At 38.3% G+C, this 140,511-nt stretch overlaps 16 protein-coding genes and 3 pseudogenes across 20 annotated transcripts; 8 read left to right on the top strand and 11 right to left on the bottom strand.

The window, feature by feature from the left end:
* Positions 1–2,648: 2,648 nt before the first annotated feature.
* On the bottom strand, positions 2,649–5,476 carry LOC121801419 (protein phosphatase 2C 57-like). Its single transcript, XM_042200902.1, has 11 exons — positions 5,065–5,476; positions 4,446–4,577; positions 4,247–4,349; positions 4,026–4,136; positions 3,843–3,922; positions 3,698–3,751; positions 3,401–3,517; positions 3,264–3,318; positions 3,147–3,179; positions 3,023–3,069; positions 2,649–2,939 (listed from the first exon to the last, which is right to left on the bottom strand). The coding sequence occupies exons 1-11, from the start codon at positions 5,382–5,384 to the stop codon at positions 2,816–2,818; spliced, it is 1,176 nt and encodes a 391-aa protein (XP_042056836.1). The 5' UTR covers positions 5,385–5,476; the 3' UTR covers positions 2,649–2,815.
* A 199-nt stretch (positions 5,477–5,675) lies between these two features.
* LOC121798604 (50S ribosomal protein L9-like) lies at positions 5,676–8,531 on the top strand. The gene is made up of 5 exons (XM_042197680.1): positions 5,676–5,891; positions 5,973–6,107; positions 6,693–6,800; positions 7,343–7,420; positions 8,182–8,531. Exons 1-5 carry the CDS (start codon positions 5,778–5,780, stop codon positions 8,341–8,343), a joined length of 597 nt encoding a protein of 198 aa, XP_042053614.1. The 5' UTR covers positions 5,676–5,777; the 3' UTR covers positions 8,344–8,531.
* Positions 8,532–9,910: 1,379 nt separating this feature from the next.
* LOC121800597 (protein RKD2-like) lies at positions 9,911–10,850 on the top strand. The gene is made up of 3 exons (XM_042200136.1): positions 9,911–9,990; positions 10,078–10,576; positions 10,668–10,850. The coding sequence occupies exons 1-3, from the start codon at positions 9,911–9,913 to the stop codon at positions 10,848–10,850; spliced, it is 762 nt and encodes a 253-aa protein (XP_042056070.1).
* A 3,220-nt stretch (positions 10,851–14,070) lies between these two features.
* LOC121800182 (uncharacterized protein At4g00950-like) lies at positions 14,071–15,184 on the bottom strand. Of its 3 annotated transcripts, none has more exons than XM_042199771.1 (2): positions 14,438–15,184; positions 14,071–14,362 (listed from the first exon to the last, which is right to left on the bottom strand). In XM_042199771.1, the coding sequence occupies exons 1-2, from the start codon at positions 14,984–14,986 to the stop codon at positions 14,282–14,284; spliced, it is 630 nt and encodes a 209-aa protein (XP_042055705.1). In that variant the 5' UTR covers positions 14,987–15,184; the 3' UTR covers positions 14,071–14,281. The 3 variants fall into 3 exon arrangements, with proteins under 3 accessions (XP_042055705.1, XP_042055706.1, XP_042055707.1); XM_042199772.1 differs by having other exon boundaries at positions 14,071–14,338; XM_042199773.1 differs by having other exon boundaries at positions 14,071–14,311.
* A 318-nt stretch (positions 15,185–15,502) lies between these two features.
* LOC121797641 (myosin-10-like) lies at positions 15,503–18,077 on the bottom strand. Its single transcript, XM_042196277.1, has 4 exons — positions 17,767–18,077; positions 16,789–17,690; positions 16,083–16,708; positions 15,503–16,004 (listed from the first exon to the last, which is right to left on the bottom strand). Exons 2-4 carry the CDS (start codon positions 17,684–17,686, stop codon positions 15,684–15,686), a joined length of 1,845 nt encoding a protein of 614 aa, XP_042052211.1. The 5' UTR covers positions 17,687–17,690; positions 17,767–18,077; the 3' UTR covers positions 15,503–15,683.
* Positions 18,078–25,538: 7,461 nt separating this feature from the next.
* Positions 25,539–28,066, top strand: LOC121798333 (E3 ubiquitin-protein ligase SINAT5-like). Its single transcript, XM_042197272.1, has 3 exons — positions 25,539–26,380; positions 27,048–27,434; positions 27,543–28,066. Exons 1-3 carry the CDS (start codon positions 26,165–26,167, stop codon positions 27,903–27,905), a joined length of 966 nt encoding a protein of 321 aa, XP_042053206.1. The 5' UTR covers positions 25,539–26,164; the 3' UTR covers positions 27,906–28,066.
* Positions 28,067–28,646: 580 nt separating this feature from the next.
* Positions 28,647–31,797, bottom strand: LOC121798330 (probable pectinesterase/pectinesterase inhibitor 61). The gene is made up of 4 exons (XM_042197269.1): positions 31,314–31,797; positions 30,724–31,227; positions 30,131–30,267; positions 28,647–29,492 (listed from the first exon to the last, which is right to left on the bottom strand). The coding sequence occupies exons 1-4, from the start codon at positions 31,724–31,726 to the stop codon at positions 28,795–28,797; spliced, it is 1,752 nt and encodes a 583-aa protein (XP_042053203.1). The 5' UTR covers positions 31,727–31,797; the 3' UTR covers positions 28,647–28,794.
* Positions 31,798–40,091: 8,294 nt separating this feature from the next.
* On the bottom strand, positions 40,092–43,492 carry LOC121798331 (annotated as a pseudogene).
* Positions 43,493–50,433: 6,941 nt separating this feature from the next.
* Positions 50,434–53,262, bottom strand: LOC121798332 (protein phosphatase 2C 57-like). Its single transcript, XM_042197271.1, has 11 exons — positions 52,851–53,262; positions 52,232–52,363; positions 52,033–52,135; positions 51,811–51,921; positions 51,628–51,707; positions 51,483–51,536; positions 51,186–51,302; positions 51,049–51,103; positions 50,932–50,964; positions 50,808–50,854; positions 50,434–50,724 (listed from the first exon to the last, which is right to left on the bottom strand). Exons 1-11 carry the CDS (start codon positions 53,168–53,170, stop codon positions 50,601–50,603), a joined length of 1,176 nt encoding a protein of 391 aa, XP_042053205.1. The 5' UTR covers positions 53,171–53,262; the 3' UTR covers positions 50,434–50,600.
* Positions 53,263–53,474: 212 nt separating this feature from the next.
* On the top strand, positions 53,475–56,353 carry LOC121798336 (50S ribosomal protein L9-like). Its single transcript, XM_042197277.1, has 5 exons — positions 53,475–53,677; positions 53,759–53,893; positions 54,522–54,629; positions 55,171–55,248; positions 56,010–56,353. The coding sequence occupies exons 1-5, from the start codon at positions 53,564–53,566 to the stop codon at positions 56,169–56,171; spliced, it is 597 nt and encodes a 198-aa protein (XP_042053211.1). The 5' UTR covers positions 53,475–53,563; the 3' UTR covers positions 56,172–56,353.
* Positions 56,354–59,681: 3,328 nt separating this feature from the next.
* LOC121800596 (protein RKD4-like) lies at positions 59,682–60,619 on the top strand. The gene is made up of 3 exons (XM_042200135.1): positions 59,682–59,761; positions 59,849–60,347; positions 60,437–60,619. Exons 1-3 carry the CDS (start codon positions 59,682–59,684, stop codon positions 60,617–60,619), a joined length of 762 nt encoding a protein of 253 aa, XP_042056069.1.
* Positions 60,620–62,676: 2,057 nt separating this feature from the next.
* Positions 62,677–63,779, bottom strand: LOC121798335 (uncharacterized protein At4g00950-like). Of its 3 annotated transcripts, none has more exons than XM_042197274.1 (2): positions 63,050–63,779; positions 62,677–62,977 (listed from the first exon to the last, which is right to left on the bottom strand). In XM_042197274.1, the coding sequence occupies exons 1-2, from the start codon at positions 63,596–63,598 to the stop codon at positions 62,897–62,899; spliced, it is 630 nt and encodes a 209-aa protein (XP_042053208.1). In that variant the 5' UTR covers positions 63,599–63,779; the 3' UTR covers positions 62,677–62,896. The 3 variants fall into 3 exon arrangements, with proteins under 3 accessions (XP_042053208.1, XP_042053209.1, XP_042053210.1); XM_042197275.1 differs by having other exon boundaries at positions 62,677–62,953; XM_042197276.1 differs by having other exon boundaries at positions 62,677–62,926.
* Positions 63,780–64,114: 335 nt separating this feature from the next.
* On the bottom strand, positions 64,115–66,518 carry LOC121798329 (myosin-10-like). The gene is made up of 4 exons (XM_042197268.1): positions 66,379–66,518; positions 65,401–66,302; positions 64,695–65,320; positions 64,115–64,616 (listed from the first exon to the last, which is right to left on the bottom strand). Exons 2-4 carry the CDS (start codon positions 66,296–66,298, stop codon positions 64,296–64,298), a joined length of 1,845 nt encoding a protein of 614 aa, XP_042053202.1. The 5' UTR covers positions 66,299–66,302; positions 66,379–66,518; the 3' UTR covers positions 64,115–64,295.
* Positions 66,519–82,988: 16,470 nt separating this feature from the next.
* On the top strand, positions 82,989–85,547 carry LOC121798334 (E3 ubiquitin-protein ligase SINAT5-like). The gene is made up of 3 exons (XM_042197273.1): positions 82,989–83,834; positions 84,530–84,916; positions 85,025–85,547. The coding sequence occupies exons 1-3, from the start codon at positions 83,619–83,621 to the stop codon at positions 85,385–85,387; spliced, it is 966 nt and encodes a 321-aa protein (XP_042053207.1). The 5' UTR covers positions 82,989–83,618; the 3' UTR covers positions 85,388–85,547.
* Positions 85,548–86,121: 574 nt separating this feature from the next.
* On the bottom strand, positions 86,122–89,283 carry LOC121798328 (probable pectinesterase/pectinesterase inhibitor 61). The gene is made up of 4 exons (XM_042197267.1): positions 88,795–89,283; positions 88,205–88,708; positions 87,611–87,747; positions 86,122–86,967 (listed from the first exon to the last, which is right to left on the bottom strand). The coding sequence occupies exons 1-4, from the start codon at positions 89,205–89,207 to the stop codon at positions 86,270–86,272; spliced, it is 1,752 nt and encodes a 583-aa protein (XP_042053201.1). The 5' UTR covers positions 89,208–89,283; the 3' UTR covers positions 86,122–86,269.
* An 8,958-nt stretch (positions 89,284–98,241) lies between these two features.
* Positions 98,242–98,913, top strand: LOC121800594. Its single transcript, XM_042200134.1, has one exon. It carries the CDS (start codon positions 98,242–98,244, stop codon positions 98,911–98,913), a length of 672 nt encoding a protein of 223 aa, XP_042056068.1.
* Positions 98,914–109,442: 10,529 nt separating this feature from the next.
* On the bottom strand, positions 109,443–109,565 carry LOC121801737 (annotated as a pseudogene).
* Positions 109,566–128,628: 19,063 nt separating this feature from the next.
* Positions 128,629–131,837, top strand: LOC121800593. The gene is made up of 5 exons (XM_042200133.1): positions 128,629–129,011; positions 130,418–130,873; positions 131,039–131,049; positions 131,252–131,402; positions 131,550–131,837. Exons 1-5 carry the CDS (start codon positions 128,916–128,918, stop codon positions 131,640–131,642), a joined length of 807 nt encoding a protein of 268 aa, XP_042056067.1. The 5' UTR covers positions 128,629–128,915; the 3' UTR covers positions 131,643–131,837.
* Positions 131,838–132,818: 981 nt separating this feature from the next.
* LOC121800592 lies at positions 132,819–134,219 on the bottom strand (annotated as a pseudogene).
* Positions 134,220–140,511: the final 6,292 nt, after the last annotated feature.

Genomic DNA, 140,511 nt, shown 5'->3' with positions numbered 1-140,511 from the left:
TCTACTAACACTTGAGAAATCACCCATTTTAAATGGCCTTCTGTGATTTAGCATGCACGAAATCATCATTACATATTTTCTTACACAAGCAAAATAAACTAAAAAAACATACGGGTTTTGGATACAAAAGAAAGATCCAATAAGAATATCCGCTACAACTTATTTCATGCTAGTACATTATTAGTAATGAATATATAAATATATGAAATTAAAATCAACTTAGAATCTTTGAAAATAATAGTATTAGTAGTACAATTAAATAATACTAGTTATCATCAACAATCATTCGTCATTTTACTAGTAAATACTTAAATAATACTAGTTATCAGGCTCGTCCCTTGGCTTGTGCGGCCTGTGCGACCGCACAGGGCCCCCAATTTTCAGGGGCCTCTGAAATATTTCAGCCCATATACATGTATTCCTATTTTTTCAGCCCAACAAAGCTATTTCTCTTGTATAGCAATCGGGAGAAGATTGCATATGAGAACATCGTCGAAGATTTCATTTCAAAGAACACCAAAAGAATGATGTTGTTCAAGTAAAGACTATGCAATCGAGGTTCGAAATGATATATTTCTTTAATTATCATATAGCTTTAAAATGCATTGTCTTTTTTTCTATAGTGGTAGGCCTCATTTTAGATTTTTGCACAGGGCCTCTGATTTTGTCGGGACGGCGCTGCTAGTTATCATCAACAATCATTCGTCATTTTACATACTTTAAACGCTACCCACAAGAGCACTACACTATTTGTAGTTTGCAACTCTTTATCTATAACTCTCAATTAAATTGATTATGAATAAATTAAAAATACTAAAATTTTCATTATAAAAAGAAGATTACATAATTAAAGAGTCGCGATTTGTTTTTTCTTCACAAGTCTCTTAACAAGGCATTGTAGTACAATGACATTAATCCATTCTCAATGATTTATCACATTTGCGCCACCATTCTCTCATACGAGGAGATGTGGTTGTCATCTTCCCCTTTCTCTTGCGTTTCGTCGCTTTTTGGCTCATTGGACGACTTCAACTCGGTTGGCTGGATTCGTTTAAAGAGTTGGAGGAATTAGATTTTCATAATCAAACATGAGGGTTGTAGGATGGAATGGAGCCCAATAGATTCACTACTCACTGAATTTATTTTCAATTTATTCAAATCCGATTTTTCGAATTAAAAAAACAAAGTGAAAAAACCAAAAATGTCATGTATGCATGGCATGTTCAACGTCGAGCACGCCCTAAATATATTCGACTGCACTCAATTTGGTTCGAGCTTGAATGACACGACATCCATACTCAACTTTTAGGTCGAATGAAGACTTTTATACTACTACTATATATTAGCCCAAGTGGTCAGCTCCGAATAGGGAATTGGATTATCTCTACAATCCATAATCTAAAATATCATAGCCTTATCATAACCGTTGTTTAATTTAACATATCTAACATGTTATATCAACAGTTGAAGATATTTGACACGATCTATTTGCCACAAAAAGCATAGAAAAAAGATAAGCAGCAAAAAGTAGTAAATGGAAACTGAAAAGTGAAAAATGCAAGTGGTTGGTGTGAACAGAGTTTTGATAGAGAATGTGCATTAGTTATGTACTGTTTATTGTAAAACTGATGTAAACATGCATATTTATAGAGTTGACTTATATTTTGGGTGATGCATCCTGTTGTGGGCTGGGGTGCACTATCACCACCACTTTTTTGCTTATAAAACCAGCTCCCCAACCTTGAAATTCCTAAGTTTGAGACAACCATTAATCCTATGATGAAGAGCTCTGTTTTGTGTCTTGTTTTGGTGATTATGTTGTTAAATGCAGGTGACTAGTTAGTATGAAATCTAAATTTGTTGATACAGAAAAATACCTTTCTCATGTTTGGGTTTGTTTCTGTAGGCACTATTGAGTGCTCTGCAACTGCAATTGGCACCACCGACACCTTCCTCTCTCCTCACAATGTAATATATTTGCTTCTTTTAGATTAGAATAGCTTTGTGTAGTAAGAATATTGTTTATGGCTTATATTTATGATGAGATGATCTGCAAATTATGCAGGCAGGAGTCCATGCACATTCAAGAAAGCTCCTTGAATTCGACGTGGTGCTTGATTACGACAATGCAGGCCCTAATCCGAAGCACGAGCCAAAAGGGAAGAAAGGAGGCGGTGGCGCTAGAAATCCTTAATTTTGTAGTGCTAATTAGTATGAGTTTTCTACAATAAAGCTTTATCTACCTTTATCCATACCAATATAATATCAGAGTGGTATGAGTTTTTCGTTTTACTTTAATCTTGGATGTTGTTCTTGTTCTAGGCTATCTATAACAAGGATGTTCATGTAATTATGTGTTGCTTAATCTGCATCAAGAGGAAATAATTATGAGATAGGATCATATAATGCATGGATGGTGTGTAACAATCATATGCACAATTATGTGTAATGCTAACTCCACTAATCTCTTTGATTCAGTTTTATTCTTAGCTATTAATGATCATCAGTCACATCCCACTTGAATGCTTTTCTTACAGCAAGGATGAGTTTTGCCTTGATGGTGACTGGATTTACCAAGTTAATGAATCCTGTAAAACAAATCCACCTCCAAATTCTTGGTGACACAAGATTGGAAGAGATGCTGATGATTGTGGTGCTAAACAATGTTAGTACTATAATTTTCTTGACTGCTGCTCAGATAAATGAGGCCTGATTTCTACATAGCACCATGGTGAGGTAAACTAGCAGTTGTAATATTTCACTTGTCATAGCATCTATGTACACGTGGTCGTTGTATCTCGTGTTGATCACGAGATCAAAGTTGAGTTGAGATCCATATACCAAGTGAAACGAAACTGATAGTAGCTACAGCCTGAACCAATTCCAATGCAATGTTCGGTTTCTGCACCCCAAGATTTAGCTTCTGCCAGTCTGTTTGCCTGTTCGCACCAACACACGAGATGAGATATACAGCCTACTTGAACGATTCACCAAAAATATGAACAAGGTTGTGCATATGTACCTCAGATCAGCAATAATAATGCTGATGTTATCTTGTGAGCCTCCGTCCTGCAATACAAATTCGTTGTACACGGGTCAATAACGTGTTAGCTCACAAATGCAATTTAACACGGTTTATTAGTTACCAGAGCCACTTGTGCAAGAGCCTCAGAAGCCATCTACCAAAAAAAGGAGATAAAATCATTTCAACTAGTTCATGAACCTATAACTCATTAGTTACTCAGCTATGGTTCACAACTAACCTGAACATCTCCATGTTTGTAAAGCTGATTTCTAATGAAATTTATTACATCCGAGCTGCAAATAATGAGAAGAAAACTAAATAAACTCATAGTGATGAATAGAAATAGATAGAGGTGGCATGGCCTTTGTTTCTCACCTGCTCATGTAATCCCACAAGCCGTCAGACGCCAATACTACAAACTCAGCATCCGGTCCAAGAGATGTCTCGAAAACATCAGGAGAAGCGGTAACTAAGTCCCCAGTAAATTGTATGCTGACAAAAATAACAAAGACTTACATCAAAGAAAATGAAACAACAATTATTTGGAACTGCAGCAAATTCTAGAGTATACTGGTTTCAAGGGATTTGAACAGACAACGTACTAGCAAATTTGCAGTTAATTATTTCAAACTATCCATATTAATGCAAAGAACAATAGACCTCTCCGCTTACCGTGAAGCAAATTTTTCAGTCCATCGCCCTTCCTCGACTCCCTTCCTCAGCATCCTTCCATAAAAAAGAATAGATAAACGAAAAGGTTAGCTAATGAAAATATTGTGAGGGCTTCAGAAATTTTGGGAAAGGCAAAGGGACTAACTCGTATTTCTTGGTCTTGAACCGTATGTCACCAAAGGCACGGGATACAGAGATGTCTCCACAAATCCTTCCATTGACAATCTGCATAAACAAGGAAAGGTTGCATCTATTAGATTGTGGCTTATAGAGCTTTACCTTTTCAACATATGTTTGCTGCATAGAGAAAATGAGCAGAAACACACACCCAACCACCGGCCTCTCTGATTCGCCTGATTTCTTGCAGTGGGACTGGCTTGGTCCCGTAGGGCCTATGAGAATCGGTCAAGACTTCTGCTTTTCCCGATCGTGATAGAGCCTGCATTTGGTTAAATAAATCAGAAGAATTTAAAACACATTTTAAGTACCTCTACTGGAATAAAACAAGAAATGAACGAAAAAAGGGATCTGGTTTCTCCATGATCGTACCAAGCATGAGTCACCAACATGAGAAACAAACAGCACATCATCGCGAAGAAATACAACAGTCGCTGTAGCACCAGACTCGTCTTCGTCTCCCCTCTTTTCAAGCCTTTACAAAATAAAACCTTCAATACAATCACATACCATGCATAATCCATATTTTCGGCTGCAGATATAGATTTTCTATATCGTCTAGTTTCTTTACCATTTCAAGAGTTTGGCATCTGCACTTTCAAAAGCGTCTTCTAGTGCCTTCTTGATCGCTTTGAAATCCTTCCCACTTAACAGTTTCTTTTTTCCTTGTAATGCAGCATAACATTCTTTGTACAATTCTTCCCTGCACCACAGAGCACCATTTGATGGCTCCTACTCTATACTAATAGGGGAATTTACTATTCATGATTTATAACATACACGCGAGTATTTTTATATTCATCGCAAGAACTTCTGCGATCCTAATACTTCCAATCAAATATGAACCAAGTAAGTAACCTTGAATTACAGAGATAATTAAGGGCTTTAAGATATCCCTAGTTTCAAACTCATCCATCTATCTAGCCTAATCTGCAATAGTAAATAAATACCCTCTTAATCAATTCCAACGATACTAACACAGCAAGAAAACTACTGACTCTCAGATGTAAAAATGAAAGCAATTACTGCAGAACTCCAGTTAGGTGGAATATGATTAATACATATGTAAATCAATCATGAGATCACATTGATTCATTGCTCTCTATTACCTATAAACTAAGAGACAAAGCGAAAACAAACAACATAATAATACTCCTAATTAGCAAAAAATCAGCATAATTTGAACATACTTGAGGAATTGAACAGAAGAGAATCCAGCATGGCCATCAAAAACTGCAGCATAGGAGAATCCATCAAGCTCATCAGACTGAACAATGACGGCATCATCCTCCATCTCTTCGCGGGCTCCCTTGAGCTGAGCCGATCCCCATCTGATCCCCGGCACGCTTGCAATGGAAGAAGGCGCGTCTATTGCGATGGCGGAGCAGAGTCTTCTTCCCTCTCCGCCCTTTACTAAGATGTTGCTTTTCTTGGAAGTCTGGTCGAAGCCATAGTTGCCGCATATTTTGTTCAGTAGAAACTTCTGTAGCTGTGGACTGCATAAGGCCATATCTCATTAATGGTGAAAAAATCAAGAGGGTGCAACAATCATATCTCACTAATGGCGAAATTCTTGCTGTGAGAGTATATTTTGCCTGGTTGAGGTTTAAAGAGAGATGATAACTGAATTAACGGCTTGGATTTTCTTGTTTAAGTCCATCAACCATGGATGCCAGTGGGCCGGGTTGAGCTCTTTGGGCCTTGGACCATTTTATTCTAGTTATACATTTCAAAAAATAAATATAAAAATTGAGATTGTCTTCATCAGTAACAAAACCAGATATAGACATATTTACTAAATTACCCCTTATGAAAGCTTAAAGCCCCTACCCTCGCCGCCGGCATTTCGGAGCCTGATATCCCCGTTCATCTACAAAAACCCCTTCCTTATACGGCGTTGAGTATGGCTTATCTTCTATACGGAAGAAATGCGATGCGGAAGAGCACGATGCACCACCCGCTGCTGTTCGCCGCTCAAGGCGTACGTTATCGGAAGCTGGAAGTTATCCTGACAACTGTTAGCACCTCAATTTTGCCCTATTTTCTCATTTCCCCCCTCAATACAACGCCTTAAATGCTTTTAATTTTGGTGATCCAGACGATTGATAAGCTCGGAAAAGCTGGTGAAACTGTCAAGGTTGCGCCGGGGTTTTTCCGGAATCATTTGATGCCGAAATTGCTCGCTGTACCGAATATCGACAAGTTTGCGCATCTCATTCATGAGCAGCGCAAGGTATTTCCTTCCTTTGGTTTAACTTACGTCTCGGGCTGTTGTTTGTAATTACATTCATGATTATTTTCATTAGCAATCTGAACTCTATGTTTGATTGCTGATCTTTACAAAGACTTGTTACTTCGTTCGTTTATGCTGAACAAAAAGAAGTTTGAATTTATAAAATTGCTGAATTACTAGTCACTGGAAGGTAAGAGGTGCTCCTTTAGGTGGTTTAGGAAGCGGTGCTAATTGCCATTAATGTGGAATATAGTTATGAGATCAATATCATCTAAACAAGCTTGGGATGAGATTACATCCAAAGGTATATGGCCTTATTCTATAAGACTGCTTATAGTAGGAGTACCTTGCTATGCTGTGTAGATTTATTCTGCCGCCTCCTTTGATTTGTGTTCATGTGAGCTGGTCCATTGTTAAGAGAAGTTCTTCTACCAAAGGGAAGTGGACAATACTCTCCTCGGGTGATCATTGTTGTCACTTAGTTTTGCTTTTTCAATGTGTTTTGCGCTATTGGTAGTTTGGTACTACCTGATAAAATGTTAGGATGATGTTTGTAATCCTTTAGAGCTGTATTACTTCTATCAGATCTACCAGCCTAAGGAGGTTGAAGCGGTTAAAGTAGTTGTAAAGAGTGATGAAACAAAGACTAAAGAGTACGTGGCTGCAGCAAACCGCCTTGCTAAAACCAGAGTGGTTAGTAGTTCAAATTTTAAGCTTTACTCTTTCTACATGTAATTCTGGAGAAGTTTTCCAGAAAATAGTTATCTCACCTCTTTTTTTTTAATTTTATTATTGAAGTACTACGGTAAATTAGTTCAATATTATCATATCAGTTCTTTTCTGCCCTATTGGTTCTTTATTAATCATTCAGAAGCTTTTTACTACAACATTTATCTCTTGATGCTGCACTACTAAATAGTGAAATTCTGTTGAGCGATTGAATCATGGGTTCATGGTTGTCTCATTGTTGACTTTATTACAGAGTAATTAACTAACTCTTAACAACTATAAACCTATAATAATCCATTAGTTTTATGTCATGTAGTGTGATTTAATTCATCTTTCTTTCTTTCAAGAATTCTCTCCTTGTGTTTTCCGTACCCTATACCTAGTATAGGCTTAGAAGCAACTAGGAAGTGTATAGTTCAAAATGTTGTTATCTAAATTTATCATGAAATACTGCATCAATATTTTCTCTTAGATGTAAAGTCATTTATGCCTCCCTTTTCTGTCAGAACATACGGAAGTTCATCATAGAGGGAAAAGGAGATGAATTGCGTGAACCAGTAACCAAAGAAGAAGTCTTGGCTGAGGTATGAGTTTACTATTTTGCTATTGAGATTTTGAGATTAGCCTAAGCTATGGCATATGAATTCAAATTATTGTTTGTAGGGCATGTCTTGGTAATTATCTTATTGATTTATACTGTATATGATACTATGATGTAATGTAAAAGTGCATAAATTCAATTTAGTAAAAGGGTTTTAGTGCCATTATAAGGGGATATAACAAGTGTTCAGGAACTGGTCTGTTGTGCATTCAATCAAGAAATGACAATGTGAAATGCTGCCAAAAAAACGTCTTTCATATTTGAGCTGCCATTTGCTCTGTTCACTTAATATGACAACTGTATTTTGTTACCCAATAATGAATGTATACTTGAGTCCTTGACTTAGAAAATGTAAATAGAATCATCTTAAACATGTAAGCTAAAAAGTTGATTGAAATCTTCCTGGTGGTGGACAAAAAATGAAAATTTTCACCACGTAGCTATTAAAATGCGCATGTTCATTTGCCATCAGAATGCAGTTTCTTGTTGTTTCTGCTTTATGAGCTGTCTATTTATTTATCTGAGTGCTTGTTAAGAACTTGGCTTATTTCTCATTGACCCTATTTGTATGTTGGCGTGAAAATGCTGCTTATAATCCTTGAATTAAATCAATGAAATGACCCAACTTTGGTTGATTAAGGTGCTTTCTTGTTATAAATTAGATTGTTGGTTTTGATTATGCTTTGATCAATAATTGAATAACGACTGATCCAACTAATTTATTTATTTTCTGGAAACAATCAGATAGCGAGGCAGCTTCAGGTGCATATTGAACCTGAAAATCTGCACCTACCGACTCCATTGTCGACTGTAGGGGAGCATAAGGTGCCACTCCGGCTGCCGAAATCCATTCCTAAACCAGCAGGAGAAGATTGGATTCTCAATATCAAAATCAGGAAAAGATAAAAAGGAGGACCAGATGCTATCTGCAGTTGAATGCTTCAAGTTGTCAGATGTGTAAGCAGATTAGTCATTTATTGCCATTTTTTTTTTCTTGCATTTTTGGGCACAGACATGTTATGTCTCGTTGATGTGAACCGTAAACACTTTTGCAAGATCTTTTTCCATAAAAATACGATTTTCCCATTTACCTATGCACATAACTGATTTTTAATATTCATCTATGTCATATAAACTTTTTTTTAAATATTTTATACCCACAATGGAGGCCATCCTTAGACATGTTTTTTTTCTATTTTTTTTTTACTTTTGTAAATGTTTATTCTTACTAGTACATAAATTACATAATAAAAACTTAAACTTACACATCAAACTGTTGAATAAAATTAAATGATGAAAATTTACTAGTATCATCTCTTAAAAATAAAAATAAAACCTATAAGTTAAATATGGTGGTACAAATATTAGTTAAGATGAAAACTCCGATTAAAATATTTTTAAATAATATATAAAAATTATAAAAGGATAAAAAATCAAAGTTGTTACTATTCAACTTCCAATGCACCCTAAAAAATAAATCTACCCTATATGCACCCGTACATAAACTCGTATTCTTGATATAAGTATCTAGTACAAGTATGATTTTGAAACAGAGTTAGTCTCTCATATAATGCGCATACAAAGCCTTGATTGCTGCATGTTGGTCATGTGTATGCAAACTAAGTGAGGTATTTTTAAGTTCAAATACAAAATTAGAACCCACAATTGTTTGGATATTATATGGTTTTCTTGGTGGTAGCAATAGTTTGAAAAAATTAATTACAAAGTGTAAGTTAATTATACTCCAACACAATAAATCATCATACTATCCAGTCTATCCTAATTCAAATGTATATGAAACCTAGATTCTCCGTGTTGACCTTGTTTTCTGTTCCTTTTAACCATAACGTGAAATTAGCACTATATACTAAAGAAAATGATTTCTCTCGTTTAATTACCGATTACGATTGGTTTAAGAAAAATTAAAATAATTTTTTTTAAAACAGCATAAAGTATTTATAGACTATATTAATAATAATTATTATTATCATTACTATGATACTAATAGTATTAGAAATACAATATACAAAAAATCAAACTACGAATTAATTTAAATTCACACACACATATATATATATATAAGTCAGTCGGTGTAAAATGGCATGAATTTCAGTATGCGCACGCGCAGTATGATTTTTTGTGTGGAAGTAAATAACATGATTATCGTAATAAAAACATCATTAATTAGGGCTCATACACGATTCAGCCCCCATCATCTGTGATTGGTAATTTCTCTCTAATTAATGCACCACTTATATACTATTAAGTGTACTCCATAACAAATCATACTTATTACTTTTTCGTAACTCCCATAAACGTGTGCACGAACTTCACCCCATTTCTTTTCCTCATTAATTAATCCTTAATTTTCCCTTATATAACCACAATCTCATCCCACTTTCCTTAGATTATTTTATTGTGAAGAAAAGAAAAAAGAACAGTTCACCCCAATTTCAGCCTTGCATGTAATAAAATGGCTTCCACAGGAATTAAGTTTGAGAATCACAACGAACTTGGATTCTTTTTCCATGAAGAACCAATTACACCCCTAGTGTATGTTATCTCTCAACTTCTTGTTAGTTTCATGTTTTAATATATTTCTCTCTTTCTTGGTGGACTAATTTATCTACTTTTTTTTAGGTCATGGGAGCAACAATTTGCAAGTGTTGAGGGGTTCAACTTAGGGCTTCATAATTTTCTTGAATATGAACCATTTCCATTAGGTCATCAATCTTCAAATCTAGAGCTCACTGATTTCGATGATTTTTCCGGTGATTTGTGGGTTTTCGACGATCATCCATTACCGCTTCACAACAACATTATGGCCAACCCTAACCCTAACCCTAATCCAGCAAGTACCGGGCAAGGCTTTCACACTCTTGATTCGAGCATGCAAATAATGGTTGCTGAAAATCAATTACAACATTCCAACGAAGTCGTGAGGAGAAGCGTGAGGCACAAATCCTCGGCCCTGCAGTTGGAAGAGATTCAAAAATACTTTGATTATCCAATAACTAGGGCTGCGAAAGAGCTCAACGTGGGCCTCACCGTGCTCAAGAAACGCTGCAGGGAGCTTCATATCACGCGGTGGCCCCATAGGAAGATCAAGAGCTTGAAATCTCTCATTCATAATGTTAAGGTATGGATATACTACTATTTTATGTGAAATAATTAACTATTAAAAATATGCTTGTTTTAATTTTTAATAAACGTTGGTGTATATGTTTTAGGAACTAGGTTTGACGAATGAGATTGAGATGTTGGAGGAGCATAAGAAAATGGTGGAAATGATACCGGAAATGGAGCTCACTGAGAGGACTAAGAAGTTGAGACAAGCTTGCTTCAAAGCCAATTACAAGAAGAGAAAGTCCTTCAAAAATTTGTTAGAGGGAACAAAATTACATCATTTCTAGTCCTAGTATATCTTATTTTCTTGATTTTGAGTTTTAATGAAGACATGTGGAACAAAATCAAACATTTTATTTAGTTACATATGTCCAGTTAGTGTAGTGTGTAACTAAACAAACGGTTTCGATTTCCTTGTCTGAATATCTGTATTGGGCCAAGGTCCAGTCTATTGGATATCTGAGACAAAGATAATGGGCCTTTTTTTCAAGAGTTGAGTTGTTTTGCTGAAGTAGTACTACGCTATTTATTTAATTTAGAGTCAATAAATGATTCATATGTGTTACCCATTAAGCAACATACACAAATTAATCAATATGCTAGAAATATTTAAATTTAATAATCGCAGAAACAAATATTTTAGGCTGTAAACCAGTTAAAAATGAATGAGAAATGGAGTACAATCACATCAGTCATAACTACATGAGTATACATTTTTTTTGCCCCCTTCGTAAATTTTGTCATATTGCGCCTTACTTTCTACGTCGAAGTAAAAGTAGGTAGCAATATTAAGAGTATCCCCATCAGTGTTCTTGCCAACGAGCATGGATATAGGCCCTGATCCATTTTTACTCCATGCTCTTAGGCAAGAGCACAACACCCACATCCGTGCTCTTTTGCAAGGACAAACTCAATGGTCTCACCATTCTATTATTCAATTTAAATAAAAACATTTCCACAAAATTAATATGCATTAAAAATATTCGGAATACTATTACAAATTACAAAAAAATTAAAAATTACATAATTAAAATCCTAAAAAATAAAAAGTAGATAATTAAAATCCTAAAAATTAAAAATTACATAATTAAATTCATAAAATTAAAAAAAACCCACTACTCGTGGCCGAATTTCGCCCAAATGTGTTTGATTATGTTTTCTTGTAGCTCAATGTGGGTTCGGGTATCGCGCATTGTGTTCCTTGTTTCGATCCTCTCACCCACCGTCGTATGCACACCTCGGCGTGGGGGAGACCTCGCGGTTGAGCTTCCGGCTTCATCCTCGTCGTAAAAGCTAGCCGCCATCGGTCCTTCGTCAGCTATAATCATGTTGTGCAAGATAATGCACGTGTACATGATGTCGGCGATATTTTTCACGTACCACAGCCGAGACGGGACCTTCACAATGTTGAATCGGGCTTGAAGGACCCCAAAAGCTCTTTCGACGTCTTTCCGAGCGGACTCTTGACGCTGCGCAAAAAGAACCAGTCTCGGGTCTTGCGGGTTGCTGAGCGTCTTCACGAAAGTCGACCACCTTGGGTAGATACCATCAACGAGATAGTAACCCATGTGGTATGCATTTCCATTGACGGTGAAGTCGATCGCCGATGTTACACCATTCATGTGCTCATATTTACTACTCTTTGATGACTAATTAAGCTATAACTCTACATGAGATCAACTGCTGCTTGCACACTCTTCGTAGTCACTTTGTAAGTATGACTTGGGTCTCATTCCTAACATATTATTGAACACTTGTAATTAACCTCACGGAGTACAAAAAATCACTACAAGAAAAATAATTGTCTAAGGACATTTTTTTTAGCATGACATTAATTTGTGTTTTTAAATACATCACATACTTTAAAATGCGATTTCATTTTTAGCCTCTAAACTAAACTTAAGGATATTTTTTTTGGGCCCTTAGTTTTTGTTATTTTTCAAATTTTTCCAAGCTTGGGTCTAGTTTTGTGTCCCTTTTTTTTAGAGAAATTTTGTGTCCTTATTTGTTGCACTGTATATTTGAGTTTTAATCAAACCAGATTTGTATGTCCTCTTACGATCGAACTCTAAAAAATATCCTACGCTTTTGACTATTTTCTGAGGGAATTGTGATACGAGTCTTTTTTCTAATAAGTATTAACTAGTTTAGATATATTAGGGATTTGTATATCCTTTCTTATATTTGTTTCTTGTTCCCTAAGCTAGTATTCTAGTATTATAAATAGGAGAGCTTGTTATCATATTTAGGCATCCAACAATGAATCAATGAATATATTATTTTGGCCAAATGCCTCGAGTTATGCTTTGAATCCGTAATTCCCTACGCTACCTGCTGCCCGACGGAAGGCCTCCGCGCACAGCCGGAACGTATATCTGATCTATAGCCGTTGCCCGACGGGTTGGAACCCGCGCACAGCCGCCCAGATCTTTATCTCCGCCGACCCTCACGGGCGCCGGATTATCTTTATCTCGTTATTGTCCGTTTTATCGGATCGTTAGGGATTTAGGTCCTTAACAACTGGTGCTTTCATCGTGATCTCACCCTCCCACCATCTCGAACCGAAGCTACACAGCTGCCCGACGGAAACATTCCGCGCACAGCAACTGCTTTGGTTGTCGAGTCCCGCCTGTCCGCCGAGCTCTAGCCGCCGGACAACTCTACTTCTGCAACGCCCGACGGGAAGGATTCCCGCGTGTCGCGTCGAAGTCAGCCGATCATCATCCACCACAGCCACGCCTCAATCCGTCAACATGTCATACGACTATCACCGTCGTCAATACGACCCTCCTCAGGTCGTTCAGCAGTTACATCCTTACCAGCCGATCCGACCACGACGTGCAACCTGCCCGTCTGGAAAAGTGTCGGGGCGGTGACCCCCCCACATTGATTTCCCGTTGCTATGGAAGCGGGACATGAGTAAACCAATGAAAGCACCAGTTGTTAAGGGTCTTTCCCCTTAACCGCGATCGATGGCTTCTCTCCAACGATCAAGGAACTCTCCGGCGCCCTGACTTCGGGTCGGCGGACAAAGCTTCTGCTGTGCGCGGGGATCTCCCGTCGGGCAGCACGAATGCTAGGGTTTGTAAGTTTAGAACGAGTTGTTGGGCAAAATCAATATTCTTATTAATTGGATGAATGACTAAAAATATAACAATCTATCCTATTTATAATACTAGAACTACTACCCTAACTTAATGACCAAGAAATAAATATAAGAAAAGATATGATAATCCCTAATATATCTAAACTAAATAATAATAATAATAGACTCGTATCAAATTGTTAATTACACTTGGATTTCTTTCAAAAGAAAACATAGTGTTTTTTCGGAAAGGCGATGAAAAGGTTTTGAATAATAATACTACAAGATATATAAAGGGGTCTCTTATAAATTACTACTACATTCCAACTATATATCAAGAAAAGAAAAAGAGCAGATGCAATTTTGTTGATCCCTTTACTCTATTTAATTTCGTCAATTTAAAGGTAAAAACTGATATGATCTACTAATAAAAAGATACAGCAGCTTCTCATTACTAAAATACGATTTCATGTTTCCCTCTTAAAACATACTAGTATTAAAAAAACAGTAGCAGCAGATGATAAAAAAAAGACATTAATTACATGGAATTAAAAAAGTTGTATGTATAAAACCGTGGGAGAAAGGAAAATTCAACATTTTCTTGCTTGAATTTTCTTCCTCATCATCTCCTTCTCATTGGCTACTACGCCTCCACGGCACCACCTGCTTAAAACTTGCATAAATATCACCCTGCAAATTTAGATTCACAAAACACTAGTAGCTCATCATCAACAACTTTAATTTTCTGATTAAAAATGATTTAATTTAGAAATTAAAAAAAAAACCTACCCACAAATACTTGGAATTGGAGTTAAATGTAGACAATCTAAAGAAACTCTTCCTCCTCCTAACTCTTGTGATCTTCACACAACCATCACCACCATCCTCACTCCTAAATATATCCCCAAGCGACTGCGAAAAGTCCATACTACCCTCCCCACACCGTCTCACCTCCCTAAAGCTTCCCCACCTCCCCGACCCCATATTCCTCTTCCCATCCTCCCGGCCAAAAACCGGCCCTTTCCTGAACGAAAACGTGCAGGCCAGCGACAGCGACCGGCCCACATAGGGCCCATCCAGCACCGTTGTGGGCGAGGGCGTCATGGTCATTTTACCCTCCTCCTGCAGCAGCCTCGGCGGCAGCTCCAGACACCTCGCCGCTTTGCTCTTCGTTGCATCTCCGCCCCTAGGCCTTCCCGGCGCCTCCTCCCAGTGGAACGGGATCGAAACGAGGGGGCGGAGCGGCGGCGTCTGCATGTGCTGCGGCGAGGGCTTGCAGTGTGGGAGTTTAGATAGAGTTAGTTTAGGCTGGTCGAGATCTTCTGCTTTGACGCCCATGGTAGCAGCCTAGTCCGTCTCTTTCCGCAGGGGAGAGTGACATATATGTATAAATATAAATTGGTTGGGGATATAAATGTGTTTGAATGAGAGGCTCCTCGCTTCAACTGCTCACGAGAGTGAACAAGTGGTTTGTAACGGTAAGTTGGAATTTTAAATGTAAGAGGTTGGTCAATATTGAATAAATGAGTTTCAAGGTGCTTAATAATGGTTTTCGAATCAAGAGAAGACTAAAAGATGCACTTCTTCTATTGTGATTTATGTGAAACGTCTCATTAATAAATGGCTTGTTGGTGAACTTGCTTTCTTTTAGGTAAAAATACAGTTACCTAAATAGGATATACATTTATAAGAAAATATTGTTACATATACATACATATATCATGTACTATGCAACATGAGTCGGACTTTTATTTAAGAGATTGCTTGTTTCAATTGCATAAGTAGTTCATAAGTAATAATGGTTGAAAATGTCATTTTTAGTTTTTTACTACTATAGTGATTGTAAAACTGCAATGAGAACTAGCATATGCTATTCTTGAATTCCCAAATTTCTCAACTAGTTAATGATACTGATACATATACAATGCAGTAGTAAGTTAGCAACTTCCATCAATCTGTGCACATTTTTGTGAACAGAAAGCCCTACATTAGTTGAGAAAACTAAGAAAGCCTCAGATCAATTCTAGCCATATTTTTACAGTTTCTGCCATGTGGTGAAACCGTCTCGTGCCAGAGTTCCTTCCAGATCACCTATGATTCGAGATATCCGAACCTCAATCCCTCTCTGAGTTTCGCGGAAGAGCGTCTTCAAACTGTCGCCAAATCTCTCGATGTCGAAGCTCCCATGCTTCTCAATGTCCTCTGCCTCAGCAACAAGATTGGATGCAATCATGGATTGTAGCTCCATTAGTTTCTGCCCTGTTGCAACTATGTACCTCTGCAGTTGGAATGTTTCTTCTATAAAGTGCTCCATCTTTTTGGTTTCATCCTCTCCATTATTCACCTTCTTCTCTTGCTGCATTTTGTCATCCAACCAAATTATACAAATATATTCATACACATTAGTGCTAATTAAGCTTAAGTTGAAGCGTACCATCCTCTTGCAGAGTTGATCAATTTTCCCTTGCAGCGAGTGGTATCGTTCGACTTGCTTGTTGAGGAGCGACATGAGTGCGCAGAATCCCTTCACTCGCGCGTTGATTTCACCATTTTCCGAAGCCTTTTCCTTCCCAGCCAGCCTCTCCAGCACCAAGAGCTGCTGCCTAAGTCTCTTCACTTTGTATGAGACTCCAAGAGCATGAACATCCATCTTCCATGTACAATTAGTTTTGGTTGAAGTTTGGCCTTGTTCGAGTGTCAAAACGATATCCTGCAGCTCGTTCTCTGAGGCTGCTGCTTCATCTGCCTTGACCATCGCGTGTCCTGGTTTTCGCTTAACCACCTTTACTTTCGACCAAACTGTATCATCCCCCGGAGTATTGCAGCTCAGCCTACGGGGATCTGGAGGCGCAGAACGCGTAATCAGCTGCTCTTCCAACTTGGCGATATCCTGCCTGAGGTGTGCAATGTCGCTATCAAGCACTTGAATGTGCGACTTCAGCCGCCTTGATTCAAGCTCCGAGCTCATCAACCGCCAGTTGTATGCCTCCAGCTTCTCATCCTTCTGTCTCAGTTGCTCCAAAACAGCATACATCTCAACACTATGCTTCTGCTCAGCTCCTAATGTTGAAACAAACATCTAAATGTTAAACACAACAAAATTGAGAAACACAAATCAAAAGAAAAGTGAGTCATCTCACTTGATTCTTGAATTGCTCGAGTCAAATAGGGATTGAAATGCTTCAAAAACATATTCCTCAATGAAATTCTATCATGTTTAGACTCTGCAACAGCTTTCCATCTTGCTGCTTCAGCCTCAGCTTGCTTTCTCCTAACCTTAGACGACCTCACTTCCTTCAACAGCATCTGCTTCTCCGCTGCATCCGAATTAGACCTCCTCTCCAAATCCTTGTGCAATCTCACAATCTCCACCGACAGCCTCTGATTCACCAAAACCAGCTGCTCCTTCTCCTCCACCAACTCCTCGGTCTGCCTAATACTCTGCCCCATCTCGACGATCGCAGCCTTATGCTTCGAAATCTCAGAAATACGGCTCTTCAAACTCTCTCTCAACTCCTCAGCAAGATCCTGAGCAGCCTTGAGCTTCTCCTCGCTCTCCAACCTCCTCCTCTCCGCGTCTTCGATCATCTTATCCTTCAACTGCAGAATTACTTCAATTTCATTCATTTTGTCGCCCAATTCGGTGACAGACATCTCTCTCTTGGCCTCCACAACTTTCAAGTCATTCATGAGGTTGAAAATCTGGTGGCTGAGCTTCCTCCTCTCATCAAACCAGCTCTGCTCTCTGGCGGCGAAGATGCTCACCACTTTCTCATTGGCCTTCGCGTCTTCGCTTCTCCTCTTCTTCAACTCGGCTATCTCCATCTGCGCACTCTCCAGTTTCGAAAGAAGCTTCGCGTTTTCGACTGTGACGACGTTTCTTTGAACTGTCCAAACAAGCAATCCGACGAGGGCGCTGCCTTTGAGCATCCGGTTCCTTATTTCCGACCATCTCTCGTCGCAGAGTTCGGGATCCGAAAGTAGGCGTAGAGCGAAAAGCGCGCACGAAACGCCGATGAACATTCCCTTTTCTTCCATCACTCTGATCAAAATCATTCTATGGAATCAATTTTTTATTTTTTAAATTGTTAATTCAATATGTTAATACTAGAACTTACGAGAATGAGTGCAGACAGTCATGGAGCGGTGAAACGAACTAAAAGGATTTTTCAACAACCTTAAATTTGGTGTTTGATTAAGAGATACTAAAACAAGCACAACAGAAAGCTGGTGGCATCTGCTGGTTGTTGCAAAGTTGCAGTTCTGTTTTTTATTAAAATTGTCAGACAACAACTAAAGCGTGTGAGCTTTTTTACACGTGTGAAACGCCAGATCACAGGAGTATATAATTTGTTCCCTCAATTTCAGTGATGAAAATAACCTTTCTGTTTGTCTATTTTCTTCCCTTCCAATTTTTGGGTTGTGGAAATGGGCTTGATTCCTGGGAATTTGTATGCTACTTTGAAATATGAGGTATGATTACCCCAAAAAAATTATGTGACATCTCATTCTCAACCATAGTATCAATTTTTTCATAGTAATAAAATACCAAAAAATACTTCCACTTTCCAGATCTGTCCATCTCTTTTCTGCAACATGGACCCAACTTGCATGCAAAATCAAAGTTTGTACAAATTCAGTTAGAAGGTAAGTATGAAACTTTGTTTTCAGTTCAAATATGTACTTTGATTGGATAAGGATGATTTTGCCTCTTAAATGGCATTTCTATGAAAGTAGGTGCCTGTGTTTATTTTTAATTATTGAAAAATATCTGTTTAGAAGTCAACACCCAAATAATGTTTGATAAAAAATTGTGGGATGTGTGTGTGAATATGGAGTACTATTAGTTAGTAGTTGCAGGGTCTATTGTGGTTCTCCCTCTAGAAATTGGATCCACATGAAAAGATTTGGTTTGATAGTGCGAGTGTGAGTGTTACCTACTCTACATCAATAATGCACCAACGAATATATTCATTTATGAAATGTGACCAAAGAAAACAAAGAATTTTTCTTGACATGGACCAAAATACTACTCCAAAAGATCGCGTATACACACAATCCAAAAGATCAGCAACAAAGAACGATCATATTTTTATTTATTTTGTGTTGGGAGATGTGGGAAGACGAAGGCTACACTGTATCCGAAGTAGAATGATCATAATTTTTAATTATTGATCCTATTTCACTTCCCTATTTATCATATGACATAGTAGCATATGCAAGTAGGGAAAAATGTCAAAGTAAAAATAGCAGTAGTAGTGTTTGAATTAATTAGACAAGAGCTGTATCTGATTTAAACATGCGTAGAAAATAGAAACCTTGAAGCACCACAGAAATAAAATTTGGGGCCAATCCAATTTAAAGAGGGTCTGGTCTGGTCTGCATCTATCAGAATCTCACTTCTCGTATTGATATTCATTTTCTACACACCAGCTTTGCATGGGCCCCACTCGATTAGATATTACTACTCCTTAATTATTGCTTAACTTTTAACTACATTACACAACTGATAGATATCACAGACCTGTAAACAGGTATTTTTGTCCAACTAAAGCTCGACAAATCTAGAAAAACTACTGGCCCACACAAAATATTTTAAGATTTTACTAACTAGTCAGTTTTATGTTTTTACAATTAGTTTCTAAGACCTAAATGTTGTCGTGGAAATGAGATATACAAATCTTGTCGGGCGAATTTACAATGGAAAATAAAGGAAATTATATGAAAAATAACTGAACAAAATTACACGGAAAACTTGTGGAAAGCGGTAAGCCGAGTCGAGGAGTCCTCTTTCCGCAAGACGAGATACGCCCAGGTAGTGCTCTCGGTTTGACGTGTCGTTCCCAAAGATTAAACGACTTCGTCTCTGAAGTAGCAGCACCGCTAGCAACAGAGCTCCGGCGAACGGGAGTAAGGCGAGGGCAGAGCTTCGACGGGGAAGATTATGCAGAGAGGGAGAGAGCGTGTATGCAAGATGCTTGTGTATGTTCTGTTTAGAATGCAATGGATGCATGCCTATTTAGAGCATCTCCAATGCCGGCGTCAAAATCGCGACGCCAATTTTTCGCCGATGCCGGTTCTGACGCCGAACCATTGGAACCGGCGTCGGCGAAATCGGCGTCAAAATCGGCGTGGCCATGCCGATTCGCGCGATGATGCCGGGGTGGGCACCCGGCATGCAGCCCCCTATGCAGATGATGCCGGGGTGGGCACCCGGGATGCAGCCACCGGCACAGCAGATGATTCCACCGGCACAGGGGACGCACGGGGGGGACAACGCCTATCGGCCGACTTTTGATTTTTCCACCGGTTCTTCGCACACATCGACCCCAACGGATGCACAGTATACGGAGACCTTCTCCTTAGCAGACTTGGGTTTTGATATGAACGAGGTTCCGGAAACTCTCATTCAAAGCCAGGGAGTAGGGCGGGGTAAGAAGAAGGGCAAGGCCAAGAAGGTCGGCGAGTCGTCGCAGCCGGAGGCCGAAATCTGGGGCCGGAGGAAGTGGACGGACGCGGAGAACGTTGCGGTTGCCAAGGCGTGGGTGAGTGTCTGCGACGATCCTCTCGTTTCGAACAACCAGAGGATCGTCAACTTGTGGGCCAAGATAGCCGCAGCCTACAGGGCATTTTGCCCTGAAGGGAGACCGTGCACCGGGGAGGAGGTCCGGAAGTGCTGGGACCGAATCAGGTCTGGCGTCTCTCGATTTTCGGGTTTGTACGCCAACGCCCTCCGCATGCAGACCAGTGGCCAAACAGAGGAAGACTGCAGGAGGATTGCGGAGAGAGCCTACCCCGATCCGCAGAAGAAGTACTATGAGTTCACCTACTGGAACTGCTACGTTGTGCTCAACGAGTCAGAGAAATTCCGGGCAGGCGTCGACGCTGGCTGGCTGAAGAGGCAGAAACTGAACTATACCAGAGATTATAGCGGCAGCAGCGGTGGTTCGACAGACCTCCCCGAGACGGCCCAGGAGGTCCCGACTCCTCGTTCGTTCGGTCGCTGACCTCGCCCGGTTGGCCAAAGGCGGACGCAACAGGTTGCGAGGGGGGGCACCCCGAGTTCCCAGGGGGTCCATTCGACATCCCCCCTCGGCAGGTCTACCGAGGAGCTCAAATTCTTCGCGCGCCAACAAACGCGCGCTCAAATGGTGAAGACCTTAGCCGACTTCCAAGCGGCGGTGGACCCCGAGGTGAAGGATTTTCTTCGTGTATTGCTCCAGAGCCAGCATGAATAATTGGAGGCGATGAGGAGGGACACCGGCGGAAATAGCCGCGGCGTAGGTGGCGACGGAGGCGGCGGCGACGACGAAGACGAGGACGGCGGCGAGGAGTGATTTTGTTTTAACTTTTTTAAATTAATGTACTTTTTAATTTTTGTACTTTTTTTTAAATTATTGTACTTTTTTTTTAAAAATTAATGTACTTTTTAAGTTTTAATATTATTATTCGAATTTTCCGTATTTGTCTCGTAAATTAAATTCCTTATGTTGATACGAGTGTAAATTAAATTATATAATTGTTATTAGTGATATGAATAGGTAGTGTGAAGGCTATGTGAGGGCTATTTGATGTCCAGTTGATGTGGCAAGCTGATGTGGCAGGAGAATTGTAGTGCTGATGATGTGACAGTGTGAAGGCTATGTGAGGGCTATTTGACGTCCAGTCTTACTGGAGATGCTCTTATAGGCCAAGTCCACCTGCAGGGCATTGATGGAGTCAACAGCCATTATGTGTGTCATGATGGCTTGACTGTAACCTCTGGGGCTTATTGACTGGTGCACTAGCCAGTGGGAGCTGAAGAGACACGATGCACCTGGACATGCTACACGACGGGATACACCATGAACCGTCGGGGTCCATCGGAGACCTTTTGTCTCCCTTTATGCGTCGGGGTCTAGCGGGGCTGGGACCATGACGTGGGGGATAACGTGGAGTTTGAGGTGGTCTAAAAAGAACAAGCGAGGCTCGATCCACGTCAACCAGCTCCAAAGAACAGTCCAAAGACCAATTGCCAAGGCACAAGGCACAAGGCACCAGGGGCAAGGGTCACGGTGCGCGGGTCGCGGGCGGGCAGCGGCGGCGCACGCTGTGGACTCTGTCACCCGTTTTATTCCACGATAATTATTACACATGATAATTCATCTGATTAAATACTTCATCAAAGAACTTTATCATCCCCGATATGGTATAATTAACACCTAGTTAATTAATCTCTTAGTCTTTTCACATAGCTCATTTCTAGCTTTATTGTGACAAACTTTAATATATTATTTCTCAATCACTGGGAATCGGATTTGAGAAAATGAATATACTAATGTCATCTACTCGGAACGTAGATCGACGTTATTGCATTTTATTTCACAAAATTAAATGTCTTATAACATTTATTATTAGTCAAAAATCATTTGACCAAACACGATTTCAACAAATGTTAAGATCCCTCCCACCACTCTAGAAGAAAAATAAATGTTGCTGTTTGAATTTCAAGAACTGGTCCCCAAATGCTTCCTTCAAATAATAAAAAAAAAAATTAGAAAAAAGTTGGTCCATCTCTTTCATAGTGGCTCCATGTAGTGATGATTTACAGTTTTAACTATCATTGTGTAAGCTTCTATATATTCCTGTAACAAGGGCCTCTTACCTCATCTACAAATTGCAATAACTTTTCATGTGTAGTTTCACTAAATTATTGGGGTATGGACCCTTATCTCCACCCCCTGTATTAAAAGAAAATAATGAAATAAAGATTTTTAGTGTCTGCAGGAAACGGCACATTTCTAACATTTCCATATGACCCTTATACGATATTATTGGTGTTCGGTATATTTTGGAAATAAAAGCTAACACAACTTCAATCAGCCAGGCCGACGACTCATAGAGAGCAAAGGCCCAACTCAAATCAAAATCGCAAAAACAAGGCCCAGCTAAGAGTTTGAGAATAACTTCATCACTACTACGGAGTATAATTTATACGATATTTATCGACCAATTATGAATAAACGAGCCTAAATTAAAATGATTTAAATTATATTGGCACTCAGACTATAATAGAGTGCAGAAATTATCTCACTACTAATTCCTGACCACTAGACCATGGAACCGATTTGATAAGAATTCTCATAGATATATTCAATTATATCATCCCACGAATTTTTATGTTGTGCATCTTAAGTTCAAATACTAGTACTATTTAAGTATTCTATTTTCATAATTTTAAATCTAAAATTTTATTTTATGCAATGAAAGAATAATTTAAAGGATTATCGGACGTGTATTACTATCACTTTTAATTCGCAAAGATCTTCCTCAACGTATAAGTATCAAAAGGTTAGATTAAATTTGGACAGCTTCCAAGTTGAAGTACTCCATTACTTAGTCAAAATTAACAATTTATAATAAATTGAAAAATTAATAATATGTATTTAATTACGTATTTGGCTTTTCTAAACTATATTTAACGGTCATATCAAACAACAATATATTCTGTCTTGTAAAAGAGAGAACTAAAAATCAATCTCCAATTTCATTAAAAAGGGAATAAATCATTTTAGCACGTTTTCGTATCATCTTGAAACAGAAAAATAAGTAGATCGAGTTTCCGCCAAAGAAGGTTTGAAGCAGTCATGATGAAAAAGAAGTTTCTCCAATCTCCAATAATATATCATACCATCAGATTCTTCTCTTAATTACATAAGAAACTACATTAGTTAATCCAAAACTTTACCTTCATTTCAACGCCACCTCTCCACATAAAATTCAGCTTTTCAAAAAGTTTGTGTTAATGTGATATGGAGACAACAAATAATATTATTGTTAAAAGTGTGTTCAGTAGTTCAACCACAATCAGCTGTTTGTGGGTATGCTTTTCTGCATATAGCAATAAAACTAGTAATTTTTTAGAATATAAATTTGTTTTTTTTATTATCATAAGTGTAACTATTTTTTGCATTTTATTTTACTGGATGATTATGATTTTAACAATTGAAAAGGGAACTCTACCATTACTATTTAGCAAACGCCTTTTGGAAATGTGGTCTTTCTTTGAATTGAATAAACTAAGTACTTGTATTTTGATGGTTTATTTTAACAAATCCTTATACTCCCTCCGTCCCGAGCTACTCGCTCATTTCCTTTTCGGCACGGAGATTAAGGAATGAGTGTATAGGAAAGTAAAAAATGACGGCTATAGGTGAAAATTTTTACTAAAAATGGAAAGAGTGCAAGTAACTTGGGACGCCCAAAAAGGAAATACGTGCGAGTAGTGTGGGACGGAGGGAGTACAATTTTTTTCATTTTAGTAAGTCCTTATGCTTTTATATTCGATATATTTCGATCCTTATTTGACGGAACTGTTAACTCGCCGATCGGCTGGCCACCATTGCAGGCTCCCGATCGGCTAGTCGATTTTTTATTTATTTTTATTTAATTTTCGAAACACTATATATACGCGATTTGCACGTCATTTTCATTCGCACCACTTGTTTTAACGAGTTTCTCTCTATCTTAATTTCTGTACAAGAGCAACAACGCGAAATGGAGCACAACAACGAGTCTATTTCAGTGACGAGCGGGTCTCAAACTCCCACGGTACCCGTGGGAAGTGGATGAGGTCTGATGGCCGGGTACTACAACATGTACCCTTGGCAGCAGATGATGCCCGGAATGGCATCCGGGGGTAGTATGCCGGGATGGCAGTGGATGCAGGGCGGGGAGGAGTGTCGGAAGGGGTGGGACCGAATCAGGGCTGCGGTCTCCCGATTTTCGGGCTTGTACTCCAACGCCCTCCGCATGCAGACCTGTGGCCAAACTGACGAGGACTGCAGGAGGATAGCGGAGAAAGCCTTCCCCGTGCCCAGACTTTATAAGGAGTTCACCTACTGGAACTGCTATGAGGTGCTGATGGACTCCGAGAAGTTTCGGGCAGGTGTCGATGCTGGCTGGCCGAAGAAGCAGCGACTGAACTATACCGGTGATTACAGCGACGGCAGCAGCGGCGGTTCCCACGACCTCCCCGAGGATGTTCAGGAGTTCCCACCCCCTCCCGCGTTTACTCGCCGCACTCGCCCGGTTGGTCAAAGGCGGGCGCAACGGGCTCGCCAGGGTCCCAGGATGTCCAGTCGACATCCCCCATGTTGGCAGGTCGACATTCGAGCTCGCCTTCTCCCGCGTCAACAAACGCGGGCTCAGATGTACAAGATCTTAGCTGACTGGAAGACGGCAACTGACCCCGAGGAGAAGAGTTTTCTTCACTCAATGCTCGTGAGTATGCGGGCCGATTTGAATGCCGCCGCGGCACAGTTGGGGGGCTCAGACGCGGGCTCAGATGCCGCAGATTTGAGGGTCCCGGATAGCGGCGACAACGGCGGCGGCGACGACGATGACGGCGAGGAGTGAGGCGGAGGCGGGGGGCTCGTGTGTGGAGGAGAAGTTTTTTTTAAAATTAATGTATTTTTTTAATTAATGTACTTTTTAAAAATCTAATATTATTATTGAATTTTCTCGTATCTGTGTCGTAAATTTAATTCCGTAATTTGTGTGATTGTTAATTATTTGTTTTTTATAATTTTGTTTATTGTGGTTAGGCTATGGCTGACCTATTGCTTGTTCAGTTGCTTGTCCTGATGATATGTCATGATTAGTTTTTAGTGCTGATGATGTGGCAAGTGGAGTTTATGGCTAGGCTATGACTGGACTATATCGAAGATGCTCTAAGAAACCAATAACCCTATATTTTTTGCTTTCATTAATTAAATAATCTGGCGGCTTGCAATTTGCAAATACCAATTCAGAAGAAATACAAATAAAAAACAAAAATCATCTTTACAGATCATAAGCCGTTGATTAACTTCAAAATATCAATGATTTCAAATTCAACGGCGATCCTCATTTCTCTCTCCTCACATAAGCCGCGGTTACACAGAGAGCCACCTTTCCAGATTATGATCCTTCCCTTCTCCCCCATTTGAATCCACCTTTTTCCTCATACTCTCCTCCATTTTCTTTCAAATTCTTTTGATTTCTTCTTTCTCCGCAAAGAAGAAACAAGAGAAAGTGAAAGGAAATAACCCGATAGGAAACAGAAAAGTAATGAACCCCTAAAAAGGGTTGGAGTATCGGCAGCGGCCATCTCAGATTTTCGGCAAAGGTCGCAATTTTTTCTCTGTCAGAACCAGGTATCTACGCAAATTATTCTATCATAGGAATTAGGTTTGTCTAGATTATTGAAAAAGATCAGAATTTGGCAAGAGGGCTTCACATTAAGAATTTGCATTTCCGGTTTGTGTCAAAAATCGGGTGGGGTTCCCGTGAACGATTGAATTTTTGAAGTGGCAAATTGGGGGTTTTGATCGATTGAATTACGAAATTAGGGCACCCCAATTTTCCAAACTTGTAGAAGTGGCCTTCTTCTGATTCGGGGGAATCAAAAGATAGAGGAAAAGACTTGGATTCTTGCGATCAGGTGAGGGATAGTGGAAGAAACCGGATTCTGGAAAAGTGCGAATTACTCGATAAATGGCTGCATTGGAAATCGATAGCGTGGGGTGTGTTTCTTCAATAGATGGAAATGAAGACGAAGAGATAGTTTCTCACACCAAGCAACATGCTCTTCCACATCAGTATTCTTCCAAGCCTCATGGCACGGTCGCTGTTGGACTGGTGCCTACTAGCGTCCATGAGTTACTCGAGTGCCCTGTTTGTACTAATTCCATGTACCCACCCATCCATCAGGTCTGCTCAACATATCTACTTTGCATTTTTGATACATTGTTTATATAAACTTATCTGGCTTGGTGAATGCTTTATGAGTCTCTTGCTTGTTTGAGGGGTGGGACCGTGGGGGAAGGTGGATTGAAGCTTTAGTTGAAATTTGATTTGTAAATCATGTAACTTGCTAGTTTTTAACTGCGTTGTGTTTATTGAATAAGTGTCCCTTACAAGGGGAAACCTCATTTTTTTTGCACTTCAGGGATATAGTGTCTGGGCAGTGTGTATATTTGGTTTGGTACCTTTTCTTATGGGTGTAAAAATGCAAGACAGGGGCCATTATTGTTAGGCGATATAATTGAGCAGTCAATATGGTAGTAATCTATGACCATAATGTCAGCTGATAGCTCACAGAATTAGTACTTTTCACCTTTGGAGCTACTTATTAAACTTGCCCTAAGTAACTTGAGATAAATATTTGCTTTTTTTGGGGTATTTCCTGCATCATGTTCTCTGCCTTTTTCTCTGCCCAGTCACTTCGTGTGGCTTGTAAATAAAAGGCCTTAATCTGATGTGTACATGGGAAAAAGTACATTAGTGTCTAGCTGTTGGAAGAATAGCTTTCTACTTCTTTGAAGATGTGGTGGTTAAACGTTTAGAATGGCTATATTAATTCTATTCTTCCTTGCAGTGTCCCAATGGGCACACACTCTGTTCAACTTGCAAGTCAAGGGTGCATAATCGCTGCCCTACTTGCAGGCAAGAGCTCGGTGATATCAGGTGTTTAGCACTAGAGAAAGTCGCGGAGTCACTAGAGCTTCCCTGCAAGTTCTTCTCACTGGGATGTGCTGAAATATTCCCGTATTACAGCAAACTCAAGCACGAAGCAGTTTGCAACTTCAGACCACATAATTGTCCATATGCTGGATCAGAGTGCTCGGTCACAGGAGACATTCCTTGCCTGGTTGCACATTTGAGAGACGACCACAAAGTGGACATGCACACAGGGTCTACCTTCAATCACCGCTATGTTAAGTCAAACCCACGTGAAGTAGAAAACGCAACATGGATGTTAACGGTGAGTTCCACATTCACTATTCCTGGTTGATGATTCGTGTATAAATAACATGCATTGAGAGAGGATATTGAGTGATAAATCTCGGTTCGGTTGTGTGTGTTGAATTAGGTATTCAATTGTTTTGGGCAATATTTCTGCCTCCACTTTGAAGCGTTCCAACTGGGAATGGCGCCCGTGTATATGGCATTTCTACGTTTCATGGGTGATGAAACTGAAGCGCGCAACTACAGCTATAGTTTAGAGGTCGGAGCAAACGGGAGGAAGCTGATATGGGAGGGGACGCCACGCAGCATTCGCTGTAGCCACCGCAAGGTGAGGGATAGTCACGACGGTCTGATCATCCAACGGAACATGGCCCTGTTTTTCTCAGGAGGAGACAAGAAGGAGCTTAAGCTTAGAGTAACCGGAAGAATCTGGAAGGAACAGCAGAACCCGGACGCTGGAGTCTGCATACCAAATCTTTCTATCTAACCAATTTCTTTCTCTCTTTTTTTTTGCCTCTTTCGATTTTGATACGTTGCGTGGTTGCTTGTATGTATGATATTAACGTCTCTGCTTGCTTCCAAATCTGTAACTTTGCCAAAAAGTTTATTTGTGAAATGACTCTCTCAACATCATCTTCCTATTTCAAACCCTTATCTTTCTTCCCATAACAATGCCAATTTTCACACCATCAGCCTCAATGATGTGAATTTCTATTCGCACACCTGATGGGCTTTGCTTGCTGGGCCTTCAAAGCAGAGAGGCCCGATCATAATTGGGACACTCATCATGAATCATACTATATGGAGATAATGGAGTATTTATTTATAATATAAATATATGTTCTTAAATGGAGACGCATGTTGTTTGCATATCCATTTTTTTACTTATAAAAATATTATCCAGGGACAAAAAAGTGGTTATGATAAATTAGCTGGAATTTTGAAATAGTTATTTTAATTAAATGTTTAGGGTGATATATATGAGGAAGTGGAAAAAGTTAAATAAAGAGCTATCAGTGATGTGCGTCTCTTATTATGTTCCCTCCATCTCCACTCAATTTTCTTCCTTCACATGCTGCCTAATTACGATGAGATTGTGGGCCCTCTTATCTTATTTAATATTTTCTCAAATTAAACATACTCCCACCGACGATCAATCCTACCATCGTCAACATAAATTAATAACATACTCCTCATAATAAGTACTACTAGTATATATACTATTACGTCTGTCAAATTCCAAGAATTACTATTTCATGCGTCAATGTGTAATTGCATTATTACATTTCGTAACCCCCAATTATTGGTGTTATAGATAAAACACTTTCCTTTTAAATATAAGTATATACTAGTATTATATACCACCATATAGTAAATCAAGAGGAGAGGCCGGCAACGAAAGCGACACCAGTGGCCGGGAGCCACGACGAGCCATAGATGAACTTGGCTACAGTGAACTTCCCGGCCTCCTCTTCTGATGTAATGACACGATATCCCGGCCACTTCACGCGCTGCCCTAACCCAGCCCCCGGCCCAGAGTTGATGTACTCCCCATAATACAATGTGTCGAGTGCAAAATCCCCATTCCACTCGAGCCAGCCCTTGGGATGAACGTGATCGCCCAAGTAAGAGAGCATGTAAACAGTCCTCGAGTAGAGCTTCCACGGCCGGCCCAAGTAGGTCGGGTACTGACCCTTGGATGACTCGAGGGCGGGCTCGGCCGTGATGCGGCAGTCGTGGATGGAGATGCCCGTGTTCTGGTTTGGGTCCTTGCGGTTTTGCGCGGTGATCGTGACCTTCTGCTGCGGCATCGGCTTCCGCGCCTGGATATTGCACTTCTGGAACACCACGGCCGCGTTGCCGAAGATGAAGTCCACGGTCCCATAGATGTCGCACTCGCGGTAGAACTGGCGCTGGGAGTGTGTATAGAGGGTGTCTTGGTACCCGATGATGCTGCAGTGGTACACCACCGCGTGGTCTGCCCCCATGCGCAGGGCCACTGCTTGGTGCTTGCTTGCCCCCGCGTAGTTCTCGAATGTTATGTCTCTTGCTATGAACCCGGACCCGGTTGCAGCTGTGTAAAACGAGATAACTATTAGTGCTGCATCTGTGCCATAATAAGAGTCTATTTTATTATTTTAGTCTGTCCCCGATTGCAATAAAATTGTCGTTTCACCATTTATTATACTAGTATGTGGTAAGTAGATTCCGTAACTCATTCAACGAATTTTGCTTGGGCATCCTATGTTGGACGTTATTAACTTTATGCTAAAGAGTTAGTATAAATCAAAGTTTGGCATAAAGTGTTACTGTCTAGAATCACTTTTGCAAGACTAAATTGGTCGACTAGATAGAATTATAGTGAATGTTTTACTTTAATTAATTAGGATCATTATAAAAATAAATACTGTACTACATAAAAGGGGATAAAATGGAAGCGGGTAGAGAGACAACTGACGTTATGGAAGTGAAAAGCGTCAATTTGGTTAAATGAATGGAAAGGAATTTTGAGTTTTGTTGACCTTAACATCAAACAACAATACATGTTATTACCACAGCCACGTGAGGTGTGCATGTTCACTTGTTCAACTACATGCACCGCCAAACCGAAGGCCCATTATTTTATAAGAATGATCAAAATATTAAAAAGAGAATTATCGGAATAATGGATGATGAAAAAGAGCATAAAATTGTTAGTAAAAGGAATTTTACCAAAGGATGCGGTGTGGAATGTCGTCAACTTGTCTTGTACGCTTTTCCCGCCTGTAATGACCGTCTTGCCCTTCCCATCACCGATAAACATTATATTCGTCTTTTTTCTTCCCACCTTTAAGTTATTCTCCTCATACCTATAGGCATCAATTCATTCTAGTTTTTGTCATTTGTAAGTGAATCCACTTTGGACAAATAATACAATCTAAATTCACATTTAGTTTTTTACTATTCTTAAATATTAAAATTAATACTGCAAGTATATACGTATTTAATTCAGATCATACTCTATAACTATTTTATAGGTGTGTGTATGTTTCTTAAAAGGTTATCAGAATAACTTTCTAGTCATGATCATAAAAAGTTTGAAAAAATCTAAATATAAGTATAATTATGGTTGCAGTCAAATTATGATTGATCTGAAATCAGCATGGAGCTTAATCAGTGGGTAAATAGTAGTAGTACTAATAATAACACCAGTTTGACAGGTAATTACGAAAACATTATGATAGGGACTATGAAGTCATTTAGGTCTACCCACCAAAAAGAATTTACGCTTTTCCGAATCTTTTTTAAACCACGAGTCAAATTACCTTCCTGCCCTCACGTAGATGATAAACCGCCGGCTGCTGTGCTCCGGCGCCTTCTTGATCGCCTCCGCGATCGTCTTCACCGTTCCGTTGCCGCTCTTTGACACGGTTATATCCGCATTAATCGCCGACGCCGGCATATCCAGCAGCAAGCGCTCCCTCCGCGACATCCACACCGGGAAGCGCTCGTCGTCGCGCAGCAATCGCCGCCGCCGATTCTGAATCGGAATATCGGAGAAACCGTCGTCGCCTCCCGCGGCGGAGTATATCGCGAGAGAATTGCTCACGAGCTCCGATAAATCCTTTATCCTCTCCGACATTTGATTCTTGACGTCGCCGTCGAGCTCATCGAATCCTTCCTTGCAGGTGTCCTGATTGGTTAAAGCGGCGCTGAGCCAGGTCAACACGTCCTGAGTGGACCCGGCCGGCTCGGCGGCGGAGGTGATTGAGCGGGAGAGGAGATCGATTGAGTGGTCAAGGAGCTCTAAGCAGTCGTCGTATGCAGACCTGATTTAAATGATTTTGATATAAATGCATTTTATTTTTATCGTATAAATAAAGTGAAATAGAATCTAATTTCAAATGGACTGAACCTAATGTGAGGATCCATGGCGAGGTTGGTGATCTCGGAGGAGACGTAGAGCGATCGGCCGACTTTTTGGAGAGTGAGGTTGAGGGAAATGTGGACGAGGTCTTTGTCGTCGGCGTCGAGGGCGCCGGGGAAGTCGATGAGCGAATTGAGGCAGAGAGAAGGGTAGAGCGTGCGGCTGCATGCTCTCGACATGGCCTGAGACGGGCGCCGATTCTGCAGTTTGGAGTTGGTTTTGTGTTGTATGACGAGCGCCACGGCGGCGGAGGCGGCGGCGACCACCATTAGTGTGGCGGCGACGATGAGGAGAAGGCGGAGTTTGGAAAGTTTTGGTTTAGAGGGGAGGTGGGAGGGTTGGAATTGGATGCGGGTGGAGGCGCCACCTGGCTCGGCTTTCCCGAGCCTGCCATAATCCATCGTTTTCTTTTCTTTTCTTTTCTTTTAATTGGATAAAAAGGAAAGGAGGAGAAAGCAGGAAAGAATGTGGCGTTTGCTACGGAGAGTGGGCTACTATATATATGGGCGGCGTAGGCGTAGCTGTATTTTGGACTCATTTATTCCATATACAACGTATTGTGTTTGTGATGATGGTTCGTAAATACACATTCCAACTCACACACACTGTAATAAGTGGAGTATTACTTTAATTCTTCCTTTTGGTGAATTTATTTATGGATGATAAATTGAGAAAAGTTAATCAAGATTACATAGACACACACGTAATTGACTAAGAGCGGTGACCGTTTATGTCCTTTCTTTCTCAAACCGAATATAAATTAACGTAATGACTTCAGAAAAAATTTCTAAAAGATTTTGTTTTCTTCCATTCAGAACGAAATAAAGGTTCTCTCGTGTCCTTTTTTTGAAATTGGAGTCGAGTTAAATGGAATAGGTATGACAACCAATAAATAAGATTCTTATTCCTATTTTAAGATTCCACTGGAAGTAGATTCTTCCAAAAATTCGAGGCTATAGTCTAGACATAAGTATTACTACTTATAAAACCAACAAAAACGATGTTTATAGAGCCAAAATAATGAGTCCTAAAAGTAGCTTAGAAAAGTGAATTATTGCTGCAGGCAATGAAATCGTGTCCAATATAGAATTCAGATCGTATAACAGGAAACGGTATTTGTCTTAATGTTAATTTCATTCATGCCCAATTTTGGTATTATAGATACTTTTGTTAATTTACAGTTATATTTTTGGTTGGCATAATTGTCAATTTGAGACCATACCTACTATTTCTCGATGCATGACAGATATGCAAGAAATCTTGGTAACGGAGTATCACAAAATAACTGGAGTACTATATTATATATTGTGGCCCAAAATTCTTAGGACCAATTTGATGGGTAATTTACCATAGACTAAATATAAGGAGTACTACAATATACTACTAATAATCAAAGAAGAAGAAGAAGAAGCGCATTAGTGAAGTCTATAACAACCTCTTCAACTCAGAATATTTAAAATATGGTCAATTAGGGTAAGGCAATTGGAACTCGAATTCGAAAACATACTGTGGTAAGGCCATTGGAACTCGAACTACAAATGAAATTGGTAAACAAGAGTATGCCTACTTTTTTTTTAGTCTCGTGGCTTTTTTTTTTACCTAAAAAGCACAGGCAATACTCACGCCATCCACCATGCGGTTGTTATACCGTTCCTTAATCGTTCCTTAAACTACTATTTACGGACCTCACTGTATTTTTTTACTACATTCCTTAACTAAGGAACGGAACCTGCAACCCTCCGTTCCTTATCCGTTCCTTAACCGTTCCTTATATTACTATTCATTCAATTTCATTTTTTATTTTTATTTCCAACCCAATTCAATTAAAACAAACACACTTCATTAAAAAATACTAACCATAAAAAAGTACAACTTAAAATTTAAAAAAATAAAAAACACACAATTAAAATCCTAAAAAATTAAATGTTGCAATCAAGTAGTGCAGACGGTTTGGCCCCAAGGCTGTACACGTATTGACTCAAGTTCGATTCCTCCTGCCAGCAAGTTATTTGTTTTCACTGTTTTTATGTCCAATTGTTATGTCTACTCCTTCGATTTTTTTCTATTCATTGTTTTATGCCCATCATTAATTTGTCCTTTGCAGTTTAATACCTAATCTTTAGGATCATTACAACTTTAGCAATCTTTGCAATTAATTAGATCCTTCCGATTGATTTCTATATGAAATTACATTTGAGTCTTCGTTTTATTCTTACACTCTTATGTTTAAGAGGTTTAATCGGACTGCTATTTATTTACATAATATCTGAATTTTAGTCTTATTTTCTTATTTACTTGCACCTTATTTTCTAAGCATGACTAACATATCTATATATAGTTTCTTAGTACGCATTCATTATTTATTTCCTCTCATTATTCATTTATATCTCTTACAGTTCTACATTGCCGATGCTGCAACAAGTTTCGATTGTACCGATACCTAAAACTTGGGCCCCCAATATAAAATTCCTAGCTTCGTCCCTGCCCACATCGAAAGTGGAACATAAAGCATTCAAGGATGTCTCTATAAAAGAGAAACAACCAAGAATGAGTTTGTCCCACATCAAAAGTGGAACATAAAACATTCAAGGATGTCTGAATAAAAGAGAAACAACCAAGAATGAGTTTCATAAATTCGCAAGCCCATCAAATATATATGGGCTATTACGAATTTCTTGTATTCATTTATTTGTAAAAATTATTTTTAAATATAAAAATCAATTTTTATAAATAAAAAATATATTTTTTTAAAATTCATTTCTTTTTAAAAAAATGAATTATTGCGTCACGGTGACGACGCCCACTTGCGGGCCGGCGAGTGGGTGTCACGCATGGCGCAGGGGCGCGCCACGTCGCCATAGCGCGTGGCGAGACAGCCTGTCTCGTGTCTCGCAGGGACGGGTTGTGGGACGGGCCGGTGTGCCGCAACGCGTCGCGCCCGCGTTCCGTCTCTCCGCGACGGAACGCGGGACAGTGGCACGCTGCGTAGTGGATGCCCTCATAAGCTAACGAGGATTTGGCGAGCACATGTACTCAGCACAACTAATGTATATTAAGCAGTGGTGCACCTATATATGTACAACTAGGCATGCACACGGTTCAAAAACCGCCGGTTCCACGGTTCAACATTTTCATGAACCGCAACCGGAACCGCCCTGCCAAGGGTTTCGGTTCCGGTTCAAAGAAACCCCCAGTTTTTTGCTGAAACCGCCTGTTCCAGGCCTGTTCGACGGTTCGTAAAAATTTTTTTGCATTGTCTTATTTATTTATCTATGAAATGTGCGTAAATAAAATTCAAAAAATCACGATGAAAATTGCAATTTTATTGAGATTACAAGTTACAACAATTACAAATCACAAAAACTTGAAGTCTTAAACAAAAAATTTAAATACAACGACACTACTAGTCTACAACGCAGCTAATTACAAATTACAAAAAAGACTTGAAGTTCTGAACAATAAATTTATAAGTATATATACTCTTAGTCGGCGAAGGAGATGTTTCTACATAACTAAATTGAGGACACCTTTAACAATTCAACCAATATTGAGTTTAGTCTAACAATCAACAATTATAGTAGAATTGTCAAAAGTTTCCCGGATTTAGCCTTATAGACAAATCTACTTAACCGACTAGAGTATGTATAAATACAATTATTTAATTGTATTTGCGTATTTTTAAAGTATAAACAAATGAAAAAAAATAAAGGAAAAAGGACTTGAGCTCAACTTAAATTTAAAATTTAAGTTGAGGTGCCTATGTATCCCCATTGCTCATTTGCATTAGGGAATCAAAGCCCACATAGTTCTCTTACATTACTTACCTATTTGGCTTGCTTGGCCGGCGGTTGACGGTTGGCCTACGATTCATCCCCAGTGAATTCTTATTGTGATTCCTCCTGACGATCATCCCAATCATTTTCTTGTTCTCTTACGCCAGCTTTGGCCCAATCATCAAGTAACATCACGGCTTCCATATTTTTTGCGGAGAGCTTACTTATTGATTCATCCAACACACGTGATCCAACACTGAAAGAGGACTCGACGGCAACAGTGGAAGTCGTAACCAAAAAAATCTCCTTGGCCATTGACGCAAGTATGGGAAAATCTTTCTCGTTTGTTCCCCACCAATCGAGGACGTCGATTTGGGCGGGAGGAGTAGGACCTTCATCACCAAAGTAAAAGAGTGAATCGAAATAAAAATCTAATTCATTTACCATACCTGAGGTCGACCTTCCGCCGATGTTGTAGCTGTATAGGTCAGCTAATTGGGATTGCGCGTTGATAAACTCGGATTTTAACTGTTTTATTGGACATTAAACATGATCTTTTGTGTGCTTTCATTGCATTATCTTAGAGTTTATGTCCATATTCACTATAAAGGTGTTTTGATGAGTTTATATAGTGTTTGAAGTTAAAATAGGTAAAAAATGGTCAAAATGAGCCAAGACGATGCTGAGGTCTGCTTCAAACGTTAATCTGCCTATCGATATGGGGTCCAAATCCTATTTTTAGACTGCCATTGTCTTCATCATCAAAAGAGCTTCGCGTGGGTACCTCACACGCCCCAATCGGAGTTCGGATGAGAGAGATATGGCCGATCTACGAAAGCCGCGAGCGACTGTCTGGAGTGCTACCCGACCGGGTGGATTTTATGTTGAATAATTCCACCCGGCGGGGTCGCCAGTTTTGTTCATGAAGACTTCAGAGAGTTCTACCCGGCCGGGTGAATTTCCTATGCAATAATTCCACCTGGCCGGGTCCGTCAATCTGACAATTTTTTAATGCCAGACGCGATTTTTTGGAGAGAAAATAAGAGGCAAGAGCTAGGGCAACAAAAGACATTCTCTACGAGCCGCAAAAACACACACACACTCTCTCTCAAGAACTCTTGGAAGAAGATTGAAGATTCAAGCTTCGATTCCTCCGCCAATTGTAATTCGTATCATGGTTTCCTCTGTTTTTCTTAGTTTCTTTTGTTTTCTACTTTGAATATGAATAACTAAACCTTTCATGTGAGATTCTTGGTGAAGATGCATGGATTCATAGTTTAATCCAATTGATTTCATTTTTATCTTGCTCTTGCAATTGTTTGAATTATTCTTGTGCTTTTTCTATCAATTGCTTGATCACCATTGAGAGTGTAGGGTTTCTTAGAGTATCGGGAGATGAAATAATTAATCTTGAAAGAGGAATAATTCACACCTTAATTCAATAAAACTCGGGAGAGTTGAGATTATGAGTGGGATCTTTAATCTAATCAAAGTTTTGGGAGTTAGGTCTAAGATTTAGAAAGGGGACTTCACTTATTACACCTAATCTACAGATTTCTCACCTCGGGAGGGGGTTTAATCTACAATTGTGATTGATTCAACAATTCTAGAGACTTTAAATGGTAAATTGGTTTTAATTGGGTTAAGCTATGAGGTGTGCATCGGATCCTTGAATTCTGCATATTTCTTCATCATCTTACACAACTTGTTTTATCGCTCTCTTGTTTAATTGTTCTAATTTAATCTCTGCATTTACATGTTTTCAGTAGTTGTTAGTTTCAAAACCAAATTTCCTGATTGTCTGGATAGTAGTTGAAATTTGTTCGTGGTACTTAGGTTTACACTTAATTGTCTCTGTGGGATACGATATACTCTTGCTTGCTATTTGCTACGATAACCCCGTACACTTGCGGGTATTATTTGGGTAAAATAAAGTTGAGTCAAGTTTTTGGCGCCGTTGCCGGGGATAATTTTGTGTTATATAGCTTGATCTCGTGATAATAATCAAGATTACTACTTCAGATTTTACTGCTTTATTTTTCGTTTAATTTTTTTTTTGAGTTCTCACATTTGTGTTTCTTGTTCAGGTGTATGCACACACGTTCTAAAGGCTTGCCTCTAGAACCTTTCGACTCTGAGGTCGAAGCATCGAACCGGAAGAGGAACGCGTATAGGAGGCTCACGCAGAAAATTCACACTTCTTCGGCTACCCGCGGAGGAGCATCTTCAGATCAGAGGGATCTTTCACCCATCCGATCACCAGTTCAGGATCATATTCAGTTTGATCCTGTTTCTCCTACTCTGATGGAGAACGAAGAGGGTAACAATGGCCCACCACCACCTCCGCCCACTAATGCCGAGCTTCTACGGCAACTGGAGGAACTGCGTCAACAAGTCAATCGTAGACCAACTGTGGTGCCGGTTCAGAATCAGTATGCCTATCATGGAATGGCACAACCACCTGTCAACAACAACATCAATGCCAACAATTTTGAGCTGAGGAGAGGACTGATTCAGATGGCAGAAAATATTGCTTTTAGAGGCAAATCTACAGATGATCCGAACAAACATATCACCAAGTTCATTCAGATCTGCAACACAACAAAGCTGAATGGAGTGACAGATGAGCAGGTTCGACTAAGGCTGTTCCCTTTCTCTTTAGAGGATTCAGCAAAGGACTGGTTGGAGAGTTTGGAGCCAGGATCAATCAGAACATGGGATGCTATGGTGGAAAAGTTCTTGGAAAAATTCTATCCCCCGAGTGAGGCTATTAAAAGGCAACATGAGATCCTTGCCTTTCAGATGACCCTGCAGAGAATATTAGAGAAGCATGGGGGAGGTTCAAAGCCTTGATGAAGCGGTGTCCCAACCATGGGTTAACCCCGACAGTGCAAGTCATTCAATTCTTCAAAGGGTGCGTGCTTGATTGACTTTCTTTCTTTCTTGCCGTGTGTTTTTTCCTTCCTTGCCTTTTGTTTTGGCCCTCCCCTCCCCCCTGCCCCTGCCTGCCTCGTCACTTTCGCTCTGTTCGCGCCCGCGCAGGCGCTGGCTGTTTTCCTGTTCGGACAAAATCCCTTCTTTCAACGATGGAGTCCACGTAACCCGTGAGGCCTCAGAATAGTAATTTAAGAGACGTTAGGGACTATAAAGACACGTTGCAAGATGGCGCTAAGGCTAAAAGCTTTCCTGTTATGGGGATTGCATGTATGAGGATTGGAGGGGATTGCCATTGGAGTCAATAGATCCTGAATTGGAGTCCTATACACTTGTAATATAGTATTGAATTACTATACACTCGTAAATGTACCGAATATTACCATTACGCTATCATTGAACATTGCATACCACGTATACTACCTCCGTCCCACATTAAGTATCACATTTAATGTGGACATAGATTTTAAGAAATATAAAGAAAAGTTATTTGAATAAGTTAGTGGACTATGAGTCCCACTTATATATATTAGTTTTATAATAAAATGTGAGTATACATGATTGGTGGAATGTGGAGTCTACTTACCATTTATAGTAAAAGTGAAATGTGACTTTTATTGTGGGACGAACCAAAATGATAAAATGTGACACTTAATGTGGGACGGAGATAGTACTCCCTCTGTTCTATAGTAATTGAGACGTTTCTTTTCGGCACGGAGATTAAAAAATTGTGTTAGGTGAGTTAAGTAAATAGAAAATAAAGTGGAAAATGAAAAAGGTAGAGAGATGAAAAGAGAATAAAGTAAGAGAGAGTAAAGTATGTGTGAAGAAATGTGTTGACTTTAACTAAAAAGGGAAATAACTTTATTACTATGGACTATATTACTATAGAACTGAGTAAAATTTATTAGGTTGCAAATCCATACCACATTGAAGAATGGAATTTTATTCATCCGACGTGGGATGAGTTTGTATCCAACCTATTAATTAACTATTTTTTAATGGAAAAACTTTTACTACTAGAGTAACAGTATTTTGTTGAGATGGTGCCCGTATTATTGAATCAAACCCAAAATAACTATACTTGAGCCACATAACCTACAAGTACTGAAGTCGACATTTTACAACATTTAGATGTGAATAGGACTATAGAAATTACTACTATCATTAATTCATTTGTTTCCTTGTCGCATGTTAGAAAGTGCAACTAATACAATTTTCTGATCATTTCATGTCAGTTACCAAAATGTGAAAAGTACAGGTACCACCAAATGAGGAAAGGAATAATATGAACCTTCAAAAATGAAATGGTTAAAAAAGTACCCTGAGAAAAGGATAAAATGAAAAGGATACCCTTAATAAAATAACTAATTCTAGTACGATTTTGCTCCGGTGCATAATTATCCTCAACCACTATCACTCCTAAATGGATCTGTGTGTATTTAACATAGAAATACGCATACACAACGTAGTTAAAGAAGATAAGATTTATAGTTGAAATCAGATTGTAGACCTTAAATTTCATATTGATCAAAATCCAGACCTACGACAGATCACAGCAGCTTGCCAATATCCACAAAATAATACAAGAAGAAAGTTCCGAACCCATTCCCTTGTTGCTTGCATATCATTCTGGTCCTCATCAAAAACTTTTTTTAAACGCAAGTTACTTTCACCAACATCTCCCGTTCAGTGAAAATCGAGACCTAAAAACACCTACAAACCTTCCTCTTGCCTTTTACAGTTTCATCATGGGCATCATCCTCATTCATCCTCACATTTTCTCACTCGGGGCTCCACCAGGACCTCTTGATAGACAGCAGTGATGATAGGATTGCACCAATGCCTCACATCCTTCAGCTTCTCCGTCATACTCCTCCTTTCACCAGCGTTTCTGATTGTCACTCCATCCACTCACGGGCCCTCCTATGGTTGCTGGTCTCAATCGTGCTCCTTCTCATCCCGACTCCAATTTGTCTGCCTAGCTGTCCTTGTCGTGATCTGGTTCCTCATGTTGTAGACGTAAGTCCTCTAGGCTGTTTCGGGCGTCATTCTTTCCTTCACTTTCTTGTCTTCCTCGGCAAATTCCTCAGCTTCCTTCAACCATCCGTTCAATCTCTTCCTGGCTCAAACGACCTTTGTCATTGGTGATTGTGATCTTCTCTGATCGCCCAGAGGCCTTGTCTTCAGCCTTGACATTTAGGATTACCATTAGCATCAACTTCAAAGGTGACTTCAATTTGAGGGGTTCCCCTGTTCACAAAATAAGTCAGAAACAGTAATACAAAAGTCATACTACAAACTTTCTAGTAGATTAAAACAAGCAGATGCAAACCTTGGGGCTGGTGCAATTCCTGTCAGGTCAAATTTCCCAAGCAACCTACAGTCCTTTGTAAGGCTCCGTTCACCCTCAAAGACCTTTGAAACAGCATGTATCTCATGTTAGTTTCTCAAAAAAATAGAAGGTTCTTGAAATTTTTCATTGAACAATTTGCATACCTGGATTGTGACAGTAGTTTGTTGGTCCTGGTAAGTGGTAAAAACTTGTGATTTCTTGGTTGGAATGACTGTGTTCCTTGGAATCAATTTGGTCATCACTCCTCCAACAGTTTCAATACCAAGGGTCAATGGTGCCACATCCAAGAGAAGAATATCTGATGCAAGAATAACACAGTTAGTAAGAAAAGCTTCGACCACAAACATTCGTATGGGTCAGCAGTAGTAATTTTATCGAAGGTAGTATTGGTAGAGTGAAGCCACACTATCAATTATAAAGGCAAGTACCTTTGGTCTCATCACCTCCCTCGCCACTCAAAATTCCTCCTTGGACAGCAGCACCGAAAGCAACAGCCTCATCAGGGTTGACTCCCTTGTTGGGCTCCTTTCCATCAAAGTAGTCCTTGAGAAGCTGTTGAATCTTGGGAATCCTAGTACTTCCACCAACAAGAACAATTTCATCAATTTGACGTTTTCAAGACCAGCATCATCCATGGCCTTCTTAACAGGACCCATGGTCTTTCTGAACAAATCATTGTTCAGTTCTTCAAAACGAGCCCTTGTAAGAGGCTCAGAGAAATCTACGCCATCAAAGAGAGACTCAATCTCCACGCGGACCTGGTGCTGACTGCTCAAAGCTCTCTTTGCACGCTCACATTCTCTCCTCAACTTGCCAAGTGCTCTGTTGTCCTTGCTGATGTCCTTGCTGTGCTTCTTCTTGATCAACTTAATGAAGTATTCCATCACCCTCTGATCAAAGTCCTCACCTGATGATTGCAAAAGAATAATGTTGGTTGGGGAATATAGTGCATTGAATGACTCACCTAAGTCCTTGAAATAAAACTAGAATACCAATTTGAAATCCCAGTCATCGCCTCATAAAGTAAACTGGTTAGGTATAATATCCTACAGTGTACTTTGGTCATAATCATTTGGCAAAAAAATGGGAGAGAATTTGTAGAAGTCCTTTAACTTGTGGAGAAAAAACTCAATTTTTATAACTATTCCATGAACAAGTTCCTCATATGGACAGTTTCTTCAGAAAATAATTGTGATGTTTCATTATAAGTTGTGAGCAAAAGAACCATATTCCAACCGTTTATACCTAGACCATAATAAGGTGGTAAGACTACATGAGAAAATAATAAAGGGATCATGCAATCAGCTTACCTCCCAAATGGGTGTCTCCATTTGTTGCAAGAACCTCGAACACACCATTGTCAATGGTCAAGATACTGACATCAAAAGTTCCACCACCAAGATCAAAGACAAGAATGTTCTTTTCACCACCTTTCTTATCCAAACCATACGCAATTGCTGCTGCAGTTGGTTCATTAATAATTCTCACAACATTCAAACCAGCAATCATTCCAGCGTCTTTAGTAGCCTGCCTCTGAGCATCATTGAAGTAAGCTGCAAAAGAGAAGCAAAAAAGATTCAGTAACTGCTCAATGTTCTCTCACACACACAAAAGGATTTGGCACAAAGTCTTACCAGGAACAGTAACAACAGCATCCTTGATTTTCTTCCCGAGGTAAGCCTCAGCTGTTTCCTTCATTTTTGTCAAGATCATGGCACTGATCTCTTCAGGGCTGAACACCTTGGTCTCACCATCCTTGATTTTAACCTCAATGTAGGGTTTTCCATCCTTGTTCACAATCTTATATGGAACAAGCTTCATGTCCTTCTGAACTTCTTTATCCTCAAACCTGTTGGAGTAGCATTAGTCAAGTCCTAATTATGATAGTACTATATAACAACAGATTATGAGAATAAGAAAAAAAAACAGAGGAGAAATTACTTTCTGCCAATGAGTCTCTTGACGTCAAAGATAGTCCTCTCTGGATTAACAGCTGCCAAATTCTTGGCAGCTTCACCGATCAACCTCTCATTGTCGGTAAAAGCAACCCACGAGGGTGTGATGCGGTTACCTTGATCATTTGCGATAATTTCAACATGACCATTCTTGTAAACACCAACACATGAGTAGGTTGTACCAAGGTCAATGCCAATAACTGTTCCAATTTTAGGAGCCTCCTCAGTTGCTATGGAATATGTAAATAAACTTCCTGTTCAAAGATCAAGCATAAATCGAGTTATTTCAAGTGATCCTGATATCAAAGACCACATTATGTTTTTCCTGACTATTAACTCTAAGGAGGTAACAAAGTAAAATCCAAACTTCTAGAACTTCACGGTGAAATTATAGCAGTAATATTACGATGCAATTTCACTCGCTTCTAGTAGAGTAGCAACAACATATTGTGGCAACTTGAAACACGCAAAGACATTATTAAGACTCCCAATCCACGCATAGAAGCTTCTATTAACTACAGACGTTAGACGTACAAACGACTCGGACCAAATACAGTACTACCATTTATCTCCGTTTATAAAAGGGGAAAAATATTATTTGAGCAATGCCAAATTCGCATCTCTACGTGCTTAAGGATTCAGATAATATCATTATTACTGAACCTAAACAAAGAAGAGGAAACTGATTTCTCTGAGCTCATCTCTATAGTATACCAGATCTAACATGAAACCACCACGATGTGAGCTAAAACTACGGATTTCGATGCAGAGGATCTGACACTAACAACAAAAATTAATGCTAAGGACTTGCACCTCTAATTTCCTAAAATTCTCGAAAAATATTGATCGATGTTAACGAATAGTTAAACGAAGACAGATGGATAACATAAATCTAAGACCTAAGTAGACGGAAATGCTAGATCTCAGTTATTAAAAGAAATCTGAAGAGAAGTAATTCTGACCTAGCAAAACGATCCCGAACAGAGTCCAAGATGCGCGTTTCTTCAACGCATCAGCCATTGCTGCGAAGCACGACAGTCGGACTTGGCTTCGTCGCCTTTGAAAGTGTTGTGTTTCTTATTTTTCTTTTCTTTCGTTCTCAGTTCTGCTCCCTTCTCCGCTGAGTGTAATGGAGTTCTGAAACTGAATAACGGTGGAGAGGAGGAGCGCATTATATACCAACTTCGCAGTAGAGTAAACTCGTCATGGAAAATGACGTGGACCAATCAACTCTCGAGTATGATTCATTGCATTCCCTCCGTCTAAAATGGAGTAAAATTTGTGTCACCCGTGCTTACGTGGACCAATTGTATAGGATCTTCGTGTCAAATTAGCCGACGTGGACCAATAAAATCCAGAGAAGAACGTGCTGCCCAATGAGTTGATAGAAAATCGTTCCGGTTGGGTTTTTCCATTGAAATCGTTGTTTCTCGAATCCGGTTTACTTCAAAGTAGGAAAAGCGTTAACGAAACCGTAATTGAACACCTGTCCTATTCCAGAATTTTCTGGAGTACTAGTAGTATTTTATTTGTTTGTTGGACTCCAAAATACAAACCTCAAAAACAAAACCAACACCATATTTGGTTGCCAAGATTCTATTTGGGAAAGTAATATGATTCCTTAAATTTAAAATTCTATATTTATTCGATTTTTAATTAAATTGGGAAAGTAATCAGAATCCCCAAACAAGGAAAGTTAGTACAACTTTCCAGGATTCTGAATCCTAACTTTTCTTAAGTATTCTTTTTCCAAGTTTTAGGATTTCTATATATTTAATGCAATATATGTATAATTTTATTATTATTATTATTATTATTATTATTATTATTAATTACAATGTATTAAAATAATATAAAATTATAAACCATATTTAATTATGGTATAATAAATAACTATAATTAAAAATATCATAATTATAACTATATTATTATAATAATTATATATATTTGTTATTATCAATAATAATTAATAATTTATTAAATAATTAAAATATAATTATATAATATAAATTATTATTATTTTATAAATTAATAATTAATCAATAAAGTCATAGTGAAATTTCAAATTATAAAATTTATTCAATTATAATATTTGTAAATATTATAATTATAATTATAATAATCATATTTATTATTATAATCATTTATGATTATAATATTCATATAACTATAGTTATAGTTATATATAACTGTAGTTATAATTATATATTATGATGGATAATCCATATTTAAACTAATAATAAATATAATAATATAATTATTATCATTTATAATTAATAATTTATAAAAAAATTTATATTTTTTTATAAATAAAAATAATAATAAGTAGGATTATAATTTTAGTTTGGTGTTTAAATTAAATATGAAATTTAAAATCTTGATATTTTCCAAACACGGGAAATGAAAGTTATTAGGAATCATATTCCTTGGATTCATTTTCCCAGGAATCATTTTCCTTGTCAACTTTACTTTCCCCTCAACCAAACATGGGCCAAGTGTCACCCATCCTAATGGCCAAGATTTTCTCCATATCTAGAGAAGTTTAGGAATTAAATGAGCATTTCTTGCTCTCAACATGATCTTCCCCCATTGGAATATATATCTTGATATAAATTGGATATTATATCTAGAAAGCTTATTCGAAAAAAATGAAAAGAAAACACTAATATTTCATTCCACCCGACTAAGATGACATATTTTTTGGTTGGCATGAAACTATAAGAATTATTGGTTAAAGTCTAAGTATTAAAGTGAATAAAAAGAGAATTGAATAAAAATGTTAGATGTATTAATTGGAGAGATAAAATTTATATAATAAAAAAATACAATATTATTTTGTTTAAGATAAATTAAAAAGAAAAGTGTGTAACTATGATTTATAATTGGGAGGGGAAAGTAACGTAGTAACATAGAAGTTATTCAACAATTTTAAATACTAGAATATCATTTAATCCGGGGGCGGATCTAGCATATACTCAGTTGGGCATTTGCCCCTCCTCACCTTTCTTTTGCCATTATATTTCTATATATACAGTTCTAATTATATACTCCTTCCGTTCCAAGATAAGCGGGACGTTTCATTTTCACACTCGTTTGGAAAAATGAAATAAAATAGTTAGAATGGAGAGAGAGTGAAGTAAGAGAAAGAATAATGTAGAGAAGACTCTTCTCTACATTATTCTTTCTCTTACTTTAATTTTTCTCCACCTTAACTATTTTATATGATTTCCCAAAACGAGTGTGAAAAAGAAGCATCTCGTTTATCTCGTTTATCTTGGGACGAAGGGAGTATATCAAATACATAAAATGCCCATTCTCCAATGCATAAAATTTTTCTTTATACTATACTTTTATCCCAAGCAAAATCCTGACTAATCTCCTGATTTAAACTACATTCTATTATGTGTTGTAATCTCATTATATTTTGATATTTTAGATACTATCATTTCATATAGGCGCAAGATGGGGAGGAGACAGCAGCGGCAGTAAGGAGGGGAGGAGGAGATGACGGTGCATGGGGACGAGGAGACAAACGGTGGCAGCAACAATGAGGAAAGTGTGACATATAATATGGGACGAAGGAAGTACTTTCTGAGAAAGTTATATAAGATATGGTACATCTTTTTTTTATACTTGATCTAGATATACAACTTTTGAAAATCTAGAATGTTGGAGACATGAGCATGCCTAGGACTGAATCAATTGAGGAAGCATAATTATAGTAACATTTTTGAAATTGTATTTTTTAAAAATAAAAATCTATTTGTTGCATTCTTAAGTCTTAACTGGGCTTTTCAAATAGTAACTTTTACTTACTTTTTTTTGCCTCCAATATTTTTATGTAAAAAGCTTCGTTTTGAGGAATGTGACGAAATAACAAAATGAAAATTCGTTAAAATAGGCAAGGGTTAAAGAGATGTTATACCTACTACGCATTTGGTTCAATATTTGAAGGTCCATTAATAAGCCGTATTGTGAATGTTGCTCTTAACTTCATGCTCACTGTTTTGAATAGAGATGTGAAGGATACAACTGCTTGGACCCTGGCTCGAATATTTCATGGTTCAACTGTGGAGACACTCATTATTACGCCTGCAAAGAATTAATGATGCTCCAGTCCAAATGAGGCTGAGAAAGCTTGTGGTGCTCTCTTTTTTCTAACCCAACGATATGAGGATTTGTACACTACATCACCTTTAAGACTCGGTGCTCCACAGATGAAACAAGTGCAACTTTTTCAAGTCATCATGACTGGATTTAACAACACTCTTGAAGCACAAAAACTTTCATCTGACGCAAGAGAGAAGCAGAACGAGTTGCATGGCCTGCTGCTTACAAGTAAGTCATAATCCAGAAATTAGGGGCTAAGTGTGCATTCATCAGATTATGAATCTTTTCCTACGTTTTTTTGCATGTACAAGTGCCACTGTCCATGAGGAAGAAATGCTTGCCATAGTTGGTCTTGCTTATCTTTGCAAAGTACATGCCAGATGGGACTTGAGAATTTTGAGGAGTACCTGTCACTGTTGGCGTTGTGGGGGATATCTGCAGGGCGTTGGAGGATAAGACTCTGCCGCCTTTCTGTGATGGGCATCGGATAATGACTCTGCTTCTAAAAGATTTGTCAAGAAACCAGTTGAATAGGTCTGTGAAACCTCCAATATTTTCTTGCTTTGCTTTGGAGACATAGCACTAGCACTAGAGCTTTGGAGATAATTTTGACTAGTATTTGATGTATGCTATGCCAATGCTCCAGAGTGCTGCAGAATTGTCTGTTCACACCTCAATGAAACGATAGAGTATACAAATCTTCTAAGGAATGGGATTTCAGAGGCATATTCTGAGATATTTCAGTGTTTCTTATTCAGCAATCTCTGTCCAGCAAAGACTTTTTTAATGAATGCTTATCTTCTGGTGACCATTTGATATATATCTTGGACACAACTACAATAGTTTGCATTAAAGATCGACACAAATAATGGCGACAGGCCCATTTAGTAATAATCGCATTTGTACGAGTAATAGACAGCTTTTTTTCCTAATACCCGACAACTTTATTAAAACATTGTGGAAACGGAGGTTATAGTATCATAATTACTGCATCAAAATTCAAATATTAAACATTAATCCTTATCATTGAAGTGATTATATTAATCAAATAAAAATTATTAATAAAAAGAAATTAAAAGCATGTAAATATATTATATATGGCTTAACTTTAGAGGACTTGTCTGCCTTTTGGTAGTGGTACCACTTATTGCTCTCAAAGATTGAGCCTCTTAATCCTGAACATAACGAGGAAAGGAATTCCAATCACATTGATTTAATTGGTAGGTCATTGTCCATTTCCGTCTCCCTCATTTTTGTGAGGAAAGCCGAAATATGAGGATGAGAGGCACCATGGAATTATGGTGGAGTTGTGTCACTTAACAAGTCAATTTCTACTAACACTTGAGAAATCACCCATTTTAAATGGCCTTCTGTGATTTAGCATGCACGAAATCATCATTACATATTTTCTTACACAAGCAAAATAAACTAAAAAAACATACGGGTTTTGGATACAAAAGAAAGATCCAATAAGAATATCCGCTACAACTTATTTCATGCTAGTACATTATTAGTAATGAATATATAAATATATGAAATTAAAATCAACTTAGAATCTTTGAAAATAATAGTATTAGTAGTACAATTAAATAATACTAGTTATCATCAACAATCATTCGTCATTTTACTAGTAAATACTTAAATAATACTAGTTATCAGGCTCGTCCCTTGGCTTGTGCGGCCTGTGCGACCGCACAGGGCCCCCAATTTTCAGGGGCCTCTGAAATATTTCAGCCCATATACATGTATTCCTATTTTTTCAGCCCAACAAAGCTATTTCTCTTGTATAGCAATCGGGAGAAGATTGCATATGAGAACATCGTCGAAGATTTCATTTCAAAGAACACCAAAAGAATGATGTTGTTCAAGTAAAGACTATGCAATCGAGGTTCGAAATGATATATTTCTTTAATTATCATATAGCTTTAAAATGCATTGTCTTTTTTTCTATAGTGGTAGGCCTCATTTTAGATTTTTGCACAGGGCCTCTGATTTTGTCGGGACGGCGCTGCTAGTTATCATCAACAATCATTCGTCATTTTACATACTTTAAACGCTACCCACAAGAGCACTACACTATTTGTAGTTTGCAACTCTTTATCTATAACTCTCAATTAAATTGATTATGAATAAATTAAAAATACTAAAATTTTCATTATAAAAAGAAGATTACATAATTAAAAGAGTCGCGATTTGTTTTTTCTTCACAAGTCTCTTAACAAGGCATTGTAGTACAATGACATTAATCCATTCTCAATGATTTATCACATTTGCGCCACCATTCTCTCATACGAGGAGATGTGGTTGTCATCTTCCCCTTTCTCTTGCGTTTCGTCGCTTTTTGGCTCATTGGACGACTTCAACTCGGTTGGCTGGATTCGTTTAAAGAGTTGGAGGAATTAGATTTTCATAATCAAACATGAGGGTTGTAGGATGGAATGGAGCCCAATAGATTCACTACTCACTGAATTTATTTTCAATTTATTCAAATCCGATTTTTCGAATTAAAAAAACAAAGTGAAAAAACCAAAAATGTCATGTATGCATGGCATGTTCAACGTCGAGCACGCCCTAAATATATTCGACTGCACTCAATTTGGTTCGAGCTTGAATGACACGACATCCATACTCAACTTTTAGGTCGAATGAAGACTTTTATACTACTACTATATATTAGCCCAAGTGGTCAGCTCCGAATAGGGAATTGGATTATCTCTACAATCCATAATCTAAAATATCATAGCCTTATCATAACCGTTGTTTAATTTAACATATCTAACATGTTATATCAACAGTTGAAGATATTTGACACGATCTATTTGCCACAAAAAGCATAGAAAAAAGATAAGCAGCAAAAAGTAGTAAATGGAAACTGAAAAGTGAAAAATGCAAGTGGTTGGTGTGAACAGAGTTTTTGATAGAGAATGTGCATTAGTTATGTACTGTTTATTGTAAAACTGATGTAAACATGCATATTTATAGAGTTGACTTATATTTTGGGTGATGCATCCTGTTGTGGGCTGGGGTGCACTATCACCACCACTTTTTTGCTTATAAAACCAGCTCCCCAACCTTGAAATTCCTAAGTTTGAGACAACCATTAATCCTATGATGAAGAGCTCTGTTTTGTGTCTTGTTTTGGTGATTATGTTGTTAAATGCAGGTGACTAGTTAGTATGAAATCTAAATTTGTTGATACAGAAAAATACCTTTCTCATGTTTGGGTTTGTTTCTGTAGGCACTATTGAGTGCTCTGCAACTGCAATTGGCACCACCGACACCTTCCTCTCTCCTCACAATGTAATATATTTGCTTCTTTTAGATTAGAATAGCTTTGTGTAGTAAGAATATTGTTTATGGCTTATATTTATGATGAGATGATCTGCAAATTATGCAGGCAGGAGTCCATGCACATTCAAGAAAGCTCCTTGAATTCGACGTGGTGCTTGATTACGACAATGCAGGCCCTAATCCGAAGCACGAGCCAAAAGGGAAGAAAGGAGGCGGTGGCGCTAGAAATCCTTAATTTTGTAGTGCTAATTAGTATGAGTTTTCTACAATAAAGCTTTATCTACCTTTATCCATACCAATATAATATCAGAGTGGTATGAGTTTTTCGTTTTACTTTAATCTTGGATGTTGTTCTTGTTCTAGGCTATCTATAACAAGGATGTTCATGTAATTATGTGTTGCTTAATCTGCATCAAGAGGAAATAATTATGAGATAGGATCATATAATGCATGGATGGTGTGTAACAATCATATGCACAATTATGTGTAATGCTAACTCCACTAATCTCTTTGATTCAGTTTTATTCTTAGCTATTAATGATCATCAGTCACATCCCACTTGAATGCTTTTCTTACAGCAAGGATGAGTTTTGCCTTGATGGTGACTGGATTTACCAAGTTAATGAATCCTGTAAAACAAATCCACCTCCAAATTCTTGGTGACACAAGATTGGAAGAGATGCTGATGATTGTGGTGCTAAACAATGTTAGTACTATAATTTTCTTGACTGCTGCTCAGATAAATGAGGCCTGATTTCTACATAGCACCATGGTGAGGTAAACTAGCAGTTGTAATATTTCACTTGTCATAGCATCTATGTACACGTGGTCGTTGTATCTCGTGTTGATCACGAGATCAAAGTTGAGTTGAGATCCATATACCAAGTGAAACGAAACTGATAGTAGCTACAGCCTGAACCAATTCCAATGCAATGTTCGGTTTCTGCACCCCAAGATTTAGCTTCTGCCAGTCTGTTTGCCTGTTCGCACCAACACACGAGATGAGATATACAGCCTACTTGAACGATTCACCAAAAATATGAACAAGGTTGTGCATATGTACCTCAGATCAGCAATAATAATGCTGATGTTATCTTGTGAGCCTCCGTCCTGCAATACAAATTCGTTGTACACGGGTCAATAACGTGTTAGCTCACAAATGCAATTTAACACGGTTTATTAGTTACCAGAGCCACTTGTGCAAGAGCCTCAGAAGCCATCTACCAAAAAAAGGAGATAAAATCATTTCAACTAGTTCATGAACCTATAACTCATTAGTTACTCAGCTATGGTTCACAACTAACCTGAACATCTCCATGTTTGTAAAGCTGATTTCTAATGAAATTTATTACATCCGAGCTGCAAATAATGAGAAGAAAACTAAATAAACTCATAGTGATGAATAGAAATAGATAGAGGTGGCATGGCCTTTGTTTCTCACCTGCTCATGTAATCCCACAAGCCGTCAGACGCCAATACTACAAACTCAGCATCCGGTCCAAGAGATGTCTCGAAAACATCAGGAGAAGCGGTAACTAAGTCCCCAGTAAATTGTATGCTGACAAAAATAACAAAGACTTACATCAAAGAAAATGAAACAACAATTATTTGGAACTGCAGCAAATTCTAGAGTATACTGGTTTCAAGGGATTTGAACAGACAACGTACTAGCAAATTTGCAGTTAATTATTTCAAACTATCCATATTAATGCAAAGAACAATAGACCTCTCCGCTTACCGTGAAGCAAATTTTTCAGTCCATCGCCCTTCCTCGACTCCCTTCCTCAGCATCCTTCCATAAAAAAGAATAGATAAACGAAAAGGTTAGCTAATGAAAATATTGTGAGGGCTTCAGAAATTTTGGGAAAGGCAAAGGGACTAACTCGTATTTCTTGGTCTTGAACCGTATGTCACCAAAGGCACGGGATACAGAGATGTCTCCACAAATCCTTCCATTGACAATCTGCATAAACAAGGAAAGGTTGCATCTATTAGATTGTGGCTTATAGAGCTTTACCTTTTCAACATATGTTTGCTGCATAGAGAAAATGAGCAGAAACACACACCCAACCACCGGCCTCTCTGATTCGCCTGATTTCTTGCAGTGGGACTGGCTTGGTCCCGTAGGGCCTATGAGAATCGGTCAAGACTTCTGCTTTTCCCGATCGTGATAGAGCCTGCATTTGGTTAAATAAATCAGAAGAATTTAAAACACATTTTTAAGTACCTCTACTGGAATAAAACAAGAAATGAACGAAAAAAGGGATCTGGTTTCTCCATGATCGTACCAAGCATGAGTCACCAACATGAGAAACAAACAGCACATCATCGCGAAGAAATACAACAGTCGCTGTAGCACCAGACTCGTCTTCGTCTCCCCTCTTTTCAAGCCTTTACAAAATAAAACCTTCAATACAATCACATACCATGCATAATCCATATTTTCGGCTGCAGATATAGATTTTCTATATCGTCTAGTTTCTTTACCATTTCAAGAGTTTGGCATCTGCACTTTCAAAAGCGTCTTCTAGTGCCTTCTTGATCGCTTTGAAATCCTTCCCACTTAACAGTTTCTTTTTTCCTTGTAATGCAGCATAACATTCTTTGTACAATTCTTCCCTGCACCACAGAGCACCATTTGATGGCTCCTACTCTATACTAATAGGGGAATTTACTATTCATGATTTATAACATACACGCGAGTATTTTTATATTCATCGCAAGAACTTCTGCGATCCTAATACTTCCAATCAAATATGAACCAAGTAAGTAACCTTGAATTACAGAGATAATTAAGGGATTTAAGATATCCCTAGTTTCAAACTCATCCATCTATCTAGCCTAATCTGCAATAGTAAATAAATACCCTCTTAATCAATTCCAACGATACTAACACAGCAAGAAAACTACTGACTCTCAGATGTAAAAATGAAAGCAATTACTGCAGAACTCCAGTTAGGTGGAATATGATTAATACATATGTAAATCAATCATGAGATCACATTGATTCATTGCTCTCTATTACCTATAAACTAAGAGACAAAGCGAAAACAAACAACATAATAATACTCCTAATTAGCAAAAAATCAGCATAATTTGAACATACTTGAGGAATTGAACAGAAGAGAATCCAGCATGGCCATCAAAAACTGCAGCATAGGAGAATCCATCAAGCTCATCAGACTGAACAATGACGGCATCATCCTCCATCTCTTCGCGGGCTCCCTTGAGCTGAGCCGATCCCCATCTGATCCCCGGCACGCTTGCAATGGAAGAAGGCGCGTCTATTGCGATGGCGGAGCAGAGTCTTCTTCCCTCTCCGCCCTTTACTAAGATGTTGCTTTTCTTGGAAGTCTGGTCGAAGCCATAGTTGCCGCATATTTTGTTCAGTAGAAACTTCTGTAGCTGTGGACTGCATAAGGCCATATCTCATTAATGGTGAAAAAATCAAGAGGGTGCAACAATCATATCTCACTAATGGCGAAATTCTTGCTGTGAGAGTATATTTTGCCTGGTTGAGGTTTAAAGAGAGATGATAACTGAATTAACGGCTTGGATTTTCTTGCTTAAGTCCATCAACCATGGATGCCAGTGGGCCGAGTTGAGCTCTTTGGGCCTTGAACCATTTTATTCTAGTTATACATTTCAAAAAATAAATATAAAAATTGAGATTGTCTTCATCAGTAACAAAACCAGATATAGACATATTTACTAAATTACCCCTTATGAAAGCTTAAAGCCCTTACCCTCGCCGCCTGCATTTCGGAGCCTGATATCCCCGTTCATCTACAAAAACCCCTTCCTTATACGGCGTTGAGTATGGCTTATCTTCAATACGGAAGAAATGCGATGCGGCAGAGCACGATGCACCACCCGCTGCTGTTCGCCGCTCAAGGCGTACGTTATCGGAAGCTGGAAGTTATCCTGACAACTGTTAGCACCTCAAATTTTCCCTATTTTCTCATTTCCCCCCTCAATACAACGCCTTAAATGCTTTTAATTTTGGTGATCCAGACGATTGATAAGCTCGGAAAAGCTGGTGAAACTGTCAAGGTTGCGCCGGGGTTTTTCCGGAATCATTTGATGCCGAAATTGCTCGCTGTACCGAATATCGACAAGTTTGCGCATCTCATTCATGAGCAGCGCAAGGTATTTCCTTCCTTAGGTTTAACTTACGTCTCGGGCTGTTGTTTGTAATTACATTCATGATTATTTTCATTAGCAATCTGAACTCTATGTTTGATTGTTGATCTTTACAAAGACTTGTTACTTCGTTCGTTTATGCTGAACAAAAAGAAGTTTGAATTTATAAAATTGCTGAATTACTAGTCACTGGAAGGTAAGAGGTGCTCCTTTAGGTGGTTTAGGAAGCGGTGCTAATTGCCATTAATGTGGAATATAGTTATGAGATCAATATCATCTAAACAAGCTTGGGATGAGATTACATCCAAAGGTATATGGCCTTATTCTATAAGACTGCTTATAGTAGGAGTACCTTGCTATGTGCTGTGTAGATTTATTCTGCCGCCTCCTTTGATTTGTGTTCATGTGAGCTGGTCCATTGTTAAGAGAAGTTCTGCTACCAAATGGAAGTGGACAATACTCTCCTCGGGTGATCATTGTTGTCACTTTAAGTGTTTTGCTTTTTCAATGTGTTTTGCGCTATTGGTAGTTTGGTACTGCCTTGAAAATTTCTTGTTTATTTGATGCATGAGATTACCTGATTTAATGTTAGGATGATGTTTGTAATCCTTTAGAGCTGTATTACTTCTATCAGATCTACCAGCCTAAGGAGGTTGAAGCGGTTAAAGTAGTTGTAAAGAGTGATGAAACAAAGACTAAAGAGTACGTGGCTGCAGCAAACCGCCTTGCTAAAACCAGAGTGGTTAGTAGTTCAAATTTTAAGCTTTACTCTTTCTACATGTAATGCTGGAGAAGTTTTCCAGAAGATAGTTATCTCACCTCTTTTTTTAAATTTTATTATTGAAGTACTACGGTAAATTAGTTCAATATTATCATATCAGTTCTTTTCTGTCCTATTGGTTCTTTATTAATCATTCAGAAGCTTTTTACTACGACATTTATCTCTTGATGCTGCACTACTAAATAGTGAAATTCTGTTGAACGATTGAATCATGGGTTCATGGTTGTCTCATTGTTGACTTTATTACAGAGTAATTAACTAACTCTTAACAACTATAAACCTATAATAATCCATTAGTTTTATGTCATGTAGTGTGATTTAATTCAGCTTTCTTTCTTTCAAGAATTCTCTCCTTGTGTTTTCCGTACCCTATACCTAGTATAGGCTTAGAAGCAACTAGGAAGTGTATAGTTCAAAATGTTGTTATCTAAATTTATCATGAAATACCGCATCAATATTTTCTCTTAGATGTAAAGTCATTTATGCCTCCCTTTTCTGTCAGAACATACGGAAGTTCATCATAGAGGGAAAAGGAGATGAATTGCGTGAACCAGTAACCAAAGAAGAAGTCTTGGCTGAGGTATGAGTTTACTATTTTGCTATTGAGATTTTGAGATTAGCCTAAGCTATGGCATATGAATTCAAATTATTGTTTGTAGGGCATGTCTTGGTAATTATCTTATTGATTTATACTGTATATGATGCTATGATGTAATGTAAAAGTGCATAAATTCAATTTAGTAAAAGGGTTTTAGTGCCATTATAAGGGGATATAACAAGTGTTCAGGAACTGGTCTGTTGTGCATTCAATCAAGAAATGACAATGTGAAATGCTGCCAAAAAAACGTCTTTCATATTTGAGCTGCCATTTGCTCTGTTGACTTAATATGACAACTGTGTTTTGTTACCCAATAATGAATGTATACTTGAGTCATTGACTTAGAAAATGTAAATAGAATAATCTTAAACATGTAAGCTAAAAAGTTGATTGAAATCTTGCTGGTGGTGGACAAAAAATGAAAATTTCACCACGTAGCTATTAAAATGCGCATGTTCATTTGCCATCAGAATGCAGTTTCTTGTTGTTTCTGCTTTATGAGCTGTCTATTTATTTATCTGAGTGCTTGTTAAGAACCTGGCTTATTTCTCACTTGACCCTATTTGTATGTTGGCGTGAAAATGCTGCTTATAATCCTTGAATTAAATCAATGAAATGACCCAACTTTGGATGATTAAGGTGCTTTCTTGTTATAAATTAGATTGTTGGTTTTGATTATGCTTTGATCAATAATTGAATAACGACTGATCCAACTAATTTATTTATTTTCTGGAAACAATCAGATAGCGAGGCAGCTTCAGGTGCACATTGAACCTGAAAATCTGCACCTACCGACTCCATTGTCGACTGTAGGGGAGCATAAGGTGCCACTCCGGCTGCCGAAATCCATTCCTAAACCAGCAGGAGAAGATTGGATTCTCAATATCAAAATCAGGAAAAGATAAAAAGGAGGACCAGATGCTATCTGCAGTTGAATGCTTCAAGTTGTCAGATGTGTAAGCAGATTAGTCATATATTGCCATTTTTTTTCTTGCATTTTTGGGCACAGACATGTTATGTCTCGTTGATGTGAACCGTAAACACTTTTGCAAGATCTTTTTCCATAAAAATACGATTTTCCCATTTACCTATGCACATAACTGATTTTTAATATTCATCTATGTCATATAAACTTTTTTAAAAATATTTTATACCCACAATGGAGGCCATCCTTATGTGACATGTTTTTTTTCTAATATTTTTACTTTTTTAAATTACATAATAAAAACTTAAACTTACACATCAAACTGTTGAATAAAATTAAATGATGAAAATTTACTAGTATCATCTCTTAAAAATAAAAATAAAACCTATAAGTTAAATATGGTGGTACAAATATTAGTTAAGAGCATCCACAATGGCGGCGAGGGGACCGGCTCGCCGGTCCGCTCGCCGAACCATTGCAGCAGGCGAGCGCCAAATCGGCGAGTGCACGCCGATCCCCGAGCGCTGGCCGATGCGCTCGCTGATCGACTGGCCGCCATTGCATGCTCCTGATCGGCCAGCGGATTTGTTTTTTAATTTCCGAAACACTATATATACGCGATTTGCACGTCATTTTCATTTGCACCACTTGTTTTAACGAGTATTCTCTCTATCTTAATTTCTGTACAAGAGCAATAACGCGAAATGGAACACAACAACGAGCCTACTCTAGGGACGAGCGTGTCTCAAACTCCCACGGTACCCATGGGAGGTGGATGGGGTCCGATGGCCGGGTACTACAACATGTACCCTTGGCAGCAGATGATGCCCGGGATGGCATCCGGGGGTGGTATGCCGGGATGGCAGGGGATGCCGGGGGGCCGACGATGCCGGGCGGGCAGGGGGTACCGGGGATGCAACCCGGGATGCAGATGATGCCGGGGTGCCCGGGGATGCAGGGGACGCGCCGGGGGGGAGGGGGGGACAACGTCTATCGCCCCAGTTTTGATTTTGTGACTGCTTCTTCGCACACATCGGAGACGCAGTTCACTGGGTGTGATACTTTCTCCTTAGAGGAGTTGGGGATAGATCTCGGGGATGCAGACACCCCCGTTCAAACGGGGGGAGTAGGGCGGGGTCGGGGCGCGCCAAAGAAAAAGAAGGGGAAGGGCAAGAGGGTGGTCGGCGAGTCGTCGTAGCCGGCTGATGACGACAGCCCGACACAGAGTAAGTGGACGGACGCGGAGAACGTCGCGCTGTCCAAGGCGTGGGTGAGTGTTTGCGATGATCCCCTCGCCTCGAACAATCAGAGGATCGTCAACTTGTGGGCTAAAATAGCAGCAGCCTACAAGGCATTTTGCCCGGAGGAGAGGCCACGCAGCGGGGAGGAGTGCCGGAAGGGGTGAGACCGAATCAGGGCTGGGGTTTCCCGATTTTCGGGCTTGTACATAACGCCCTCCGCATGCAGACTAGTGGCCAAACTGAGGACGACTACAGGAGGATAGCGGAGAAAGCCTTCCCCGTGCTCGGGCTTTATAAGGAGTTCACCTACTGCAACTGCTATGAGGTGCTGGTGGACTCCGAGAAGTTTCGGGCAGGTGTCGATGCTGGCTGGCCGAAGAAGCAGCGCCTGAACTATACCGATAATTACAGCGGCGGCGGTTCCCACGACCTCCCCGAGGATGTACAGAAGTTCCCGTCCCCTCCCGCGTTTGCTCGCAGCACTCGCCCGGTTGGTCAAAGTCGGGCGCAACGGGCTCGCCAGGCCTCCCAGGAGGTCCAGTCGGCATCCCCACTGTTGGCGGGTCGACAGCCGAGCTCCTCTTCTTCGTGTGTCAACAAACGCGAGCTCAGATGTACAAGATCTTAGCTGAATGGAGGGCGGCAACTGACCCGAGGAGAAGAGTTTTCTTCACGCAATGCTCGTGAGTATGCGGGTCGATTTGAATCCCGCCGAGGCACAGGTGGGGGCACAGACGCGGGCTCAGATGCCGCAGATTTGGGGGTCCCGGATAGCGGCGACAACGGCGGCGGCGGCGACGACGGCGACGAGTGAGGCGGAGGCGGGGGGCTCGTGTGTGGCGGAGGATTTTTTTTAGATTAATGTAATTTTTTTTAATTAATGTACTTTTTTTTTGAATTAATGTACTTTTTAAAATTTCAATATTATTATTGAGTTTTCCCGTATCTGTGTCGTAAATTTAATTTCGTATTTTGTGTGATTGTTAATTATTTGTTTTTATAATTTTGTTTATTGTGGTTAGGCTATGGCTGACCTATTGCTTGTCCAGTCGCTTGTCTTGATGATATGGCATGAGGAGTTTTTAGTGCTGCTGAGGTGGCAGGAGGAGTTTGTGGCTAGGCTATGGCTTGGTTATTTCTATTGGAGATGCTCTAAGATGAAAACTTCGATTAAAATATTTTTAAATAATATATATAAATTATAAAAGGATAAAAATCAAAGTTGTTACTAATCAACTTCCAATGCACCCTAAAAAATAAATCCACCCTATATGCACCCGTACATAAACTCGTATTCTTGATATAAGTATCTAATACAAGTATGATTTTTAAACAGAGTTAGTCTCTCATATAATGCGCATACAAAGCCTTGATTGCTGCATGTTGGTCATGTGTATGCAAACTCAGTGAGGTATTTTTAAGTTCAAATACAAAATTAGAACCCACAATTGTTTGGATATTATATGGTTTTCTTGGTGGTAGCAATAGTTTGAAAAAATTAATTACAAAGTGTAAGTTAATTATACTCCAACACAATAAATCATCATACTATCCAGTCTATCCTAAATCAAATGTATATGAAACCTAGATTCTCCGTGTTGGCCTTGTTTTCTGTTCCTTTTGACCATAACGTGAAATTAGCACTATATACTAAAGAAAATGATTTCTCTCGTTTAATTACCGATTACGATTGGTTTAAGAAAAATTAAAATACATTTTTTTAAAACAACATAAAGTATTTATAGACTATATGAATAATTATTATTATTATCATTACTATGATACTAATAGTATTAAAAATACAATATACAAAAAATCAAACTACGAATTAATTTAAATTCACACAAATATATATATAAGTCAGTCGGTGTAAAATGGCATGAATTTCAGTATGCGCACGCGCAGTATGATTTTTTGTGTGGAAGTAAATAACATGATTATCGTAATAAAAACATCATTAATTAGGGCTCATACACGATTCAGCCCCCATCATCTGTGATTGGTAATTTCTCTCTAATTAATGCACCACTTATATACTATTAAGTGTACTCCATAACAAATCATACTTATTACTTTTTCGTAACTCCCATAAACGTGTGCACGAACTTCACCCCATTTCTTTTCCTCATTAATTAATCCTTAATTTTCCCTTATATAACCACAATCTCATCCCACTTTCCTTAGATTATTTTATTGTGAAGAAAGAAAAAAGAACAGTTCACCCCAATTTCAGCCTTGCATGTAATAAAATGGCTTCCACAGGAATTAAGTTTGAAAATCACAACGAACTTGGAATCTTTTTCCATGAAGAACCAATTACACCCCTAGTGTATGTTATCTCTCAACTTATTATTAGTTTCATGTTTTAATATATTTCTCTCTTTCTTGGTGGACTAATTTATCTACTTTTTTTTAGGTCATGGGAGCAACAATTTGCAAGTGTTGAGGGGTTCAACTTAGGGCTTCATAATTTTCTTGAATATGAACCATTTCCATTAGGTCATCAATCTTCAAATCTAGAGCTCACTGATTTCGATGATTTTTCCGGTGATTTGTGGATTTTCGACGATCATCCATTACCGCTTCACAACAACATTATGGCCAACCCTAACCCTAACCCTAATCCAGCAAGTACCGAGCAAGGCTTTCACACTCTTGATTCGAGCATGCAAATAATGGTTTCTGAAAATCAATTACAACATTCCAACGAAGTTGTGAGGAGTAGCGTGAGGCACAAATCCTCGGCCCTGCAGTTGGAAGAGATTCAAAAATACTTTGATTATCCGATAACTAGGGCTGCGAAAGAGCTCAACGTTGGCCTCACCGTGCTCAAGAAACGCTGCAGGGAGCTTCATATCACGCGGTGGCCCCATAGGAAGATCAAGAGCTTGAAATCTCTCATTCATAATGTTAAGGTATGGATATACTACTATTTTATGTGAAATAATTAACTATTAAAATATGCTTGTTTTAATTTTAATAAACGTTGGTGTATATGTTTTAGGAACTAGGTTTGACGAATGAGATTGAGATGTTGGAGGAGCATAAGAAAATGGTGGAAATGATACCGGAAATGGAGCTCACTGAGAGGACTAAGAAGTTGAGACAAGCTTGCTTCAAAGCCAATTACAAGAAGAGAAAGTCCTTCAAAAATTTGTTAGAGGGAACAAAATTACATCATTTCTAGTCCTAGTATATCTTATTTTCTTGATTTTGAGTTTTAATGAAGACATGTGGAACAAAATCAAACATTTTATTTAGTTACATATGTCCAGTTAGTGTAGTGTGTAACTAAACAAACGGTTTCGATTACCTTGTCTGAATATCTGTATTGGGCCAAGGTCCAGTCTATTGGATATCTGAGACAAAGATAATGGGCCTTTTTTTCAAGAGTTGAGTTGTTTTGCTGAAGTAGTACTACGCTATTTATTTAATTTAGAGTCAATAAATGATTCGTATGCGTTACCCATTAAGCAACATACACAAATTAATCAATATGCTAGAAATGTTTAAATTTAATAATCGCAGAAACAAATATTTTAGGCTGTAAACCAGTTAAAAATGAATGAGAAATGGAGTACAATCACATCAGTCATAACTACATGAGTATACATTTTTTTTGCCCCCTTCGTAAATTTTGTCATATTGCGCCTTACTCTCTACGTCGAAGTAAAAGTAGGTAGCAATATTAAGAGTATCCACATCCGTGCTCTTGCCAACGAGCACGGATATATGCCCTGATCCATTTTTACTCCCTGCTCTTAGGCCAGAGCACAACACCCACATCCATACTCTTTTGCAAGGACAAACTCAATGGTCTCACCATTCTATTATTCAATTTAAATAAAAACATTTCCACAAAATTAATATGCATTAAAAATATTCGGAATACTATTACAAATTACAAAAAAATTAAAAATTACATAATTAAAATCCTAAAATTAAAAAGTAGATAATTAAAATCCTAAAAATTAAAAAGTACATAATTAAAATCCTAAAAATTAAAATTTACATAATTAAATTCATAAAATTAAAAAAACCCACTACTCGTGGCCGAATTTCGCCCAAATGTGTTTGATTAGGTTTTCTTGTAGCTCAATGTGGGCTCGGGTATCGCGCATTGTGTTCCTTGTTTCGATCCTCTCGCCCACCGTCGCATGCACACCTCGGCGTGGGGGAGACCTCGCGGTTGAGCTTCCGGCTTCATCCTCGTCGTAAAAGCTAACCGCCATCGGTCCTTCGTCAGCTATAATCATGTTGTGCAAGATAATGCACGTGTACATGATGTCGGCGATATTTTTCACGTACCACAGCCGAGACGGGACCTTCACAATGTTGAATCGGGCTTGAAGAACCCCAAAAGCTCTTTCGACGTCTTTCCGAGCGGACTCTTGACGCTGCGCAAAAAGAACCAGTCTTGGGTCTTGCGGGTTGCTGAGCGTCTTCACGAAAGTCGACCACCTTGGGTAGATACCATCAGCGAGATAGTAACCCATGTGGTATGCATTTCCATTGACGGTGAAGTCGATCGCCGATGCTACACCATTCATGTGCTCATATTTACTACTCTTTGATGACTAAGCTATAACTCTACATGAGATCAACTGCTGCTTGCACACTCTTCGTAATCACTTTGTAAGTATGACTTGGGTCTCATTCCTAACATATTATTGAACACTTGTAATTAACCTCATGGAGTACAAAAAATCACTACAAGAAAAAGAATTGTCTAAGGACATTTTTTTTAGCATGACATTAATTTGTGTTTTTAAATACATCACATACTTTAAAATGCGATTTCATTTTTAGCCTCTAAACTAAACTTAAGGATATTTTTTTTGGCCCTTAGTTTTTGTTATTTTTCAAATTTTTCCAAGCTTGGGTCTAGTTTTGTGTCCCTTTTTTTTAGAGAAATTTTGTGTCCTTATTTGTTGCACTGTATATTTGAGTTTTAATCAAACCAGATTTGTATGTCCTCTTACGATCGAACTCTAAAAAATATCCTACGCTTTTGACTATTTTCTGAGGGAATTGTTAATTACACTTGGATTTCTTTCAAAAGAAAACAGTGTTTTTTCGGAAAGGCGATGAAAAGGTTTTGAATAATAATACTACAAGATATATAAAGGGGTCTCTTATAAATTACTACTACATTCCAACTATATTTCAAGAAAAGAAAAAGAGCAGATGCAATTTTGTTGATCCCTTTACTCTATTTAATTTCGTCAATTTAAAGGTAAAAACTGATATGATCTACTAATAAAAAGATACAGCAGCTTCTCATTACTAAAATACGATTTCATGTTTCCCTCTTAAAACATACTAGTATTAAAAAAACAGTAGCAGCAGATGATAAAAAAAGACATTAATTACATGGAATTAAAAAAGTTGTATGTATAAAACCGTGGGAGAAAGGAAAATTCAACATTTTCTTGCTTGAATCTTCTTCCTCATCATCTCCTTCTCATTGGCTACTACGCCTCCACGGCACCACCTGCTTAAAACTTGCATAAATATCACCCTGCAAATTTAGATTCACAAAACACTAGTAGCTCATCATCAACAACTTTAATTTTCTGATTAAAAATGATTTAATTTAGAAATAAAAAAAACCTACCCACAAATACTTGGAATTGGAGTTAAATGTAGACAATCTAAAGAAACTCTTCCTCCTCCTAACTCTTGTGATCTTCACACTACCATCACCACCATCCTCACTCCTAAAGATATCCCCAAGCGACTGCGAAAAGTCCATACTACCCTCCCCACACTGTCTCACCTCCCTAAAGCTTCCCCACCTCCCCGACCCCATATTCCTCTTCCCATCCTCCCGGCCCAAAACCGGCCCTTTCCTGAACGAAAACGTGCAGGCCAGCGACAGCGACCGGCCCACATAGGGTCCATCCAGCACCGTTGTGGGCGAGGGCGTCATGGTCATTTTACCCTCCTCCTGCAGCAGCCTCGGCGGCAGCTCCAGACACCTCGCCGCTTTGCTCTTCGTTGCATCTCCGCCCCTAGGCCTTCCCGGCGCCTCCTCCCAGTGGAACGGGATCGAAACGAGGGGGCGGAGCGGCGGCGTCTGCATGTGCTGCGGCGAGGGCTTGCAGTGTGGGAGTTTAGATAGAGTTAGTTTAGGCTGGTCGAGATCTTCAGCTTTGACGCCCATGGTAGCAGCCTAGTCCGTCTCTTTCCGCAGGGGAGAGTGACATATATGTATAAATATAAATTGGTTGGGATATAAATGTGTTTGAATGAGAGGCTCCTCGCTTCAACTGCTCACGAGAGTAAACAAGTGGTTTGTAACGGTAAGTTGGAATTTTAAATGTAAGAGGTTGGTCAATATTGAATAAATGAGTTTCAAGGTGCTTAGTAATGGTTTTTCGAATCAAGAGAAGACTAAAAGATGCACTTCTTCTATTGTGATTTATGTGAAACGTCTCATTAATAAATGGCTTGTTGGTGAACTTGCTTTCTTTTAGGTAAAAATACAGTTACCTAAATAGGATATACATTTATAAGAAAATATTGTTACATATACATACATATATCATGTACTATGCAACATGAGTCGGACTTTTATTTAAGAGATTGCTTGTTTCAATTGCATAAGTAGTTCATAAGTAATAATGGTTGAAAATGTCATTTTTAGTTTTTTACTACTATAGTGATTGTAAAACTGCAATGAGAACTAGCATATGCTATTCTTGAATTCCCAAATTTCTCAACTAGTTAATGATACTGATACATATACAATGCAGTAGTAAGTTAGCAACTTCCATCAATCTGTGCACATTTTTGTGAACAGAAAGCCCTACATTAGTTGAGAAAACTAAGAAAGCCTCAGATCAATTCTAGCCATATTTTTACAGTTTCTGCCATGTGGTGAAACCGTCTCGTGCCAGAGTTCCTTCCAGATCACCTATGATTCGAGATATCCGAACCTCAATCCCTCTCTGAGTTTCGCGGAAGAGCGTCTTCAAACTGTCGCCAAATCTCTCGATGTCGAAGCTCCCATGCTTCTCAATGTCCTCTGCCTCAGCAACAAGATTGGATGCAATCATGGATTGTAGCTCCATTAGTTTCTGCCCTGTTGCAACTATGTACCTCTGCAGTTGGAATGTTTCTTCTAGAAAGTGCTCCATCTTTTTGGTTTCATCCTCTCCATTATTCACCTTCTTCTCTTGCTGCATTTTGTCATCCAACCAAATTATACAAATATATTCATACACATTAGTGCTAATTAAGCTTAAGTTGAAGCGTACCATCCTCTTGCAGAGTTGATCAATTTTCCCTTGCAGCGAGTGGTATCGTTCGACTTGCTTGTTGAGGAGCGACATGAGTGCGCAGAATCCCTTCACTCGCGCGTTGATTTCACCATTTTCCGAAGCCTTTTCCTTCCCAGCCAGCCTCTCCAGCACCAAGAGCTGCTGCCTAAGTCTCTTCACTTTGTATGAGACTCCAAGAGCATGAACATCCATCTTCCATGTACAATTAGTTTTGGTTGAAGTTTGGCCTTGTTCGAGTGTCAAAACGATATCCTGCAGCTCGTTCTCTGAGGCTGCTGCTTCATCTGCCTTGACCATCGCGTGTCCTGGTTTTCGCTTAACCACCTTTACTTTCGACCAAACTGTATCATCCCCCGGAGTATTGCAGCTCAGCCTACGGGGATCTGGAGGCGCAGAACGCGTAATCAGCTGCTCTTCCAACTTGGCGATATCCTGCCTGAGGTGTGCAATGTCGCTATCAAGCACTTGAATGTGCGACTTCAGCCGCCTTGATTCAAGCTCCGAGCTCATCAACCGCCAGTTGTATGCCTCCAGCTTCTCATCCTTCTGTCTCAGTTGCTCCAAAACAGCATACATCTCAACACTATGCTTCTGCCCAGCTCCTAATGTTGAAACAAACATCTAAATGTTAAACACAACAAAATTGAGAAACACAAATCAAAAGAAAAGTGAGTCATCTCACTTGATTCTTGAATTGCTCGAGTCAAATAGGGATTGAAATGCTTCAAAAACATATTCCTCAATGAAATTCTATCATGTTTAGACTCTGCAACAGCTTTCCATCTTGCTGCTTCAGCCTCAGCTTGCTTTCTCCTAACCTTAGACGACCTCACTTCCTTCAACAGCATCTGCTTCTCCGCTGCATCCGAATTAGACCTCCTCTCCAAATCCTTGTGCAATCTCACAATCTCCACCGACAGCCTCTGATTCACCAAAACCAGCTGCTCCTTCTCCTCCACCAACTCCTCGGTCTGCCTAATACTCTGCCCCATCTCGACGATCGCAGCCTTATGCTTCGAAATCTCAGAAATACGGCTCTTCAAACTCTCTCTCAACTCCTCAGCAAGATCCTGAGCAGCCTTGAGCTTCTCCTCGCTCTCCAACCTCCTCCTCTCCGCGTCTTCGATCATCTTATCCTTCAACTGCAGAATTACTTCAATTTCATTCATTTTGTCGCCCAATTCGGTGACAGACATCTCTCTCTTGGCCTCCACAACTTTCAAGTCATTCATGAGGTTGAAAATCTGGTGGCTGAGCTTCCTCCTCTCATCAAACCAGCTCTGCTCTCTGGCGGCGAAGATGCTCACCACTTTCTCATTGGCCTTCGCGTCTTCGCTTCTCCTCTTCTTCAACTCGGCTATCTCCATCTGCGCACTCTCCAGTTTCGAAAGAAGCTTCGCGTTTTCGACTGTGACGACGTTTCTTTGAACTGTCCAAACAAGCAATCCGACGAGGGCGCTGCCTTTGAGCATCCGGTTCCTTATTTCCGACCATCTCTCGTCGCAGAGTTCGGGATCCGAAAGTAGGCGTAGAGCGAAAAGCGCGCACGAAACGCCGATGAACATTCCCTTTTCTTCCATCACTCTGATCAAAATCATTCTATGGAATCAATTTTTTATTTTTTAAATTGTTAATTCAATATGTTAATACTAGAACTTACGAGAATGAGTGCAGACAGTCATGGAGCGGTGAAACGAACTAAAAGGATTTTTCAACAACCTTAAATTTGGTGTTTGATTAAGAGATACTAAAACAAGCACAACAGAAAGCTGGTGGCATCTGCTGGTTGTTGCAAAGTTGCAGTTCTGTTTTTATTAAACTTGTCAGACAACAACTAAAGCGTGTGAGCTTTTTTACACGTGTGAAACGCCAGATCACAGGAGTATATAATTTGTTCCCTCAATTTCAGTGATGAAAATAACCTTTCTGTTTGTCTATTTTCTTCCCTTCCAATTTTTGGGTTGTGGAAATTGGCTTGATTCCTGGGAATTTGTATGCTACTTTGAAATATGAGGTATGATTACCCCAAAAAAATTATGTGACATCTCATTCTCAACCATAGTATCAATTTTTTCATAGTAATAAAATACCAAAAAATACTTCCACTTTCCAGATCTGTCCATCTCTTTTCTGCAACATGGACCCAACTTGCATGCAAAATCAAAGTTTGTACAAATTCAGTTAGAAGGTAAGTATGAAACTTTGTTTTCAGTTCAAATATGTACTTTGATTGGATAAGGATGATTTTGCCTCTTAAATGGCATTTCTATGAAAGTAGGTGCCTGTGTTTATTTTTAATTATTGAAAAATATCTGTTTAGAAGTCAACACCCAAATAATGTTTGATAAAAAATTGTGGGATGTGTGTGTGAATATGGAGTACTATTAGTTAGTAGTTGCAGGGTCTATTGTGGTTCTCCCTCTAGAAATTGGATCCACATGAAAAGATTTGGTTTGATAGTGCGAGTGTGAGTGTTACCTACTCTACATCAATAATGCACCAACGAATATATTCATTTATGAAATGTGACCAAAGAAAACAAAGAATTTTTCTTGACATGGACCAAAATACTACTCCAAAAGACGTGTATACACACAATCCAAAAGATCAGCAACAAAGAACCATCATATTTTTATTTATTTTGCGTTGGGAGATGTGGGAAGACGAAGGCTACACTGTATCCGAAGTAGAATGATCATAATTTTTAATTATTGATCCTATTTCACTTCCCTATTTATCATATGACATAGTAGCATATGCAAGTAGGGAAAATGTCAAAGTAAAAATAGCAGTAGTAGTGTTTGAATTAATTAGACAAGAGCTAGCTGTATCTGATTTAAACATGCGTAGAAAATAGAAACCTTGAAGCACCACAGAAATAAAATTTGGGGCCAATCCAATTTAAAGAGGGTCTGGTCTGGTCTGGTCTGGTCTGGTCTGCATCTATCAGAATCTCACTTCTCGTATTGATATTCATTTTCTACACACCAGCTTTGCATGGGCCCCACTCGATTAGATATTACTACTCCTTAATTATTGCTTAACTTTTAACTACATTACACAACTGATAGATATCACAGACCTGTAAACAGGTATTTTTGTCCAACTAAAGCTCGACAAATCTAGAAAAACTACTGGCCCACACAAAATATTTTAAGATTTTACTAACTAAGTCAGTTTTGTGTTTTTACAATTAGTTTCTAAGGCCATCTCCAACCATTTACACCAAACTCAAACCCATTTTTGCAGTTCTGTCACATCAAACAGTAATTCTACTCCAACCATTTACACCAAACACAAACCCAAAAGAATATTCCATATTCACCTACTTTTTTTACTTTTTCAATCTTACCTACATATTTATCTAAATTACATATTAACCCCACACCATTTTATCAATAATTTTTCAAACGTAATTATATAATTTTTCATTTGTTAGTTATTGTAATTTGTGGTTTGCCTTTTATTTTCTATTTATGTCGTTGTAATATCATTTCCACTTGTAGCACCACTATGTGTTATGTTATGTTCTTTTTATTATTAAATATCTATTATTTAAGTTTTTTGTAATATTAACATCATAAATATTGCAAATTATACTAAAGAAATAATTTTTTATAATATTAATATCATAACCTACATATTTATTTAAATTACACATTATCCTCACAATACTTTATCCATAATTTATACTACATATTTATACATTAACACCACAACACTTTATGAATAAATTTCCAAACATAATTAAATAATTTAATATAATTATTTATGTTATGTACTACTTTTTTATTAATAAATATCTATTATTTAATTTATTTTTTGTAGTATTAAATTTCATAAAAATTTACAATAGAATACATTAAAAATATTATTGAAGCACAGTATATGTAAAATGAAATAGAATTAAAATACAATTAGAATACAATTACAATTTACAATTAGAATACATTAAAAATTTACAATCAATAAAATGCACTGTGTATGTATGTAAAACGAAATACACTGCCACATCTCTATATAATGAAGCCCATTTGTTGAAATGTAGTTGAAATATTAATGAAGCCCATTTACAGTTAAAAAATAAAACCATTACTGTTCATCATCTTCCCAAACGGGTTCTTCTTCATCAAACCATGTTCTTCTTCTTCTTCTTCCCCAAACTTTTCTGCTCTCACTTCTACCTTGATATACTTGCTCTATTCGAAACATACTCAAACAAGGAGGGTGTGAATGCAAGTTCAGAAATTATAAAATGGGTTTTGCGTTTGCTACAGTGCAACGCCATATATGGGTCGTCACTGTTCAAAATCGCAAAAAAAAACTGATTTGGGATGCGTTTTTTAGTATGGTTGGAGCTCCAATCTACTGCATAGATGGGATTTGCAGTATGATTGGAGATGCTCTAAGACCTAAATGTTGTAGTGGAAATGAGATATACAAATCTTGTCGGGCGAATTTACAATGGAAAATAAAGGAAATTATACGAAAAATAACTGAACAAAATTACACGGAAAACTTGTGGAAAGCGGTAAGCCGAGTCGAGGAGTCCTCTTTCCGCAAGACGAGATACGCCCCGGTAGTGCTCTCGGTTTGGCGTGTCGTCCCCAAAGATAAAACGACTTCGTCTCTGAAGTAGCAGCACCGCTAGCAACAGAGCTCCGACGAACGGGAGTAAGGCGGGGGCAAAGCTTCGACGGGGAAGATTATGCAGAGAGGGAGAGAGCGTGTATGCAAGATGCTTGTGTATGTTCTGTTTAGAATGCAATGGATGCATGCCTATTTATAGGCCAAGTCCACCTGCAGGGCATTGATGGAGTCAACAGCCATTATGATAGAAGTGAAAGGCGAGAGAGAGAGATAGAGAACGAGAGGTACTCTTCTTTGAACAATATAATGTAAATGCAGTATTGAGAGGAATCAATCACTTGTATTGCTGGAATAATAATAGAGAACACTCCTCCGCAGAGGCCTACGACTAAATCGTCCAATTACAAATGATCTATCCAAGATGAATTGAACTCCCTAGTTACATTTATGTATACTAAAACAAATAACTGAAATGCATAACTTTAGGATTTGTTCCTGCCTTCCCTGCCGCCAGCTTCCCCTATTTTCTTGCTTCCCCCACCTGGTTCCTCCAATCTCTCGCTGCTTCCAACTTCTTTCCCCTTTTTGCGGCGGGTGTACACCTTCCACCCTCTGTGGCTGTTGACCGTATCAATTGCCCCGCCTGTCGGAACAGCCTTGTCCGCAAGGCTGAAGAAAGGAAACTGTCCGCGTACGTCTGCCTCGTCCATCCAAGTTGCCTCGTTAGTCCCCAGGCCGTCCCAGCTAATGAGGACCTGTTCGACGCTTTCATCATCTCGACGCTCAGTCCGGCGTGCCAGCAGTAGGGATAGAGGTTCAGCGTCGAGCGGGCCGTTGGGGAGCGTGGCATCCACCCGAGCGTCTCCCACGGCCTGTTTGAGGAGTGAGACGTCCAATTTTGTTGCGCCGGGGTGGCTAGGGGGTGGGCTAGCAGCTGGCGCAGACTCCTCTGATCTGTGTGCACGACGAACCGTCGTCCCAACACGTAGGGGCGCCAGTGATGGATCGCGAGGACGAGGGCCATGAGCTCCTTCTCGTATGCCGACTTGGCCAACCAACGAGAGGATAATGTCTTGCTGAAATATGCCACCGGCTGACGGTCCTGCATTAAGACAGCTCCGAGGCCCCGGCCCGAAGCGTCGCACTCTATCACGAACTCCTTTGTAAAATCCGGCAGTCTGAGTAATGGTGCTGTCGTTAGTGCCGATTTGAGGGAGTCGAACGCGGCGGCTGTCGTTGTTTCCTTCTCTAGGGCGCGAAGGACCCATCAACAGTCCCCCTCCTCGAGACAGCGGAGATCGTTGGTGGAGCATGCCCGGCGCATGAGGGACGGGTCTCCCTTGAGTGAGACCAGCCGGCCGTTTGCTCTAAAATCCATGGAGGATTGTTGCCAATTGGCCATGACGTAGCCGAGGGATGCGAGCCATGCGACTCCCAGAATGACGTCGATGTTCCGGAGGGGAAAAACGTAGCACGACACCACGAACTCCTCGTCCTCCAACACTAGCGGCACGGTCCTGCACATCCCTGCCGCACGACGTGTGGAGCCGTCACCTAGCACCACCGAGTAAGGCGAGGTTGGGGTAATTGGTAGCTCGAGGCGCTGTGCACACTCCTCGGATATAAAACAATAGTTTGCGCCGCTATCGATCATGACCTTGACCTGTTGTGAGGCGATTTTCCCAAAGAGTTTCATTGTATTGGCCGTGTCCAAGCCATTAAGTGACAACACAGAAAGTTGTGGTTCTGGCCCTGTCACCAAGATCTCAGAGTCTTCGGTTTCGGAGTTCGCGGATGCATCCTCATTCTCCTCGCAGATCATGACGTTGAGAGTCTTGGGGGGGGCACCTATGGGCTGGTCCAAACTTAAGCCCGCATTTGACGCATGTTCCTGCTGCTATATGTCGCTTATATTCTTCCGGAGACACGTTACGGAAACGTTCGGACACTGGTTTCGATGAGGCTGTTGAGTACGAGGGGGTCGGAGAGTACCCTTTTGTGACTGACTGATTCGAGTGAGCTGGGTAGGAGGGCGTCTGGACAATGGTCTGGGAAGGGGCAGACTGCTGAGGCTGGGCAGATGCCATGATGTCGAGATCCAGGGCCATTTCGACCGCGTCTTCATAGGTCGTGATTTTGGCGGCTTTCATTTGGAGACGCACCTCCGGCCGGAGCGCCGCCATGAAAAAACCCAAGTACTGTTGGCAAGAAATGTCCGGCACTTGCGCGAGGCACGCCTCAAATGCCGCCACAAATTTCGCTAGAGATCCAGTGTGTCTGACTGCTGCGAAAGCTTCGTATTCGTTCAATGCTCCGGTGCCCCCGAAGCGTTTCATCAACTCTCTCGCGAAACGAGCCCACGACAGATCCGGAACTCGATGTCGCAGCAACTGGTACCAAGGAAGGGCAGCGCCTGCCAAAGCCACCATTGCGATGCCCACCCGGTCCTCGGAAGCAGTCCCCGCGATCAAGAAGTACTGCTCAGCCCGCGCCAGCCAAGCGAGGGCCTCCGAGCCATCGAACGTGGGCATGGGCGACGCCGATGTAGCCCCGGCGGTCGTTGATTTTGAACCGTGATTCGCTGACGTGGACCCATCGTCGGGGTTGGTCGGGTCTTTGAGTTTCAGGGATGCGAAGCCCGCGCGCATCTCCGCAAGCATGGTTGCTACCTGTTCCTCAGTGTGGCGGAACTGAGTATTTAGTTCCTTTACAGCCGCGTCCAACGAGAGGTTGCTCCGGTGCGAATCACCCGTCGCCTTCTCTAACTCATCCAGTCGCGTGTCCGCCCTAGAGTTCTCCACGTTCACCGCACCAATTGATAGGAGTGAAAGGCGAGAGAGAGAGATAGAGCACGAGAGGTACTCTTCTTTGAACAATATAATGTAAATGCAGTATTGAGAGGAATCAATCACTTGTAATAATAATAGAGAACACTCCTCCGCAGAGGCCAACGACTAAGTCGTCCAATTACAAATGATCTATCCAAGATGAATTGAACTCCCTAGTTACATTTATTTATACTAAAACAAATAACTGAAATGCATAACTTTAGGATTTGTTCCTGCCTTCCCTGCCGCCAGCTTCCCCTATTTTCTTGCTTCCCCCACCTGCTTCCTCCAATCTCTCGCCACTTCCAACTTCCTTCCCCTTTTTGCGGCGGGTGTACACCTTCCACCCTCTGTGGCTGTTGACCGTATCACATTATGTGTGTCATGATGGCTTGACTGTAACCGCTGGGGGTTATTGACTGGTGCACTAGCCAGTGGGAGCTGAAGAGACACGATGCACCTGGACATGCTACACGACGGGATACACCATGAACCGTCGGGGTCCATCGGGGACCTTTTGTCTCCCGTTATGCTTCGGGGTCCAGCGGGGCTGGCACCATGACGTGGGGGATAACGTGGAGTTTGAGGTGGTCTAAAAAGAACAAGCGAGGCTCGATCCATGTCAACCAGCTCCAAAGAACAGCCAAAAGACCAATTGCCAAGGCACAAGGCACAAGGCACCAGGGGCAAGGGTCACGGTGCGCGGGTCACAGGCGGGCAGCGGCGGCGCACGTGTGTGGGCTCTGTCACCCGTTTTATTCCACGATAATTATTACACATGATAATTCATCTGATTAAATACTTCATCAAAGAAGTTTATCATCCCCGATATGGGATAATTAAGACCTAGTTAATTAATCTCTTAGTCTTTTCACATAGCTCATTTCTAGCTTTATTGTGACCAACTTTAATATATTATTTCTCAATCACCGGGAATCAGATTTGAGAAAATGAATATACTAAGGTCATCTACTCGGAAGTAGATCGACGTTATTGCATTTTATTTCACAAAATTAAATGTCTTGTAACATTTATTATTAATTAAAATCATTTGACCAAACACGATTTCAACAAAGGTTAAGATCCCTCCCACCACTCTAGAAGAAAAATAAATGTTGCTGTTTGAATTTCAAGAACTGGTCCCCAAATGCTTCCTTCAAATAATAAAAAAATTTAGAAAAAAGTTGGTCCATCTCTTTCATAGTGACTCCATGTAGTGATGATTTACAGTTTTAACTATCATTGTCTAAGCTTCTATATATTCCTGTAACAAGGGCTTATTACCTCATCTACAAATTGCAATAACTTTTCATGTGTAGTTTCACTAAATTATTGGGGTATGGACCCTTATCTCCACCCCCTGTATTAAAAGAAAATAATGAAATAAAGATTTTTAGTTTCTGCAGGAAACGGCACATTTCTAACGTACGATATTATTGGTGTTCGGTATATTTTGGAAATAAAAGCGAACACAACTTCAATCAGCCAGGCCGACGACTCATAGAGAGCAAAGGCCCAACTCAAATCAAAATCGCAAAAACAAGGCCCAGCTAAGAGTTTGAGAATAACTTCATCACTACTACGGAGTATAATTTATACGATATTTATCGACCAATTATGAATAAACGAGCCTAAATTAAAATGATTTAAATTATATTGGCACTCAGACTATAATAGAGTGCAGAAATTATCTCACTACTAATTCCTGACCACTAGTACTGGAGTATAACGGAAGGTGCAATTCCTGACCACTAGACCATGGAACCGATTTGATAAGAATTCTCATAGATATATTCAATTATATCATCCCACGAATTTTTATGTTGTGCATCTTAAGTTCAAATACTAGTACTATTTAAGTATTCTATTTTCATAATTTTAAATCTAAAATTTTATTTTATGCAATGAAAGAATAATTTAAAGGATTATCGAACGTGTATTACTATCACTTTTAATTCGCAAAGATCTTCCTCAACGTATAAGTATCAAAAGGATTTGTTAGATTAAATTTGGACAGCTTCCAAGTTGAAGTACTCCATTACTTAGTCAAAATTAACAATTTATAATAAATTAAAAAATTAATAATATGTATTTAATTACGTATTTGGCTTTTCTAAACTATATTTAACGGTCATATCAAACAACAATATATTCTGTCTTGTAAAAGAGAGAACTAAAAATCAATCTCCAATTTCATTAAAAGGGAATAAATCATTTTAGCACGTTTTCGTATCATCTTGAAACAGAAAAATAAGTAGATCGAGTTTCCGCCCAAGAAGGTTTGAAGCAGTCATGATGAAAAAGAAGTTTCTCCAATCTCCAATAATATATCATACCATCAGATTCTTCTCTTAATTACATAAGAAACTACATTAGTTAATCCAAAACGTTACCTTCATTTCAACGCCACCTCTCCATATAAAATTCAGCTTTTCAAAAAGTTTGTGTTAATGTGATATGGAGACAACAAATAATATTATTGTTAAAAGTGTGTTCAGTAGTTCAACCACAATCAGCTGTTTGTGGGTATGCTTTTCTGCATATAGCAATAAAACTAGTAATTTTTTAGAATATAAATATGTTTTTTTAATTATCATAAGTGTAACTATTTTTTGCATTTTATTTTACTGGATGATTATGATTTTAACAATTGAAAAGGGAACTCTACCATTACTATTTAGCAAACGCCTTTTGGAAATGTGGTCTTTCTTTGAATTGAATAAACTAAGTCCTTATATTTTGATTGTTTATTTTAACAAATTCTTATATAATTTTTTTCATTTTAGTAAGTCCTTATGCTTTTATATTCAATATATTTCGATCCTTATTTGACGGAACCGTTAACTTTTCCGTTATACATCATATGTTAATTATTTAAATATATTCCACCTAATATCTTAGTTGGAAAATATGAACATAACATAAAAAAAAAGATAAAAATGAAAATAAAAATAAAAAAACTAAAGAATTCTAAATCGTTAAAAGAAATTTGTTGTTTAAGTTCGAATATTAATATTTCGAACCAAATACTATAAATTAATATTTAAACTTCAAATAATCAAACAATTCTTTAGTTTTTTTTAATTTTAATTTTATTTTTATATTATGTTATGTTCATATTTTCCAACTAGGATATTAGGTGGAATATATTCAAATAATTAATATATGATGTGTTATTTTATAACGGAAACCGTTAGTTAACGGTTCCGTCAAACAAGGATTGGAAAAAATTGAATATAAAAGTATAGAGACTTATTAAAACGAAAAAATTGTATAAAGACCTATTGAAATAAATAATCAAAGTACAAGAACTTAAGGATGTGTTTTGTCAAAATTCTATGCTCATTCCATACCATAGTAGCATGATAACATACTATTGATTTTTTGTGTATAATTATTTATTATATTATGATTCAATATATATTGTATACAGTACATCACACCAATTCCATATGGTAATTTCCATATTTATACTATTATAATACTTTTCATAAAATCATTAAATGGATGTTTTCATTTTGTGTTGTTAATTTGCTAAATTTGTGTCTATTTGATGTGGTACTTGGGTCTTTTGTATTTTCATTTCTCAAGGAGATATTGGTGAAGGACACCAAGTCATTATGTTATCACGATATGGAATGACCGTGTAAAAAATCTCACTCTCACTCTTATTTTTAATAACTCCTTTAATTATGTTTAGTTAGCATTATACATGGATAATACACATTTAAATAGGGTTGTGATCAATTGGGATTTTTTTAGCCTAATTGAGAATTGAGATACATTATCAGTCACTCATTTTTATTAAATCAGTGGTCCAAAATTTGCCACATAAAAAATATTTTTAGATTTATTAATTATGAAAGGGCAGAATGGTAATTTCATGTTTTAATACAATCTCCATTTCCCCAAAGCAATCGGCGAGCTCTGCAATCCTCAATCCCCAAACTAACCTCCAACTCCTAATTCTCCTCCACCGATTCCGCTCGATTCCCCTCCTTCTCCTCCATCATCGAAACTAATTCACTTAACAGCTCCGTCGTGGCTGCCCTATCGCAGACGGAGGTGTGAATGCGGAGCGCCAGCACCCACAGGCTCCCCTCGAGCGCTTAGAGGCTGGCGAAGAAGAGATTGGCATCGGAGGAAGGGTCCGGATTCTGCCAGAAGTTGTTGTTGAGCTCGTGCTCGAGGATTAACTGCAATGGCGGGATTGAGGAGTGGGATTGGAGGATCTGAGCGGTGGATTGGGTGTCGAAGGGGCGGATTTGGAGGTAGGGGGATTGGGAGTGACGTAGGAGAATGAGCTGTAGGTGACGACAGTGTATCCTAGAGAGAGAAGGGGGAAGAATCAGAAACATACGATCCGACGTATTTGTTGCCGTCGTTGCCGGAGGTTGAATTCGCGGAGGGGTTCGATTCCGCTCTCAATTTGATCAGCGAGAGGTTCAATTCGAACATTCCTTTTCTCTGGAAGATCAATCGCGCCCTAGGTTTGGGTAAGGAGAAGAAGCTAATGGGGAAAATTGATGAGGTTCGTAAATTCACGAAGAAAATCATGAGAGAGAAGGAATCGGAGCTGCGACGACGATCGACGTTTGAATCGGAGGATTTACTCTCTAGCCTTCTCAGATCTGGTCAATCCGACGAGGAATTCATCTGTAACACCCCGACTTTTTCTACCTTTTTATTGTGTTCTTGAAAGGACCGTCGTTTGTGCACTTGAAAATTTTTTCGACCTTGTTTCTTTTATCGAGAGAAGTATTTCACTTTTGGGGCCAAACAATTATTCTTTCGTAGCCCAATTTGAAACCCAATTGTTACGAGCCCAAAATGATACCTACACGAAAGAATAGACCACGTATCAAATACACTTTCGACAACAAATCAAGACGAAAAGTTGGATAAGAACCGCGTCACATCAAGACGAAAAGTTAGATAAGAACCACGTCGCATCATGCACGTTTTCCAACGACGGCCGCATTAATTACTCGGCGTATCGAAACGAAAAGACGTGAATTTTTGTCTTTTATGAAAAAAAATTTCTATATATACAACCTCCCTCCTTTTCATTTCTTTACTTCACAATCGAGAGAAATCCGAGAGAGAGAAGAGAGGGGATGAAGGAACGAATTTCCGACCACCTACCTGTCGGGAACGGCGTCGACGGATGGGGGAGATCCTCGGCGACGGTGGCTGAGGCGGACCGCGACGGCGAGCCGCCGCGCATACAGCAACGGTGGCGGTAGCGTGGTGGCGGCGTGAGCATAGCCGAGAAAGAGAAGAGGAGAAAGAGAGGAGCACGACGTGAAGGCTTTAAACGAACGAGGTGAGCTTTCTTTTACTAAACCCTTTTACGCTTTCAAAAGTATGATTATGGTGTAATAAGGGTGGTTTAAAGTGTTATGTCATGCCATGGATTGTTTTGATTGAGATTGTGTGCCTGATGCCTAGTTCGTCTGAGTTTACTCCGTTAGGCTATATGGCTATGAATGAAACGAATTCGGGTCTGAGTAGGGCCGCAAACCCTATCAGGCTGTGTACACAAGTGGGATCGTGAGCCGTCCTTGCTAGTCGGCCGGTCTCGTGGGCGAATAGTGTGGCCACACTTTCGTCGCACTATGGAAATAGAATGTGATTGAATGATTTATGAGAAAATGGGGAGATTGATTGTCTGGCCAGACTTTGAAATGTTTTTGTGTTCTCGTGATATTTCTTAACTACACATAAAACTCGAGATCACTGGTATGGATGACATAACTGTTTTATTAAAATGTTTTCGGCATGAGCCCATTGAGTACAACAAGTACTCAGCCATGCATGTGTTTTTCCTATGTGCAGGTTGAGCGGGATGTTGCGGTGGATGTTGAGTCGGCATAGGGAATATGGATGCGTTGTGTCTTCATACATAGGCGTCATCCTTGACTCTCTTTGAAACCTTATTTCCGCTGCTATATTTTTGAACTAAAATACTATTCTTTTAAGCTACTTGAGTCTTTCTTATAAACTGTTATCCTTAAATGTTATTCTTGAATGTATGTCCCTGGGTCACGGTCGCCTCGTTTGTAACACCCACAGTATGGGCGGTCGTGACATCATCGTTGAAGTCGTGATCTGCTTCATCCTCATCCGCGAAAATCAACATCACAAGTTATTGACAACCTGTTGACATTTTGCTATAAGTTGTTGACATTTGATATGCATGCTATTGACATGGGTTGTATGATGATGATGCCAGAACTTGTGTAAAATAAAAAAATTAAGATAAAATAGTTGTTATTTTTTAATTATAAAATTTATTTTTTGTTTACACTTTATACAAGTTGTTGACAAGTTGTTGACATTTGATGTACATGCTATTGACAAGCTGTGAATTGTTTTTGCGTTGTTGGTATTTCAATAGGAACAATTCTATTTTTGTTCTAGCCCACTAATGGAATTCCATTTTAATGAAGGAGATTAGATTTATTTCGAATGGGGGGAGTGACGCACAAGGGTTATGCGTCGTTATTAATGACGCACAAGGGTTATGCGTCGTTCAAAGACGCATAATGCTTATGCGTCTTACCCTAATGAGGCATAACCCTTATGCGTCACGCTGGTAAGTATTCCTGCCTGTCACCCGGGTGACCCAGGTTCGATCCCCGGCAATGCCCATTTTTTTAAGTGGTTAGTATTTGATAAAAATGAGTTATTCTAAACATTTGTTTTATATGATGAGTCTAATGTTGCCTTAATAGGACCCAATATACTCATATTTAATGTAATTTATGGCAAACTTAGAAGCTGTCTCTCCTGTTATTTAATTCTGCTACTTCAAAATTACTGCATATATGTGTTATTTTTCTTCCACGGTTATCCTTTGGTTTCGAGGTAGCTTCCTCTAATTATATTTGAGAGATACATTTTTTGTTTTCATTCATTATACAGATATTTAAATGATGTAAGGGGTCAGGTTAAGGATCATACCTACTTTGAAGAGGAGTATGATCTTCTATATAGTACTGTATAAAACAGATCCTATAAATGGTATAAAGCCAAAATTATTATTATTGTAATATCTCAATCATGTTTTAAGAATAATTTCAGATATCTCAGTACGTACATTTGCTTATAATATGTACTCCTATAATCAACCAGTTCCACTAAAAATATCATATTGCATATACTACGCCACCTCACAATTCGGTTCCTTTAATTTGAGATTAGTTTTTAACAACTTTATGTTTTCGAGATCTTTTCGTAATTTTCTTTAATAAAATTAGGATGTGATTCATCAAAGATAATGTTTATGTATATAGAAAGAGTATATATTTAGTCGTTTTATAAAAAAGAAAAAAAATCATAAATTTAAATACCATAGTATAACAGTTTAATGAAAATTTAAAGTAATGTAAAAAATAACATGAGTAATTTAGGCAACATTAGAGTCAACATGAGTATCTATTTGCCAAAAATAAATGTTTAGAATAACTCATTTTTATCAAATACTAATCACTTAAAAAATGCGCCGTTGCCGGGGATCAAACCCAGGTCACTAGCTTGATAGGCGGGAATACTTACCAACGTGACGCATAAGGGTTATGCATCATTAGAGTAAGACGCATAATGCTTATGCGTCTTTAAACGACGCATAACCCTTGTGCGCCATTAACCAACGACGCATAAGGGTTGTGCGTTTCATTAATAACGACGCATAACCCTTTTGCGTCACTCCCCCATTCGGAATAAATCTAATCTCCTTCATTAAAATGGAATTCCATTAGTAGGCTAGAACAAAAATAGAATTGTTCCTATTTCAATACAAGTTGTTGACATTTCAATTTTTATTTTTCTGCCATTTTAGAAATGAAATGACGATAATACCCCCTAGTTGACATAATCTACTTGCTGTTGACATTTCAAAAATTTTGTGGATGAATGGCTGAAAATGCATCTCAATTCTCAATTAAGCTAAAAAATCTCAACCTAACAGGACTCATTTAAATAAGTATATATATAGAGTATTTGTGGCATCACCCTTTGTCTTTCGTATATATTTCTTTAAATATGTGTATTATGATCTGTGACTTGTGAATAGGGGTAGGTAAACGGTTCTCGGTTATTCGGTTAACCGAGAACAAAATTGGAAACGGTCGGTTATCCGTTGGTATCGGTTTGCATTTTTACTCTAAGTCGGTTATTAGTTATATAAGATGTAGTTTTACAATAATTAAACCCCAATCCAAATAAGTTCAAGTTTAAATTTTTTCTTGTTCTTAGACAAAATTGAGAGTTGAGTATTCAATGTCCAAATTTATTAGTCATCTTCATTAAATTTCTTCAGTTTCTTTTATTAGATTATAAAACGGTAAAAACCACATATAATTCGATTTCACTAAGAATCATTTAATGGTAAAAAATCTCAATCGCCATCAATATCAACGATTTTTAAAATCAAATTTAAATTTGTCAGAAAATCCAAATTTGATCAGAATAAGAGTATTCACAATTGCGGCGAGCGGACCGGCTAGCTGATTCTCGGCACTGGCCGATCCGCTCGCCGAACCATTGCAGTAGGCGAGCGCCAAATCGGTGAGAAAAACGGCGAGCGCACACCGATTCCCGGGCGCTCGCCGATCGGCTGGCCGCCATTGCAGGCTCCCGATCGACTAGCCGATTTTTTATTTATTTTTAATTAATTTTTGAAACACTATATATACGCGATTTGCACGTCATTTTCATTCGTACTACTTGTTTTAACGAGTTTTCTCTCTATCTTAATTTCTGTACAAGAGCAACAACGCGAAATGGAGCACAACGACGAGTCTATTCCAGTGACGAGCGGGTCTCAAACTCCCACGGTACCCGTGGGAAGTGGATGAGGTCTGATGGTCGGGTACTACAACATGTACCCTTGGCAGCAGATGATGCTCAGAATCAATGTTTTTAAGTCGGTGAATCGAACCGCGTCGCCATAGGACCGATATATCGACTCAGTCGATATATCGGTCGACTTAGTCGATATATCGATAGTAAGTCGGGCGACTCACCAGACAAGTCGTCCAGGTCCCTCAAGACCGATATATATCGATATATCGGGCGACTTGCCCTTTTACACATGTAAAATATGCAATATATACTTCAAATTACAATAGAGAACAGATGCAGCGCTTGAGGAACTCAAATAATAGACGAGAGAGGAGAGACATAAGAGAGGAAGAGGAACTGGAGCATTACCGGAACTAGAGTTCATCCTGAATGAGGAGAGGCGGCGGATGAGGCAGGCCGGAGGCGTGTCCAGGAGAGGCGGCGGCGTTCTTCAGTTTCTGGAGGTGGAGGGAGCGTCGGCGGCGGCTGCAGTTCTGGAGGAGGAGGACGTGGGGAGGGGGTGTGGGGGATGTATAAAGAAACCCTAATGGGCTGAATAGACACCTACCTGTCCGCCTGGCCCAATCTGGAGTGAAGCCCATTAAGTCGTCCTCGACTCGATCAGGCGACCAATCGGTCGAGTCGCGCGATATATCGGACGACTCGAATGTTAGTCGCCTAAGTCGCATCTGGGTGTGTATCGACCCTTGGCCTACCGATACAGGCGATATATCGCGATATATCGCGATATATCGGACAACTTACAAACATTGCCCGGAATGGCATCCGGGGGTAGTATGCCGGGATGGCAGTGGATGCAGGGCGGGGAGGAGTACCGGAAGGGAGGGGTGGGACCGAATCAGGGCTGCGGTCTCCCGATTTTCGGGCTTGTACACCAACGCCCTCCGCATGCAGACCTGTTGCTAAACTGACGAGGACTGCAGGAGGATAGCGGAGAAAGCCTTCCCCGTGCCCAGGCTTTATAAGGAGTTCACCTACTGGAACTACTATGAGGTGCTGATGGACTCCGAGAAGTTTCGGGCAAGTGTCGATGCTGACTGGCCGAAGAAGTTGCGACTGAACTATACCGGTGATTACAGCGACGGCAGCAACGGCGGTTCCCACGACCTCCCCGAGGATGTTCAGGAGTTCCCGCGCTCTCCCGCGTTTACTCTTCGCACTCGTCCGGTTGGTCAAAGGCGGGCGCAACGGGCTCGCCAGGGGTCCCAGGAGGTCCAGTCGGCATCCCCCCTGTTGGTAGGTCGACAGCCGAGCTCGCCTTCTTTGCGCGTCAACAAACGCGGGCTCAGATGTACAAGATCTTAGCTGACTGGAAGACGGCAACTGACCCCGAGGAGAAGAGTTTTCTTCACTCAATGCTCGTGAGTATGCGGGCCGATTTGAATGCCGCCGCGGCACAGTTGGGGGGCTCAGACGCGGGCTCAGATGCCGCAGATTTGAGGGTCCCGGATAGCGGCGACAACGGCGGCGGCGACGACGGCGACGGCGGCGAGGAGTGAGGCGGAGGCGGGGGGCTCGTGTGTGGAGGAGGAGTTTTTTTTTTAAATTAATGTAATTTTTTTAATTAATGTATTTTTTAATTAATGTACTTTTTAAAATTTAATATTATTATTGAATTTTCTCGTATTTGTGTCGTAAATTTAATTCCGTAATTTGTGTGATTGTTAATGATTTGTTTTTTATAATTTTGTTTATTGTGGTTAGGCTATGGCTGACGTATTGCTTGTTCAGTTGTTTGTCCTGATGATATGGCATGAGTAGTTTTTAGTACTGATGATGTGGCAGGTAGAGTTTATGGCTAGGCTATGCATTTTGAGAAACCAATAACCCTATATTTTTGCTTTCATTAATTAAATAATCTGGCGGCTTGCAATTTGCAAATACCAATTCAGAAGGAATACAAATAAAAAACAAAAACCATCTTTACAGATCATAAGCCGTTGATTAACTTCAAAATATCAATGATTTCAAATTCAACGGCGATCCTCATTTCTCTCTCCTCACATAAGCCGCGGTTACACAGAGAGCCACCTTTCCAGATTATGATCCTTCCCTTCTCCCCCATTTGAATCCACCTTTTTCCTCATTCTCTCCTCCATTTTCTTTCAAATTCTTTTGATTACTTCTTTCTCCGCAAAGAAGAAACAAGAGAAAGTGAAAGGAAATAACCCGATAGGAAACAGAAAAGTAATGAACCCCTAAAAAGGGTTGGAGTATCGGCAGCGGCCATCTCAGATTTTCGGCAAAGGTCGCAATTTTTTCTGTCAGAACCAGGTATCTACGCAAATTATTCTATCATAGGAATTAGGTTTGTCTAGATTATTGAAAAAGATCAGAATTTGGCAAGAGGGCTTCACATTAAGAATTTGCATTTCCGGTTTGTGTCGAAAATCGGGTGGGGTTCCCGTGAACGATTGAATTTTTGAAGTGGCAAATTGGGGGTTTTGATCGATTGAATTACGAAATTAGGGCACCCCAATTTTCCAAACTTGTAGAAGTGGCCTTCTTCTGATTCGGGGGAATCAAAAGATAGAGGAAAAGACTTGGATTCTTGCGATCAGGTGAGGGATAGTGGAAGAAACCGGATTCTGGAAAAGTGCGAATTACTCGATAAATGGCTGCATTGGAAATCGATAGCGTGGAGTGTGTTTCTTCAATAGATGGAAATGAAGACGAAGAGATAGTTTCTCACACCAAGCAACATGCTCTTCCACATCAGTATTCTTCCAAGCCTCATGGCACGGTCGCTGTTGGACTGGTGCCTACTAGCGTCCATGAGTTACTCGAGTGCCCTGTTTGTACTAATTCCATGTACCCACCTATCCATCAGGTCTGCTCAACATATCTACTTTGCATTTTTGATACATTGTTTATATAAACTTATCTCGCTTGGTGAATGCTTTATGAGTCTCTTGCTTGTTTGAGGGGTGGGACCGTGGGGGAAGGTGGATTGAAGCTTTAGTTGAAATTTGATTTGTAAATCATGTAACTAAATTTGATTTGTAAATCATGTAACTTGCTAGTTTTTAACTGCGTTGTGTTTATTGAATAAGTGTCCCTTACAAGGGGAAACCTCATTTTTTTTGCACTTCAGGGATATAGTGTCTGGGCAGTGTGTATATTTGGTTTGGTACCTTTTTCTTATGGGTGTAAAAATGCAAGACAGGGGCCATTATTGTTAGGCGATATAATTGAGCAGTCAATATGGTAGTAATCTATGACCATAATGTCAGCTGATAGCTCACAGAATTAGTACTTTTCACCTTTGGAGCTACTTATTAAACTTGCCCTACGTAACTTGAGATAAATATTTGCTTTTTTTGGGGGTATTTCCTGCATCATGTTCTCTGCCTTTTTCTCTGCCCAGTCACTTCGTGTGGCTTGTAAATAAAAGGCCTTAATCTGATGTGTACATGGGAAAAAGTACATTAGTGTCTAGCAGTTGGAAGAATAGCTTTCTACTTCTTTGAAGATGTGGTGGTTAAACGTTTAGAATGGCTATATTAATTCTATTCTTCCTTGCAGTGTCCCAATGGGCACACACTCTGTTCAACTTGCAAGTCAAGGGTGCATAATCGCTGCCCTACTTGCAGGCAAGAGCTCGGTGATATCAGGTGTTTAGCACTAGAGAAAGTCGCGGAGTCACTAGAGCTTCCCTGCAAGTTCTTCTCACTGGGATGTGCTGAAATATTCCCGTATTACAGCAAACTCAAGCACGAAGCAGTTTGCAACTTCAGACCACATAATTGTCCATATGCTGGATCAGAGTGCTCGGTCACAGGAGACATTCCTTGCCTGGTTGCACATTTGAGAGACGACCACAAAGTGGACATGCACACAGGGTCTACCTTCAATCACCGCTATGTTAAGTCAAACCCACGTGAAGTAGAAAACGCAACATGGATGTTAACGGTGAGTTCCACATTCACTATTCCTGGTTGATGATTCGTGTATAAATAACATGCATTGAGAGAGGATATTGAGTGATAAATCTCGGTTCGGTTGTGTGTGTTGAATTAGGTATTCAATTGTTTTGGGCAATATTTCTGCCTCCACTTTGAAGCGTTCCAACTGGGAATGGCGCCCGTGTATATGGCATTTCTACGTTTCATGGGTGATGAAACTGAAGCGCGAAACTACAGCTATAGTTTAGAGGTCGGAGCAAACGGGAGGAAGCTGATATGGGAGGGGACGCCACGCAGCATTCGCTGTAGCCACCGCAAGGTGAGGGATAGTCACGACGGTCTGATCATCCAACGGAACATGGCCCTGTTTTTCTCAGGAGGAGACAAGAAGGAGCTTAAGCTTAGAGTTACCGGAAGAATCTGGAAGGAACAGCAGAACCCGGACGCTGGAGTCTGCATACCAAATCTTTCTATCTAACCAATTTCTTTCTCTCTTTTTTTTGCCTCTTTCGATTTTGATACGTTGCGTGGTTGCTTGTATGTATGATATTAACGTCTCTGCTTGCTTCCAAATCTGTAACTTTGCCAAAAAGTTTATTTGTGAAATGACTCTCTCAACATCATCTTCCTATTTCAAACCCTTATCTTTCTTCCCATAACAATACCAATTTTCACACCATCAGCCTCAATGATGTGAATTTCTATTCGCACACCTGATGGGCTTTGCTTGCTGGGCCTTCAAAGCAGAGAGGCCCGATCATAATTGGGACACTCATCATGAATCATACTATATGGAGATAATGGAGTATTTATTTATAATATAAATATATGTTCTTAAATGGAGACGCATGTTGTTTGCATATCCATTTTTTTACTTATAAAAATATTATCCAGGGACAAAAAAGTGGTTATGATAAATTAGCTGGAATTTTGAAATAGTTATTTTAATGAAATGTTTAGGGTGATATATATGAGGAAGTGGAAAAAGTTAAATAAAGAGCTATCAGTGATGTGCGTCTCTTTATTATGTTCCCTCCATCTCCACTCAATTTTCTTCCTTCACATGCTGCCTAATTACGATGAGATTGTGGGCCCTCTTATTTAATATTTTCTCAAATTAAACATACTCCCACCGACGATCAATCCTACCATCGTCAACATAAATTAATAACATACTCCTCATAATAAGTACTACTAGTATATACTATTACGTCTGTCAAATTCCAAGAATTACTATTTCATGCGTCAATGTGTAATTGCATTATTACATTTCGTAACCCCCAATTATTGGTGTTATAGATAAAACACTTTCCTTTTAAATATAAGTATATACTAGTATTATATACCACCATATAGTAAATCAAGAGGAGAGGCCGGCAACGAAAGCGACACCAGTGGCCGGGAGCCACGACGAGCCATAGATGAACTTGGCTACAGTGAACTTCCCGGCCTCCTCTTCTGATGTAATGACATGATATCCCGGCCACTTCACGCGCTGCCCTAACCCAGCCCCCGGCCCAGAGTTGATGTACTCCCCATAATACAACGTATCAAGCGCAAAATCCCCATTCCACTCGAGCCAGCCCTTGGGATGAACGTGATCGCCCAAGTAAGAGAGCATGTAAACAGTCCTCGAGTAGAGCTTCCACGGCCGGCCCAAGTAGGTCGGGTACTGACCCTTGGATGACTCGAGGGCGGGCTCGGCCGTGATGCGGCAGTCGTGGATGGAGATGCCCGTGTTCTGGTTTGGGTCCTTGCGGTTTTGCGCGGTGATCGTGACCTTCTGCTGCGGCATCGGCTTCCGCGCCTGGATATTGCACTTCTGGAACACCACGGCCGCGTTGCCGAAGATGAAGTCCACGGTCCCATAGATGTCGCACTCGCGGTAGAACTGGCGCTGGGAGTGTGTGTAGAGGGTGTCTTGGTACCCGATGATGCTGCAGTGGTACACTACCGCGTGGTCTGCCCCCATGCGCAGGGCCACTGCTTGGTGCTTGCTTGCCCCCGCGTAGTTCTCGAATGTTATGTCTCTTGCTATGAACCCGGACCCGGTTGCAGCTGTGTAAAACGAGATAACTATTAGTACTGCATCTATGCCATAATAAGAGTCTATTTTATTATTTTAGTCTGTCCCCGATTGCAATAAAATTGCCGTTTCACCATTTATTATACTAGTATGTGGTAAGTAGATTCCGTAACCCATTCAACGAATTTTGCTTGGGCATCCTATGTTGGACGTTATTAACTTTATGCTAAAGAGTTAGTATAAATCAAAGTTTGGCATAAAGTTTTACTGTCTAGAATCACTTTTGCAAGACTAAATTGGTCGACTAGATAGAATTATAGTGAATGTTTTACTTTAATTAATAAGGATCATTATAAAAATAAATACTACATAAAAGGGGATAAAATGGAAGCGGGTAGAGAGACAACTGACGTTATGGAAGTGAAAAGCGTCAATTTGGTTAAATGAATGGAAAGGAATTTTGAGTTTTGTTGACCTTAACATCAAACAACAATACATGTTATTACCACAGCCACGTGAGGTGTGCATGTTCACTTGTTCAACTACATGCACCGCCAAACCGAAGGCCCATTATTTTATAAGAATGATCAAATATTAAAAAGAGAATTATCGGAATAATGGATGATGAAAAAGAGAGATAAAAGAGCATAAAATCGTTAGTAAAAGGAATTTTACCAAAGGATGCGGTGTGGAATGTCGTCAACTTGTCTTGTACGCTTTTCCCGCCTGTAATGACCGTCTTGCCCTTCCCATCACCGATAAACATTATATTCGTCTTTTTTCTTCCCACCTTTAAGTTATTCTCCTCATACCTATAGGCATCAATTCATTCTAGTTTTTGTCATTTGTAAGTGAATCCACTTTGGACAAATAATACAATCTAAATTCACATTTAGTTTTTTACTATTCTTAAATATTAAAATTAATACTGCAAGTATATACGTATTTAATTCAGATCATACTCTATAACTATTTTATAGGTGTGTGTATGTTTCTTAAAAGGTTATCAGAATAACTTTCTAGTCATGATCATAAAAAGTTTGAAAAAAATCTAAATATAAGTATAATTATGGTTGCAGTCAAATTATGATTGATCTGAAATCAGCATGGAGCTTAATCAGTGGGTAAATAGTAGTAGTACTAATAATAACACCAGTTTGACAGGTAATTACGAAAACATTATGATAGGGACTATGAAGTCATTTAGGTCTACCCACCAAAAAGAATTTACGCTTTTCCGAATCTTTTTTAAACCACGAGTCAAATTACCTTCCTGCCCTCACGTAGATGATAAACCGCCGGCTGCTGTGCTCCGGCGCCTTCTTGATCGCCTCCGCGATCGTCTTCACCGTTCCGTTGCCGCTCTTTGACACGGTTATATCCGCATTAATCGCCGACGCCGGCATATCCAGCAGCAAGCGCTCCCTCCGCGACATCCACACCGGGAAGCGCTCGTCGTCGCGCAGCAATCGCCGCCGCCGATTCTGAATCGGAATATCGGAGAAACCGTCGTCGCCTCCCGCGGCGGAGTATATCGCGAGAGAATTGCTCACGAGCTCCGATAAATCCTTTATCCTCTCCGACATTTGATTCTTGACGTCGCCGTCGAGCTCATCGAATCCTTCCTTGCAGGTGTCCTGATTGGTTAAAGCGGCGCTGAGCCAGGTCAACACGTCCTGAGTGGACCCGGCCGGCTCGGCGGCGGAGGTGATTGAGCGGGAGAGGAGATCGATTGAGTGGTCAAGGAGCTCTAAGCAGTCGTCGTATGCAGACCTGATTTAAATGATTTTGATATAAATGCATTTTATTTTTATCGTATAAATAAAGTGAAATAGAATCTAATTTCAAATGGACTGAACCTAATGTGAGGATCCATGGCGAGGTTGGTGATCTCGGAGGAGACGTAGAGCGAGCGGCCGACTTTTTGGAGAGTGAGGTTGAGGGAAATGTGGACGAGGTCTTTGTCGTCGGCGGCGAGGGCGCCGGGGAAGTCGATGAGCGAATTGAGGCAGAGAGAAGGGTAGAGCGTGCGGCTGCATGCTCTCGACATGGCCTGAGACGGGCGCCGATTCTGCAGTTTGGAGTTGGTTTTGTGTTGTATGACGAGCGCCACGGCGGCGGAGGCGGCGGCGACCACCATTAGTGTGGCGGCGACGATGAGGAGAAGGCGGAGTTTGGAAAGTTTTGGTTTAGAGGGGAGGTGGGAGGGTTGGAATTGGATGCGGGTGGAGGCGCCACCTGGCTCGGCTTTCCCGAGCCTGCCATAATCCATCGTTTTCTTTTCTTTTCTTTTAATTGGATAAAAAGGAAAGGAGGAGAAAGCAGGAAAGAATGTGGCGTTTGCTACGGAGAGTGGGCTACTATATATATGGGCGGCGTAGGCGTAGCTGTATTTTGGACTCATTTATTCCATATACAACGTATTGTGTTTGTGATGATGGTTCGTAAATACACATTCGAACTCACACACACTGTAATAAGTGGAGTATTACTTTAATTCTTCCTTTTGGTGAATTTATTTATGGATGATAAATTGAGAAAAGTTAATCAAGATTACATAGACACACACGTAATTGACTAAGAGCGGTGACCGTTTATGTCCTTTCTTTCTCAAACCGAATATAAATTAACGTAATGACTTCAGAAAAAAATTTTAAACGATTTTGTTTTCTTCCATTCAGAACGAAATAAAGGTTCTCTCGTGTCCTTTTTTTGAAATTGGAGTCGAGTTAAGACCATCCACAACGCGTCTCGCGCCGGGCTCGCGTCTCGTCTCGGAGAGACGAGACCCCCGCGAGACGCATTGCAGCGGCCATCTCGTCTCCAGCTCGCGACCGTCTCGTCGCGTAGCTCGTCTCGGAGAGACACGAGACGAGCTGTCTCGTCACGCGCCCGAGACACGTGGCACGTCCCCATGCGTGCGTGACGCCCACTCGCTGGCCCGCGAGTGGGCGTCGTCACTGATGACGCAATAATTCATTTTTTTTTTTAAAAATCGATTTTTAATAAAAAAAATTTTTTTTTTCGAACGGTAATATTACCGTTAAATATTTATTTTCATTTTTTAAATTTTTAATTTTTTTACTCTATAAATAATTCTATTCCATACTCATTTCAAACACAAACACACATCTATTCCTCTCAAATCCTCTCTATCACTCCAATTTCCATCTTAAATCAACTCAAACAAATGGATCCTTTTGAGCAAATGCGCCAATTAATGGAACAAGGACACGCGACTCTAGCGCCCACACCCAACTCCAAGAGGATCTAATTGAGCACATTTGGGAAAACTTTGGCGGAGAATATTAAATTATGTCATTTTTATTTTTTTAGAATTTTAATTATGTCTTCGCTTTTTTAATGTTAAGTTGTAATATTGTTTTAATTTTAATAAAGTGTGTTTGTTTAAATTGAATTGGGTTTTAAAAAAATTATAAATTAAATTGAATGAATAGTAATTAAGAGACGGTATAGAGACGGAGCGTTGCAGTCTCCGTCTCTTAGTTAAGAGATGGAGGAAAAAATGACAGTGGGGCCCTCAAATAGTGCTCAAATAGTAGTTAAGAGACGGTTTAAGAGACGGTATAGAGACAGCGTTGTGGATGGCCTAAATGGATTAGGTATGACAACCAATAAATAAGATTCTTATTCCTATTTTAAGATTCCACTGGAAGTAGATTCTTCCAAAATTCGAGGCTATAGTCTAGACATAAGTATTACTACTTATAAAACCAACAAAAACGATGTTTATAGAGCCAAAATAATGAGTCCTAAAAGTAGCTTAGAAAAGTGAATTATTGCTGCAGGCAATGAAATCGTGTCCAATATAGAATTCAGATCGTATAACAGGAAACGGTATTTGTCCTAATGTTAATTTCATTCATGCCCAATTTTGGTATTATAGATACTTTTGTTAATTTACAGTTATATTTTTGGTTGGCATAATTGTCAATTTGAGACCATACCTACTATTTCTCGATGCATGACAGATATGCAAGAAATCTTGGTAACGGAGTATCACAAAATAACTGGAGTACTATATTATATATTGTGGCCCAAAATTCTTAGGACCAATTTGATGGGTAATTTACCATAGACTAAATATAAGGAGTACTACAATATACTACTAATAATCAAAGAAGAAGAAGAAGAAGCGCATTAGGCCATCCACAACGCTGTCTCTATACCGTCTCTTAAACCGTCTCTTAACTACTATTTGAGCACTATTTGAGGGCCCCACTGTCCTTTTTTCCTCCATCTCTTAACTAAGAGACGGAGGCTGCAACGCTCCGTCTCTTAACCGTCTCTATACCGTCTCTTAATTACTATTCATTCAATTTAATTTATAATTTTTTTTAAAACTCAATTCAATTTAAACAAACACACTTTATTAAAATTAAAACAATATTACAACTTAGGACCCCGAAGTACGCGTGCCAGATCCAAAGTCGGTAGTCGGCAACGGCCTCGAGTACAACGGTTGGGTGGGTGCCTTTGTGGCCGCTCGTGTAGGACCCCCTCCAAGCCACCGGGCAATTCTTCCATTGCCAGTGCATGCAATCGACACTGCCAAGCATCCCGGGGAATCCGTGCACTTGTTCGTGCAGGTTGAGGAGGAACTGACAATCCTCCGTGGTTGGCCTCCGGAGAAATTCGTCACTGAAGGCTGCCCGGACGCCTCTGCAGAAGTTGAGCAAGCACAAGCGCCCAGTACTGTCTCCGATGTGCAGGTATTCGTCGAATATGTCGGCCGTTTGTCCAGTCGCAAGCTGCCGGATGGCTGCAGTACATTTCTGCAGCGTCGTGTGGCTGGGACGACCGACCGCGTCGAACCCTTCTCGGAAGAACTCCTCCCTGGCCGCCAAAGTATTCGCTATGTGGAGAAATAGCGGTTTCCGCATGCGGAAACGGCGACGGAAATAGGTATCTCCCCAAATCGGGTTATCGCAGAAGTAGTCGCGTACTAACCGTGCGGCGGCTTCCTCCCGGTTCCGATTGATGTACTTCCGGGAGCGTCGTGGGGGTGGTGCGGCTTCCTCCGCCTCTCGTCGTCGATCTTCTTCGAGTGATTGTTCCATTAATTGGCGCATTTGCTCAAAAGGATCCATTTGTTTGAGTTGATTGAAGATGGAAATTGGAGTGATAGAGAGGATTTGAGAGGAATAGATGTGTGTTTGTGTTTGAAATGAGTATGGAATAGAATTATTTATAGAGTAAAAAAATTAAAAAATTAAAAAATGAAAATAAATATTTAACGGTAATATTACCGTTTGAAAAAAAAAAAAATTTTTTTTTATTAAAAATCGATTTTTTTAAAAAAAAATGAATTATTGCGTCATCAGTGACGACGCCCACTCGCGGGCCAGCGAGTGGGCGTCACGCACGCATGGGGACGTGCCACGTGTCTCGGGCGCGTGGCGAGACAGCTCGTCTCGTGTCTCTCCGAGACGAGCTACGCGACGAGCCGGTCGCGAGCTGGAGACGAGATGGCCGCTGCAATGCGTCTCGCGGGGGTCTCGTCTCTCCGAGACGAGACGCGAGCCCGGCGCGAGACGCGTTGTGGATGGTCTTAGTGAAGTCTATAACAACCTCTTCAACTCAGAATATTTAAAATATGGTCAATTAGGGTAAGGCAATTGGAACTCGAATTCGAAAACATACTGTGGTAAGGCCATTGGAACTCGAACTACAAATGATATTGGTAAACAAGAGTATGCCTACTTTTTTTTTGTCTCGTGGCTTTTTTTTTACCTAAAAAGCACAGGCAATACTCACGCCATCCACCATGCGGTTGTTATACCGTTCCTTAATCGTTCCTTAAACTACTATTTACGGACCTCACTGTACTTTTTTACTACATTCCTTAACTAAGGAACGGAACCTGCAACCCTCCGTTCCTTATCCGTTCCTTAACCGTTCCTTATATTACTATTAATTCAATTTCAATTTTTATTTTTATTTCCAACTCAATTCAATTAAAACAAACACACTTCATTAAAAAACACTAACCATAAAAAAAGTACAACTTAAAATTTAAAAAAATAAAAAACACACAATTAAAATCCTAAAAAATTAAACGTTGCAATCAAGTAGTGCAGACGGTTTGGCCCCAAGGCTGTACACGTATTGACTCAAGTTCGATTCCTCCTGCCAGCAAGTTATTTGTTTTCACTGTTTTTATGTCCAATTGTTATGTCTACTTCTTCGATTTTTTTCTATTCATTGTTTTATGCCCATCATTAATTTGTCCTTTGCAGTTTAATACCTAATCTTTAGGATCATTACAACTTTAGCAATCTTTGCAATTAATTAGATCCTTCCGATTGATTTCTATATGAAATTACATTTGAGTCTTCGTTTTATTCTTACACTCTTATGTTTAAGAGGTTTAATCGGACTGCTATTTATTTACATAATATCTGAATTTTAGTCTTATTTTCTTATTTACTTGCACCTTATTTTCTAAGCATGACTAACATATCTATATATAGTTTCTTAGTACGCATTCATTATTTATTTCCTCTCATTATTCATTTATATCTCTTACAGTTCTACATTGCCGATGCTGCAACAAGTTTCGACTGTACCGATACCTAAAACTTGGGCCCCCCAATATAAAATTCCTAGCTTCGTCCCTGCCCACATCGAAAGTGGAACATAAAACATTCAAGGATGTCTCTATAAAAGAGAAACAACCAAGAATGAGTTTGTCCCACATCAAAAGTGGAACATAAAACATTCAAGGATGTCTCAATAAAAGAGAAACAACCAAGAATGAGTTTCATAAATTCGCAAGCCCATCAAATATATATGGGCTATTACGAATTTCTTGTATTCATTTATTTGTAAAAATTATTTTTAAATATAAAAATCAATTTTTATAAATAAAAAATATATTTTTTTAAAATTCATTTCTTTTTAAAAAATGAATTATTGCGTCACGGTGACGACGCCCACTTGCGGGCCGGCGAGTGGGCGTCACGCATGGCGCAGGGGCGCGCCACGTCGCCATAGCGCGTGGCGAGACAGCCTGTCTCGTGTCTCGCAGGGACGGGTTGTGGGACGGGCCGGTGTGCCGCAACGCGTCGCGCCCGCGTTCCGTCTCTCCGCGACGGAACGCGGGACAGTGGCACGCTGCGTAGTGGATGCCCTCATAAGCTAACGAGGATTTGGCGAGCACATGTACTCAGCACAACTAATGTATATTAAGCAGTGGTGCACCTATATATGTACAACTAGGCATGCACACGGTTCAAAAACCGCCGGTTCCACGGTTCAACATTTTCATGAACCGCAACCGGAACCGCCCTGCCAAGGGTTTCGGTTCCGGTTCAAAGAAACCCCCAGTTTTTTGCTGAAACCACCTGTTCCGGGCCTGTTCGACGGTTCGTAAAATTTTTTTTGCATTGTCTTATTTATTTATCTATGAAATGTGCGTAAATAAAATTCAAAAAATCACGATGAAAATTGCAATTTTATTGAGATTACAAGTTACAACAATTACAAATCACAAAAACTTGAAGTCTTAAACAAAAAATTTAAATACAACGACACTACTAGTCTACAACGAAGCTAATTACAAATTACAAAAAAGACTTGAAGTTCTGAACAATAAATTTATAAGTATATATACTCTTAGTCGGCGAAGGAGATGTTTCTACATAACTAAATTGAGGACACCTTTAACAATTCAACCAATATTGAGTTTAGTCTAACAATCAACAATTATAGTAGAATTGTCAAAAGTTTTCCGGATTTAGCCTTATAGACAAATCTACTTAACCGACTAGAGTATGTATAAATACAATTATTTAATTGTATTTGCGTATTTTTAAAGTATAAACAAATGAAAAAAAATAAAGGAAAAAGGACTTGAGCTCAACTTAAATTTAAAATTTAAGTTGAGGTGCCTATGTATCCCCAATGCTCATTTGCATTAGGGAATCAAAGCCCACATAGTTCTCTTACATTACTTACCTATTTGGCTTGCTTGGCCGGCGGTTGACGGTTGGCCTACGATTCATCCCCAGTGAATTCTTATTGTGATTCCTCCTGACGATCATCCCAATCATTTTCTTGTTCTCTTACGCCAGCTTTGGCCCAATCATCAAGTAACATCACGGCTTCCATATTTTTCGCGGAGAGCTTACTTATTGATTCATCCAACACACGTGATCCAACACTGAAAGAGGACTCGACGGCAACAGTGGAAGTCGTAACCAAAAAAATCTCCTTGGCCATTGACGCAAGTATGGGAAAATCTTTCTCGTTTGTTCCCCACCAATCGAGGACAACGATTTGGGCGGGAGGAGTATGACCTTCATCACCAAAGTAAAAGAGTGAATCGAAATAAAAATCTAATTCATTTACCATACCTGAGGTCGACCTTCCGCCGATGTTGTAGCTGTATAGGTCGGCTAATTGGGATTGCGCGTTGATAAACTCGGATTTTAACTGTTTTATTGGGCATTAAACATGATCTTTTGTGTGCTTTCATTGCATTATCTTAGAGTTTATGTCCATATTCACTATAAAGGTGCTTTGATGAGTTTATCTAGTGTTTGAAGTTAAAATAGGTAAAAAATGGTCAAAATGAGCCAAGACGATGCTGAGGTCTGCTTTAAACGTTAATATGCCTATCGATATGGGGTCCAAATCCTATTTTTAGACTGCCATTGTCTTCATCATCAAAAGAGCTTCGCGTGGGTACCTCACACGCCCCAATCGGAGTTCGGATGAGAGAGATATGGCCGATCTACGAAAGCCGCGCGCGACTGTCTGGAGTGCTACCCGACCGGGTGGATTTTATGTTGAATAATTCCACCCGGCGGGGTCGCCAGTTTTGTTCATGAAGACTCCAGAGAGTTCTACCCGGCCGGGTGAATTTCCTATGCAATAATTCCACCTGGCCGGGTCCGTCAATCTGACAATTTTTTAATGCCAGACACGATTTTTAGGAGAGAAAATAAGAGGCAAGAGCTAGGGCAACAAAAGACATTCTCTACGAGCCGCAAAAACACACACACACTCTCTCTCAAGAACTCTTGGAAGAAGATTGAAGATTCAAGCTTCGATTCCTCCGCCAATTGTAATTCGTATCATGGTTTCCTCTGTTTTTCTTAGTTTCTTTTTGTTTTCTACTTTGAATATGAATAACTAAACCTTTCATGTGAGATTCTTGGTGAAGATGCATGGATTCATAGTTTTAATCCAATTGATTTCATTTTTATCTTGCTCTTGCAATTGTTTGAATTATTCTTGTGCTTTTTCCTATCAATTGCTTGATCACCAATTGAGAGTGTAGGGTTTCTTAGAGTAATCGGGAGATGAAATAATTAATCTTGAAAGAGGAATAATTCACACCTTAATTCAATAAAACTCGGGAGAGTTGAGATTATGAGTGGGATCTTTAATCTAATCAAAGTTTTGGGAGTTAGGTCTAAGATTTAGAAGGGGACTTCACTTATTACACCTAATCTACAGATTTCTCACCTCGGGAGGGGGTTTAATCTACAATTGTGATTGATTCAACAATTCTAGAGACTTTAAATGGTAAATTGGTTTTAATTGGGTTAAGCTATGAGGTGTGCATCGGATCCTTGAATTCTGCATATTTCTTCATCATCTTACACAACTTGTTTTATCGCTCTCTTGTTTAATTGTTCTAATTTAATCTCTGCATTTACATGTTTTCAGTAGTTGTTAGTTTCAAAACCAAATTTCCTGATTGTCTGGATAGTAGTTGAAATTTGTTCGTGGTACTTAGGTTTACACTTAATTGTCTCTGTGGGATACGATATACTCTTGCTTGCTATTTGCTACGATAACCCCGTACACTTGCGGGTATTATTTGGGTAAAATAAAGTTGAGTCAAGTTTTTGGCGCCGTTGCCGGGGATAATTTTGTGTTATATAAACTTGATATCGTGATAATAATCAAGATTACTACTTCAGATTTTACTGCTTTATTTTTCGTTTAATTTTTTTGAGTTCTCACATTTGTGTTTCTTGTTCAGGTGTATGCACACACGTTCTAAAGGCTTGTCTCTAGAACCTTTCGACTCTGAGATCGAAGCATCGAACCGGAAGAGGAACGCGTATAGGAGGCTCACGCAGAAAATTCACACTTCTTCGGCTACCCGCGGAGGAGCATCTTCAGATCAGAAGGATCTTTCACCCATCCGATCACCAGTTCAGGATCATATTCAGTTTGATCCTGTTTCTCCTAGTCTGATGGAGAACGAAGCGGGTAACAATGGCCCACCACCACCTCCGCCCACTAATGCCGAGCTTCTACGGCAACGAGAGGAACTGCGTCAACAAGTCAATCGTAGACCAACTGTGGTGCCGGTTCAGAATCAGTATGCCTATCATGGAATGGCACAACCACCTGTCAACAACAACATCAATGCCAACAATTTTGAGCTGAGGAGAGGACTGATTCAGATGGCAGAAAATATTGCTTTTAGAGGCAAATCTACAGATGATCCGAACAAACATATCACCAAGTTCATTCAGATCTGCAACACAACAAAGCTGAATGGAGTGACAGATGAGCAGGTTCGACTAAGGCTGTTCCCTTTCTCTTTAGAGGATTCAGCAAAGGACTGGTTGGAGAGTTTGGAGCCAGGATCAATCAGAACATGGGATGCTATGGTGGAAAAGTTCTTGGAAAAATTCTATCCCCCGAGTGAGGCTATTAAAAGGCAACATGAGATCCTTGCCTTTCAGATGAACCCTGCAGAGAATATTAGAGAAGCATGGGGGAGGTTCAAAGCCTTGATGAAGCGGTGTCCCAACCATGGGTTAACCCCGACAGTGCAAGTCATTACATTCTTCAAAGGGTGCGTGCTTGAAGCACAACGGGAGTTGAATTTGAGCTTAGGTGGAAATCTTCTCAAGAAAGGAGTGAATGAAGCTATGGAAGTGATAGATGAGCTTGCATCTAATGACGAAGAATGGAGCAACGACAGGAGTAAGGTGCATAAAGTGGCCTCTACTACAGATCATGGTTCTATGAGCGCCCTATCCGAGAAGTTGGATGCGTTGACCATGAAATTCGACTGCATGGCAATGGGGCAACCGTCTCGAGAACACCAAGGAAAAATAGGGGACGTGAACTATGTGAATCAAGGGGACAACAACCGGTACTTCAATAATCACCGCCCCAACTTTCAGGGTGGATGATATAATCAGTTCGGGAACAAAGGGCATCCCAATCTCTCTTATGGAAACCCAAATAATGCTCTGCAACCACCCCCGGGGTTCACAGTTACTGATGGAGTGGTTAATGATCCGAAGAAGATGACCACAGAAGACATACTCAAGTCTTTCATGCTACAGTCCAACAAGCTCATGGAGCAGAACAATCAAAGGATGGAGAAGGTTGAGACAGATGTGCAAAGTATGGCCACTCATCTGAAGAACAGCAACACACAGATCAACCAGATTTCCCAGACTGTGAGTACAATTACGCAATCGGGAAAATTACCTTCGAACACCATCATAAATCCCAAAGAATGCAAAGTTGTGCATCTAAGGAGTGGCACTGTTTATGAAGTTCCCTCACTGCCTGCGACCATATCTGATATCGTTCTTGAGCCCAAGGCTGCCGTGGCAGAGAAGGAAAAAGAGGCTGAAAAGGAGAATACTGGCACCACTTCTGGAGTAAAAGTGCCATTCCCGCAGGTACTGAATCAGAAGAAGAAGAAGAAGAAGAAGAAGAAAGATGAGCAGTTCACTCGATTTCTGGACATCTTCAGAAAGGTGCATGTGAACATTCCTTTGATCGAGGCACTGCAGCAGATGCCTAAGTACGCTAAGTTTCTGAACGAGGTGATAGCCCAGAAGACCAGTTGGGGGCAGGTTGACACTATTAATCTAACTGAAAATTGCAGTGCTCTGCTGCAAAGGAAACTGCCTGCCAAGCTGAAGGACCCTGGAAGTTTCACTGTCGACTGCCTCATTGGGGGCTAAAGGTGGAGAATGCTCTCTGCGATCTAGGTACGAGCATTAATTTAATGCCACTATCAGTGTTCAAGCAAATGAACATCGGTACTTTGAAGCCCACCTCAGCCACACTACAGATGGCAGACAGATCTGTCGCATATCCAGAGGGCATCGTGGAAGACCTACTGATTGAGGTCGGGGAATTTATTTTTCCCGTCGACTTTATGGTCTTGGACATGGAAGAAGACAAGGGAGTCCCCCTACTGCTAGGACGTCCCTTCCTTGCCACTGCTGAGGCAAATATAAACGTGAAAAAGGAAGAGTTGACAATCTTCATAGGAGAAGAAAGTCAGACGTTTTCCCACAAACCGAGAAGCATGGATGGAAGAACTGAGGAGTGCAAAGTGGTGCGTCTGAAGCACCACGTGATTACAGAAGAAGGAGGATCGAGTGCAGTCAGAAAAGTGAAGCAGAAGGACTTTTATGAGCTTCACATGGAGATGATGGCTTCCACTAACTCGGAGCCAATAGCATGGATCGATGCAGACCATAGTTGCCATTCACTGGTGCACTCGGTGATCATTACTGAACCCCCTAGGATGGGGGGTAAAATACCAACTGCTGCCAAGGGAAGAAAGACAACTGCTCCAACACTGAAGGAGCCTATCTCGAGAGAGCCTGAAAAGTGGTGGCTCACCAAGACTTGGAATGATCTATTTCCTCATGGAGGCAACTCTGAGATGAAAGGGGATCTCGGTTGATATGTAGAGACGTCGGGCATACGACGGTAAAAAGTTGCGCTACCATGGGAGGCAACCCATGGAAGGTATCTTTTATTGTTTTATGTATTTATTTTGGTGTGGTTGCTAAGTAAACATCACATCTCCACCAACGTTTCAAACTTATGTCTTTGCATAGCTTTGAATAAGTTTGGGGGTAATATGGTGGATGGTGAAGTTTACTGTTTTTATTGTTTTTTTTAGTTTATTTTTGAGTAGATTTTTTATTTTGTTAGGATTTTTTAGTTGAGAATGAATAACCTCCCTTGGATGAACTTGAATGGGGGGTGGAGAACAATAGAGTTAAATTCTGGCATATGTGTTGGATGAGTTGCTTATGATGATTAAAATTCTTCGAAAATGTGTGTGTGTTTTGCGGCTCGTAGAGAATGTCTTTTATTGCCCTAGCTCTTGCCTCTTATTTTCTCTCCAAAAAATCGCGTCTGGCATTAAAAAATCAAGTGATATATACATGCAATGCTCTAAAACACGAACGGCAGTGCAATAATAAATACCCGATAATTCAACAGTCACATTTTTGAAATATTTGAACAAGTTAAATAAACTCACGCTATGATCCCAACAACTATGCGACAGATATAAATCAGAAACGGGATAGGTTCTAAAAAATCACACAAAGAATCTTTATGCGTCAAAGTAGAATTCAGACAATCACATGTCGAATTCCATCTATGAGACACATCCATGATAAAATTCGTATATCTTACCTTCTTTTGATGGCAATACTTCTTCCAAGCTTTGCCAATAGGCGGTATTTGATGGATTAATCTAACTGCAGTTCTAATAGGACTAACATGCTTTTGTCATAATTCAAGCGCATCTTGTACACATAAATTCAAAATATGACATATGCATCTTTGATGAAAATATTTACCACCAATAACCGGAGCACAAGCCGCAATCAAGTCATTAATACTTGCAGGGTTAGCAGTTGCATTATCAAAACCAACAGAAAATATCTTATTGCATAATTGAAATTCATTCAAAACTTGAATAATTAAAGAAGCAATTTCGGGTGCAGTGTGTGGTGTCTCAAATTCTCTAAAACCAATCAAACACTTGTTCAAAGTCCAACTATTGTCCACGAAGTGAACCGTAATGCCCTTGTATGAATGTCTATTAAAACAATCAGTCCATACATCTGAGCAAATGTTCACTTTGTGTCTCAAGTTGAGTAAATAACGTTTTCTCCAAACATTATCGAACGGTAGATCTTTGAACGGTCATTCGACCTACTCTTTTGACAGCTACGTTCAAACCACTTTGCATAGTAACATCAAATTTTTTGTCATCATAAACATTAAAAGGAAAATGCTTCATTGCATCTCATCTAGTCATAACGTCAGCAAAATTTTTAGGATCATATTTAAAAGAGGCGTACCTGACGAACCTAAGCTACCGGGTTGGAAGTTTAGTTGGGTTTGGGTAGAGGCAGTGTCACATTCTACCAGATGCTTTGTCACCAAATGACGACGGAGGTGCCATATCCCCCACCACTCGCAAATTTGTAAACTTTATCACAATAGTTACAATATGCATGAAACGCCGATGTCTCTTCTTGAGAGAGCGGATCATTAGGACTTGGAATTACCACCGGGACCTTTTTGTGGGTGAAGGAGGAGGAGGCATATCCTCATTTCCGCCGGTGCTAGACGGAATACGAGAATAAGATCTATCATCATTGTTGTCCGAGTCCGACGATATAGATATGTCGTACTCGTCATCTTGTTGTTGGGAACTACCACCGCCCCTCCCCTCACCTTGATGCATTTCAGCGAGTAGTATGGCGGTCATATGATCTTCTTCTATCTATAAATATTATATAAGTTGTAGTTTTAATTATGAACACAAAAAATAATTAAAAGACTCAGTCTTATGAAATTATGAATTGTAAAAATAATTTTATTTTTAGAACTTACTTGCATGCGTTCAGCCGCCACTCGGGAAACCTCTTCCATAACTTCTCGACGACTAGGTCGCTTTGATCTTTGGGGACGACTACTTTGTTCTTGGGCAATTCTTTTGCCCCGATCACCACGCCTCGGTCCACCACGAGAAGAAGACATAATGCAAAATGAAAGTAGTATGGAATATGGAGTATTGAATAAATGGTAAATTACGAACACAACAACAAATATAGTAGTAAACAACTTGAGCAATTAGAGAGAATGATGATAGAGAATAAAGAAATTGAGATCGAGAAGGAAATCCTTGTTAACAAAAGAATGAGGTGAGTAAAAATGATGGGGGAAGTGGGGTATTTATAAGAGTAAAATTGGAAGAAATAAAAAAAAATCAAATTTCAAATTTCGGTCGGTTTACCGCCTGAACTGGCGGTTCAGTCCACGGTTTCTGACCGGTTTTCAGGCCTATACACTGCCACCTGAGAAAGGTCCGGAAACCGGCGGTTTCGGCAGAAACTGCCGGTTTTTTCTGCACACCTAGCCTGAAAACCTACACCCAAGCCGGAATCCTACCGTTGGAACCGTTGAACCGCCGGTTCAAACCGGCGAACCGGTGGTTTTGAACCGCCGGTTACGGTTCACGCTTTTTTTGAACCTGAATCGGCCCGCTTGAACCGCCGGCGCCGGTTCTGGTTCCGATTTATGAACCGGCGGTCATGTTCGGTTTGTGCATGCCTATGTACAACTACTAGAGTTGTCAAATGGTTTGTGTTGACCCAAGCCCACCATGTGCCAATCAACTTGGAGCCCGACTCAACTCAGGCTTACTGGTTTCTTTCTATAAATTCAAACCATGCCTAGCCTAGGACCACCGACAAAGTGAGTTGGGTTGCGCATAAAATTAATTTTTTCGTACAATTTTTAAATTTTATATTATCCTCTTCTTCCATAAAAAATATTTCATCTTTCCATTTTCATTTATCCAAAAAAAATTAAATCACAAGTTGATTTCACAGTTGTTTGTTATCAATATATAATCTCAATATTTCTTCTTTAACATTTTCCAAATACTATAAAATAAACAATCTATAAATTCTAATTAAAAGTTATATTCGGTAACTTTTTCAAATAGTCAGCTCTTGCTTCAGTACATATAATTCTATCATAATCATAAGGTCAAGTATATTAATGGTGTAAATTTGTATAGCTAAAAATTGTTGTTGGGTAAGAGGTCGGTATCGAGTAGGATTAGCTGGCCTCTACTAAAAGCCAATTCAATCCCTATTTGTCTATGATGTTAACATACCAGATTGAGAAATGTCAACTTTTTTTTTAACCTTCCCTATTTATTTAATCCATAATTTCTCTCTCTCTTTTTGTACTCGCTTTAGCATTTTGTAATGTGACACGAGAAGCTTCAGGGGATATAAAGCATCACGGCATTAATTACATATTCGAATCTTCAATTTAATTACAAGGAGCTAATTCTGTAACTGCACAGTGAATATATTATATATAACAATGTTGATATCCAATAATTTTTTGTGATAAGATACTGAAAATTACATAAAAATCATGTCAAATCAATGAAGGAATTAAGAGATCTTTGAAAAATGAGGAGTGATAACTGACGAGTGAGACATATTATTGCTATATATACTGTTATTATAATTTGCATCTTATTTTAGACTACTACTTTACTGATATGTATGTCCAAAGTGAATATCTAAGCATTTACTACAATTATTAGTATGGCTGTTTAATTGTACTTATTAAATTAGTTTGTTTAGTATGGGAAACAAACCTAATCCCCCAACTAATTACTTGACCAAGGCAGGTTGTGTTTGGATTTTGGAAGAAAAGATTCTTGCAAAAGGTCACATGAGTTAGTTATAAGAATCATGATAGAGAGAGCACTAAGCGTAGTGACTTTTGCATAATCACCATCTAAAGTTCAAGCCTTATAGGCCGAGGATTCAAAATAAATATAATTCGATCTAGTTAATTAGTTATAGATTTAATAACCTTTTGTTATACTAATAAAAAAAGTTGGTGCACTAACAGTCTAAAACCACGAAAATGGATGATACAAAAGCCTATAAAATTTACAAATGGACTAGGGAAAAGAGTCCAAACATATGAAGTTTTATGATGGTTTAAATTATTTCATTATTTGACTCTTCTTTCAAATATGCTCAAACAAATAAAAGAAAATATAATAGGCTGTTATCAACATTTAGCTAGCAAATAAAGACCATATACATACATAATCACCATTGGTTGATTCTATTAATTAATTTGAAATTGTATCTTTTGTATGCTGACATAGCCTAAGAGTTCATCTTTCCTGTGTCTTTATGAACTGGTATCATTTTTTAGTACAACTTTGGGAGAAGAAACAAATAGATTAAAGAAATACTCCATGACTGTGCAGTGTATATATATGATGTTGATTTTGCTTGGTGATGTTGATAATTCATTATTTTTAAAATGGTAAGAACTTAACACGTCGCCATCAATTTCGACTCATGGACAACTCAAGTCATTAAATTGCTTAGTAGAATAGTATATACACATATATAAATTAAAGAAACAAAGAAAAAGAAGATCGATTTGATCTGAAGAAATCAAGCCAAATTAATGCACCTAAAATGAACGTGGCACTACTTGTAATTTTTCATTAAATAAGAATAAAAAAATTTGATTCGTAGAGGTTGGTGAAGTCACAGATTCAAGATTAATATGATACTACTATCTACCAAGATTAAGACATGTAATTATTAGAGATTGATTCATAATGAACGAAAGGTAAACAAGTGATGTGTTAATTGGTTAGTTAAATGTATCTTTTTATCTTCACTAGATTGAAAAGAATCTACTAGTTCAAAAGGAACCAGTGAAGTTTTCTTTATGGTGAAGGTATCTGATTCATATATATGGTGACTTGGGATCTGGACCTTCAAAAATACTGCTTTTTTCTGGTGAACCATATAAGCTTTTTTATTTTCATTTCATTTTAATTTTATGAAATGAGCCCATAAACTTTCATCTAAATTGGTACTTTTCAATCCAAAATATTGATAAATAATCTAAAATATCACAAATTTTACTTTGTGTGTAGTATGAGGTACTCCTATAATACTATTACATTAAAATTAGAATCGTTATTAATAATCATTCTTTCTATTTTTCTCTTTAATAAATTTTAATCATTAATGCAACCAGAATTTATAAATAAGGGTGTTGAATATATGTTGGTGGACATTTATTTGGATTGTGATTTAATTCTGGCCCAATGCAGAATTGTTTGGGCTTGACCCAAGTGACCGAGCCTTTTAGCCCGTGACTCTTCCTCTCCACCGTTGGATGGTTGTCACGTCTCTCCTTCACTGGGATCATGCTCCTCCATCGTTGGATTGTGAAGTGTGTTTGTTATGTGTGATGTGTATGGTTGTTTGCCTCTCACTTTTCACTTGGCTCTCTCTCTCTATTCACTCGATTCAGTGAATTCTCTCTCTTCTCTATTCTTTTCCGATGACTTCTCCGGCGGTTTCTCTTGAGTCCTTCACTGTTCCGTGGTGTGATTGAATGTGGTTTTGACCCGTGAAGGCAACTGATTCGGTTGCATGTTGCGTTTGTGAGACCTAGGGTTTTGTGTGGAGAGAATAGGTGTGAGGCTGTGTTCTGTGGTACTAGATTCGTTGTGAAGGGGCTGCGGTGAGTCGGTATTGACGGTGAGAGGTGAATCTCTAATCAGAGTCGACGGTACTCCTTTGGATTTAGGGTTCTGGTGAATAGATCTGGACTATAGGCGGGTGGCTGAGCCATTTGTTGTAATCTATTCGGTTTTCTCTGTGTTTCTTGTTCATTTCAGTTGTAATATCTTAGATCCGAGAGGATATTGTTTGTTATTACTAACTGGTTTCTTTAAGTGTGCAGGCGGTGATTTCTTCAAGGAACTAGCTAGGGTTTCTGTCAAGACTCGCAATAGCTAGGTTATATTACTTGTAATGAAACCTGTAATATTGGTTAAATCAGCCGTGTGGTTGAGAGTTTGGCTAAGCTCTCTTGTACAAGAACAAAGAGTTCTCGGTAATTAATGAATTCGGACTGGTATGATCCCTACAAAGGGTATATCGGAGGACTGACTTGTAATTATTACTTTTGTTATGCTAAATTGACTAAGTATAATTTTACACCATTATACATACTTGTATTTTTATTTTGGGAAAGGGATTCGAACTATTAATTGATATGTTTATCTTTCATGAATCCTGAATGTGATACAGTTATTACTTGACACATTTATGTTTTCTTTCCGTCGACGATGGTCTTCCTTCTTGCCCAAAAATATATAGATTTCTCTTATTTTAAAATATAAGTAATACTCAGGTTAAAATGTTTAACTAATTAATTGATTGATATTTCAATGACCCTTTCAATCTGAATAATGGTAACAATAAATTAGGTTCGTTCTCCATAGAAAAAAAACTCACATTGGCTAAGACTCGAATGAAAAGCCTTTCACTATATATGAATAGGCTCAGCTGAGCTCCAATAATGTAATTAAAATTCATGTTAGTGGGCACTTATAGTGCATTCTATTTAGCACTTGACACCCAACTCTACTTTTGTATGTATGGGGTCCTAAAAGCATCATTATTAACCAATTATTTGGTGTCAATTCATCCTTTTCCAACCATGGCTTAACAAGTACTCCTACTGTTCTGTTCTGTTCTGTTCTATTGATGTGTTATGATATGGAGTACTATACGATAAATGTAGTTCTTATAGTAGACTAGTAGTGATAAATTAATTGTACATGTGTACATACATAAATTACGTTTGGAATATATAAAATTAAATCCAAAAAATACGTGCACATTCTATATTTCTTTCTTCTGATGCAAGTTCGGAGTAATAATAATAATAATAATAATAATAATAATAATAATAATAATAATAATATTAATAATAATAATAATAATAACTTTTTGCCATGAATTCGAAGTTGCAGAGCAAACTAAATTTGGGAAGTATGGGTTATGATTCCAGACGTACGTACACACGAAAAGGAAGTTAATTAGGATGTTGATAATCTATTTTAATTTGATTGATGATGTATACACCTCAATTGTAAAACGATTGATTCATATTAGTTTTTCATGTGCCAATCCTTGTTCTTTTGTCAAAAAAAAAAAAGGAAGGGCATATATAGACAGCTAAATCGATTATTTATTTCCCTATAATAGAGTGCCTCAGACATTAATTTAGACAATCTTGATATCGCAAGCCTAACAAACAAAGCTATTCGGTCAAAATTCATAATAAAAGCACGAATTCTACATATTTTTTTCAGTCTAATTTTTTGCTAAACCAAGTAATTTAAGTCATCTGTTAAGAGTAATTTGAGGTAGCTCAGTCATCTGGGAGAAATTAGTTTCTTAATACTAATATTCAAGGAGACCACATAAGAGATTTATGTGAAGTGTACAAAAAAATCGTACGATAAATTCAATTTATGAGGCATTAGTTATTCATGACATTTTTACTAAATTAAATAGTCGTAGTAGTAGGCAATCACACACACCCACACCCGAGAAGGTAAAAACGTAGGACCTTAGAGTTAAGAGCCGTCCTTATCAACACGAAAACGACCTTATAACGCGTTAATGAACTAGTATTATGAAATCTGTCATTTGTAGCTATGAGTAATATCAAGAATCTTTCTATAGTTGCATAACTCCAGCAATATGAAAACAATTTTATTATGTTCATCAAAATCGAATATAATTTCCTAGTATTAATGTTTTGCAAAACTTTGACCAACCACAATTCAAGAATTTTTAAGTGAATTAAAAAAGGATAAATGCTGACCATAAGATATAGTATACCTTTAAAAAAGGGAGTATTTCGAAACAATGAGTATGAGATTACTCCAAAAGACAAAGGGGAAAACGATCGAATGAGTCTTTCATATTATTGTCTTTTTACTAAGAAAAATGTTAACTCCATTACTTTTGCAAACTAACAATAATCTTTCAAATATTTTAATTGCACATATGGTCTATTGTTGTTTACTTTTTTTTCCAAAGTAAAGCATAGTAAAAAAACGCTATATAGAACTTTCAATTTTTTTAAAAAAAATAGAACATTATATTTAGGAGCTCAAAACAAGTTAACATATTAGTACTATATGATTATAAAAGTTCATTATTTCAACAACCAACGAAAGCCATCATTCAATCACTCAATTCATTATCTAAATCTCCATACTTATAGCTCCACTTCAAACACACCAATAGATCCAACTCCTCACCCCCTGCCCCAAACTAATAAGGAAAAAAGAAGCATTTATAAACTTTAAGTCACGTGTTTTAGTGAGTAATTATAACCTCAGTGGATGAAATTAGGTGCTTTAATCTGCCTAAAATATTTGGTAACATTAAGCTACAAATGAAATTTATAACTAACTATCCGCTAATTAAGTTGCTTGATTAAAATTGGAAGTTCCATTTTGATTAGGTCTATTTTATACACATAAACAGGGTGATTTTTGGTGAACTTCAATGCTTTCTTCAAAATTATAAACCTAAATGAAAATACATGTGATCGCCTTCCAATTTTATTACTTTTATCATTGTCTATGGCCCATTTTAAACTTTTTCATTCTAGTCATTTTTACCATTTAGTCGGATATTCAATTCACATATAGATTATTAGTGTGTATCTATGCACCTCAAAAACATATTTCACGGACAAACCTTGTTAGATAGTAATTAGTAATACCTCCGGGCTCCGTCCAATTAAGTTAAGACCAAACTTTTAAGCACGGAAATTAAGAAATTGTGTTAAAAAGTAGGAGATAAAGAGAGAGTAAAGTAAATAATGAAATAAAGTAAAAGTTATTAAATATTTTGTTTTTATCAAAAAAAAAAAGAAATGACCCAGCTTAGTTGGGATATTCCAAAAAAGAATACGAGTATACGACTTAACTTAGTTGGAACAGAGGATACTAGATATTACTATATGAGCAAAACTAGATTAAATAAAAAAATTAAATTAAAATAAAGATAATAAGTATCAAAATTGTAGTTATATATTACAACTCTTTAAATCATTAAAGCGTTAATAATCATTTAAATCATGAATCTTGATTAAATTATAGTATGCCCCATTAACTTTGAATTTGGAATATGAAATAACGAAGTTTCAATTTTCCTCAATTTTTCTATCTATGCACAAAAATTATCTTTTAACAATATTGAAAATAGCATGTTTTCGTTAAGAGAAGTATTTTATTTCTTTTATATTCCTTTATTTTCTGTTTTATCTTCTTATTTTATTACAATATAGTTGATTTAACATCTAAAAAGTCAATTTGTGGATACATGATGATTGAGACAAAAATGAAACTTCGTTCCAATTTCAAAGTTTAATTTTAAAATTATGAAATAAACCAGAATTTGACCAATTTTTGTGATTCTAATCATATTGTTCCTTTAATAAATAACCTTAATTACGAAAGAAGAAAAAAGGAGAATGGGCCTAACTTTACTCTGGCCCAATGAACATTAGAGTAAACGGACTCACACTTTTGATGATCTTCCTTTAAAAATGATCCAATTGCAGGTCTCAATGAATACAACTCCTGCTAATGCAATACAGACCTTTATTAATATATGATAAATTTTGGCCATATATCATACAATAAATAATTAAACTTAAATAATTGCCAAAGCCATAGCACAGTAACGCATATTAAGCATTAACACAGCCTATTCTCAACAAAACAAATTGGTGGGGTGCGCCAAGCCTATACAATAGTGCAACACATCAACAAAACAAATTGGTGGGGTGCGCCAGGCCTATACAATAGTGCAACACAAAAGCGACACATGAAAGCCCAGATAGCAAAATAAACTGATAAGAAAAAACGTTACATTTGATCTTAGCCAAAGGCCGAGAAAGGTATAAGTCTATATAGGTATAGATAGGGCTTCTTATTTTATAGTCGTCTTCATCTGTAAAACTATAGTAGCTAATTCGAAGTGGGATAATTCCAACAAACTCAAAACTCCATCTTCGCGGTTCCCTTTTATTTATTTATTTATTTATTTATTTATTTGTTCTGCTTTGTGGTTCCATTGTTTTGAGAAAGTTCACAAAACACTATGAAGCATACCCTAATAACACTTGGCATTTCTTTTATCTGCTTCCCAAGTCCTTTTGTTCTAGAGCGGACCTTCTTGGTCTGGATTCATTTCAGTTAAGTTCATGGTTTGTACACTCTTCTTGTTTGCAACCAAGTTTTACTGTTAATGTAATACTACTATTCACTTGTCTCAGTTTGACTAAAGCAAAAACAAATCTATGATGAGATGCAGAAGGAAGAAAAGCTTTTGAACAAGTTCATGGGCTACACTACACAGCATATGCCAACAAAATGTAATAAGTGATGAACTTGAAGGATGAAATGAAATTTTTAGAGTGACTTTGGTTAGGACTGACGGATAAATAAAACGTTCCAATAGGCGCTGGACTGCCACTTGTTTTGGAAATCATCTAGCCGCGATTAATCATTCTCTGTTGATGCATTCGATTTTCTTCTTCTAAGACACATCTCTGTAAAATGTTCTTGAGATTAACAGTACTTATCTTGGATGAATGAAGAAACTGCATGGTATAACTAAGTCATCTTTAACTTGATGTATATTTTTGAATACTCCTATTAAGTTGAGAAATGCCAAAAATAGGATCATTTTCAGAGTTGCTATCTCTAAAAAATGATGACTGAAATGCGAAGACCTGGGCTTCTTTCTATACTGTCCATCTGTATGGAGGAAACTATTGCTGACTTGGCAATTGGATTTATCATTTATTTCCTCCTCACTTTCGAATTCCACCTAAATATTTAGTTTTATATAGCCGCATATACTATATCATTTGTATGACAATGAAATTTAGTTAATCAAATGACCTCTGCAGGCACTGCTGTTCTTGTAGTGTGGTCGAAAAGTTTATTGGTTCTAAATATCAAATGCAAATTTCTGTAAATGATAATTGTGATTCAATAACTTGAGCTTTTGTAATGCTTTTTCAGATTTATGAAATATGGGAGTTGGGAGGGAAAATTGATGGAGTATTTTATAACTGAGTGAACTGAATAAAATGTCTGTTAGAGCATCCACAATAGTTTGTGGACAAGCAATAGTCCAGCCATAGCTCAGCCACAAACTCATCTGCCACATCAGCAGCATTAAATTCATCCCGTCACATCAGCAGGACAAGCAACTGGACAAGCAATAGCTCAGCCACATCATCAGCACTAAAAACAAATAATTAAACAATCACACAAAATACGGAATTAAATTTACAACACATATACGGGAAAATTCAATAATAATATTAAAATTTTAAAAAGTACATTAATTAAAAAATAAATAAAAAATAAAATTGCACTCACCGGTCGCTCGCCGATCGGGAGGCTGCAATTGGGGCGAGCCGATCAGCGAGCGAATCGGCGAGCGCTCGCCGATTTGGCGCTCGCCGGCTGCAATAGTTCGGCGAGCGGACCGGCGAGCGCCAAAAATCGGCGAGCCGGTGCGCTCGCCTCTATTGCGGATGCTCTTAATCTTCGTTAGAAAACACTACGGTTACTTGTTAAATTTTAAATAAGCTTTCAGGTTGAGTAAATTATTTGACCTTGGAAAAAAACCCTAAATCCTACTACTACTTTCTAGTAAAAAAAAGTATACTCATTATTAGAGAAACTGTGACTTTAAAAAGCAAATACTGAGTTAATATATTGGATCATGGGTAAATTGTTTTCGTGAATAAAGATTATTTTGAGGATAAATTATGGAACAATGTACAAAAGTGACGATGTAATAACACTCTTTGTTGCACCAAATAAAGAAATTGTTGCACATTTTCATGGACGAGGAAGTAAAAGTAGAAGGGTTTTCCATGCTGAGAGATAATAAAATGATTTAGTTGACATTAAAAAAATCAATGACTGTTATATTCATTCTCGCAAAATAAAGCTGAAATTTCCAAGACTGTTTAAATTGATGCTACTATCATCAACCAACAAAATGAATTTAATGCCTCACCAACTTCAACATTTTGATTAAAAATTACAATATCCTCCTCCGTTAAACTGGCATATTCCATTATCCTTTTTATTCTTTAGCACTGCGTCATTAACAAAAAAAATAACACTAATGTTCAGTTACATTATATAATCAGTCAATACGACCACTTTAATCGATCAGTATTTATATCGGAAATTTATTTTCTATGTTGCTCGGTCCTTCATGTGTTGGGAGATGATGCAAATAAAGTTCCACATCAAACTAAACTAATGACTTAAATCTTAATTTACTTATAAGTTAAAAGGACATAATTAATTAGTAGCTTATATAGAATCTTGTAGTTATCATGTAATAACGCTCCTTAAAATCATAATTAATCTGTGAAGCAACTTCCTCATATAGTCAGCAATAGCATTAATTAATATTATAAAATCAAACTCAGTCAGTTAATAACTTAACACCAGCGGTTATTTTCACATTCCATAATTCTCCAAAGGAATTAGGTTGCACTCATAACTCATTCACCCATCAACTTTCCAAATAATTTAAATGGAGATAAGTCTTTTTTTGTCCCTCTTGGGACCAAAATATGGGTCCCCTTAACGACAAAACAATTCCATAATCAATGCACTGAAAAACCAACCCACTTACAATTATTTTTCCTTTTTTCGTTTTATGTTATGTAATTCGTTTTTTTCGAGTTCTCTAACAAGGAAAGCAGCAAATCAATTTTATTCAACTTCTAGAAATGGCCACATGTCAACAACATGAGAGTTCATAGCCAAATTAGAGTGCGAAAAGAAGTTGCTTATTGTGAGGAATGATTGGCTGCCAACACTTGTAAGTGGGGATGAGAAAAGTGATCCGTTCATTGGGTCACAACTTAGGAAAAAAATGCGACTCCATTCATTTCATAGTTCATGATTTTTGTCCCAAATATCAAGTTGGGTTTTTTGTCATCAATTATCATAAATAAGAGACAGGTTGATAAATTTGTTTGACATCTTCTCATTCTTGTCTTGTTATTTGTGTTGGAATTGGAATTGGTATTGGTATATCGTTAAAACCAATGTAGTGAGCAAAATGATCAAGGCACATAGAGTTTTTCCATATTTGAACAAGTGTTGTGAATTGATGAAGGTAGTAGTAGTTGATGAGCATTGAATAGTGATCTAGGTGGTGCTTTGTTGCATCTGCATTTTTCAAATTTTCATGTTTCTCAAATTTAATCATTTTGAGTGGGCATTCATTCATATATAGCCAAGTCCAACTAACGTAACGCGAAAGTGGAATGATTACATTTCAATTTATTGAAATGTCATAATCAAGATTAGAGTCGTATGATGAGAACTTGCCACGTGTTTTTCTTACCATTTCAACAGAACAAAATTTGATTGTATGAAGAGACAAAGTATGACACGTGACAAAAGAGTTCGTGAGTTTTAATATCTTTGAGACTTCCCGCGCCATTTTCTTCTATTTTGTTAAAATTTTATGTATACGTGTATATACATTTTAAGCTATTGAATATGTGATATGAGTAGTATATATGAATGTTGAATCAATCAAATCGAATTATATGTGCTAAAAAGCATGTGACATTTCATCTCACTCAATTTCTCTAGATAAAAATAGACCCGTTCTAGTGCATCCACTCCCATTACATTTTCATTTCTACTAGTACAACACTATCAATTATAATTAAGAATATCAAATTATACTTAAAACTTTAATCAAGCTTTAACGAACTATTAATTGCGTGTTTATCTATTTATTTTAGGTGAAAAATTAAAAAATTTAAGAACACAAAGCGATTCAGTCTTTATATATAGTTTATAGTCTATCCCAGCTGTATTAGAAGAGTTCTTCTCTTTTTTTCTCCCATCCATATTCCGGCAACATATTTTGTTTTATTAATTGGCCCTGCAAATATTATTTCACCAACGCTTCACTTAAATCACTTGATTAGTGGAAGCCTCAAAGTCATATCCTCATTATTGTTACCTAGGAGGTAATCAGTTAGATGAATGAACCAATTAATGGTCGCTTATTCAAGGATTTTTTTTGTGTGTGTTTTTATACTAATAGAGGGAACATCTTTTTTAGTATATCAACTATCTTAAATGAGCAAATTTAGTCTGTAACATTTCATAATATCTTTTAAGGTCCATCAACTATAAGTTAATATCAATTTTACTACTTTTTTACTATTTCCAATATTTTCATGACCAAAGTACCCTTAGAGCATCAGCAGTGGCGTGGAATTCCCAAAAACACCTCTTGCCACGTCATAAGGACTTCCCACTGCACAGTGGCGGACATCCTCAAGGACTTCCCACAATTAAAAAAAATTAATGCAATAAACGAGAATTCCGCGCGGACGTCCGTGGGAGTCAACGCAATGGCGGACGTCCGCACGCCCGTCGCGACGGAATTCCGCGTAACGCCGTGGAACTGCGGTGTCCTCGGCGGAATTTCGTATCCGTGCATACCATGCACAATGGCGGACGTCCGCCGTGGAATTTCGGCATGCCGGTCGGAATTCTGCCAAAACGGGCGCGCATTGCTGATGCTCTTAAGGCCATGAAGGGCAATTCAATTTATTTACCCTCTCATTTTCATTAAAGTATGTAATTTATTTTTCTTTCTGTATTCATCCACTTTCTTCTTTCTTCTAATTTATTTGGGATTAAGTTTAATAATTTCTTATACTATTATTATTAATATATATCATACCTTATTTGAATATTATGATAATATTTTTAGTGTAGTTAATACTTTTATGTGATTACATTCTCAATTATTTAGAAAAAATTAAGATAAATATTTTGTTTTAATGAATCTCATAATTTGTATGCACTTAAAAATAACATATTCTTCTATGTATAGCTTTAATATTGAAAAATTAATATTCCATCTAATAAATTGAGCTACTTTTATATACAAATATTGTATAAGTATAATGTTTACATATATTTATAAATATTTATACCTAAGTTATTTCACTATTAATATTAAATATAGTACAATGATTTAAAATATTACAAATAAATAAACTAAGTTATTTCACTATTAATATTAAATATAGTATAATGATTTAAAATATTACAAATAAGTAAAACTAAACGTAAATACTTAATAGTAATAGAATATTAATATCATTAAGATATTTTTATTTTGAAATTAAAATTAGAGGAAATATCTCTTTTGGTACATCAACTATCCCAAATTATATATTTTAATGAAAATGAGAAGGTAAAAAGATTGAATTGCCCTCATTGCCTTAAGGGTACTTTGATGATGAAAATATTGAAAATAATAAAAAAATAGTTGAATTGATATTAACTTATAGTTGATGGACCTCAAAAGATACTATAAAGTGTTACGGACTAAATTTGCTCATTTAGGATAGTTGATGTACTAAAAAAGATATTCTCACGTACTAAAATAATTCCTTCCCATGGTTAGTGGCGGGATTCCCCAAGAGTCAAATACTCCAATTTAATTGTGTTTTTATTTGATGTTTATATAAATTTGAAAATCTGAACATTTGTAAATTGTTGAACTACAAATCAATCGAGATTTTCAAGAGCCTTTTGTTTATGCCCATATTTGGTTGTATGACTTGACTTGTATCCTTCTTTAATCATCCCCCGGCCAATTGTACTGCATGACTACAATTAAATATTCATAATATAGAGTTTTATAAATTTAAAAAAAAAACAGAATTACACATAATTACATTATAAATATTAGAACTGTAACCAAACTAGCAAAAAGTATCCCAAAATTGAATTTATGATTCTCGGAAGAATTCTTGCTAGTCGTAATTGTGCATATGATACAAATTTATACTACAACAGTCAGTAGTTCATATTTATTAATTTGCCCTATTTTTCATAATTAAATAAATAATTGGACCACATAGAATCATGGATAGGTAAATTGATGTTGCCGATCTCTGTGGCCAATGAAAATAGAGGTTCTGTATGAGCAAGAAAAACAGAGAATTTTACATCATGCCGAGAATAGTATGGGTTCAAGCGTGAATCTTTCCCACTAAGATTGCTGCTATATTTATATTTATTCCAACAATTTCGTTTTAATTACCAAAACATCTCATCTTCATCATCATCTCATCCCATAACTAAAGAAGTCTATTAATGCACAACTTTGTGGTTTTTCCATAACTGCAAATATCACTTTATTCTTTCGTTCGCTTATAAATGAAATTTTTAATAAGACAAATATGTATTTTCGTGTTCAATTCACTCCACATTTCTAAAGCAACTTGCGTTGGGCATAAATTGATGGAGAATAATTAAATTCACCCAACTTAAAACACAGAAGCCTTTGTCCCCTCTTTTGGAGATACTTTTCATTTTTTTATCTTTTAGGGGGAAACACTGCTATCTATTCTATCAAAATTAATTTTATCTATAGCTAATTTAGCAAATGAATTAGAAATTATTGCTTTTTTATGAAAGTAAACTTATATTATGAGTTAGGCTTAGCAACAAATTTTTTTAAATTATAGTTGTCGTAAACTAAGTCATGAATTTGTTGTGGTAACCTATAATATTCAAATGTATGACCACGAATTCTAGATTTTCGTAATTTAAGAAATGATTTTCAAAAAATTGATTTTATGTGAGCATCCTCGCTATTTTAGACATTCGGAATCGCGGTTGAGAGATTACATTAGTAATTCAAGTAGGGAAATCATATAGAAGAACCTTGGTGCTCGCATGAAATATAAAAATTGAGATTAGCAACTTAACAAAATGAAGACGAAACAATATAATTATATAAATAAATACAAAATGCATTACTGCGTCATCATTCGTTAATAGTATTGCAGTTTGGGGATAATAAACCAATAAAATTGGCATATATAATGTAAACTCTGCATAAAATTCATATGAGCAAATTTGTATAGTGTTTGGAATTAAGCTTGCAAACTATCCATTAATATGTTATGGTTTTGTACTCCATATTTTATGCGTTAATAAGAGAATTAGATTTTGTGTATTGTTCATTCTTTACAATTTGAATTTATATATATAGTCTATTTGCCACATGGGCGAAAGCAATAAGATTATTTTCTATTATATTTTTAATTAATTTATAATTTAACTATAATTAATAAAGCTATTGTCTTAATAAAAAAATATATATATAGGATCTTGTTAAGTTGAGATTTTTTAGCTTAATTGAGAATTGAGATGCATTTTCAGTCACTCATCCACAACATTTTCGAAATGTCAATTTCAAGTAGATTATGTCAACTCGGGGGTATTATCGTCAATAGCCTACACATCAAATGCCAATAGCTTGCACATCAAATGTCAACAACTTATAGTTGACATTATATGCGTATAGTTGATATGAATTGTATATGTGGTTGACATTATATGTGCGTAGTTGACATGGATTGTATATGTAGTTGACATGGATTGTACACATAGTTGACATTATATGTGTAGTTGACATGGATTGTATATGTAGATAACAAAAAAAATTTAAAAAATTAGAATTAAAAAAAGTATTTATTGAATAAAATGTACCATGAAATTACCATTCTACCCTTTTATAATTAATTAATGTAAAAATATTTTCCATGTGGTAAATTCTGGACCACTCGTTTAATAAAAATGAGTGGCTAATAATGCATCTCAATTCTCAATTAGGCTAAAAAATCTTAATTGATCACAACCCTATATATATATAGGGTCTTGTTAGGTTGAGATTTTTTGGCCTAATTGAAAACTAAGATCCATTTTCAGCCACTCATTCACAATTTTCGCGCGATGTCAACTACGGAGACATTATGTCAACTAGGGGCATAATTGTCATTTTCGCGCGATGTCAACTACAAAGACATTATGTCAATTACGGTGTCAACAACAAACGTTATTTATGTCAACAACAATATGTTACAAATAATTAATGTCAACAACAAATATTTTCATGTCAACGACCTATATTATTGACATGGATTGTACACATAGTCGACATTATATGTGTATAGTTGATATGAATTGTATATGTAGTTGACATTATATGTGTATAGTTGACATGAATTGTATATGTAGTTGACATGGATTGTACACATAATTGACATTATATGTGTGTAGTTGACATGAATTGTATATGTAGTTGACAAATAAAAATATAATAAAAAATTAAAAAAACATTAATTTTTTAAAAATTTTAAAAAAATTTAAATTAAAAAAATATTTATTGAATAAAATGTACCATGAAATTAACATTCTGCCCTTTCATAATTAATTAATCTAAAAATATTTTCCATGTGGCAAATTCTGGACCACTCATTTAATAAAAATGAGTGGCTGATAATGCATCTCAATTAGGCTAAAAAATCTAAATTGATCACAACCCTATATATATATATATATATATATATATGTGTGTGTGTGTGTGTGTGTGTGTGTGTGTGTTAAAATGACAACACCTCTTAAAGTGACACTGTGACACCACGTATCCAGCAATATTATAAACACTACACGGCAATAGTATAAACGCTAGACGCAATCTATAGATTGCTGTCTAGCGTATTGGATATTGCTAGCCGAGAAAAAATGCTGTATAGCGTATTGGATATTGCTAGCCGAGAAAATTTACCCTTGAGCATTTTTTATTATTGTCACATGGCAGCTGATTATTCGTCCACGTGTACAAATATTGGCTAGGAATGGTGGTATGGTGTTACTTTAAGAGGTGTTGTCATTTTAACGCACCCCTATGTATATATATATATATATATATATATATATATATATATATATATATATATATATATATAGTAGTGATCTAGGGAAACCACTACTTAAATGCATAACTAGATAATACAAATTTAGTTCACTATAAGAGTAATTTAGTTCACTACAGGAAGGAGTGAACTAAAACGCCTTTACAGTGAACTAAATCCTTCACGAAGTAAATACTTCACTATAATGGTGTTTTGGTTCACTCGTTTCTTTAGTGAACTAAATCACTCTTATAGTGAACTAGATCACACATATAGTGAACTAGATCATTTTGATCTAATGACTAATATTTATTTTCTAGTTATACACTTAATATTAGTTATACTTTGATAATCTCCATATATATATATATATATATATATATATATATATATATATATATATATATATATAGGTGTATGATCAAATATTAACTTTTTACAGTAATAACTAATAACTAAATATCAATTTTGTATGTTAAAAATATCTACACAAAGACATAAATTTATCAATCTTTCTTGTGTTGATAAATTATGTCTTTGTATTGATAATTTTAATGCACAGAATTGAAAGTTATTAGTTATTACTGTAAATTAGTTAGCACGCTAACACAACCCTATATATATATAGTTGTGATCATATGATAACCCCCAAATCACGTAATAACTCTATAACCAAATCTGAACCACACATATTTTTTAATCTTGTGGCTGAGATTCAAACTTAGATTTACTTCATATAAAAGGCACAGAGGGTAAATATGTCATTTCCCTCATTTAATTTCTGAATTTCGCTCCATTCTTTCACTCTCTCACAGTTCGATTCTCTCTTCTCAGCGATTTTGTTTCCATATTTCTCGCCTATTTTATTTTCATAGGCTCCAGATTTTCTTCCGATTTGGTTCATTATTCCATATTCTCTACAGTGATTTTAATGGTAATTAATAATTTTAACGTGGATTAGAAGCCTCTCTATTTCGTAGTCCAAGTTTGAAATGCTTAAATACCTTAAGACCCAAAACCGGATACTCGCTCGATTGACCCGACACCGATGACCCGCATCATTTCGACTCCTTGGAGAAATAGATATTATCTCTTTCATTTACTAATTCTTGGTTCTTTGCGATCATTTTCTATCTCTCGTTACATCCTCTTATCTTTTATGGTTTCTTTGACAAGAGATTTCTTCTTCTCCATTCATCTTCTTCTATGTGTGTTAAGGAAGAAGTTCCTCAACGATAGATTCCGCGTCGAACGTCGCGAGAGCTTTTGCCCGTCGATCACTCCGGCGTCAAAAAATAGGGTTTGTGCGTTGTGCACGAATGAAAAAGAGAAGAGAGTGTGAAAATATTTTATTTCTTGATTGATTGTCAATTATGAAATATTCCCACATATTTATAATGTGGAATCCTCAAATAAATAAATCTAATCTAATCTTAACCAACTAAGCAAAATATATTGTAAAGATATTAATTACTAATATATGGGAGATAGGGAAGATATGTCTCGTATCAATGTGCTTCTCCTGAAATATTCTTCTGTTTTTCATCTAAAGCCGTGTGCGTGAGTGGAGGCAGGGGCGAACGCAGAAATGAACATGAGTAGGGGCTACATTTTAAAATTTTTATTTAAAAATAAACTTTCAGCTAATTTAAATTATTATTAGGGGCTTTTATACACTAAAATGTACAAAATATGAATACATTTTAAAATTTTATAATAGAACAAAATTAAAAAATTATATTCATTAGGGGCTAAAGCCCCTTCTCATTGCATGTAGGTCCGCCCATGAGTGGAGGGTTGTGAGCTTCTAATAGAGATAAAATTTCTAGATTATGACATCCGTTCACTCTAAAATTAAGATTTTCAGAGAAACTCTAAGAGTGATTTTTCGAGTGTTCTTGAGAGAGAGACACTTCGTGACTAGCCTAAGCGTTCTGTGTATGCCATATTTGATCCGGTGGTAGAGTTTTAGGTCTGTGAGTTGATTGGTCGACAACTTGTATTGATCCTTATACATTCATATACTACAATTATCGGTAAAATGTTGAGATCTTTATAGATTTGTGACACTGTGACATTTGAGCCACAAATATTTGATTCATTCTTTGTATTATTAGATCTCATGTATGTTCGTATAGATCAGTTGTACTACTATTACTGAAGTAAATGACAATACTTAACACATTCTCTTCTCTTTTGCCCGATTTTGAAATGTTATAATTATGATTTAGACTAAAGTACCTTTTTGGTCCTTAACATATAACGATTTTTTTATTTTGGTCCAAAACATTATCTTTTGAATTATTCGGTCCCTCACAAATAAAAACGGGTCACATTTGGTCCATTTTGGACGGAACCGTCAAATTTTTGACGGTTTTAATTATCGGGTCACAAATCCGTCACTAATCCGTCACTAATTGGGAGAAACTGATCCGTCACTAATCCGTCACTAATCTCCACCACTAAACTCCGGCCCCTTTCTCTTCGATTCCCTGTACAAATTCTTTAGCTCGGTCAATTTCTGCAGAATCGAAACGATGGACTTATCAGCTTCCTCGAGGGCGGCCAGGTCGATATCCGGCACGTGCGCCGCTTGAAATTGCAAATACGAAACTTCAAACGATGAGAGTGTGGCGAAGAGAGAGGGAATTAAAGGCCGAATCAATTCCGCATCCGAATTATCCGAGTCCGGTTTGATGACGACGACTTTCTGGTGGGGGATGAACTCCTCGGCGGAGTCGAGGAGGAGGGTGACGTCGCAATCGGAGTCCACGGCGGCGTAGTCGTCTTCCTCGGCGAAGAGCTCGTAGGTTTTGGTCTTGAACGCGAGCGCGAATTTCTAGAACATGTCGGAAATCAGCGGCGGCGGCTGCTCCGACGACGGAGCGCCGTCTATTTCCGCCATCTCTCGGAATCTATACATTCAACGAATTTGAAGAATTTTTAGCCTTCTATTTTGGTGAATTTCCTGAAATTTTGTGCTTTGAAATTTAGTGAGAATATTGCAATTGGGAGAAAGGGCACGGAGTTTAGTGGTGGAGATTAGTGACGGATTAGTTTCTCCCAATTAGTGACTGATTAGTGACGGATTTGTGACCCGTTAATTAAAACCGTCAAAAATTTGACGGTTCCGTCCAAAATGGACCAAATGTGACTCGTTTTTATTTGTGAGGGACCGAATAATTCAAAAGATAATGTTTTGGACCAGAATCAAAAAATCGCTATATGTTAAGAACCAAAAATGGACTTTAGTCTATGATTTATTCAATCATTTAGGCCATATTAATCTTGTTTTTAATTGAAAAATTAAGACAATCTTTGATCTCAGACATTAAATAATCTATTAAAATGTCAGCTCACGCACATATTAATCTTGTTTATGATTTATGTACATGAACTATTAAATGAGAACATTCCCATAAGGGTATTTTAATCAAATGAAACATTGATTAAGATGATCTTACGTATATATAGCCACGTCAAAGATTATTTGAATGCACGACAGTAGTCACAGTACTACATTTCTTCTAATCTCAAATGTTTAGCTGATTGGAGTAACAAGCGCAGTGATTATTTAGTGATAATACCAAATTATGTATTGGTTGAAGAGTTCTTGCCGACCACCTCAGCGATTTATGTAATTAAGCGAAATCTTTCAAAATGTAGCAAATACCATCACAAATCAAATACCACAGTACATCATATTTTTATTTTGATATATATAGTCTATAGAAAGAGAAAGAAATGTTATGCTAAAATATGTAATGAGGCTGATGTCACACATAACTTGCCCCTGACCAAGCCAGAGCAGCCATTATTTCAATCCATCGCTTTTTTAAGTTGACATCTTTATTACAAAATATATATTTGTCGAATGGTTTAGATATTACAGAAGAAAAATGAATCAACCTTACTTTGAGTATCTACTTACCGTGTTACTATTTTTTTTACTAAAGTCCCAAAATGGTCCTTAATATTGCACTTTTTTATTTTGGTCCAAAATATTATTTTTTGAATTATTTGGTCCTTCACATTTGAAATCGAATCATATTTGGTCCATTTTGGACGGTTCCGTCAAATTTTCGACGGTTTTAATTACCGGGTCACTAATCCGTCACTAATTGAGAGATACTGATCCGTCACAAAATCCGTCACTGATCCGTCACAAAATCCGTCACAAATTCGTCACTAATACACGCGAGAACACGGTGCGGCCGTTGTGGTTGAGGGAATTCCACATTATGGTTTCGTGGCTAAGCCCGAAGACGAGGAGGTTGCAGGAGGCGGCGCAGCGGCGGAACATGGCGACGACGGTGTTCAGCTCGTCGGCGGACATTCGGCCGGTGGAGGAGGCGTTGAGGGCGGCGTGGTGACGGATTAGTGACGGATTTGTGACGGATCAGTTTCTCCCAATTAGTGACGGATTTGTGACCCGATAATTAAAACCGTCAAAAATTTGATGGAACCGCCCAAAATGGACCAAATGTGATCCGATTTCAAATGTGAGGGACCAAATAATTCAAAAGATAATGTTTTTGACTAAAATAAAAAAAACGCAATATATTAAGGACCATTTTGGGACTTTAGTCTTTTTTTCAAAAGATAAATTAACAATCTTATTTTACTAATTTCAAACAAAAGTGAGAGACCTCTGAAAATAAAATTAAAAAAAAATCCCCCATAGATTTTTGATTTACTAAATTCGCTATCCCCAGCTATGGGGTAAAGCCGAGCAGCCGTGTAGATACATTCACTACTTTCCAATCAAGCCGAAATTTTACACTATTTAATTAGCGTAATAAGTCGCAGTCAGTAATTTGCTGGCTTCAGCTGCAATTAAAAGAAGTCCATCCATTATTTTACTAAGTTAATGTCAGTATAAGCAATGATTAAATAATCAATAATGGTGGAAAACAGTCGTTTCGACTAATTTGCATAGTATAGCCCATAATCCGATTATCGTAGCCTCTTTTTCTTTTTGTCATTTCTCTAATTTAATAAAAAAAAATTGTCTTTGTTGTTTTAAGCTGGATACTTACCTAATTATTTAATCGTAGAGCTACCATTCATTAGTTCACACATTTAAATAAGTAATTAGCTGTTCACATATTGAAAATAAAATAATATTAATTGTAGTATGTTTATATGATCAAATAAAATAATATTAATTGGAGTATTTTAAATTAGTAATTGTATGTATTTATGTAAATACTACTAATTAATGCAGTCTAAAATCTATCTAGAGCACTTAGTGTAATTTTGCGTAATTACTGAGTTTATGAATCAATTAATCATTAAGGAATGTTGTAAACAAGTGCAGTAAAATATCAGAGAAATGTCCGACTAAATAATTACTCCTATTATCAAGAGGTCCCACAAATACAATTAGTTCACGTTAATAAAATTAAATTAGAAATTCTACTGCATATCCATGACGCTTCGCGCCACCAAGGGGTTTAACAAATAAACAATTGCTTATATTTGATTTTCATTATTATCTATTTTCACCATTTAACTAGATTTTTTTTCCTTTAAGAGCATCCGCAATAGCGGGCTTCGCCGCGGAATTCCCACAGATGTGCCGGAATTCCGTGGCGGACGTCCGCCATTAGGCACGAATGACACGGATACGAAATTGAGCTGAGGACGTCCGCCATTGCGTCGACTCCCGCGGAATTCCGATCGAAATTCCGATTTATTTATTTTTTTGGTGAAATGTACTTTTCTTTTTTTAATGGATTTTTTCCCTATTCGCATCGAAATTTTAATTCCGTAAATTCTTTACTTCTAGAAAGTGGTTAATTTATGAATTTGTGAATTTTTTTTAATGTGAGAATTCCGTCGGGAATTCCGCTACTGTGCAGTGGGAAGTCCGTATGACGTGACATTGGAAAGTCCTTATGACGTGGCAGAGCAGTGTGATGTCCTTATGACGTGGCAGTGAGAATTCTGCAGGGACATCCGCACCACTTCGGATGCCCTAAGCATCAAATAAAAGTTGAAGACGAGGAAAAAATAACCCAAGGTATTGGTATTGAGAAACAAGTGATCATACTCAAAATATATGACAGAAATGTATATTCACAAAACCTAACTAATTATGAAAGTAAGAATTTGGACTGATGAGGAATCAATTTCATGTCTACAATGATATGTGCAACTCATAGCTTTTAAAATGCAATTATTCTCATTCCTTGGGAAGTAAAATTTCATTTCGTGTCTACAATGATATTTACAACTTAATTAGAGCTTTTAAAATGCAATTATTCTCGATCCTTATAGAGTAAAATTTCCTTGCAAAAAATCTAAGGTAAAGTATTACTACTGTGTCACTATTATAAAATAATTATTATCGTTACAAAAATATAGTATAATTTAATTCCCATTATTACAAAGTATAAGCTGCAATTTATAATACTTTAGTAGAATTTCTCTTTATCAACCCAAAATTTAGGATTCGTTATCATCCCGAAATTTAATAACTAATACTATAGTCAATTTTCTCTTTAACATGGAATTATTAGTCATTAAAATAGTACAGAATGTTTCAGCATACACATGTTAAAAATTATGGTATACTAATGAAATTAGTGACGAAGTAGACGGATACAATTTCTTATCAGTCCAAAAAAAGTTATAACATTTTTATAATTATATACACGTATCAGTTCGGTTTGATCAACCATGACCTTTTATAATTAAAAACCATAACAACACCAATTACTAATATCAATCCATAAAATTAAACAATACTACTAAGAGCATCTCCAAGGGGATAGGTAAACGAAGAGGTAAAGTCATACAATTATTATATTTACTTTTTTTTATAAAATATCATTCTCCAATGGGAGAGGTATTTGAGAAGGTATTATACATTTTCCCATTTTGAAAAGGTATCTTTACCTCTTTATTAATGGAGAAGTAAAATCTTATACCTACCATATTTGTCTTCTTTTCATGAAAAACCATTCTCCAAGGAGGAATGTATTTGAGAATATATTTTTAATGCATTTTATACTATCATTTTATTACTAAAAAAATAATTGACCTTCTAATATATACATTTTTCCTCTGGAGTGTGTTACTTTTTGGAAGGATATATTTCACTTTATGAGAACATAAATAGACAATATACATCTTTCGTTTACCTCTCCTTGTTGGAGATGCTCTAAGTGAGAGTATCATTTTACTTGTAACGTTAAAACTAGTTTACATTCTTGTTGTAAGATATGGTTCTGATTTAATGTTTCATAGTATGGTTCTGCTTTAATGTTTTATAGAACAAAATTGAGTTAAGCACATAAATGATAAGATAAAACCAAATAAATGTGAAAAATGATTAGCGAAAATTGAGTAAACTAACATTTTTGCAAATTACACTTGATAGATCATCGTCACGTAGATGATAAATGCGTAAGTTTGATTATTATAGATATTATGATCCCCAAATTTATTTAAAAAATTTAACAATACTAATTACTTCAGTAATAGTAAGAGATATATTAAGTTAACAACTCAGAACAAAATCGATCAATAAGCAAAAGAAACAACTGTCTCTTGCTCAATAATTTGCACTAACTATTTTTAGTTTATTTGCTTCGAAGGCCATCCGCAACGCATCCCTTAGCCGTCTCTTATCTCGTCCCGGAGAGACGAGACGGATAAGAGACGGCGTTGCGGCCTTCCGTCTCCATCCGTCTCGGAGAGATGCCTGTCCCGGAGGGACAGCTCGCGAGACGTCTCATCACGCGCGTTGGCGACGTGGCGAGCTCCGGTTCGTCCGTAACGCCCACTCACCGGCCCGCAAGTGGGTGTCGTTTTTATCCGAAAAAATGTTTTTTTTTTGTTTTTTTTTTTAAAATTCAGGAAAAATTCAAAAATTTTAAAAATCCCAAAAATATACTAGCAGTTTTTAAGCGTTTTTTGATAATTTAAAAATTTTTAAGCCTCCAATCAGTTCTATAAATATCAAATCATTCCCACAAATTAATCCACCATAAAAAAATATGTTTTTTTATTTAAATTATGTATTTTTAATTTTTTTAGGATTTTATTAACGAGGTTTTTAATTTTTTTAGAATTTTAAGTTGTAATTTTATTTTATTTAATGAAGTGTGTTTTTATTAATTGAATTTGTTGGAAATAAAAATAAAAAATGAAATTGAATGAACAGTTAAGGGATGAGATGGTTAGAGCATCCACTACGCATCGCGCCGGCGTCCCGCGACTCGTCCCGGAGCGACGAATCCGTCGCGCGACGCGTTGCAGCTCGCCGTCCCGTCCCGCGTCCCGTGTCGCCGAGACAAGCGACGGGCCGTCTCGCCACGCGCCTAGGCGACGTGGCGCGACCCGGCGTCGTGCATGACGCCCACTCGCCGGCCCGCGAGTGGGCGTCATCACGTGCTGATGCAATAAATATTTTTTTTACAAAATTCGAATTTTTTAAAAATAAAAATAAAAATAAATGGAAAAAAAATTCTAACGGTAATAATACCTTTTTTTGTTTTTTTTTTTTAATTTTTTTATTTTTTAATTAATTTTTTTACTCTATAAATACTCCTAAACTCCTCATTTCACACACAACTACACATCTATTCTTCCTATCATCTCAATTTCCTCTCAATTTTTTATATAACAACTCAAGATGTCCGGCTACGGCAACTACGGCGGTTCCGGCTCCGGCGGGTGGGATCTCAACGCCTTCGGCGATTGGGAGACCATGATCAAGACACTGGGAGGTTCCGGTTCGTCAACGCCGGGGACCCAGGGTTCGGCGACGCCGGGTGGGTACCAACCACCCAATTTTGACGTTGATGCATATGCCCGTTCCTCCGCCCCGCGGTATTCGCAGGGATTATCCCAGATCAGGGAGGATTTTCCCGTTGATCCCACGCCAGGAGGTGGGCGAGGCGGTGGAGGTGGCCGAGGCCGTGTACAACCCCAGGCGGGCGAGGACGAGGAGGATGAAGAGGAAGAGGATCTAAGGCCGGCATCCTTACAGCAACCTCGAAACGCTGGTGGTGTACAACGCCTGGATCACCGTCTCATACGATCCCATCGTCGGGAATCAACAACCCCGGAAGTGTTTCTGGGAAAAGGTCTGCGAGGTCTACCACCAGATAAAGCCGAAAGGCTCCCGCAAGCGCAAATATAAAATGTTCCGCTCTCACTTTGACCAAGTCGACCGACAGGTCAAAAAATTCTGCGGCATCTACTCGGCCGAAGCGGCTCCACGGCAACTGACATTTTGACGTCCGCTTTGCGTGCTTACTACCAGGACACCCGTCAACAATTCAGATTTGTTGATGTTTGGCAGGCCGTGAAGGACGAGGAACGGTGGGCCGGCGGTTTCCGCTCCAGCTCGGGCTCAAACTCGAAGCGCACGAAGCATACGGCGAGTGGCCAATACTCGTCTGGTGGTGACACCGCTGAGGGCATCAGCCCACATGAGGCTGAATCGCAGGAGTTTGCTGGTACGGTCGGCGATGCTGGAGGATCTGGAGGTGGGCGTCGTCGGCCGCAAGGGACAAAGACGGCGAAAGCGGCTAGAGCGAGGAACGGGCGAGGCGAATCAAGCCAGGCGGCCTCGGGATCGGGCTCGCAGGGAGGCTCGGACACACTTATGGCGGTGTACATGACGCCACAATGGCGGACGTTTCCCGCTACTCGCCCTCCCAATACGCGGCCAGGTGGAACGGAGTTGTGCATATGGCAGCACGACTTGGCCTTCCGACTCCCCCTCCACCTCGACCGCCTCCGGAGGACGATTCGCCTGTGGAGTAGTTTTTTTTTCCTCCAAATTTGTATTTTAAATTATGTTGTGTGTTTTTTTATGTTGTGTGTTTTTTTAATAAAGTGTGTTTTTTAATAAAGTGTGTTTGTTTTAATTGAATTGGGTTGGAAAAAAATAAAAAATGAAATTGAATGAATAGTAATTAAGGGACGGAATAAGGAACGGTTAAGGGACGGAGCGTTACAGGTTCCCTTAGTTAAGGGATGGAGGAATAAAGTACAGTGACGCCCTCAAATAGTAGTTTAAGGGACGGTTAAGGGGTGGTGGGGGGACAGCGTAGTGAATGCTCTTAAGAGACGGATAAGAGACCCGTATGATATGACTTTTAACCTTTTCAACTCATTACAAATTTCATTCCACGATAGAAGTGAGAGAGTCGAGCCAAGACCCAAACAAAATCAAATTTCATTCCACGATCGAAGTGAGAGAGTCGAGCCAAGACCCAAACAAAATCAGATTCCTCACTCTCTTCTCTCTCCTTTACGGCTGTTACGGTCGCTGCTCTGCTGCTGCTTCTGGTGATATTTCTGACTGTTTGACACCTATAAAAAGACCTCGCCCCCATTAAAGCTATTCTCCTCCATCTATAGTCTATACCTACGCTTAGATACACAGCTCGGTGTCTTTCTCCCCTTCCCCCAATTTTTTGGAGAGAAACAGAGAATGTATGCAGAAACTGGGCTTATGTTCCCATACTTCTCTCAAGAAGCTCAGCAGTTTGATGATTTTGGCTGCTCACAAAGGCCTAATTCCTCCTTGGTAAATTATCTTATGCTTTTTTGATCATTTTTTGGGGAAAGGGTGTCAAAATATCTGAGGTTTCCACTCTTCATCTGTGTGTTAATGATCTTTTCCTCTTTTCACATTTTGTTCCACTTAATTATCTTCATTCCAAGATTTTTATGCACCCTGCCTTTTCCTGCAAGATGGATTATGCTGAAACCTTTTTTCTATTTTATTTTATGAATTGCTATTTGCTTGCTCATGTTAATTGGGGCATCTCCATGGTTCTTTTCCCTGAGTTTTTTATTACTGCTCATTTTCTCTTAAATGAAAGTTATCATGATGAATTTCGATTTGACTGCCACAAATGTTGACTTATGTAAGAGCTTAGATTAGATTTTTCTTCGAATGTGCTTTTTCAATTGGCACCATTAATGGTTAGCACCTTGAGTTCTATTTATGGTGAAAAGGGAAATTATTGGAACATAATATCACAATCATTACTTCCGTTTCTTTGAAAACCCATTAATTAGGTTATGAAATAATTTCCGACCTTTCTCATCTTTCCCAACTTCAAAAGAGTTCCTATTTTTGTGAAGGTCTTCGTTTTTTCTCCTCCCCCTTCGGTACCTTTTCTTTTCACACTCTGTGTATGCTGGTTCAAGATAGAGAAGTGAAGTGAGTGAATAAGCCTTCAATTATTGGTGGTTACTCTTGAAGCTCTGTTTTACAATGGGATTTCTATTTCTGTTACACATTTAGCTAAAATGATCTTGATTACCCTATTTTTCATGTGCTAGAGTGTTTAAAGGCAACTTAAAAATCAGTAGCATCTTAGTTTTTGATTCAAGTGAATTATCACATAAGTTTCTGATTGAAAAGTTAGTCCTAGTTATGAGAAATTGCACCTGCAGATACTTATAGACACCTCAATCATTGATATTAATTTTTACTTTTGGCATAGGGAGGTGTCTGAGATCTAGTAGATGACATTTTCTGGTGGCGATAACTGTAATGGAGCGAGATGAATTATCCAGCCAAGTCACCTATTTGTCTAGCTAGTTTTTGGTAACTAAGATAATATACTCCATACTTGGTATTTCTTGTAAAATTTTAACCATCTTACCATGATTTCTATTTATTAATGTTGGCTTGGCCCCAACTATAGTGAATCTTTGTCCTAACATGTGATTTAACTGGTGCCCTCGAGTTGAACTTCTGTGTCTGTTGTGGGCTTCTTCGTTTGCTTTATAGGTTGTACTGATGCATACTAACCATCATGTTTGGACAAAAAAGCTTATTTGCTAGATGTGTGCCTACAGCTCCACAGTTTTGGCAAACCACTAGTCATGATTGCTCATTTTTTACTCTGCCTTCATGAGATATTTTTATCAAATATTTTAGTTAACTTTGAGAATTTTCCCCCCCAAATTCCTATATAGGGCATAACAAGCAGCCTCATGCAAACATCCACCATATCAGATTACAACCTGGGGGGAGAAGGTGATCTCTTCAAGGCACCTGAACCAGTAATCGGAGAACCATTAATGGCTGTGGATCCAATGACAGCTGCTATCTCAATGATCTCCTGTGGAGAAGACGTGATCTCCCCCCAGTCGCTAACAGTATCTGATATCGAGTCGTCTATTGAGAGTGGAAGCTCATCAGTGAGGTTTTATGAATGCAGAAAGGATCTTTTGGCACAGCAAGGGAATGGGACGCCACTCTGTGATGCCCTGAGTATCAAGATTCCGTCTCTACAGATAGATGAGAACATTGTTGTTGACGAGAAGCTGTTTGCGGAGGGCGCACTCCAGAAAAGTCTTAGCTCGAGTTGTCTAAGACCTGTGGACGGTGTGCATGAGGCTCCACTGAGGCCAAGATTCTCGAATTTCCCAGTTTTGGGACTTCGGGGCTTTTAATGGGATGCGGAGAGCATTTAGCGAAGGAGACATCAAGGGTAACTCTTCTAGCAATCTTTATGCACATTTTGTTAGGACTCACTACTCTCTCATACTAAATATTGTATCATGAATCTTATATGCCAAGTAATTTGGCTTCAGAATTGGATAATGTTAGTCACATACCTAAAATGTATCTTGAAACACCTCTATATGAATTGGGCCAGCGAATGATTCGCAATTTACCTCTGCTCGTGACTACCACACAAATTTATTGGTTGTACAACAATGTGTATGAACTGAGAATGGTTAGATGTTTGTGGACTCTTGGACAGGATAGGGGTGGGTGTGACTGATACTGAGTTTTTATGGCAGACTCTTGATAACGATGTTAAAAACAAGTCTAGAGCAGTCCTCGGTGGTGCAACCTCGGGTTATAAGCAGCTGCCGTTCTGAAGATCGCAAGGAAAAGCTGTCTAGATACTGGAACAAGAAGTCCAAGCGAAACTTTGGAAGAAAAATCAAGGTTAGACTTATATAATCTTCCTTCATTTCCCAAAGTCTAATATTATCCATCCACCTCATATTAAATCTCACTCATATTCATCATATTCTGTCACGAAAATACATACTGAGTCAGCAAAAGACTAACTAATGACGCGTTTCGCTGCAGTATGCTTGTAGGAAAGCCTTGGCTGACAGCCAGCCTCGAATCCGCGGAAGATTTGCCAAGATGGAGGAAATGGAAAGCCCTAAGATGCAGTAATGTCTGTATTATTGATTATGGATAAGGATACGTAGAGGTGATCACCATGATCATCAACTCACCTCCCAACCTATCTTAACATCCCTCATAATGTCCATCGTGGCTAAACTAGATATGTATATACTGTTTGTTTAATGCTACACCAATAATATGTATGATTTCATCAATCTGTAGTTACAATTTCCCTTTATTATATACTCCAGATTGCTGGCTAGGAGGCTATGAGAGCGTTCTCTTCTCTTCTGGTTTTAATATTGGATTTGATTGTATATTAATCTGGTAATGTAGTTTGAGGTAGGGGTTTAATAATTATACTAGGTTTAAATTTTGCACATGATTTTTTCGTAGAGATGCATGAATTTGGTTGAACCATTTATATAAAAGCTCATTGGAAGAAGAAATGGGCTCCTTATTGGGCTGTTGGGCCACAATAAAGGAATCGTCAAACGTGTATCTTCCGTGGTCCAACACGTCGTCGTTTCGATCACCGTATATGCTCTGGCAGAACCACCGCCAGATCTCAACGATAGTGATTTCGACTCAATTTGATTCTGATTACGAGCTTCGTCGTTCCAGCATCGCCACAAGGAAAGCATAATCGTTAGGGATCAATAAATGGCTAGCAAACTATGTCGAGCAATCTCATCGGCGATCTCTAGATCTAAGCTGTCCAACGCCGCGAGCTGCAGAGCCATCGCCACGACGGCGCACCTCCTGCAAAATTAGCAACCAGCAACCAAAGAGCCTGCGATTTCCGACGACAAGGAAAACATCAACAGCCATATCGATGATGAGAGGAACTTCGACTCTAAAAAAGACGGAGAATAGATGACGGCGGCGACGAGTTCGTGAATAAAGGTACTGGTGAAGTCGGCGGCCCCCGCGGACCGGAACCGACTCGCTACGGCGATTGGGAGAAGAACGGTCGGTGCTCTGATTTCTGATGTTTTTGTATCCTAGTATAAAATTAGAATAAAACAGAAATTTGTGATTTCGCTTCTGCGATGTTTAATCTACTTGAGTTTGTTGATGTAACATGCTCAAATTAATTGCTGTGAAGAGCAAAATTGTTATCAATTTCAGTTATGAGATTGTTTATCTTAAAAAAGATTCCTCTACTTTCTGAATGAAAATGAACAGTTTTATACTTTTATTCACAAGCAAGATGGTTAAATGTCAAGAAGTAAAAGTGGTGGTTGTTGAGGTGGTTGTACATGTGGAAGAAGATGAAGATAAAGATGAAGTTGAATTTGCAGAATTTGAGGCAGCGAAAGGATTGGGCGGCATAATGGGGCATGGTTTGAGCTTCAAGCATCTGGATGATAAGTTTCATGGATGGCCTATCTGCAGGATACCACTGTATACACCAAAGTCCCACAATTATAAGCCTTTTCACAATATCAGTCTCCTCCACATTATCAACATGGATAGCTATATCCTCTGATTGTACATCCACTCTGGAAAGTACACTTCCCCGCTATCCTGTCCCGCTTCTCCAAGCTCCCTTCGTCCACCAACCATGTCCAGCAACACCATCCCGTAGCTATAGATGTCCGACTTGTACGACACCTTCCCAAAGTTCCTCGAGAAACACCTCAGGTGCAATGTACCCTATTGTCCCCCTCGCCCCAGTCATGACAGCTTAGCCAGACCAAATCGGCAACTTTGGGGTTGAGGTTATGGTCCAGTAAGATGTTGTGTGGCTTGATGTCGAAATGAAGGATCCTTTGTTTGCAGCCTTGGTGGAGATAATCGAGGCCTCTGGCTACCCCCAGCACGATCTCCAGCAGCTTCTCCCACCCCACCGAGCTGCTCTGCTTGCCCGATGAGAGGTACTTGTTAAGCGAGTCATTCTCCAAGAACTCGTACACTAGGGCGCGCTTGTACCCGTCCAAACGCACCACATTCACATGGTGGATGTTGCCGATGGTTCCTACCTCGTTGATGAAGTCCTCGCCATTCCCTTTGATGTTGGTTAGGACTTTCACCGCTACCAGAATGTCTGTCGAGAGCTTCCCGCTGAAGACCGATCCGTAGCCTCCCTGCCCCAGTTTGTGTTAGAAACCGTCCGTGATTGTCTTGATATCAGAGTAAGTGTATCTGGTTAGCCTTCTTGCTTTGTGATCCTCAAGAAACGCTCAGTCCTTCGCTCCTTGCTCTGTTTTCGCCTCTTTAGTGTATAGAAGTAAAATAGGGCAGCAAAAGCTAGCGCCGTGAAACAGCAACTGCTACAATTGCAATGACTGCCTTATCTGATATACTACCTTGTTTCTCGTGGTGAGATTGTTTGGGTATGTCAAAGCATAGAGGTTGGTTATTGGTATTGAACCCACAGTACTTGGCAGTTGCTGCAGATGGGTTGGGGCCAATGCAGGTAGGTATCATCGACCGAATACTCTCTCTCAGCCCGTCCAAAAGCACCTCAGAGACATCAGAAACGTTGTACATTTTCACACATCTGGAGAGAGGCAGCTCGGTGACCGAAGTAGAGGATCGGTAAGCATAAACAAGGGCAAGTGATCGGGCCCATTCCTTATAGTTGTCCAGCGCTCCAGAGCAATTGAAAGCGTGCACCATAGTACATGATCTTGATGTGGAATTCGAAAGGAGAGGGAGAGGAGCTGACTTCAGGCACCCGGGCAGGGAGGCACGAAGACGCTGAGTCGGATTACTTGAGCTCTGTAGTCGATTTCATTTGCGGTAGCTTTTGCTGAAAGTGGGAGGATGATATTGCGGGCCGAGGCACGGACTGGAAATTGGAAGTCGAATTCGGTGCGGTGCTGGGGGTGTCGGACGATGGGGCTGCAGCTTGCGGGAGGGCAGTCCTGCTGGGCTGCTGCAAATCTTGGTTGCTGGATATTTAGTGAAGAAAAAGAATCATGGTGCGAGGATCTGCGAGATGTGGATGGAAATTCAGCGATGGAAGAAACAGATATTGAATAAAGGCGCGCATTATTTATTTATTTTTCTGACACAAAGATACAGGTAATTGCGATGGAGAAGAAGCCAATATTGACTTCAAACTAAGATTATGTTCAACGGGCTCAACTTAAAACTAATCCCATCTAAGTAATAGTGCAGTGCTAGTAGTATTTACAATTTACAGTATTAATTAACTGGAATAATTCATTAAACATTTGTGGTGTGGTAATTATTGCGGGCAAACTTATAAGTGGAATGTTGTTGATGAAGTGCACATTATTAGTAGGATATTTTCCTTTAATTGATTAATTAATATAAAAGGTTCAAATAACCGTGATAAGAAAACGAAAGCAGCGATTTGGCATGTCGCATATATCTTAATTTTCTAATTTCAGTTGAATCCTCAAAGCTCATTGTTGACGAGTCAACGACGCATAATTAACTTATTCTCCTATTTCTGCCCGACGCGAAACCAATTCACAGAGCTATAATAGAATGTCTGTGTATATAGTATACTCTACATGATCATGTCTCTACCTCGAAAACAATTGGAAAAGGTAGAGAATTTTAGTTTGAATTTGTGTAAATGGGATATTCATGGTATGAAAATGAAATAAACTTAAAATGACTTTAAAAACGATCCATAATAAAGCTCTTGAGGTATTAATTTTTAAATTCACTCTTTAAAATAAAAAAGGGAAATGTAACAAGTTGTTAGGGATTGGTTCATTGTGATAGCTCGTATTCACCTGCGCCGAGTGTTGAGCATCGTCACTCGCATAATCACAAGAAAGTAGAAAAGTGAAATTAAAATACCCTTTTCAACAGCTATAATTACCGTCTACAAATAATTCTTCTTCTTCTCCATCGTTTCACTTGAATGAACTTTTTAGTCCTTTGGCTCTTTCTCTGTTTTACCCACTTTTGATGGGGGTTTACTATTCTACCCTTTTCAGCAAGTTGGTTTGCATACAAGCCAATCATTTTTAAGGATAAGTCAAATATGTCCGCGCGCGAGCGTGTTTATATAAACTATATATATGTTCTCCTTCATTTGTGGACTAATATCACAGTACTACTACTACTACTACATCAAAGACAATTCCCAGAAAGAAAATAAAAAAAAGAATGTTGTTTGCCATCTTGATCCTTCTTCTTTTCTTAACAGCTAACTCCACAGCCCAAGATAACTGCCCTTCTTCATCTTGTGGCAATGTGAAAATTAGCTACCCTTTCCGATTGACAAGCAGCCCCAAATCTTGTGGCTACGATGACTCTGGCTCCGAGCTCGAATGCCACAACAATGAGACCATCTTCAAGGTGGGAAACGCGAGGTATATCGTCCGAGACATAAACTATGCTACATACTCCATATGGATGGTTGATCCATCCATGAACACAGCAAATGCAAATCTCTCTTCATGCCCTCTTTATCCAACGACCTTCCTTCTTGGCCATACTTGTTCTCCCAAACTACTTCTTCGACATGAATCGCCCCGTTTAGCTCTTTTACACTGCCTAGCTCCGTCAGCTCTTCCAGCTATGTCGAGGAGTTTGAGAGAAAAATTGATGGAGATTTTATCAACTTGAGTGGGACTGATAAAATGTCTGTTAATCTTCGTTAGACACCTAGACGTTTACTTGTTAAATTTTAAATAAGCTTTCCAGTTGATAAATATTTTGACCTGGGAAACAAAACCCTATGAATTCGCAACTACTTACTTCTAGTATAAAAAAGTATACTCATTATTAGAGAAACTGTGACTTTAAAAAGCAAATACTGAGTTAATATATTGGATCATGGGTAAATTGTTTTCGTGAATAAAGATTATTTTGAGGATAAATTATGGAACAATGTACAAAAGTGACGATGTAATAACACTCTTTGTTGACACCAAATAAAGAAATTGTTGCACATTTTCATGGACGAGGAAGTTAGAAGGGTTTTCCATGCTGAGAGATAATAAAATGATTTAGTTAACATTAAAAAAATCAATGACTGTTATATTCATTCTCGCAAAATAAAGCTGAAATTTCCAAGACTGTTTAAATTGATGCTACTATCATCAACCAACAAAATGAATTTAATGCCTCACCAACTTCAACATTTTGATTAAAAATTACAATATCCTCCTCCGTTAAACTGGCATATTCCATTATCCTTTTTATTCTTTAGCACTGCGTCATTAACAAAAAAAATAACACTAATGTTCAGTTACATTATATAATCAGTCAATACGACCACTTTAATCGATCAGTATTTATATCGGAAATTTATTTTCTATGTTGCTCGGTCCTTCATGTGTTGGGAGATGATGCAAATAAAGTTCCACATCAAACTAAACTAATGACTTAAATCTTAATTTACTTATAAATTAAAAGGACATAATTAATTACTAGCTTATATAGAATCTTGTAGTTATCATATAATAACGCTCCTTAAAATCATACTTAATCTGTGAAGCAACTTTCTCATATAGTCAGCAATAGCATTAATTAATATTATAAAATCAAACTCAGTCAGTTAATAACTTAACACCAGCGGTTATTTTCACATTCCATAATTCTCCAAAGGAATTAGGTTGCACTCATAACTCATTCACCCATCAACTTTCCAAATAATTTAAATGGAGATAAGTCTTTTTTTGTCCCTTTTGGGACCAAAATATGGGTCCCCTTAACGACAAAACAATTCCATAATCAATGCACTGAAAAACCAACCCACTTACAATTATTTTTCCTTTTTTCGTTTTATGTTGTGTAATTCGTTTTTTTCGAGTTCTCTAACAAGGAAAACAGCAAATCAATTTTATTCAACTTCTAGAAATGGCCACATCTATACTAATATAAAGTGACAGTTTAATGAAAAGACGTATTTACCCTTTTTGGCGGGAAAACATTATAGTATGTGAGAGGGCATTTTGGTAAATTCAGTTGGCTAAATTTGGAGTTTATTTTCTAATTTTTTTTTTATTCTGCATCCTATATTACCTTTCTTTTTTTCAGAGATTTACCGATTTGAAATTGGAGAGAAAGCCGAGAGACGGCTGGCGCTGGCGGAGCTCCAGTGATCTGGTTAGACGGCGCCGAGGAAGGGGAAGAAGCTGCTGTTCTTCTCCATTTTGGGAAGGAACAAATGGTGAAATTGAGATAGGAGGCGAAGCCGGCAGCACACTGGCGACGCAATGGGGAGACGATTTCGCCGAAAGGAGCGGAGTGAGAAGGAACCACCGCTACTGTGTTCTCCAAATTGGGAATTTACGTTGAGAAGGTTTTGTTTAAGAAGAAGACATATAATTGAGAGAAAGGAAAAGGAGCTGACGGAGCTTAGTATAAATTGGGGCTGCCCAATTCTAACTTAATTTGGGCCATTTCTTTAATTGGGCTCTAAGTGTAAATGGTAGAGATAAGGTGGGTAATTTTAATTAGTTGATGGGCCACTACTAATTTTAGTTGGGCCAGTAATCAAATTAATAATTGGGCCAAGAATTATTTATGTTTGATTGGAAAAAAATATATTGACTTGGAGCTCAATTAAATAATTTTTTTCTTGAATAATTTATCAAGTTCCCGGTGATTGGAAGTATTAAAGTTGGAGACGCGAAGAGCCGACCGGCGTCGCCCCGCGACGCCACAGGCGGCCTTAAGAAATCTTAAGAAAAATTCAAAGAAAAGGATTTAAGAAGAGATTTTTAAGAATCCATATATCATTAATTAAATTTTAAGAGAAAATAGAATTTCTCCAAAATTAGTAAAGGGGATATTACAGTTCTGCAAGAGCAGTGAAGCCCGATTTAGGATTTAAGAAAAATTCTATAAGCCGAGACTAAGAGATAGATGTTATCCTATAGGGTGCATGCATTCTTTTCTTAGAAAAATAGTTCAAGTATTAATTAGCGTGTCACGCTATTTTCTAAAGGAAATTATTCAAGGGGCAAGTGAGGCCAAACGAGGATTTGTTAATTGGAGATAAGCATACCAGGTGGGCTTTCTTTTAATATCCAGCACATTAGTGTGGATATAAATTAAATATTTGTGAACTTATGGAATGTCATATTTTCTCAAATGGAGCTATGGTTTTTGTTAAATTGTTGTCATGCCATAAAATGTTTGTTTTCGAGGTCCTATTTTGAATGTTTGTTTTCGAATGTCATATTTCAGCTCATATACATGTATTCCTATTTTTTCAGCCCAACAAAGCTATTTCTCTTGTATAGCAACGCCCAAGCCTTTTTCTAGCACCGTGACTCCAATTCTGATCGAGGTTCGAAATGGTATATTTCTTTAATTATCATATAGCTTTAAAATGCATTGTCTTTTTTTCTATAGTGGTAGGCCTCATTTTAGATTTTTGCACAGGGCCTCTGATTTTGTCGGGACGGCCCTGCCTCTGTCTTATTATATTCATATTCTCCGCTCTAACTTTTTATTTAAATATATTTAGCCGTTAATATATCTTTATTATTTGAAAATCATTTGTCCCGTGCATAGCACGGGTGATAACACTAGTGTCAACAACATGAGAGTTCATAGCCATATTAGAGTGCGAAAAGAAGTTGCTTATTGTGAGGAATGATTGGCTGCCAACACTTGTAAGTGGGGATGAGAAAAGTGATCCGTTCATTGGGTCACAACTTCGGAAAAAAATGCGACTCCATTCATTTCATAGTTCATGATTTTTGTCCCAAATATCAAGTTGGGTTTTTTGTCATCAATTATCATAAATAAGAGACAGGTTGATAAATTTGTTTGACATCTTCTCATTCTTGTCTTGTTATTTGTGTTGGAATTGGAATTGGTATTGGTATATCATTAAAACCAATGTAGTGAGCAAAATGATCAAGGCACATAGAGTTTTTCTATATTTGAACAAGTGTTGTGAATTGATGAAGGTAGTAGTAGTTGATGAGCATTGAATAGTGATCTAGGTGGTGCTTTGTTGCATCTGCATTTTTCAAATTTTCATGTTTCTCAAATTTAATCATTTTGAGTGGCCATTCATTCATATATAGCCAAGTCCAACTAACGTAACGCGAAAGTGGAATGATTACATTTCAATTTATTGAAATGTCATAATCAAGATTAGAGTCATATGATGAGAACTTGCCACGTGTTTTTCTTAACATTTCTACAGAACAAAATTTGATTGTATGAAGAGACAAAGTATGACACGTGACAAAAGAGTTCGTGAGTTTTAATATCTTTGAGACTTCCCGCGCCATTTTCTTCTATTTTGTTAAAATTTTATGTATACGTGTATATACATTTTAAGCTATTGAATATGTGATATGAGTAGTATATATGAATGTTGAATCAATCAAATCGAATTATATGTGCTAAAAAAGCATGTGACATTTCATCTCACTCAATTTCTCTAGATAAAAATAGACCCGTTCTAGTGCATCCACTCCCATTACATTTTCATTTCTACTAGTACAACACTATCAATTATAATTAAGAATATCAAATTATACTTAAAACTTTAATCAAGCTTTAACGAACTATTAATTGCGTGTTTATCTATTTATTTTAGGTGAAAAATTAAGAACACAAAGCGATTCAGTCTTTATATATAGTTTATAGTCTATCCCAGCTATTAGAAGAGTTCTTCTCTTTTTTTTCTCCCATCCATATTCCGGCAACATATTTTGTTTTATTAATTGGCCCTGCAAATATTATTGCACCAACGTTTCACTTAAATCACTTGATTAGTGGAAGCCTCAAAGTCATATCCTCATTATTGTTACCTAGGAGGTAATCGGTTAGATGAATGAACCAATTAATGGTCGCTTATTAAAGGATTTTTTTTTGTGTTTTTATACTAATAGAGGGAACATCTTTTTTAGTACATCAACTATCTCAAATGAGCAAATTTAGTCCGTAACATTTCATAATATCTTTTAAGGTCCATCAACTATAAGTTAATATCAATTCTACTACTTTTTGG

Source organism: Salvia splendens, chromosome 4 (genome assembly GCF_004379255.2).
Source record: "Salvia splendens isolate huo1 chromosome 4, SspV2, whole genome shotgun sequence".
NCBI classification, from domain to species: domain Eukaryota; kingdom Viridiplantae; phylum Streptophyta; class Magnoliopsida; order Lamiales; family Lamiaceae; genus Salvia; species Salvia splendens.
This window is presented reverse-complemented; position numbering and strand designations above follow the sequence as displayed.

Bases quoted from the DNA above. Each gene is read 5' to 3' on its own strand.
- LOC121801419 (XM_042200902.1), bottom strand. From the start codon at position 5,384: ATGGCCTTATGCAGTCCACAGCTACAGAAGTTTCTACTGAACAAAATA. The intron at 4,578-5,064 runs GTATGTTCAAAT...TCTGTGGTGCAG, and splicing joins TCTTCTGTTCAATTCCTCAA to GGAAGAATTGTACAAAGAAT. The intron at 4,137-4,246 runs GTACGATCATGG...AACCAAATGCAG, and splicing joins ATGTTGGTGACTCATGCTTG to GCTCTATCACGATCGGGAAA.
- LOC121798604 (XM_042197680.1), top strand. From the start codon at position 5,778: ATGGCTTATCTTCTATACGGAAGAAATGCGATGCGGAAGAGCACGATG. The intron at 5,892-5,972 runs GTTAGCACCTCA...TTGGTGATCCAG, and splicing joins TGGAAGTTATCCTGACAACT to ACGATTGATAAGCTCGGAAA. The intron at 6,801-7,342 runs GTTAGTAGTTCA...CTTTTCTGTCAG, and splicing joins GCCTTGCTAAAACCAGAGTG to AACATACGGAAGTTCATCAT.
- LOC121800597 (XM_042200136.1), top strand. From the start codon at position 9,911: ATGGCTTCCACAGGAATTAAGTTTGAGAATCACAACGAACTTGGATTC. The intron at 9,991-10,077 runs GTATGTTATCTC...ACTTTTTTTTAG, and splicing joins GAACCAATTACACCCCTAGT to GTCATGGGAGCAACAATTTG. The intron at 10,577-10,667 runs GTATGGATATAC...TATATGTTTTAG, and splicing joins CTCTCATTCATAATGTTAAG to GAACTAGGTTTGACGAATGA.
- LOC121800182 (XM_042199771.1), bottom strand. From the start codon at position 14,986: ATGGGCGTCAAAGCAGAAGATCTCGACCAGCCTAAACTAACTCTATCT. The intron at 14,363-14,437 runs GTAGGTTTTTTT...ATGAGCTACTAG, and splicing joins CCAATTCCAAGTATTTGTGG to TGTTTTGTGAATCTAAATTT.
- LOC121797641 (XM_042196277.1), bottom strand. From the start codon at position 17,686: ATGGAAGAAAAGGGAATGTTCATCGGCGTTTCGTGCGCGCTTTTCGCT. The intron at 16,709-16,788 runs GTGAGATGACTC...TTTCAACATTAG, and splicing joins TCGAGCAATTCAAGAATCAA to GAGCTGAGCAGAAGCATAGT. The intron at 16,005-16,082 runs GTACGCTTCAAC...GACAAAATGCAG, and splicing joins ATCAACTCTGCAAGAGGATG to CAAGAGAAGAAGGTGAATAA.
- LOC121798333 (XM_042197272.1), top strand. From the start codon at position 26,165: ATGGCTGCATTGGAAATCGATAGCGTGGGGTGTGTTTCTTCAATAGAT. The intron at 26,381-27,047 runs GTCTGCTCAACA...TCTTCCTTGCAG, and splicing joins TGTACCCACCCATCCATCAG to TGTCCCAATGGGCACACACT. The intron at 27,435-27,542 runs GTGAGTTCCACA...GTGTTGAATTAG, and splicing joins ACGCAACATGGATGTTAACG to GTATTCAATTGTTTTGGGCA.
- LOC121798330 (XM_042197269.1), bottom strand. From the start codon at position 31,726: ATGGATTATGGCAGGCTCGGGAAAGCCGAGCCAGGTGGCGCCTCCACC. The intron at 30,268-30,723 runs GTAATTTGACTC...TGATGCCTATAG, and splicing joins ATCTACGTGAGGGCAGGAAG to GTATGAGGAGAATAACTTAA. The intron at 29,493-30,130 runs GTAAAATTCCTT...CGTTTTACACAG, and splicing joins ATTCCACACCGCATCCTTTG to CTGCAACCGGGTCCGGGTTC.
- LOC121798332 (XM_042197271.1), bottom strand. From the start codon at position 53,170: ATGGCCTTATGCAGTCCACAGCTACAGAAGTTTCTACTGAACAAAATA. The intron at 52,364-52,850 runs GTATGTTCAAAT...TCTGTGGTGCAG, and splicing joins TCTTCTGTTCAATTCCTCAA to GGAAGAATTGTACAAAGAAT. The intron at 50,965-51,048 runs GTTAGTTGTGAA...TTTTTTTGGTAG, and splicing joins ACAAACATGGAGATGTTCAG to ATGGCTTCTGAGGCTCTTGC.
- LOC121798336 (XM_042197277.1), top strand. From the start codon at position 53,564: ATGGCTTATCTTCAATACGGAAGAAATGCGATGCGGCAGAGCACGATG. The intron at 53,678-53,758 runs GTTAGCACCTCA...TTGGTGATCCAG, and splicing joins TGGAAGTTATCCTGACAACT to ACGATTGATAAGCTCGGAAA. The intron at 53,894-54,521 runs GTATTTCCTTCC...TACTTCTATCAG, and splicing joins TCATTCATGAGCAGCGCAAG to ATCTACCAGCCTAAGGAGGT.
- LOC121800596 (XM_042200135.1), top strand. From the start codon at position 59,682: ATGGCTTCCACAGGAATTAAGTTTGAAAATCACAACGAACTTGGAATC. The intron at 59,762-59,848 runs GTATGTTATCTC...ACTTTTTTTTAG, and splicing joins GAACCAATTACACCCCTAGT to GTCATGGGAGCAACAATTTG. The intron at 60,348-60,436 runs GTATGGATATAC...TATATGTTTTAG, and splicing joins CTCTCATTCATAATGTTAAG to GAACTAGGTTTGACGAATGA.
- LOC121798335 (XM_042197274.1), bottom strand. From the start codon at position 63,598: ATGGGCGTCAAAGCTGAAGATCTCGACCAGCCTAAACTAACTCTATCT. The intron at 62,978-63,049 runs GTAGGTTTTTTT...ATGAGCTACTAG, and splicing joins CCAATTCCAAGTATTTGTGG to TGTTTTGTGAATCTAAATTT.
- LOC121798329 (XM_042197268.1), bottom strand. From the start codon at position 66,298: ATGGAAGAAAAGGGAATGTTCATCGGCGTTTCGTGCGCGCTTTTCGCT. The intron at 65,321-65,400 runs GTGAGATGACTC...TTTCAACATTAG, and splicing joins TCGAGCAATTCAAGAATCAA to GAGCTGGGCAGAAGCATAGT. The intron at 64,617-64,694 runs GTACGCTTCAAC...GACAAAATGCAG, and splicing joins ATCAACTCTGCAAGAGGATG to CAAGAGAAGAAGGTGAATAA.
- LOC121798334 (XM_042197273.1), top strand. From the start codon at position 83,619: ATGGCTGCATTGGAAATCGATAGCGTGGAGTGTGTTTCTTCAATAGAT. The intron at 83,835-84,529 runs GTCTGCTCAACA...TCTTCCTTGCAG, and splicing joins TGTACCCACCTATCCATCAG to TGTCCCAATGGGCACACACT. The intron at 84,917-85,024 runs GTGAGTTCCACA...GTGTTGAATTAG, and splicing joins ACGCAACATGGATGTTAACG to GTATTCAATTGTTTTGGGCA.
- LOC121798328 (XM_042197267.1), bottom strand. From the start codon at position 89,207: ATGGATTATGGCAGGCTCGGGAAAGCCGAGCCAGGTGGCGCCTCCACC. The intron at 88,709-88,794 runs GTTCAGTCCATT...CATTTAAATCAG, and splicing joins GCCATGGATCCTCACATTAG to GTCTGCATACGACGACTGCT. The intron at 87,748-88,204 runs GTAATTTGACTC...TGATGCCTATAG, and splicing joins ATCTACGTGAGGGCAGGAAG to GTATGAGGAGAATAACTTAA.
- LOC121800594 (XM_042200134.1), top strand. From the start codon at position 98,242: ATGACCACAGAAGACATACTCAAGTCTTTCATGCTACAGTCCAACAAG.
- LOC121800593 (XM_042200133.1), top strand. From the start codon at position 128,916: ATGTATGCAGAAACTGGGCTTATGTTCCCATACTTCTCTCAAGAAGCT. The intron at 129,012-130,417 runs GTAAATTATCTT...ATTCCTATATAG, and splicing joins AAAGGCCTAATTCCTCCTTG to GGCATAACAAGCAGCCTCAT. The intron at 131,403-131,549 runs GTTAGACTTATA...GTTTCGCTGCAG, and splicing joins ACTTTGGAAGAAAAATCAAG to TATGCTTGTAGGAAAGCCTT.